The 144,179-nt window shown below is 42.0% G+C and overlaps 5 protein-coding genes across 8 annotated transcripts; 4 read left to right on the top strand and 1 right to left on the bottom strand.

The window, feature by feature from the left end:
- Nucleotides 1-26,323: 26,323 nt before the first annotated feature.
- ptgfr (prostaglandin F receptor (FP)) lies at nt 26,324-27,623 on the top strand. The gene is made up of 2 exons (XM_060940680.1): nt 26,324-27,127; nt 27,300-27,623. The coding sequence occupies exons 1-2, from the start codon at nt 26,324-26,326 to the stop codon at nt 27,621-27,623; spliced, it is 1,128 nt and encodes a 375-aa protein (XP_060796663.1).
- Nucleotides 27,624-38,197: 10,574 nt separating this feature from the next.
- btf3l4 (basic transcription factor 3-like 4) lies at nt 38,198-48,114 on the top strand. Its single transcript, XM_060941695.1, has 6 exons — nt 38,198-38,256; nt 45,806-45,868; nt 47,106-47,219; nt 47,337-47,538; nt 47,634-47,693; nt 47,786-48,114. The coding sequence occupies exons 2-6, from the start codon at nt 45,815-45,817 to the stop codon at nt 47,830-47,832; spliced, it is 477 nt and encodes a 158-aa protein (XP_060797678.1). The 5' UTR covers nt 38,198-38,256; nt 45,806-45,814; the 3' UTR covers nt 47,833-48,114.
- Nucleotides 48,115-53,984: 5,870 nt separating this feature from the next.
- Nucleotides 53,985-86,127, top strand: zfyve9b (zinc finger, FYVE domain containing 9b). The gene is made up of 16 exons (XM_060940593.1): nt 53,985-54,189; nt 54,946-55,616; nt 56,052-56,151; nt 56,277-56,428; nt 61,255-61,378; nt 62,768-62,890; nt 64,279-64,434; nt 64,576-64,803; nt 65,317-65,399; nt 65,491-65,595; nt 65,822-65,972; nt 70,750-70,830; nt 78,334-78,496; nt 78,663-78,768; nt 78,881-79,057; nt 84,860-86,127. Exons 2-16 carry the CDS (start codon nt 55,116-55,118, stop codon nt 85,019-85,021), a joined length of 2,412 nt encoding a protein of 803 aa, XP_060796576.1. The 5' UTR covers nt 53,985-54,189; nt 54,946-55,115; the 3' UTR covers nt 85,022-86,127.
- Nucleotides 86,128-86,169: 42 nt separating this feature from the next.
- Nucleotides 86,170-116,478, bottom strand: elovl1b (ELOVL fatty acid elongase 1b). 4 transcript variants are annotated; one of them, XM_060941692.1, is made up of 10 exons: nt 116,211-116,477; nt 115,727-115,816; nt 100,213-100,346; nt 95,355-95,455; nt 94,738-94,928; nt 92,143-92,223; nt 91,976-92,032; nt 91,786-91,891; nt 91,503-91,639; nt 86,170-87,048 (listed from the first exon to the last, which is right to left on the bottom strand). In XM_060941692.1, exons 4-10 carry the CDS (start codon nt 95,413-95,415, stop codon nt 86,692-86,694), a joined length of 990 nt encoding a protein of 329 aa, XP_060797675.1. In that variant the 5' UTR covers nt 95,416-95,455; nt 100,213-100,346; nt 115,727-115,816; nt 116,211-116,477; the 3' UTR covers nt 86,170-86,691. The 4 variants fall into 4 exon arrangements, with proteins under 4 accessions (XP_060797675.1, XP_060797674.1, XP_060797676.1 ...); XM_060941691.1 differs by lacking the exon at nt 115,727-115,816; XM_060941693.1 differs by lacking the exons at nt 100,213-100,346; nt 115,727-115,816 and having other exon boundaries at nt 116,211-116,478.
- Nucleotides 116,479-123,910: 7,432 nt separating this feature from the next.
- Nucleotides 123,911-140,073, top strand: mob3c (MOB kinase activator 3C). Its single transcript, XM_060941690.1, has 4 exons — nt 123,911-124,172; nt 129,551-130,044; nt 137,716-137,918; nt 138,124-140,073. The coding sequence occupies exons 2-4, from the start codon at nt 129,627-129,629 to the stop codon at nt 138,151-138,153; spliced, it is 651 nt and encodes a 216-aa protein (XP_060797673.1). The 5' UTR covers nt 123,911-124,172; nt 129,551-129,626; the 3' UTR covers nt 138,154-140,073.
- Nucleotides 140,074-144,179: the final 4,106 nt, after the last annotated feature.

Genomic DNA, 144,179 nt, shown 5'->3' with positions numbered 1-144,179 from the left:
CCTAATGAGTTGCAATTTGGTCCTCCAGCTGTTCCTTTTTTGTACCTTTAACTTTTCCAGCCTCTTATTGCCCCTGTCCCAACTTTTTTGAGATGTGTTGCTGTCATGAAATTTCAAATGAGCCAATATTTGGCATGAAATTTCAAAATGTCTCACTTTTGACATTTGATATGTTGTCTATGTTCTATTGTGAATACAATATCAGTTTTTGAGATTTGTAAATTATTGCATTCCATTTTTATTTACAACTTGTACTTTGTCCCAACTTTTTTGGAATCGGGGTTGTAAAATCTACAGGGGAAAACCTGAAAAAAGTGTCTCAGTATGTTGTTGGGTCACCACAAGCCACTAGAACAGCATCAGTACACCTTGGCATTGATTCTTCAAGACACTGGAATTGTACTGGCAGGATAAACACCCTTCTTTCAAAAGATATTCTCTCAATCTGTGTTTTTATAGTGTGGCATGGTGGTGCACTCCAGCACTGTTGCCTCACATCAAGAAGATTCCAGGTTTGAACCTGTTGGTTGGCCAGGGGCCTTTCTGTGTGGAGTTGGCATGTTGTCCTCGTGTCTGTTTGTGGTTCTTCTGGGTGTTCCGTCCAAACTGTGGCTAGTCGAAATGACTACTCTAAATTGCCCATAGGTGTGAATGTGAGTGTGAATGGCTGTTTATTTCTCTGTGTAAGCCCATGATAGACCGGTGGCCTGTCTAAGGTGTACATTACATTATATCACATTGCAGGCATTTAGCAGATGCTCTTATCCAGAGCGACGTACAACAAGTGCAAAAGTCAGGTACAAGAAGTGCTGAAATTCTAGACAAGAAAGTTCTAGTGCCAACTGAACAAGTAACAGAATAAAACTTAGTGTAATATTCTGTTGAAGTACCAACACTCAACAAACAGCCAAGGAAGCAAATCAACTATACAAATGAACTGACAAAGAGGGGAAAAACCCTCCAACAGCTAACCCCAGGCTAGACAGTACACAGCCTGCATTGGTCAAGACCGATACGCAGTTACATACAGTGGTGCTTGAAAGTTTGTGAACCCTTTAGAATTTTCTATATTTCTGCATAAATATGACCTAAAACATCATCAGATTTTCACACAAGTCCTAAAAGTAGTTAAAGAGAACCAGTTAAACAAATGAGACAAAAATATTATACTTGGTCATTTATTTATTGAGGAAAATGATCCAATATTACATATCTGTGAGTGGCAAAAGTATGTGAACCTCTAGGATTAGCAGTTAATTTGAAGGTGAAATTAGAGTCAGGTGTTTTCAATCAATGGGATGACAATCAGGTGTGAGTGGGCACCCTGTTTTATTTAAAGAACAGGGATCTATCAAAGTCTGATCTTCACAACACATGTTTGTGGAAGTGTATCATGGCACGAACAAAGGAGATTTCTGAGGACCTCAGAAAAAGCGTTGTTGATGCTCATCAGGCTGGAAAAGGTTACAAAACCATCTCTAAAGAGTTTGGACTCCACCAATCTACAGTCAGACAGATTGTGTACAAATGGAGGAAATTCAAGACCATTGTTACGCTCCCCAGGAGTGGTCGACCAACAAAGATCACTCCAAGAGCAAGGCATGTAATAGTTGGCGAGGTCACAAAGGACCCCAGGGTAACTTCTAAGCAACTGAAGGCCTCTCTCACATTGGCTAATGTTAATGAGTCCACCATCAGGAGAACACTGAACAACAATGGTGTGCATGGCAGGGTTGCAAGGAGAAAGCCACTGCTCTCCAAAAAGAACATTGCTGCTCGTCTGCAGTTTGCTAAAGATCACGTGGACAAGCCAGAAGGCTATTGGAAAAATGTTTTGTGGATGGATGAGACCAAAATAGAATTTTTTGGTTTAAATGAAAGTGTTATGTTTGGAGAAAGGAAAACACTGCACTCCAGCATAAGAACCTTATCCCATCTGTGAAACATGGTGGTGGTAGTATCATGCTTTGGGCCTGTTTTTCTGCATCTGGGCCAGGACGGCTTGCCATCATTGATGGAGCAATGAATTATGAATTATACCAGCGAATTCTAAATGTCAGGACATCTGTCCATGAACTGAATCTCAAGAGAAGGTGGGTCATGCAGCAAGACAACAACCCTGAGCACACAAGTCGTTCTACCAAAGAATGGTTAAAGAAGAATAAAGTTAATGTTTTGGAATGGCCAAGTCAAAGTCCTGACCTTAATCCAATCGAAATGTTGTGGAAGGACCTGAAGTGAGCAGTTCATGTGAGGAAACCCACCAACATCCCAGAGTTGAAGCTGTTCTGTACGGAGGAATGGGCTAAAATCCCTCCAAGCCGGTGTGCAGGACTGATCAACAGTTACTGCAAACGTTTAGTTGCAGTTATTGCTGCACAAGGGGGTCACACCAGATACTGAAAGCAAAGGTTCCCATACTTTTGCCACTCACAGATATGTAATATTGGATCATTTTCCTCAATAAATAAATGACCAAGTATAATATTTTTGTCTCATTTGTTTTACTGGGTTCTCTTGATCTACTTTTCGGACTTGTGTGAAAATCTGATGATGTTTGAGGTCATATTTATGCAGAAATATAGAAAATTCTAAAGGGTTCACAAACTTTCAAGCACCACTGTAACTACATAAAACAGCAGGTGTATGGGTGTTCCTTACAAAGTGGCTAGTGAGTATAATTTAAACCGCTTTTTCTTTATTTTGGCATCAACGTGTTTTTAGAACCTTCTGAAAATCATTTGCCAATTTATGGTGAATATAAATGACACATTTACTGCATACGTTGATGATCTCTTAAATGTTGCTATTCTAATCCTTTCAGCAATAAACGCTAAATTGACAATGCTTCATTATGCATTAATGCATTAATGTACCCATTTGTCCCAGCTAACAGCTCCAATCCAATTAATAAAAAAAATGTGTTATTTAACCAAGATATTTGTTATAGAAGTGATGCTAATTATACCAAATTGTATATGGATTTTCATGATGACATTTGGTGACTCAAAAGGGTCAAAGACTCCAATATCCAGCCAGACGAGAGTCAGCAAATACCACGGCTCTCATGTAACAACATCCAATAACAGCGCAGTGACCCTGAAAGGATGCTGGTCAGAGGAAGACTGAGAGAAGGCAAGGGAAAGACATTGCGGTCTTAGGAGATATATTGAGAAACACACACAAAGAAAGAGAGAGAGAGAGAGAGAGAGAGAGGGCTCAGTTGGGTGATGTGTGATTTGTGAGAAGGAGGATGAGGTATCTTTGTCTCAGGGTGTAATATGTCTCTTTCACCTCAGAAAAAGAAAGAGGATGTTGACTTTGTACTTGTAGTTTAGAGCATACACTGACAGGATGTCTCCGAGTCATGCTTCTTTACCCAGTCCTAAGGAGAATTAGTCAATGTCACTGTCAACTGTACAAGTCAAAATGTATATGCAGTGACACTATACCTTAAAATATTTTGCTGAGAGATTGTTGAAATGATACACAGATATTTAACATCAGCGTTCATAAATTTCATTATGTATTTCTCCCACACAAATATGCCCTTGCTTCTAGGGCAACACTATACCAATTACTGACAGTGAAGATGATTAATTTCAAATGTGATTTTAAAGCAAATTTCAAAATTACATTCAAGATTCAAGATTTTTATTTGTCATATACACAATAACAGACACACCGGTTTATTATTGGGTAATCTCATCTCATCTCATTATCTCTAGCCGCTTTATCCTGTTCTACAGGGTCGCAGGCAAGCTGGAGCCTATCCCAGCTGACTATGGGCGAAAGGCGGGGTACACCCTGGACAAGTCGCCAGGTCATCACAGGGCTGACACATAGACACAGACAACCATTCACACTCACATTCACACCTACGGTCAATTTAGAGTCACCAGTTAGCCTAACCTGCATGTCTTTGGACTGTGGGGGAAACCGGAGCACCAGGAGGAAACCCACGCGGACACGGGGAGAACATGCAAACTCCACACAGAAAGGCCCTCGCCGGCCACGGGGCTCGAACCCGGACCTTCTTGCTGTGAGGTGACAGTGCTAACCACTACCCCACCGTGCCGCCCCAAAAAGAAATATATATATATATATATATATATATATATATATATATATATATATATATATATATAAAATATGAAATATAAAGTGCATATGGAATGCAAAATATAAAGGTAGAGTGAAAAATGAAGATAACATTTTAAAAAAAGGGGCGAACAAACAATGTGCAAACATAGAGGTAGATATACTGTGCAATGTCTTGTGCAAAATTGCTAATATAATCCGTGGCTCAAAGCCTGATGGAAATATAGAGGTAGATGGTGATTATAATCCGTGGTTCAAAAGCCTGATGGCCTGGGGGTAAAAACTGTTTGTCAGTCTAGTAGTCCTTGCTTTCACACTCCTGTAGTGTCTGCCAGATGGTAGGAGTGTGAATAGTCTGTGTTGTGGGTGTGTTTGGTCCCTGATGATGCTCTGTGCCCTTTTTGTGACCCGGGTGTTGTAAATGTCCTGTAGTGGAGGGAAGGACAGCTCCACAGATGAACTGTGCCATTTTAATGACACGCTGGAGAGCCTTTCTGTCCTGAGTTGTGCAGTTCCCGTACCACACAGTGATGGAATTTGTCAGGACGCTCTCCACTGTGCACCTGTAGAAGTTGCTGAGGAGTTTGGTGGACAGTCCAAATTTCCTCAGCTTCCTCAGGAAGAAGAGTCTCCGTTGAGCCTTCTTGATGGTCTGCTGTGTGTTGTGTGTCCAGGTGAGATCCTCACTGATGTGAGTTCCGAGGAATTGAAATGTTTTCACCCTCTCCACCTGTGTCCCGTTGATGTGCAGCGAGGCGTGCTGGTCTCTCCTCCTCTTCCTCGGATTTTACATGGATTATTATATGAGTCCACACTGACATCATTATCCATTGTCACTGTTTAAGTATTTATTAAAAGTTAATAAAGGTACACTGTCAGAAACAAGGGTACAGTAGAGGTCTATTTCTGTCCCCCAAGATACAGTCTACACTAATGTATGCCCTAGAACTCATTATTGGGCCTCAAGACTACGTGTACCTTTTTAGGGACAGAAAAGTACATATATGTTCTCAAGCAGTATATAAAGGGTACAAATAAGTACCTTAGAGGGTCCTGCCCCAGTGATAAGCCATTGTACATAGTATACTTTATTTCCTGAGAGCATCAGTAGCACTTGTGTGACTTGTCCATCTTATTTGAGTAAATCTTCACCTGATTTTAGTACGTTTAATCTAGCTGAAATATAGATTGATCAGATAACACTGGGGAACACAATTTTTGTTGAGTTAGGTCTGACAGCTGTTTTTAACTAATTTTTGGGTGCAGAATCCAAAACTGATCTCAGTTTTTCTCTATCACATCAAGTTTTTGAACTATAGGATCCCCGTTTTCTTAAAAAATATGAAAAATACATGTGCTTGTTTTTATAAAAATGTACAAATATTGACATACAATGAAATATGAAAGAAACAGGCATGACTGCAATATTTATTTAACACTATTATGTTTTTACAAAGGATATGGCTACTGTAATTATAATTGTGTGCAAGAAGAAGAAACCTTTATTCGTTACAGGCACACTTCAAGCACAGTGAAATTCATCCTCTGTATTTAACCCATCTGAAGCAGTGAACACATGCACACACACCCAGAGCAGTGGGCAGCAGTCAGGGGTTCGGTACCTTGCTCAAGGGCACCTCAGCCCAAGGCTACCCCATGTTAACCTAACTGCATGTCTTTGGATTGTGGGGGAAACCGGAGCACCCAGAGGAAACCCACGCAGACACGGGGAGAACATGCAAACTCCACACGGAAAGGCCCTCGCCGGCCGCTGGGATCGAACCCGGAACCTTCTTGCTGTGAGGCGACCGTGCTAACCACTACACCACCGTGCCACCTGTGCAAGTAGTTAAGGTAAAAATTTACATTTATAGCTCTTTCTGGAGTGTTCAACTTGAGGACTATCGCGTTTGATGCTCCAACAATAGTCAGCCATCATATGTACATCCCACCTACCCTGATAACGTTCTTCCATAACCTTCAAATAGTCTTACTACAGTGGAATTTTGCTTATCTGGAGGGTAAGCTGTGGAGAAAAAACTTGACGTGCTAGAAAAAAACTGACTGCAATTTTGGAATCAGCATGCCAATTTTAGTTTTAATCAGCATAAAAATCTAACTCAACAGAATTCTTTTTCAAATTGTTCCCCAGTGTAATTACATGGTTAATGTTATTAGCTAATGATATGAACACAGTCAAAGAACATAAGATGAATTAATTAACTATGCTGGACAGTAACACTGTCAGTTTATCGCTTTGACTATAATTGTACAGTCAGGTTTTGCCATCTAGTGGCTCTGGGGTAACATACTAGGATTTCTGACTGATACACAAACAGGAATACATGATGACTTGCTATTACTATGCTTAATATTTCAGGTGGCACATCTCAGGAGGACCAGAGAGGACAAGCACTGTCAGCACATCACCCATAAAATGCAGATAATAAAAGGGCAATAAATAAATAAATAAATAAATAAATAAATAGTGTGTCTTGCAAAAGTATTCATCTCCCGTGGTGTTGGTCCTGTTTTGTTGCATTATAAACTGAAATTAAAATGGATTTTTGGAGGGTTAGCGCCATTTGATTTACACAGCATGCCTACCACTTTAAAGGTGAAAATTGTTTTGTTTGTGTGTGTGTGTGTGTGTGTGTGAGTGACACAAACAATAATTAAGATGAAAAACAGAAATCTGGAGTGTGTATAGGTATTCACCCCCCAAAGTCAATACTTTGTAGAGCCACCTTTTGCTGCAATTACAGCTGCAAGTCTCTTGGGGTATGTCTTAGCACATCTAGCCACTGGGATTTTGCCCATTCCTCAAGGCAAAACTGCTCCAATTCTTTCAAGTTAGATGGGCTGCGTGGGTGTACAGCAATCTTCAAGTTATGCCACAGATTCTCAATTGGATTGAGGTCTGGGCTTTGACCAGGCCATTCCAAGACATTTAAATGTTTCCCTTTAAACCACTCAAGTGTAGCTTTAGCAGTATGTTTAGGGTCATTGTCCTGCTGGAATGTAAACCTTTGTCCCAGTCTCAAACCTCTGGCCGACTCAAACAGGTTTTCCTCCAGAATTGCTCTGTATTTAGTGCCATCCATCTTTCCTTCAGTCCTGACCAGCTTTCCTGTCCCTGCAGATGAAAAACATCCCCACAGCATGATGCTGCCACCACCATGCTTCACTGTAGGAATGGTGTTCTCAGGGTGTTGGGTTTGCACCACACATGGCATTTCCCATGATGGCCAAAAAGTTCAATTTTAATCTCATTTGACCAGAGAATCTTCTTCCATGTGTTTGGGGAGTCTGCCACATGCTGTTGGGCAAACTCCAAATGCGTTTTCTTTTTTTTTTTAAAGCAACGGCTTTTTTCTGGCCACTCCTCCATAAAGCCCTACTCTGTGGAGTGTACGGCTTAAAGTGGTCCTATGGACAGATACGCCCATCTCCACTGTGGATCTTTACAGCCCCTTCAGTATTATCTTTGGTGTCTTTGTTGCATCTCTGATTAATGCCCTCCTTGCCCAGTCTGTGAGCTCTGATGGCTGGCCTTCTCTTGTCAGGTTTGTAGTCGTGCCATATCCATTTTGCTATAATGGATTTAAAGGGCTGATGACACGAACATGACTCTATGCAATTTCTTAAATAAACTATACAACATGGCAAACATGTTAGATTTCTGTTATAATTACGTGAAAAGAAGCTGTTGTTACACGAATATCCAACTTTTAATTGCACAGCGCAAGAAAACTGGGTCCGTGGCTCGTGGCCATGCTGTGACGTCAGCGGAAGAACACGCTGCGGTTCACTGGCTGTTCTACTCAATGGAAATGGCGCATGAAAACGCCGGTGAACTCTCTAGTGCTAGCTCTTCCTCTGAACAAAAGAACAACCAAATACTGGTACTTTAAGCAGTGATCATGATGGCATGATTTTATCTGATTTTAAATAAATGAGATTGATAATAATGTGAATGTTCACAACTAGTACACAAACTCTGCAGCTTCTGATTCAGCAGCTGCGTCATACTCCGCAAAAACATCAGCAAGAACCTACAATATAAATGGAAATGCAATACACTAAGCTCAAATGACTTTTGGAAAGTATAATTTCTAAATTTTTTCTACATATTCTTGAAGTTGGTCATCGGGGTACTTGCTACCGTTCCCTAACAACGCATGGCAAAGGGTAAAGTGTAGTGTTGCTACGAGTACTTGCTAAAGCCTCCGGTGGAAGATCCTCGATGTGCTGATAAGACATACAGTTCTATAGAACACACAAGTGTCACGATAATCACAAAACAGATGCAAATTGTTAAAATACCTAATTTTTAAGCAATCATGTGTTGATATCTTCCGAATAGAATCTATGATAGCCTACCCTCTTTACCCTTTGCCTCTCGTTGCTAGGCGGCAGTTACATGAAAGCCGCAAGCTTTCACAAGCAAATACATGACTGATATCACGCCAACTTTATGATTACATTTATGATTATCATGAATGTGTACTCTATGATGTGTACTCTATGAGCGCTCTGGAACGAGTCACTTCCAAGATGGCCACGCAGACCGCATGGTTACTATTTTTAGCATCATGTCGGAGCACTCTATAGCTCTACGTACCTTTATCTTATGTCGTTTCTCAACACATGTTCTGACAGGAGGACTGTCTTTGGAGGAGTCGCCTTGTCCCAGGCGACTGCTGGATCCGGCATAGCTACTAGTAGACCCCCTCCGGAATACTGTAGGCACTGCTGATGGTAGTAACACACGTTTGTGCTGAACTGAACACCCAAGAGATTCTTTTAAGCTGGGAAGGGTGTCAAAACAATCCAAATCGAAGTGTTCAGAGCACAGGACGGATGTTGGTGAGGGCTCCCACTTGTCACGAGTGCGCCTGACTTGCTTCACCCACTTCGCATGCAGCTCGGGATCTCTGGGAAACTTGAATAAACTTACCCTTGTGGGTTTTGGAGCAAAAGCCGGCAACACAACACAAAGGCATATATATATATATATATATATATATATATATATATATATATATATATATATATATATATATATATATAAAATGGACAACCCCGATTCCAAAAAAGTTGGGACAAAGTACAAATTGTAAATAAAAATGGAATGCAATAATTTACAAATCTCAAAAACTGATATTGTATTCACAATAGAACATAGACAACATATCAAATGTCGAAAGTGAGACATTTTGAAATTTCATGCCAAATATTGGCTCATTTGAAATTTCATGACAGCAACACATCTCAAAAAAGTTGGGACAGGGGCAATAAGAGGCTGGAAAAGTTAAAGGTACAAAAAAGGAACAGCTGGAGGACCAAATTGCAACTCATTAGGTCAATTGGCAATAGGTCATTAACATGACTGGGTATTAAAAGAGCATCTTGGAGTGGCAGCGGCTCTCAGAAGTAAAGATGGGAAGAGGATCACCAATCCCCCTAATTCTGCACCGACAAATAGTGGAGCAATATCAGAAAGGAGTTTGACAGTGTAAAATGGCAAAGAGTTTGAACATATCATCATCTACAGTGCATAATATCATCAAAAGATTCAGAGAATCTGGAAGAATCTCTGTGCGTAAGGGTCAAGGCCGGAAAACCATACTGGGTGCCCGTGATCTTCGGGCCCTTAGAAGGCACTGCATCACATACAGGCATGCTTCTGTATTGGAAATCAAAAAATGGGCTCAGGAATATTTCCAGAGAACATTCTCTGTGAACACAATTCACCGTGCCATCCGCCGTTGCCAGCTAAAACTCTATAGTTCAAAGAAGAAGCCGTATCTAAACATGATCCAGAAGCGCAGACGTCTTCTCTGGGCCAAGGCTCATTTAAAATGGACTGTGGCAAAGTGGAAAACTGTTCTGTGGTCAGACGAATCAAAATTTGAAGTTCTTTATGGAAATCAGGGACGCCGTGTCTTTTGGACTAAAGAGGAGAAGGACGACCCGAGTTGTTCTCAGCGCTCAGTTCAGAAGCCTGCATCTCTGATGGTATGGGGTTGCATTAGTGCGTGTGGCATGGGCAGCTTACACATCTGGAAAGACACCATCAATGCTGAAAGGTATATCCAGGTTCTAGAGCAACATATGCTCCCAGCCAGACGACGTCTCTTTCAGGGAAGACCTTGCATTTTCCAACATGACAATGCCAAACCACATACTGCATCAATTACAGCATCATGGCTGCGTAGAAGAAGGGTCCGGGTACTGAACTGGCCAGCCTGCAGTCCAGATCTTTCACCCATAGAAAACATTTGGCGCATCATAAAACGGAAGATATGACAAAGAAGACCTAAGACAGTTGAGCAACTAGAATCCTACATTAGACAAGAATGGGTTAACATTCCTATCCCTAAACTTGAGCAACTTGTCTCCTCAGTCCCCAGACGTTTACAGACTGTTGTAAAGAGAAAAGGGGATGTCCCACAGTGGTAAACATGGCCTTGTCCCAACTTTTTTGAAATGTGTTGTTGTCATGAAATTTAAAATCACCTAATTTTTCTCTTTAAATGATACATTTTCTCAGTTTAAACATTTGATATGTCATCTATGTTCTATTCTGAATAAAATATGGAATTTTGAAACTTCCACATCATTGCATTCCGTTTTTATTTACAATTTGTACTTTGTCCCAACTTTTTTGGAATCGGGGTTGTATAATAATAATACTAATAATGATAAACTGAACACCTGTTGCATCAACAACAAACTGGTAAGTTAGGAGGAAGGTTCTTTCGCTGACGTCATATAGCCCCTCCTCCTCATTCGTCTCCTGGGTGCTGCAGCCCCGTCAAATTTGCCCAAATAGCCGCGTTTTTTATCATAACTTGTAAAATAGGCGCCTTCGTGAATTAATATATGGATCATCGGGAATTACTTTTTATGTTATAAAACATCGCCAAAGATGTCAAAAACGTGTCATCAGCACTTTAATGGTGCTCTGTGGGATATTCAAAGTTTGGGATATTTTTTTATAACCCAACCCTGATCTATACTTCTCCACAACTTTGTCTCTGACCTGTTTGGAGTGCTCTTTGGTTTTCACTTTGCTTGTTTAGTAGTGTTGCAGAGTCAGGGTTCTTCCAGAACAGGTTGATTTATACAGACGTCATGTGACAGATCCTGTGACACTTTGATTCCACAGAGGTGGATCTTAATCAACTAATTATGTGACTTATGAAGTGAATTGATTGGACCAGCTCTTATTCAGGGGTTCCATATGAAAAGGGGTGAATACTTATGCACACTCCAGATTTCTGTTTTTTCCTCCTAATTATTGTTTGTGTCACAATAAACAAATTTGCACCTTTAAAGTGGTAGGCATGTTGTGTAAATCAAATGGTGCTAACCCCCCAAAAAATGAATTTTAATTCCAGCTTGTAATGCAACGAAACAGAACAAACACCAAGGGGGATGAATACTTTTGCAAGATACTGTAAATATCCTACTACATATAGAGACATAGATTTTTAATTAAATCAATCTCAACATGTAATATAATTAGAAATGTTTAATTAGAAATGTTACCTAATGCTAAGGCTCACTTTACCCAGTTAGCTAACCTAAGTCACAGAAGCTATCTAACTAAAACATCATCTTGTAGGAAACAGTTCACAAACTGTATATAAGAAAACTTAATTACGTGATTTTGGCATATGAAAGATATGAACAGCACCTAATCTCATCTATTACTAGTTATTTACTATAAATTGTTTACTACTAAGTAATTGATAAATTGTATCAAACAACCATAGTGTTGATGCTGCTGCATCACTGATGTCCTCAGCCGAGGCGATCCTTCATCGTGTGTTTCAACCCCTTGCTCAATACAATCTCAGAATGGGGGGTCCATAGTGATGATCAGTTACTATATGTGTCAGTTTTGGGCCTCCAGCTACTATTGTTCCTCTTCATCCACACCCAGCATGATGATGTTTCAGCTGCTAAGGCCATTCTCAGGACTTCTGATCTCCTGCATTGTCAAGTTGTGTCAGCTTTGTTTGATTATTTCTGTGCAATTTCCCCAACTTGAATAAAGGATTGTGGCATCTGGTGGAGGTTTAGGGTAACTGGACTTCACTCAAAGGATTCGACAAGACAACCGTTTCCATTTCCTCTTTTTTTCTTTTTATTAAAGTTCAAGGCACATCCATAAAGTTGCAATGACAGGTAGATGGTAGAGGCAGTTAACAGGTCTTTAGCTCTTTAGATCTTTAGTTCTCTCTTTAGCTCGTTAGCCGTTTGTTCTCTTTAGCTCTTAGCACTTTTCCTTTAGCTTTGTCTTTAGTTTTCTCTTTAGGTGAAAAACCTTTGAAAATATAAAAATAGAAAAAACACACAACAATTATCTCATCTCATCTCATTATCTCTAGCCGCTTTATCCTTCTACAGGGTCGCAGGCAAGCTGGAGCCTATCCCAGCTGACTACGGGCGAAAGGCGGGGTACACCCTGGACAAGTCGCCAGGTCATCACAGGGCTGACACATAGACACAGACAACCATTCACAATCACACCTACGGTCAATTTAGAGTCACCAGTTAACCTAACCTGCATGTCTTTGGACTGTGGGGGAAACCGGAGCACCCGGAGGAAACCCACGCGAACACGGGGAGAACATGCAAACTCCACACAGAAAGGCCCTCGCCGGCCCCGGGGCTCGAACCCAGGACCTTCTTGCTGTGAGGCGACAGCGCTAACCACTACACCACCGTGCCGCCCACAACAATTATTAACAGTTAAAATGCAAAAATGCAATACTTCCGTGCAAAATAGGCATTTAGAAATGCACTATGCAAATATGCCTTAAATACTTATGCAAAATAGACATATGAGAATAAATATTTTAAACTACAAACCAGATAACACTTAAATATGACTGTAGAAAAATAGGATTTAACTACTTAATATCAAGTCAAAGTCCTTCCCACACCTTACAGTACCTGGTATTCCTAGGCAGTCTCCCACTCGAGTACTAACCAGGCCCAACCTGTATGTGGCGCATCAGGCGGCACCGATCTCCGTTTCCATAGCCCTCTGCCTCTCGCCTATTACATAGCTAGGGTTACAGTGGGGGGCTAGTCCTCTGGTAACCACGAGAGTTTAACTCCCCATGCACATCTGTATTGCAGCGTGCCTTGCCAGATGGCGGTAGGTACCTTTTTTTTTTTATGATGGTCTTTGGTATGACCTGACCGTGAATAGAACTCACGATCTCCCGATCGAGAGGCAGACACGCTACTACTAGGCCACTAGTCGGTAACTACTTAATATACACATTAAAATTACAAGGAAATAAAACTACCAGAAGAACCAATACAACCACACAAGCCATAGCAATACACTCAATTTGGCCATTCACAGCTGCTTTAAGTAGCCCACAAATCCACTGCAACTACCAATACCATATAATGCAGATAAATATTGCAATGAAGGAATCTGTGCCCAAGTTTATACTTAACCACACAAACAAACTAAGATGCCAACAATGGAGTACAAACACTACACTGCGTGTATTCAAATAGAAAGCCCAACACCCAACACTGTTGCACGGGCACGCATTGTCAAAGCAAATACCAACCAAACACAGAGATGCAGCACAATAAACAATTTCAGCATTAAGTAAAGCAGAACAAAATACAAATGCTTACCGGCTGCCTCTCCAGTTTCCCAAATGCCGCATTTGCACAGTGTTAGCTCAAGTAGGTCAGAAGCACAACAGTTTAGTCTCCCACCACCCCACAACTAATCAGCTGATTAACACACCTGTGAGCCTTCAGTTTGCAGCTCACACTCGTTTACATTAGACCGTATCTGTCTCGTTTTCTTCGCGGATGCACTGTCCGTTTACATTAAAACGCCTGGAAACGCCGGGAAACGGGAATCCACCAGGGTCCAAGTATTCAATCTAGATCGTGTCTGGTCCGGTGCTGTGTAAACATTGAGAATACGCGGATACGCTGTGCTGAGCTCTAGCTGGCGTCGTCATTGGACAACGTCACTGTGACATCCACCTTCCTGATTCGCTGGCGTTGGTCATGTGACACGACTGCTGAAAAACGGCGCGGACTTCCGCCTTGTATCACCTTTCATTAAAGAGTATAAAAGTATGAAAATACTGCAAATACTGATGCAAATACTGCCCATTGTGTAGTTATGATTGTCTTTAGGCTTGCCATCCTTCCACTTGCAAGTGGTAAGTGACGCGTATACCCGATATGCACTGAGATCACACACACAGCGGCTCAGTCCCGAATCACTGCTCGTGCACTTCACTCGCGCGCTCTGTGAGCTGCGCAGGGCCGGAGTGCGCGCCCTCCAGAGGGCACTCGCTGTTCAGGGCGGAGTGATTTGGAGCGCAGGATGCCTGCGGAGCCGAGCGTATCTGTGTATTGGCGTTGCTGTGTGCACGCGAATCGTGTATTGGCGTTGCTGTGTGCACACTAATCGTTTTAAAAACGTTAATCTGATGATCCGCTGATATGGTCTAATGTAAACCCCACCTCCAGCTGCAATTGATAATCAGCTAACTAGCAATGCTCGTTCCAGCCAATCAGCTGAGTTGCAGTGATCTCACTTTCAAACACACTTTTTTCCAGTTTTCTAAACACACATTTTTCCCCTGTGTTTCCCAAATGTAAACAAACACCATTAAAAACCAGTTTGACTTTACATGCATTGTCCTGTCACTCCTGATCCAGAGAACATTCGTCAAACAGACTGTGCAGGAAACCCTCTGCACCCAATCTCCAACGGAAAGTTCCAGGCTTGCCAACCTTCTTCCTTGCACTCTGTTAGCAGTGTTTTATACATAGCCTTCTTTCTTTCATGGGCTTCCCCACATCTCTCCTCCCATGGGACTGTCAATTCAATGACTATAATCTTCTTGCTTCCTTATGACCACAGAACCATATCTGGCCTGAGATTTGTTGGGACTATCTCTAGTAATGTGAATCTCTGGTTGAGGTCCATTGCAGGTTTCTAGTCTCCTGCTTGATATAGGGTCCCAAGAGGCTTATGATCCATTTTTGTTTCACCCTCTCTCGCAAACTGGATCTGTATTATTTTCTACTGTGATTGTTTGGCCTAGTTCTTATGTTCTTTCTCAACCACAACACCTGGTTGTGTCGCCATGTGTATCTTCCCTGGGAAAGAACAACGTGACATGATGACAGTATGTGTTCTAAGGTTCCTCTCTTCCCACAAAGAGGGCAATCAGAGGTCTCTGCTAGGTCCCACCTGTGTAGGTTTGCTGGTGTTGGTAGTACATCATCCACAGATCGCAGAAGAAACTGAAATTGGAATTGTAGGTACCTCCAGATTTCTGCCCAGGTGAGTGCTCTTTGGTCAGTTTCCCACCTTGTCCAAGCTCCTTGACAACCCAGTCCCAGTGCTATAGCCTGTCTGGTCTCCTCCTTGGACTGGATGTCCTTCTCGACCATTTGCCTCCTCTCTGCTGCATCAGCGTTCTTCCAGTAGCAGCTCTTTGTCATTACCTAAGCCTTGGTGTCCGACAGCCACTGCTCCCATGATGTATTTGTACCACAACCTGCTCTCTGGATGATCAACCACCTTTGTTGCTGACCAATTCCTCCCTGCCCTTACTTCTACTCCAGTTACCCGCATTGTCATCTTTTGAATCCTTTAAAGTCATGCCTTCCCAATCGTGAATTCTTCCATGACTAATGTCAGTGGAAGCTGAAGTTTGGCTGTTCTATTGTACAAGCCTATTGACGTAAAGCTTGATTTCCAGAGGTGCTTGTTAATGGTTTGCTCTAATTTCTCTACAGTTGACACAGTGATCTCGTGGTAGATATGGTAGGAGTCCATGCTTTGAATTTCCCCAGAAAGCCAGTCTTATCGATGTTCTGCTTTCCCTTGCACGCTTGTTGTTCTATTTTGGTGATGTTTTTCCTGTCTCCAAGTGTTGCATCAAACCACTTTCTCAAACATTTAATTGGGTTTCCAATTATGGATGGTATAGTCTCACCCTGGACTGTGAGCTGAAACTGTTGTGTGACTTTACCTTTATTTATAATAAATGGTCTTGATTTCTTTGGCTTGAAAGTCATTCTTGCCCGCAATGCTGTTTCCTCGAAGGCTTGCAGTATCCATCTGGCTTGGCTCTGAATGTCAGTTGTTATTGTTAAGTCATCCATAAAGCCTCTAGTTGGTGGTTGTCTGATGTCGGTGACAGTGTTTGGGCGCCTGGGCTCTCATTCTCCAGCTTTGATGATCATGTTCATCCCCTTAACAAAGAGGATGTCTGAAATTGTGCAGCCTGTCACAATACCCTTCTGCAGTTTATGCCATAATGTTGTAAAGTTTCTGGTAGTGAAGCACAGATGAATCCCACTGAAGTAACTTTTGATGGTGTTTCTAAAATGTTGAGGTATATGGTAATCCTGAAAATCCAGGCACTCCACCTTTCTGGACTGAAATGTCGACACACTTGTTCTTGATCATGTATGCTGTCATTCTCCTAGCCAGCACAGAGAAGAAGTTTTTCCTTTTACGTTCAACTGAGAGATTTCCTGGGACTAATTGATCCATTCTGATATCTCTTCCTTTAGGATAAAACACCCATCTGCCTTCTGCCAACATTCCCTTTCCTCTAGACTACTTTCAGCAGTCTCCATAGGTGTTTCAGAATCTTAGTGCATTTCTTATACACTTTTTAAAGAAGTCCATTTAGGCCTGGTGCTGATCTTGCCTTTTTCACAATATATACCACTTCCCTCCATGACGGTTCCTTTTAGTGTCCAATGGCAAATCCGGTTCAGGCACACTTTCGATTCTGGCACACAGGCCCAATAGCCTCCACTGCTGGTCAGCACTGTGTGTTTCCATTAGGTGTGTCTCTACCTCTTCTCTTGAGCCTTGCAATGTTTTGCTTTTGTTGCCCTCCAGCATTGCTTTGGTGAATTTATAAGGGTTGGCTACAAACATTGCTCTTTTCCTTGCCCTTTCTCACTGAGCCCTTCTTTTTCGCTGTGTTTTCTGGATGTTGTTCCTTCACACTCTAAGCTTGCTGAAGCTCATGGAGCCTCATTTGCTGCTCTGTACTGTCTAGTAATGGTGGTTATCTCAGTCCTCAGTGCTTGGATCTCCTGTTGGTGTCTGTTTGTTCCACCTTGTGGTTTCTCTGCGTTCCTTGTCTCTATCACTCCAAATCATTCTTGGCCTACAGTATAAACATCGTTTCCAAAGATGCTATCTTTTTGTGAACATTCCTGACCAGTGTGTTTTCTAGGATGTTGTTAAGATCTTCATCAAAAGCATCCCATCACTTGTTGTCTGCTGGTGGCCACTGTACCCTTGGTTTTCTGGTGGCTGTTGAATGTTCTGCATCTGCCTGCAGAGTGTAGGAATCCCCTGATCCATCTTCAACAAACAGAAGCTATCTAACTAACACATAGTATTGTAAGAAAAAGTCAATAAATGCATATATTAAAAAAAAAAAACTAATTATGGGATTTTGGCATATCTTTTCATATGAAAGGTATGAACAGCACATACTCTCATCTATTACTAGTTCCATCCATCCATTATCTGTAGCTGCTTATCCAGTACAGGGTCGCAGGCAAGCTGGAGCCTATCCCAGCTGACTATGGGCAAGAGGCGGGGTACACCCTGGACAAGTCGCCAGGTCATTACAGGGCTAACACATAGAGTCAAACAACCATTCACATTCACACCTACGGTCAATTTAGAGCCACCAATTAGCCTAACCTGCATGTCTTTGGACTGTGGGGGAAACCGGAGCACCCGGAGGAAACCCACACAGACACGGGGAGAACATGCAAACTCCTCTATTACTAGTTATTTACTATAAATTGTTTACTAGTGAATAATTGATAAAATAATGGTCACTTTCCTTGTGATTCTCTGTTCAAGTGGAAAATTACAGCAAATCTGATGTTTCTTCCACAAAACTGTGGCATTTTGCCCAGCAAGATAACAAGTGCCTGACAGAGTGCCTTGTTAAAAATGCTATTAATACACACGGCCACCAATATTGCTTATAAATAATATTTAAAATGTCTCCAAAAAGGTGCATGAATAGCACAAAACCTCATGCTTTGAAGGATTATGCAACGTGTTTGGAGTGAATGTCACCATTCTGACTGATCAAGAAGAAGAAACCTTTATTTGTCACATGCACAGTTCAAGCACAGTGAAATTCATCCTCTGCATTTAACCCATCTGAAGCAGTGAACACACGCACACACACCCAGAGCAGTGGGCAGCCACACAGCACCCGGGGAGCAATCAGGGGTTAAGTACCTTGCTCAAGGGCACTTCAGCCCAAGGCTGCCCCACATTAACCTAACTGCATGTCTTTGGACTGTGGGGGAAACCGGAGCACCCGGAGGAAACCCACACAGACACGGGGAGAACATGCAAACTCCACACAGAAAGGCCCTCGCCGGCCACGGGGCTCAAACCCAGAACCTTCTTGCTGTGAGGCGACCATGCTAACCACTACACCACCCAAGTGATCAAGTGTTACAGGAACCTTATCTATTTGAATGCGTGTTTCAAATACACTTGGTTACAGTCTCCTAATAGGCAGCTTGGTATGTTTACTTGAAGAAATCCGAGCTAGTCTGCTTGCTATAATAGACATAGATCGATAAATTAGGGGCGGCACGGTGGTGTAGTGGTTAGCGCTGTCGCCTCACAGCAAGAAGGTCCTGGGTTCGAGCCCCGGGGCCGGCGAGGGCCTTTCTGTGTGGAGTTTGCATGTTCTCCCCGTGTCCGCGTGGGTTTCCTCCGGGTGCTCCGGTTTCCCCCACAGTCCAAAGACATGCAGGTTAGGTTAACTGGTGACTCTAAATTGACCGTAGGTGTGAATGTGAGTGTAAATGGTTGTCTATGTGTCAGCCCTGTGATGACCTGGCGACTTGTCCAGGGTGTACCCCGCCTTTTGCCCGTAGTCAGCTGGGATAGGCTCCAGCTTGCCTGCGACCCTGTAGAACAGGATAAAGCGGCTAGAGATAATGAGATGAGATGAGATCGATAAATTAGCTAGCGGATATAGTCAGCTGCAGAGCTACCAGTGCCTGTGAACAGTTAGTTAAGATTTAAAAGCTTTATCTAATAAACAGCGATATTTCAGAATTTAAACTTTTTTTTTTTTTTTTAATGAGAAGCTTGTTTGTGCTTGAATGATAAAAGATGACTGAAGGAAAAGCAGACATGCAGCTTTCCGGAGCAGTAGGAGCAGCATGCAGTTTTGAAAAAAGAAACCTCTTTTGACCTGACGTGGTTTGTTGGAGAAAGGTTGGAACATTATGGCCTTCTTACAGCATCTCAGCGTCAGAGCTTTCGAAGGTAATTACAGTTAACACACAACTTCTTGATATCTTCACTATCATGAGTAGAACGGGCTGGACTAAATTTCTAGACTTTTTTGGTTTGCATTGTAGGTGTTCCATTTCCCCCTACCTCATGTCTCAAGCTTGTATTTTCTCTGCCATTGCTTGAAAAACAACATAATTCAGACACCTATGCTGTATCTACTCAAGTGCAAATTGAAAACCTTTTCCTCTGCACCAGTTCTCTAGGTCATGTAGCTAAAGGGTCATTACACTAAAAGGAGCTTGTGACAGAAGGGACCCTGAGTGAGGCACAGGACACATAATGTCTAAACTAGCACAGTGCCAAAAGCAGGAAAGGAAAGTATAAGACCTGCTGGATAAATGTCTTCACAATTCTGTGAGGTATCTGAAGACATCACACTGTGCACATTGACACTCTTTAACACATAGCTATTCGATGACTTTTCTATTCTGCTATGAAATACTGCTGAGGGTACATTCATAAAGCTTCCGATGATATTTTACAAGTTAATATGACCTGTATTGGAAGAGATAACTATAGATAATACACGGATGGAGTCAATCACACATCAACACAGTTCTCATTTCGAGGTGAAAATTGTCTTTGCTGTCTGTCAGAGGCTCAGTCATTTTCCAAGTCCAGTAGCTGTATTTTCGAATAGTCCAGTCATTGTCATGTCTTATAGTCCATCATTCAAATGGCTGCATCATGCTTGACAATGACTCAGTATCACAGTGTCTTACTGTATGTGGCATTTCTTCAGATCAGAAAGTCTTATCACCTGTCATGGATTGGGATAAACATCTGTTTAATTAGGAAACTGTAGCTTATAATGAATACCTCATTAGTTATGTTATAAATAATGTACGGACTGTACTTGGTATAACTTTGTAAAAGCTTTTAATGAAAAGGTACAATCAGATTGACCAGACAAATGGACATGGGCAGGGTGACTTCCCTTGGTCATGCTGTTTCTATGAATACAGATCATGGGTGAAATAGTCCATGCTAATAAGACACTGGAAAACTTCCATTTTGTTGGGAAGGATGCTCACTTGGCTGCTCTTTAAAGTGCATATCACAGGTAAATTCAGGAGCGAGATCAATGTAATTCTCCTATTTTATATTAAACTTTGGTCAAATATCTGTAACATTCTGCATTCTCTGCAATTTTTTTTTACCTTGCGCAATACCAGAAAATTTCAGTTGAAATCAAGCCATTTGAGGCGAATTGGTCCGCTTCTGAAAAAACTTGGCATTTGGGTTTCCCGGCAAACATTGATTTTCGGGGGCGGCACAGTGGTGTAGTGGTTAGCGCTGTCGCCTCACAGCAAGAAGGTCCTAGGTTCGAGCCCCGGGGCCGGCGAGGGCCTTTCTGTGCGGAGTTTGCATGTTCTCCCCGTGTCCGCATGGGTTTCCTCCGGGTGCTCCGGTTTCCCCCACAGTCCAAAGACATGCAGGTTAGGTTAACTGGTGACTCTAAATTGACCATGGGTGTGAATGGTTGTCTGTGTCTATGTGTCAGCCCTGTGATGACCTGGTGACTTGTCCAGGGTGTACCCCGCCTTTTGCCCATAGTCAGCTGGGATAGGCTCCAGCTTGCCTGCGACCCTGTAGAAGGATAAAGCGGCTAGAGATGATGAGATGAGATGAGACATTGATTTTCGTGGCGTCATCTGTGGGATGCCTCCTTCTGAATCCTACATCAGCACTGGTTTGTTTATGAGAAAACGACCTGGTGGTTTTCTGCAAATTTCTTCAACGTTATCGTGTAATTATTAAAATGGTTAACAGATGTATCGTAGGAGGGTGTAGCAACACCAATCTTGATGGGATTAGTACTCATTGTTTCCCAAAAGACCGGACAATGAGAGAGAAATGGGAGCGCTTGGTGTACACAGGCTGTGCACTGAAACCGTGCAAAGCTTGTGCAGCCTGCTGGCACTTCCACAGGCGACGTCACGAATCTGGCTCCAGACTCCCTTGGGATTTTTCCAGACACGTTTTCTTATTTTATTTTTTTCTGCTGTAGACAGATGGCCTTGTGCAAAATTACCCTTCTGGATGAGTGTGTAAAGGGGCATACTTTCATATAAAAAAACAAGAAATTGGTCCAGAATATGCACTTTAATGAGAAGGGTTGTCTATGCGGCGGCACGGTGGTGTAGCGGTTAGCACTGTCGTCTAAAAGCAAGAAGGTTCTGGGATCGAGCCCAGTGGCCGATGGGGGCCTTTCTGTGTGGACTTTGCATGTTCTCCCTGTGTCTGTGTGGGTTTCCTCCGGGTGCTCCGGCTTTCCCCACAGTCCAAAGACATGCAGGTTAGGTTAATTGGTGGCTCTAAACTGACCATGAGTGTGAATGGTTGTGTGTCTCTATGTGTCAGCCCTGCGATAACTTGGCGACTTGTCCAGGGTGTATCCCGCCTCTCGCCCATAGTCAGCTGGGATAGGCTCCAGCTTACCTGTGACCCTGCACAGGATAAGTGGTTATGGATGGATGGATGGATGGATGGATGGATGGTTGTCTATGCCTGACACTTTATTTTCTGTTGTGATATACAAATAAGCCATTTACGTGCAACTTTCAAATCATGCTGCACCAATCGCAGAAAGTATATGTGAGACGGTCATCACCTGGCAATTAGGTAGAAAGTGCGATATGCCTGAATTTGATAACCTCAAGTTATGTGCCAAGTTCACATGTTTATCATTCAGAGGTGGACAGGAACGAAGTACATTTACTTGAGTACTGTACTTATGTACACTTTTTGAGTATCTGTACTTTACTTGAGTATTAATTTTTTGGCAACTAATGACTTTAACTTCACTACATTTGAAAGACAAATATCGTACTTTTTACTCCACTACATTTCTATCAAGGTCTTCGTTACTCGTTACTATGAAGCAGCTTTGAAAATTGATTTTTTTTCTTTTCTTTTCTAAAACGTGATTAGTTTTCCACACGTGACACTGAGAGCTGATCAGTAATCACTAGGGTCACATCACATCCATAGACTGTATAAAATTAAGATCAATGATTTCTCCGCAGCATTATTTAACTCGATCAGTTGATGGCAGAATGGAAGGAGGCGGTCCTTCTGGGGAATGCACACACCCACAGTTCTATTGCTAGAACCCATGTTTCAGTTTTCTGAAAGGAATAAAGAGGTGTTTCCTTTTAAATGTTTGCTTTGTTTACCTAAAATGGAGCACATCACAGCCTATAAAAACTTGCCATCTGACCTGCGGAAGCATATTGAGGGATGTAAATGATTTATTCCAAGAGAAAGCTTGCAATGAAATTGTCTGTGCTTTTAGAGCTAGCAATAACACTGCAATAGCTATGCAGTCTGGTTACTCAAATTACTTTCTATGGATTTGCCCGCCAAGTTGCCATAGACTTGTCCACGGCTAACATTAACACATAGCTAGTTAACTTGGACACTGTTAGTTAGCATGTAAAAACGGAGTTACACTAACATGAATAACGTTAACTTATCTGAAGTGCTTTCAGAAATGTTTTGGCATAATATTGCCAAATAAACAAAACATAGAAATCTTTCTTTTCTAGTAAAGTTAGCTACACAATATGATTGAGTTTGAAAAGATTTTGCTAGCATGTCAGGTGGAGCTTCACTGACTAGCTAGCTTAATGTTAAACCACCATGATTGCACAGGCAGATTCATATGAGCATGAATACATACACTTGCACACGTGAGACCTGTGAGATGGACAGTATTGTACTAGTCAGTCACAACAAATTGCTGGAATTTTTTGCTTTGATGTCAGCTGATGGTCTTGCTTAAAGCAGTGTTGATGTTGGGCAGTTATTAAGCTCGAGGTTTTAATCGGGTTGGATTGTCATTTTTATTTTCTGAGCAAGCTGCATTTACAGCTATTCCACTGTCTTCCTGATTAACATATACGTGCATGTGTGCACACACTGCCAGAGCTGGGTTAGAACACTACCATGCTGCTTTGTGGAGGTGGAGAGGAGTGTTACAATTAAAAAAAAAGAAAATGAAAATGACAACAATTCTTTTCAGTTCAGTTGTTTTTCATTTTGTAACGTACCCCACCTTTCGCCCGTAGTCAGCTGGGATAGGCTCCAGCTTGCCTGCAACCCTGTAGAACAGGATAAAGCGGCTACTGCAACCCTGTAGAACAGGATAAAGCGGCTACTGCAACCCTGTAGAACAGGATAAAGCGGCTACTGCAACCCTGTAGAACAGGATAAAGCGGCTACTGCAACCCTGTAGAACAGGATAAAGCGGCTACTGCAACCCTGTAGAACAGGATAAAGTGGCTACAGATAATGAGATGAGATGAACATTCTACCAGGTGTTTATTCTACAGGTTCTATGAGTTAGTCAGAAACTCCAGTCAGTTGTTTCAAAGGCATTAGGTTTTGTAAGCGTTGTGTCAATAATACAACAATGTATTGACAGAAAATGTACTTTTAATCTCATTATCTCATCATCTCTAGCCGCTTTATCCTGTTCTACAGGGTCGCAGGCAAGCTGGAGCCTATCCCAGCTGACTACGGGCGAAAGGCGGGGTACACCCTGGACAAGTCGCCAGGTCATCACAGGGCTGACACATAGACACAGACAACCATTCACACTCACATTCACACCTACGGTCAATTTAGAGTCACCAGTTAACCTAACCTGCATGTCTTTGGACTGTGGGGGAAACCGGAGCACCCGGAGGAAACCCACGCGGACACGGGGAGAACATGCAAACTCCGCACAGAAAGGCCCTCGCCGGCCACGGGACTCGAACCCAGACCTTCTTGCTGTGAGGCAACAGCGCTAACCACTACACCACCATGCCACCCTGTACTTTTAATACTTAAGTATTTTTAAAAGCAAGTACTTCAGTACTTTAACTTAAGTAAAAAATTGACTGTGCAATTTTCACTTGTATCGGAGTAACATTTGACCAGTGGGATCTGTACTTTGACTTAAGTAATGAAGTTGGGTACTTTGTCCACCTCTGCTATTATTAAAACTTTCTATAATAAAACTTTTTTATATTAAGGATTTTGAGAGGACATTACACCTATTTTCATACGCAAGTTTCAGATTTTTGAAATATTTAAAAAATGAGGAGCTAACGGCTTAGGAATTAAGTAGAAAGTGTAATTTGCCTGCATCAGATGCCAAGTTCACAGATCTATTATTGAAAATTCCTACAGTAAAATTTCTTCATATTCAGTATTTTGATTGTACATTACACGTATCTGCATGTGACATTTGTCCTATTTTTGAGACTTTTAAAAAATAAGGAAATTTAAGCAGAAAAATTAGGCAGAAAGTGCAATTTGCCTGTATTTGGTAGTCTCAAATGCCAAGTTCACAGGTCTATTATTGAAAATTCCTAGCATAAAATTTCTTCATATTAAGTATTTATACAATACATTAAGCACAATTTCATACACATTTGTCATGTTTTTGAAATGGCATGTGAAATTAGCAGATCCCCCCCCCCCCCCCCTTTTATGCATCACATTCACTAAATTGTATGTTACGTTAGTACACTTTGTGGTGCTATCTACAGGTGCGAGATCATAAGTCCTGGATCTTTCAAGGCGGAACAGAAAGTCAGAGTAAGAGGTAGCTGAACAAGAAGCAAACATCAGCTTTGCCAGAAGAGTTGATGTGGTTACAGGTTTTCATTACAAATAATTTCACACCGGCGGCACAGTGGTATAGTGGTTAGCGCTGTCGCCTCACAGCAAGAAGGTCCTGGGTTCGAGCCCCGTGGCTGGCGAGGGCCTTTCTGTGCGGAGTTTGCATGTTCTCCCCGTGTCCGCGTGGGTTTCCTCCGGGTGCTCCGGTTTCCCCCACAGTCCAAAGACATGCAGGTTAGGTTAACTGGTGACTCTAAATTGACCGTAGGTGTGAATGTGAGTGTGAATGGTTGTCTATGTGTCAGCCCTGTGATGACCTGGCGACTTGTCCAGGGTGTGCCCCGCCTTTCGCCCGTAGTCAGCTGGGATAGGCTCCAGCTTGCCTGCGACCCTGTAGAAGGATAAAGCGGCTAGAGATAATGAGATGAGAATGAGATAATTTCACACCTGATTTCACCTTTATAATCTCTCACGCTTCCCTTTTTGTAGACTATGAGGTGTGGCTTCTTCGTGGTTGGAATGAATATCTGACATTCCTCATATGGTTTAAAACAAAGAAAAAAATTAGAAAAACACTGTGGACTCAGATGATTTGGGAAGGACTAAAAACTGAATTCATTCAGTTCAATCTGGCAACCCTTTAGGTGTATTTTACCCTCTGTGTGAGGAGTTTAGATCAGTCCATCACCCACCTCACACAGCATTGTAAGGGCATGCTGACAAGACACGAGAACACAGTTTGAGGAATCCAGTTTCACTGTGCTGTTGAGTCAAAGACAGCTCTGGAGACTTTACCATGCAAGAGCACTTGACGTGTAGTTTTTCTGATGAATAATTCAGAAAGTGCATGTTTTATTCTTCATTTCCTACTGTAAATTCTAACTCAGCATCGTCAAGCCTCTTGGAACATCTGACTGCTGGAAGACTGACAAACCTTGATTACATTTCTTTATACTGGTAAGTCTTAATTCGTGATTAAAATAATTTATCATTAGCTACCATGCTGTTAAAATCATTTTTATATTTATTAAGAAGTTGTGGCCATAAGTATACAAGTTTACAAGCATTCTAAACACAGTTTATGTGCCAGGCATAGAAAATGAAATTGTAAAAATCCCACTTAGTCTACTTATTTAGATTATGTAATAATCAATTTGTTTTGGAGTTCTTCAGCTGCTGCTTTCATTTTGTTGCAGGCTTGATTGCTTAATCATGTCGTACAATGGGACTGCTCAAACAGAATGTTTGAAATCAAGCACTACGACTAATCACAGCTGTAATATACAGAATGTCTCTGTCACTTCCTCTGTCATATCCATGACAGTAGGGATTGTCTCCAACAGTCTGGCTCTCTTCATCCTTCTCAAAGCCTACCAGCGACTTCGTATTAAGTCCAAAGCTCCTTTCTTGTTCTTTGCAAGTGGACTGGTGGTAAATGACTTCCTGGGACATCTTATAAATGGCTCTCTGGCTCTTTATGTGTATGCCTTGAACAAAGATTGGGAAAGCTTCGACCCCAAGCAGGTTCTTTGTGGGTTTTTTGGTGTTTGTATGGCTTTTTTTGGTCTGAGTTCCCTGCTACTTGGAAGCATTATGGCTGTGGAGCGCTGCATTGGAGTGACTCACCCACTTTTTCACACCACAGCTTTGACCACCTGTCACATAAACTGGCTGTTGGCACTTAGTTGGATCGTGGCCCTGTTCGTGGCCCTGCTGCCATTGTTAGTGTTGCGCCCATACCAGGTACAGGGCTCACGAAGCTGGTGCTTTTATCGTTTGGTTGGGGTACGTGACTGGCTAGATAAACTCCTCCCCATGATCTTCTCCGTGTTGGGATTGCTGGCTCTGCTCGTCTCATTCGTGTGTAACACTGTGACTGGATTCACTCTTCTGTGGTCCAGAATGCATCATGAGCATGCCTACCGCAGCTCTCGCAGACGTTCTCTCTATTCTGAGATGATATGCCAGCTCCTTGCGATCATGATGGTATCATGTGTGTGTTGGGGTCCTTTTCTGGTAAGAACTTAATTTTATTTATTTATTTTGTGTGTATTAGTTCTATGGAAAAGCTATCACATTGCAACACACACTGACTTATAATCAATATAAAACACTGCGCAAAACATTTTTACCTCCATCAGCAGATGAAATATTCTCATGTTTTGCATGTCATTTAATTTGTTCTTAGGTTACAGTCATTATCTCAAGCTCACAAGAGAAAAGTGAAGCTGCATACAACCACTTGCTGCTGACTGTGCGACTGGCCACATGGAACCAGATTCTTGACCCGTGGGTGTACATACTTCTGCGCAAGGCTGTTTTGAAGCGTCTTTGCCTGCTGAGATTCCATCAGCCATGTGCAAAACATGGACCAGAGTTTAGGTGGAGGTTTAGCTCTCTGGAGAGTTCTGTGAAGGCAAGCAGCTCTGCATGCAGCAGACCAGACTTCATTTGTTTGGACGGCCCATACCTGCCAGAGACTCTCAACAGAACCAGCAGGAATTACATGTGAGCTGGAGTGGAGGAGATATGTTTTCCATAGATATATTCTGGTTAGAGAGAAAAGTCCTTGAATGTTAATTCTGGAACCCTGCAGGAAAAAAGGCTTTGGAAATCACAGGGGAACTGATGGGGTAGGGAGAAAGGACAACAGGGGTGGGTTTCCCAAAAACCTCTTAACGCTAAGAGCATCTTAACTAGGAGAGAGAGAGAGAGCGTTCATTGTGCTGCTCGCGCTACCATTTAATGATGATTTTTGTGCTGTGATGCTTTTGGGAAACTCAAGCCAGATTTTTAGTTGAACCATTTGATGATGAATTATTTGAATGCTTATATATGAACAGGAGTGTATGAATATACACTTGGCTATATAATAAACACAATTACAATTATTTCTTCATTTATTAGAGAACCATGGGAAAGTTACAGTGTCTTGCAAAAGTATTCATCGCTCTTGATGTTTATCCTGTTTTGTCGCATTACAAACTGGAATTAAAATGGATTTTTTTGGGGGTGAGGACCATTTGATTTACACAACATGCCTAACACTTTAAAGGTGCACATTGTTTTTTTTTTTATTGTGACACAAACAATAATTAAGATTTAATAAAAAACAAGAAATCTGAAGTGTGCATAGGTATTTACCCCCTTTCTTATGAAACCCCTAAATCAGAGCTGGTCCAACCAATTCACTTCATAAGTCACATAATTAGTTGATTAAGCTCCACCTGTGTGCAATCAAAGTGTCACATGATCTGTCACATGATGTCTGTATAACTCAACCTGTTCTGGAAGGACCCTGACTCTGCAACACTACTAAACAAGCAACATGAAAACCAAGGAGCTTCCAAACAGGTCAGAGACAAAGTTGTGAAGTACAGTATAGATCAGGGTTGGGTTATAAAAAAATATCCCAAACTTTGAATATCCCACAGAACACCATTAAATCCCTTATGGCAAAATGGAAAGAATATGGCACTACTACAAACCTGACAAGAGAAGGCCATCCACCAAAACTCACAGACCGGACAAGGACGGCATTAATCAGAGATGCAACAAAGACACCAAAGATAACACGGAAGGAGCTGCAAAGATCCATAGCGGAGATGGGAGTATCTGTCCATAGGACCACTTTAAGCCGTACACTCCACAGAGTGGGGCTTTATGGAAGAGTGGCCAGAAAAAAGCCATTGCTTAAAGAAAAAAATAAGAAAACACATTTGGAGTTTGCCCAACAGCATGTGGCAGACTCCCCAAACACATGGAAGAAGATTCTCTGGTCAAATGAGATTAAAATTGAACTTTTTGGCCATCATGGGAAATGCCATGTGTGGTGCAAACCCAACACCCTGAGAACACCATTCCTACAGTGAAGCATGGTGGTGGCAGCATCATGCTGTGGGGATGTTTTTCATCTGCAGGGACAGGAAAGCTGGTCAGGACTGAAGGAAAGATGGGATGGCACTAAATACAGAGCAATTCTGGAGGAAAACCTGTTTGAGTCGGCCAGAGGTTTGAGACTGGGACAAAGGTTTACATTCCAGCAGGACAATGACCCTAAACATACTGCTAAAGCTACACTGGAATGGTTTAAAGGGAAACGTTTAAATGTCTTGGAATGGCCTAATCAAAGCCCAGACCTCAATCCAAGTGAGAATCTGTGGCATTACTTGAAGATTGCTGTACACCAATGCAACCCATCTAACTTGAAGGAGTTGGAGCAGTTTTGCCTTGAGGAATGGGCAAAAATCCCAGTGGCTAGATGTGCTAAGCTAATAGAGACATACCCCAAGAGACTTGCAGCTGGAATTGCAGCAAAAGGTGGGGGTGAATACCTATGCACACTCCAGATTTCTGTTTTTTCATCTTAATTATTGTTTGTGTCACAATAAAAAGCAATTTTCACCTTTAAAGTGGTAGGCATGTTGTGTAAATCAAATGGTGATAACTCCCCAAATATCCATTTAAATTCCAGCTTGTAATGCGACAAAACAGGACAAAGACCAAGGGAGATGAATACTTTTGTAAGACACTGTACAAGCATGCAATTTGCATGCGATTTTTTTTTTGGTAGCACAATAACACAATAGTTAAAAGAAACAAACAAGTAAACCACCAAGAAGGTCTGCCCTGCATGTCAAATATATGTAGGCTCAACAACAAAACCTATGAATATTACTTGATTAAGACAATTAAGTGCAGAAGCAAGACATTTTAAACACACATGATTTCATATCATGAATTATTATACATTTTTTTGATGGATGTATTCTCTTCACTTCTAGTGGGTTTCTTTCATTTGGTTCGATAGCATGCATTCATTTGGTTTGTTAGCATATCGCTTATCCTACGTGTATTACATCACTCTACCTGTTGGAAAATGAGCATTGAATATGGTTTATGATACTGCATGGTTGTCAAGACAACATGACATCACATGTAGGAGACGTAAAACTTCCGCGCAAGCGAGCGACTGTGACAATTTGTAAACAAACATGGCCGCCAGGTTTGCTTCATTAAATACGGAAGATTTTGAGAGAATTTTGAAAGAGAAAGATGCGCAAAACACCCGAAAGGAATGTGTATAATAATAATAATAATAATAATAATAATAATAATAATAATAATAATAGCGGCTGACCTTTTTCTGTGATACATCAGATATACAGTGGGGCAAAAAAGTATTTAGTCAGCCACCAATTTTGCAAGTTCTCCCACTTAAAAAGATGAGAGAGGCCTGTAATTTTCATCATAGGTACACTTCAACTATGAGAGACAGAATGGGGGGAAAGAATCCAGGAAATCACATTGTAGGATTTTTAATGAATTAACTGGTAAATTCCTCGGTAAAATAAGTATTTGGTCACCTACAAACAAGCAAGATTTCTGGCTCTCACAGACCTGTAACTTCTTCTTTAAGAGGCTCCTCTGTCCTCCACTCGTTACCTGTATTAATGGCACCTGTTTGAACTCGTTATCAGTATAAAAGACACCTGTCCACAACCTCAAACAGTCACACTCCAAACTCCACTATGGCCAAGACCAAAGAGCTGTCAAAGGACACCAGAAACAAAATTGTAGAACCTGCACCAGGCTGGGAAGACTGAATCTGCAATAGGTAAGCAGCTTGGTGTGAAGAAATCAACTGTGGGAGCAATTATTAGAAAATGGAAGACATACAAGACCACTGATAATCTCCCTTGATCTGGGGCTCCACACAAGATCTCACCCTGTGGGGTCAAAATGATCATACACTGCAAAAAATGATTTCTTGTTGAGAGAAAATATCTTTAATATGGGTGAATTTATCTATTATTTCTTGTTAGAAGTTTACTAGAACTCAAATGTAAGATTATTTAGCTTACTTTGAGACACTTTTACTAATTTCAAGCCTTAAATTTTCTTATTCTATTGGCAGATAATTTTGCTTCTTTCTAGAATTGAATGCTTAAAATGAGCAAATTTATCTGCCAATAGAATAAGAAAATTTAAGGCTTGAAATTAGTAAAAGTGTCTCAAAGTAAGGTAAATAATCTTACATTTGAGTTCTAGTAAACTTCTAACAAGAAATAATAGATAAATTCACCCATATTAAAGATATTTTCTATCAACAAGAAATCATTTTTTGCAGTGTAAGAACGGTGAGCAAAAATCCCAGAATCACACGGGGGGACCTAGGGAATGACCTGCAGAGAGCTGGGACCAAAGTAACAAAGGCTACCATCAGTAACACACTACACCGCCAGGGACTCAAATCCTGCAGTGCCAGACGTGTCCCCCTGCTTAAGCCAGTACATGTCCAGGCCCATCTGAAGTTTGCTAGAGAGCATTTGGATGATCCAGAAGAGGATTGGGAGAATGTCATATGGTCAGATGAAACCAAAATAGAACTTTTTGGTAAAAACTCAACTTGTCATGTTTGGAGGAGAAAGAATGCTGAGTTGCATCCAACGAACACCATACCTACTGTGAAGCATGGGGGTGGAAACATCATGCTTTGGGGTTGTTTTTCTGCAAAGGGACCAGGACGACTGATCCGTGTAAAGGAAAGAATGAATGGGGCCATGTATCGTGAGATTTTGAGTGAAAACCTCCTTCCATCAGCAAGGGCATTGAAGATGAAACGTGGCTGGGTCTTTCAGCATGACAATGATCCCAAACACACCGCCTGGGCAACGAAGGAGTGGCTTCATAAGAAGCATTTCAAGGTCCTGGAGTGGCCTAGCCAGTCTCCAGATCTCAACCCCATAGAAAATCTTTGGAGGGAGTTGAAAGTCCGTGTTGCCCAGCGACAGCTCCAAAACATCACTGCTCTAGAGGAGATCTGCATGGAGGAATGGGCCAAAATACCAGCAACAGTGTGTGAAAACCTTGTGAAGACTTACAGAAAACATTTGACCTCTGTCATTGCCAACAAAGGGTATATAACAAAGTATTGAGATGAACTTTTGTTATTGACCAAATACTTATTTTCCACCATAATTTGCAAATAAATTCTTTAAAAATCAGACAATGTGATTTTCTGGATTTTTTCTCTCTCTCATTTTGTCTCTTATATTTGAGGTATACCTATGATGAAAATTACAGGCCTCTCTCATCTTTTTAAGTTGGAGAACTTGCACAATTGGTGACTGACTAAATACTTTTTTGCCCCACTGTACAGTGGTGCTTGAAAGTTTGTGAACCCTTTAGAATTTTCTATATTTCTGCATAAATATGACCTAAAACATCATCAGATTTTCACACAAGTCCTAAAAGTAGATCAAGAGAACCCAGTTAAACAAATGAGACACAAATATTATACTTGGTCATTTATTTATTGAGGAAAATGATCCAATATTACATATCTGTGAGGGGCAAAAGTATGTGAACCTCTAGGATAAGCAGTTGATTTGAAGGTGAAATTCGAGTCAGGTGTTTTCAATCTATGGGATGACAATCAGGTGTGAGTGGGCACCCCGTTTTATTTAAAGAACAGGGATCTATCAAAGTCTGATCTTCACAACACATGTTTGTGGAAGTGTATCATGGCACGAACAAAGGAGATTCCTGAGGACCTCAGAAAAAGCGTTGTTGATGCTCATCAGGCTGGAAAAGGTTACAAAACCATCTCTAAAGAGTTTGGACTCCACCAATCCACAGTCAGACAGATTGTGTACAAATGGAGGAAATTCAAGACCATTGTTACCCTCCCCATGAGTGGCCGACCAACAAAGATCAATCCAAGAGCAAGGTGTGCAATAGTCGGCGAGGTCACAAAGGACCCCAGGGTAACTTCTAAGCAACTGAAGGCCTCTCTCACATTGGCTAATGTTAATGTTCATGAGTCCACCATCAGGAGAACACTAAACAACAATGGTGTGCATGGCAGGGTTGCAAGGAGAAAGCCACTGCTCTCCAAAAAGAACATTGCTGCTCATCTGCAGTTCTCTAAAGATCACGTGGACAAGCCAGACAGCTATTGGAAAAATGTTTTGTGGACAGATGAAACCAAAATAGAACTTTTTGATTTAAATGAGAAGCGTTGCATTTGGAGAAAGGAAAACACTGCATTCCAGCATAAGAACCTTATCCCATCTGTGAAACATGGTGGTGGTAGTATCATGGTTTGGGCCTGTTTTGCTGCATCTGGGCCAGGACGGCTTGCCATCATTGATGGAACAATGAATTCTGAATTATACTAGCGAATTCTAAAAGAAAATGTCAGGACATCTGTCCATGAACTGAATCTCAAGAGAAGGTCGGTCATGCAGCAAGACAACGACCCTAAGCACACAAGTCGTTCTACCAAAGAATGGTGAAAGAAGAATAAAGTGAATGTTCTGGAATGGCCAAGTCAAAGTCCTGACCTTAATCCAATGGAAATGTTGTGGAAGGACCTGAAGCGAGCAGTTCATGTGAGGAAACCCACCAACATCCCAGAGTTGAAGCTGTTCTGTACGGAGGAACGGGCTAAAATCCCTCCAAGCCGGTGTGCAGGACTGATCAACAGTTACTGGAAATATTTAGTTGCAGTTATTGCTGCACAAGGGGGTCACACCAGATACTGAAAGCAAAGGTTCACATACTTTTGCCACTCACAGATATGCAATGTTGGATCATTTTCCTCAATAAATAAATGACCAAGTATAATATTTTTGTCTCATTTGTTTAACTGGGTTCTCTTTATCTACTTTTAGGACTTGTGTGAAAATCTGATGTTGTTTTAGGTCATACTGTATTTATGCAGAAATTCTAAAGCGCTCACAAACTTTCAAGCACCACTGTCTTCGACTCATTCAGTATCATGCTAGCTGAATGGAATATATCTGACAGATCACTCAACGCCAGCCAGCATTATTTAAATATAAAGCTGCAAAATATTTGAATAATGGAAAACTCAAAGAGAAGTGATATGAGTTGATATCTTTTACTAAGAACGATTTTGATGAGTGTTAACAGAACTTGTCTGTGTGTTTTGTCATGTGTTATGAATGTATACAAATGGAACTGTACACTGAATTATTACATAGAATGAAGGGGAACAAATGGACTTCACTCTGACTGAAAAGGGTGTTGAGTGGGAATGACCTTTAATAGTGTCACTTGTGCGGGTATTTAATGTTTCATGCTCTTTGTGATATGGTTAAAAATCTTGGTGTTTTCATTGACAGCGAGCTAAACTTTGACAGTCACATGAAAGCAATCACTAAATCGGCATTTTATCACCTAAAAAACATTTCCAAACTAAGAGGACTTATGTCAAAAAATGATCTGGAAAAACTTATACATGCCTTCATCTCTAGTAGGGTTGACTACTGCAATGGCCTTTTCACAGGTCTGCCAAAAAAGACCATCAAATGACTTCAGCTGGTTCAAAATGCAGCGGCTAGGGTTCTCACACGAACAAAAAGAACAGAGCGCATTACTCCAATTCTAAGGTCCCTTCACTGGCTTCCAGTAAGCTACAGAATTGACTTTAAAGCATTGCTGCTGGTGTACAAATCTCTAAATGGTACAGGGCCCAATTACCTCTCTGATATGTTGCAGCGGCCTAACCCAATCAGATCTACCAGATCGCAGCAGCAAAATTTACTGGTAAAACCTGTTGTTAAAACAAAGTGTGGTGAAGCAGCTTTTAGCTACTATGCAGTACAGCTATGGAACCAACTGCCAGAGGACATCAAAAATGCTCCTGCTGTTGGCAGCTTCAAATCTAGATTAAAGACCAAGCTGTTTTCAGATGCTTTCTGCTAACTGATAAATATCATCATCTTTACGTTTTAAACTTTACTGAACTTTTACAGTCTCTGCATGTTTTAAACTTTACTTAACTTTTATTCTATTTTATTCTGCTGTTTTTTACTGAACTTTTACTTCATTTTATTATTTTATTTCTACTATTGTTTAATTCTTATTATTTTTTTCTCTCTTCTTCCCCATTTATTTATTGTAATTTTATTTTCTATTGTTTACTGTTTTGCTTTTACCTCTGTAAAGCACATTGAACTGCCACTGTGTATGAAATGCGCTATATAAATAAACTTGCCTTGTGTGATAACTAGGGTGACCATTTCCATAACACCAAAAAGGAGGACATTATTTGGACGGGGGGTCTGGGGGCCCTCCCCCAGAAAATGTTGTATTTCTTAGATGCAATTTCCTGCATTCTAATCAATTTTAGGGTGAATAATGGCAAATCCCATCTGATTCATAGCCCTCAAATTTTTATGTAAACCACAGTGGCAAGATTGAGAATGGATTATTTTTATGCAAGTCACTCAAGTTTGGTGAAATCAACATCGCAATTTTGTAGGGTTAAAGATTATGATTGTGGGGAAAAAAAAGAGTAAGGTCAAAGCATTCATAGTATTTATTATAATTCATGTATTAGCTCTTAATTGGCTAGAACACACAGTATTTATATTTATTAAAAACATTGTGGAGTTAACAAACCACTGAAATTAAACTTAAAGTGCCATTCCATCACTGGATGTATTCTTTGGCATAAAATACAATATATTTTATGACAACATGACTAGACAGAGAAATCTTTTAGCTTCAAAATGATATATCAAACATAATTTTTTGACAACGACAAGTATATTAATTTTGCGACCAAAGTCACCTACCCTTTTAATTTCCGCGCGGTAGTGAAACGTGATGTCATCGGCAGGTTCCCCTTCTTGTGTACCACGTGTCGGTCTATTTTTAGACCAGGAAACCCCCAAAGTGAGAGAGTCATTTCTCCTCGTATATGGGGGCGAAAAAATTGCGAAAAATTTTGAGTTAATCTTTCAGTTAGCTAGATTTATTGGTATTATTTTTATCGCGTTCTATCCGCCATTGCTGATAATATGTGCCACGTCACGTGGTACACAAGAAGGAGAACCTGCTGATGACATCTCATCTCATTATCTCTAGCCGCTTTATCCTTCTACACGGTCGCAGGCAAGCTGGAGCCTATCCCAGCTGACTACGGGCGAAAGGCGGGGTACACCCTGGACAAGTCGCCAGGTCATCACAGGGCTGACACATAGACACAGACAACCATTCACACTCACATTCACACCTACGGTCAATTTAGAGTCACCAGTTAACCTAACCTGCATGTCTTTGGACTGTGGGGGAAACCGGAGCACCCGGAGGAAACCCACGCGGACACGGGGAGAACATGCAAACTCCACACAGAAAGGCCCTTGCCGGCCATGGGGCTCGAACCCGGACCTTCTTGCTGTGAGGCGACAGCGCTAACCACTACACCACTAAAAGATTTCTCTATCTAGTGATACCATTTATATATGTTGTCAAAATATACTGTATTTTATGCCAAAGAATACATCCAGTGGTGGAATGGCACTTTAAGGTGCTGAGTACCAAAAAGCACAACATTTGTAGATTCTCAAAGAACAAATAGGCAACATAACCAGCAACATTATAAAACGTTTTAAAACATTCATAGTATTTATTATAATTCATGTATTAGCTCTTAATTGGGGTGGCACGGTGGTGTAGTGGTTAGCACTGTCGCCTCACAGCAAGAAGGTCCTGGGTTCGAGCCCCGTGGCCGGCGAGGGCCTTTCTGTGTGGAGTTTGCATGTTCTCCCCGTGTCCGCGTGGGTTTCCTCCGGGTGCTCCGGTTTCCCCCACAGTCCAAAGACATGCAGGTTAGGTTAACTGGTGACTCTAAATTGAGCGTAGGTGTGAATGTGAGTGTGAATGATTGTCTGTGTCTATGTGTCAGCCCTGTGATGACCTGGTGACTTGTCCAGGGTGTACCCCGCCTTTCACCCGTAGTCAGCTGGGATAGGCTCCAGCTTGCCTGCGACCCTGTAGAAGGATAAAGCGGCTAGAGATAATGAGATGAGCTCTTAATTGGCTAGAACACCATATTTGTATTTATTAAAAACATTGTGGTGTTAACAAACCACTGAAATTAAACTTAAGGTGCTGAGTACCAACAAGCACAACATTTGTAGATTCTCAAAGAACAAATAGGCAACATAACCAGCAACATTATAAAACGCTTTAAAACAGTATATCATGCTTCAGTCTTTCAGTGTCTTCAGAATTCGTAGGTGTCTTTGTGTGTAAGTGAGAGAGAGAGAGAGAACAGTCAGACTCTTTGCAGCAGCCTGTGCCTTTGACATGTTCATGGAGGAATTTTACTGTACAAAAAAACTGAAATATCAACCTCTAGGCACGCGCCAGGAAGATCAAAGGATAGAGCGCAACGCCGCGCGGTGCGGAGTTCGCACTGCATGCCCAAAAACATCGAGCCATAGACTCTTTACTGTAGATTACTAGTGTGCAGCACAGATCTGCAGTTTCCCTACAAAACGTTATTCTAGAACGCTGCTCTTCCAGTCTGGCAAGTCGATATTATATAATTCCGCTCATCGTCTCTAAAAGGAGGACAAATGTGCGCCCGGCTTGTTCTGTAAAGTTATCCTACCTCTTGGGTTTGTCCTACCAAGCCTACTGCGCATGCGCAGAACACATGACGTCATATCTTGGAATTTGGACCGAGTTTTGTCCTACCGATCAGCTGGGCTGATAGAAAATCGCACGCATTTGCCGATTTTTATGTTTTGTGCGTATTGGTCGAGTCTTTGGCCGAGTCAAATAATTTGTAATGACTTGTTTTGAATAATAAAACGGTCTGTATGAGAACTTGCTAATTCTGTCACGCAGTGGGCACTGTGCAGTCAAAGTTATGACGGGGCATCGTTTCGTTTGTTTATAAATACTGTATTTTTATTTGGTTGAGTAAATCAAACAATTTGAATGTAATATTAAAAGCTTGAGGTAGGACTTTCCTGACAAGCAGCACGGCTCGGCAGACGAGTCTGTTGAATTTTCCTACCCTCCTGGATTTCGCGCATGCGCAGTAGGCTTGGTAGGACAAATCCAAGAGGTAGGATAACTTTACAGAACACCGGACGTCTGGCCACCCTATTGATAACAGACTCTAATTTGTGTGTGAGAGAGAAAGAGTTGTGTGTGTGTGTCCCCCTCCTGAGGAAACACTTCTCCTCGCCAGCAGAGGCAGCAGCGGTGTAACTCCAGTGTATACACGAGCACGTAAAATAAAAGTGACGCAATAGTGTCGTCATTTCCGCCTTCTTCTTTTGTCGCATGTTTTTCTGACCAGCTGTAGGAAAAAAAGGTTTGTATATATTTTTTAACCTGAAACTTCCATCATTAGGATAGTCACTATTAAATACGAAGCTTAATACGAGATGTCTAATCTTTTTCTCGGCTCCATGAAGTTTCTGGAAGTGTTGATACTGCGGAATGTTTTTCTCTCGGATGCGGTTAGCCTTTAGCGAGTTGACTGATAGCGTCCTAGCATGAGTTATCCTCTGAACGCTGTTTGCTCACTGCCTCGGATTCATTACGAAGCTTTTTATTTTTAATAAAAAGACACCTACTGATATAACACCCTTAATCAAGCCCACATTGGACAGGCGGCTAAGCTCCATTAAACCCCACCGCCCATTTCCTTTGATTGATTCGGGGCGCGTTAGCTTCCTTGCTAGCGGCGCTGGTTTGCATTATTACACAACTTTCTTCACCGTGTTTTCGGTGCTCAAATCTGATTGGCTGAGCCGCGTTCGATACCGTTGTAAAATCCACCGTGCACGCGCACCTGTGACCGCATCACCGCGGCTGATTTGTGTATTAATGCGCCAGGTTTTAAACCAATAAAGAGTTATTCGTGTTAAAAATGGAAACGGAAGTGGGTTTTTTTGCGAATATTATTAATGATTTATTGACTAATTGTTAATTATTAAACATTGATTTTAGCCGGCGACAAAAAAAAAAACTATTCCTAATCGTCAAATCTTTGCCCGTTATGTTGCTTAGCAACAAAAGCCTTCCGCTAACGGACTATATTGCGTTGTGGAAGGATTTTTAATATAGCAAATATTAACAACTTTATTTAATGAAAACTGGTGTACTCTTTTACATTTTTAAAAAAATTATTTTAGTTTTATCATTTATATTGTTAGTTTAGGATGTCAGTAATGAGTAAGTTGTTGGACAGGAAAGTTTGCCACGTATAATAGTGCAGGATGTTTAAGCCGCATCACCGGGCAATACTAAATATTGGCTTTTATATCCCTCATCAAAAACATTCCCGTGCAGGGATTGGCCAAGGCTGGCTCACGTGACAAAATAGTTTCACCATTGATTGATTGATTTAAAGTGCATATCCTAGACCAATTTAGTGTGGTTTTTTTTGTTTTTTTTTTTAATATGAAAGTATGTCCGTTTACACACTCATCCAGAAGGGTAATTTTGCACAAGGCCATCTGTCTACAGCAGAAAAAAATTAAAATGACAAAATGCGTCTGGAAAAATCCCAACGGAGTCTGGAGCCAGATTGATCCAGATTCGTGACGTCACGTGCGGATCCTCCAGCAGGCCGAGAGCCCTGTGTATGATGCTGCATGTTGCCAGTTTTTCCGGGTGCCTCGCACGAAGCGCTCCCATTTCTCTCTCATTGTCCGGTCTTTTAGAAAACGATGAGTACTAATTCCATCAAGATTGGTGTTGCTCCACCCTCCTACGATACATCTGTTAACCATTTTAATAATTACGCGATAACGTTGAAGAAATTTGCAGAAAACCACCAGGTCGTTTTCTCATAAACAAACCAGCGCTGACGTAGGATTCAGAAGGAGGCGTCCCGCACGCGACGTCACGAAAATCAATGTTTCCCGGGAAATCCAAATGCTAAGTTTTTTCAGAGGCGGAGCAATTCGCCTCAAATGGTTTGATTTCGACTGAATTTTTCTGCTATTGCGCAAGGTAAAAAAATTGCACAAAATATGACATGTTTGACCAAAATTTAATATTAAATAAGAGAATGACATTGATCTTACTCCTGAATATACCCAAGATGTGCCCTTTAAGCAACGTATCTCATGATGTCAAAAAAAAAAAGGATATGGTGAGAGTCAGTCATGGTACATCCTGGCAGGGTTCCCGCGGGTCCTTAAAAAGTCTTAAATACAACTTTCGGTTTTCAAGGCCTAAAAACGTCTTAAATTTTTTGGAATGACTGGAATTTTCAAAAGGGAGGTATTAAATTTAATATTGGACCAAACGAGTGAAATGTCTCCATCCGGTTTGGGGTATTTTTTTTAACCGTAACTTTAAAAGTGACCAGCGCACCTTTTGGGGGCAGCATTGGTTCTGTGCGTTCCGTAGATCAAGAGCTAACGTTAGGAGGCTACTGGAGGCGGTGCGGTGGTTGTGAAGAGTGAGAGATGCGCAGGTAGCTACGTGGGCGCTAGAAAGCGTTGATAATTATGGGAAGATGTGTGTTTAACGACAAGTGGTTGGGGGATGACAAATACCCCCAAAATAAGGAGAATAATCGTTTGCGATAAAAAGCGCTGGATCGCACAAATGTGTTTAAAGACGGTAACGCAGCACTGGGGACACGCCCACTGGGAAACTGGCTTTTCACGGACACGAGGCGCGCGCGTGTTAGAGGTCAAGCACTCCGGAGTGAAACACAGGGGGGTTCGTGCATGCGCACAAGAGTCAGGTGGAAAATGGGACTTATAGGAAATACTACTAATAATAGTTATTAGCATCATTTTTTACATAATTAACATTGTTTATTGTACTAAGTTTAATATAAATATATAAACAACCTTTATTTCAAAACTCAATTAAAAAGAACTCCAGAAAATACAATAATTCTAAATATAGTACAATATAAATAATTTGTACAAAGTTTAGTTTTATTACTGATCATCTACAACAGTGTTTTTAATATAATATTAACAACCACTAATAATAATTAGTAGTAATAGTAATTATTGATTCATAATCACTACTTATGAATTAGTGATTAATAAATACTAGGGATTATTAAATGTTATAAAATTAAGTTATTAAAAATTTATTACAAATAACTAAAACTTAGTAATTGGTAGAATACAAACAAACACTCATGGATTATAGATAATTTTTTAAAATAGTGAACATTGATATAAAATAACTACTACTACTACTACTAATAATAATAATAATACTAGTAATACTTGTTAATATTTTATCAGTGTTCAGTATTAAAAACAAATTATCTATAATCCATGAATAATTGTTTGTATCACTACTACTACTAATAATAATTACTACTTTTTTAATAATAATTTTAACTAATCTTATAATTCAATTTTATAGCATTTTAATAATCACTAATTTATTAGTATAATTTAGTAGTTGATGATAATTACTACTTATTATTAAATTACATTTTGGTAATCATTGCTTATTAATTAAGTAGTAATAATACTGAATTATAATAATTGCTACTCTATTATTGATAATATAGCTAATAAGTAGTGATTATTAAAATGTTATAAAATTGAGTTAATTTTTTAAATTATTATTAAAGTAGTTTATTAGTGATACAATTATTTATGGATTATAGATGATAATTAATGATTATTTTTGAATAATGAACATTGATATAACAATTGCACTGATGATAATTAGTTTAGTTATTACAACACATTGATTAATATTGATAATGGTTATGAAAGGTGACAGTTGTTTTTCTGTGTTTAATGTAACGCTCTGATGATGGTATGACTGCATAAACAGGTTTATGCTGTTACCTGCTATAACGCAGAAGATACTCGAGAACTTCCTCAGCCAGCTGTATACTGTACACCACTCACACTGATTTTGCTGTCGGACACAAAATCACACATCATCAAAGATAATCTTTGGGGATTGAAATGATGCCGGCTAAGGTCGTTCAGCTGGTTCTACTTGCTGTTTATTGTTTTCGTTTTTGAAATGATTCATGGTGTTTTCTCCAGTAAACCCCAGTCTTCTCCTTGCTGCTACAGTAGTTCTACAGGCCCAGAACACACGACTTTGCTTCAGCTGTTTGCATGTCTAACAGTTGCCACTGATGCACCCTGTTGTTCACCAATTGTGTGCATTCTTCTTAGTTAGTAAAAAAAAAACTATTGCAGAAAACAGTTTTAAGTTGTCGTATTTATCATTTTCTTTGCCATGGTACAGTCTTAATTTTTCCATTTAGAGGTCTTGAAAAGGTTTTAAGTCTTTAAATTTGTACTTGAAAAATGTGCAGATACCCTGCCTGGATATACCCATGACCTGATGTCATAATTTCAAGTTATATAGTCAACTCAAGTCTTTTTATTTATTTATACAATAAAGACAGAGAAAAATAGAAGTCGTTAATACCACACATCAATAGTTTTAACGGCTTTCTGATTCTGTGAGTCAGTAATTGTTTTTATGTAATGCTTGTTCTCTCTTTCAGATACCAAAAATAGGGCAATTCCACGGGTAACTGACGCAACATTCAGAGGGTTTAAAATTAAACTGCGTGGCTGTTATAGAAAGAGCAAACTCAAACAAATGTAGGATGACTTAAGGCCCAAAGGCCATCTTGGACAACAGAGGTTTTCTCAGATATGAATAATTTATTTAGTGGCATGCAGATAACACTGGTAACTGACACAACTTGGAGAATTCGACAACTGTGAACACAAGTACAAACGCCAATTTCTGTGAAACTTGTTGCAGTTTTATTAACGTCTCTTCCAGCTTTGCTTTTAACATGCCATAGTATACAATGAAAGAAATAAGCTATGAAAAATGTTTAGAACTGACAGAGATCATGGAATATACAGTAACTGACGCATCATTCTTGGTAACTGACGCAACACTTTCCAAATTTCTAAATGATTTGATCTATAGAGAGCGATAAAATGTGGTAATTTTCTCTTTCTTAGTCGTATCATCAATCAGTGAACAAAGCTACTTGTTAGATCTAAAAGGCCCCAAAGCTGTGATGATTACTCAGTGGAATCAATTTTTTCATGGCAATGTAAAGAATAAGGTCCATTTGATATAAAACACAGTTTAACTTGCCTGGTGAGGACTTTTGACAGCAGTTTGAGTGCTTCTTTGTGTCCGTTTAGTTTTGGGTTTAAAGTATGTGCTTGGATCTGCCAATTTCAAAATGGCCGCCAGTCATGTGACATGAGTTCAGCAGAAAAATATGGTTCATTCACTGCAGTCAAATCATTACTACTAATGATAACCCAATCAAATTTATATACCGTATATACACTACCGTTCAAAAGTTTGGGGTCACCCAGACAATTTTGTGTTCTCCATGAAAAGCCACACTTTTTTATTTCCCACCATAAGTTGTAAAATGAATAGAAAATATAGTCGAGACATTTTTCTGGCCATTTTGAGCATTTAATCGACCCCACAAATGTGATGCTCCAGAAACTCAATCTGCTGAAAGGAAGGTCAGTTTTATAGCTTCTCTAAAGAGCTCAACTGTTTTCAGCTGTGCTAACATGATTGTACAAGGGTTTTCTAATCATCCATTATGGTGATGATACACGGGGCAACTTTTTGGGCAATGTCGCCGAGCAATGTTGCTGGGCAATTGCGTTTTGACTCTTTTCTATTGAGATTGGGCAACATTGTTTCTTTCTGAATGGTTTTGATAATCTCTGGCAACTTTTTGAGAAGCCAATCAGAACGTGAGTATCGAGTCATGTGACCTCCGGTGAGGTTCGGATCAGAAATTTCAAACAAATATGGCGGCCGCTCAGTGTCAGTGGAGTGAAGAGATGGAGAGACTCCTCATCTGTTTTTACGCTGGTAAGTTATTTTAATATTCTATATGGAGGAATTTACCTCACCAAAGCTCTAAAAAACAACAGACAGCTTGATTAAATGGTCACAGCAAAAATTAAGACTTTTTTTTTAGCTAACTGTAAACTGCTGTTGCTAACTGTTGTTGCCCATTGTTAGTTACCCTGAAAAGTTGCCCTGTGTCTCACCTAGTTGCCCGTTGCCAGCAACATTGCTCGGCAACATTGTCCAAAAAAGTTGCCCCGTGTATCATCACCATTAGCCTTCTGAGGCAATGAGCAAACACATTGTACCATTAGAACACTGGAGTGAGAGTTGCTGGAAATGGGCCTCTATACACCTATGGAGATATTGCACCAAAAACCACACATTTGCAGCTAGAATAGTCATTTAGCACATTAGCAATGTATAGAGTGGATTTCTGATTAGTTTAAAGTGATCTTCATTGAAAAGAACAGTGCTTTTCTTTCAAAAATAAGGACATTTCAAAGTGACCCCAAACCTTTTGAACGGTAGTGTATGAGCTACGAATCATGATGATGTCTCGTGAGGCAGGCGATAGCATGGCAGATAAATAAGGTTAAAAATAGCAATAGCGGGGCACGTTGCACATGCGAAGGTTGCACTGATGTAAACAACAAGCATAGCTGCCTCCAGTGAGTTTATGCTGAGATTCAATTTCATATATGAAAGTTAACTTTTTGTTTTTTAAGTTTGGAATTTTTTGATGAGGGATATAGATCTAATATACAATGCACTGAGAGGCTCCAGTAATTATGAATTCTCTTCAGTGACTGGCATAATATTATTTTCTTCAGGGCTGAGCTCCTCACAAAATAGTACTATGCCAGTCACCTCAGAGAATCCATAATTTCAACTGGAGCCTCTCGGTGCATAGTTTGATTATTATACTACGGTTCTGTTAATAAGAAATTCATATTTCAGGCACAATATGGCCTAATGTTTTGTTAGTGTTTGCTCAGTCAGTGAAGACAGTTCCCAAAGAAGCCACAGCTCCATATAGCATTGCGTGTTGCCATGCCAACGCACAGACCGACTGACAAGCTTTGGTAAGTGTAGAATAGTTTAGTGTAACAAACTTAAAGTGCCATTCCACCATTGGATGTATTCTTTGGCATAAAATACAATATATTTTGACAACATATATAAATGGTATCACTAGACAGAGAAATCTTTTAGCTTCAAAATGATATATCAAACATAATTTTTTGACAACGACAAGTATATTAATTTCGCGACCAAAGTCACCTACCCTTTTAATTTCCGTGCGTGATGTCATCGGCAGGTTCCCCTTCTTGTGTACCACGTGACGTGGCACATATCAGCAATGGCGGATAGAACGCGATAAAAATAATACCAATAAATCTAGCTAATACCAATAAATCTAGCTAACTGAAAGATTAACTCAAAATTTTTCGCAATTTTTTTGGCCCCCATATACGAGGAGAAATGACTCTCTCACTTTGGGGGTTTCCTGGTCTAAAAATAGACCGACACGTGGTACACAAGAAGGGGAACCTGCCGATGACATCATGTTTCACTACCGCGCGGAAATTAAAAGGGTAGGTGACTTTGGTCGCAAAATTAATATACTTGTCGTTGTCAAATTATGTTTGATATATCATTTTGAAGCTAAAAGATTTCTCTGTCTAGTCATGTTGTCATAAAATATATTGTGTTTTATGCCAAAGAATACATCCAATGGTGGAATGGCACTTTAAAGCTTAACAAATTTACTTAGTGAGCACAGACAAGCATTCAACAAGATGATGCACACAGTGAAATGTCCCAGTACAGTTACACTAAATATCAGCGCACTGACCAATCAAATTAGTGCACCAGAATTAACTGTTGTGTCTAAAAAAAAATTAATAGAATTTATGTTATGCAAAAAGTTGTGGCTAGATTACTTTTTGTTTTTCCTCACTAGGATAGCAGGCTAAAATGATATATTAGAAATAACTGTCTGTGACTGATCTGAAGCTCAACAGCAGAATGTTGTTTATTTTCCCAGAAGACGCAATGAATCAAGAAAAACTGGCTAAACTTCAAGCCCAAGTCCGAATAGGGGGCAAGGTAAAATCAACCTTTGTGTTAAGTTTTGTGCCTTAATTCTGGCAGCCACTTCATGCCATGTAGTACTTCTTTGACTAATTATTACACTACATTCACACTGCAAGGCTTAATGCTCAATTCCGATTTTTTTGTGAAATCCAACTTTTTTGTGAGGTCGTTCACATTAACAAATATATGCAACTTGTATGTGATCCTCAGTATGAACGAAAAGCGACCTAAAAGTGTTCCGCATGCGCATTGCAGGATACGACGACGTCACACGCAGTGAGCATGGCCAGTGTTTACGGAAGTAACCTAAAGTTTCCTGTGTACGACAGTAGCCAGCATGGAGTACCTGGCGATGATGCAGTTGTTGTTGCGACGGAACCAGAACATGCACAACAGCCTGATGTTAAGGAGGAGGTTGAGAAAGAAGAGGGCAAGGGTTTTGGCTCAGGCGTTCGACGGGGTAGTGACTGCAACCTCCGTTCAAAGGAACATCAAAGCCATGTTGTTGTAACTTTTTTTGAGAGACCCGCCGCCTACTTCAGCGCAGAATAGTGACGTTTGTGGCTTGTTGATGACGTGTAAGTCGGATGAATGCGACCTGGCGGTTCAGACTGAAGTCGCATATGAAAAGAGCGGATACGAATCGGAATTAGGACCACATATCCAAACGGCCTGGGTCGGATTTGAAAAAAATCGCATCCGTGTCGCTCATCTCATCTCATTATCTCTAGCCGCTTTATCCTTCTACAGGGTTGCAGGTAAGCTGGAGCCTATCCCAGCTGACTACGGGTGAAAGGCGGGGTACACCCTGGACAAGTCGCCAGGTCATCACAGGGCTGACACATAGACACAGACAACCATTCACACTCACATTCACACCTACGCTCAATTTAGAGTCACCAGTTAACCTAACCTGCATGTCTTTGGACTGTGGGGGAAACCGGAGCACCCGGAGGAAACCCACGCGGACACGGGGAGAACATGCAAACTCCACACAGAAAGGCCCTCGCTGGCCCCGGGGCTCGAACCCAGGACCTTCTTGCTGTGAGGCGACAGCGCTAACCACTACACCACCGTGCCGCCCTCGTGTCGTTCATATTATCAATAAAAGATCGGATACAGGTCACATATGGGCGAAAAAATCGGATTTGAGTCACTTCAGCCTGCAGTGTGAACGTAGTGTTAGACACCACATAACTTTTTTTTTTTTTTTTTTTTTTTTTTTTTTAATATTGTTCTCGCTTGTCAGGGAACAGCACGTAGGAAGAAGAAGGTTGTCCACAGAACGGCAACAGCAGACGACAAAAAACTTCAGAGCTCGTTAAAGAAACTTGCTGTGAATAACATTGCTGGTATTGAGGAGGTAGTGCGTTGTTGCTTTATTTGGCTGTCTAAAGTCATAACCATACAATTAAAATCAGAGCAGCCGTACTGCTCAGGCTAATGGACTTGGGTCTCACTTGAATGCATGTGGTTGCAGGTGAACATGATAAAGGATGATGGTACAGTGATCCATTTCAATAACCCCAAAGTGCAGGCGTCTCTGTCTGCAAACACATTTGCCATCACAGGCCACGCAGAGACCAAGCAGCTGACGGAGATGCTTCCTGGCATCCTCAGCCAACTCGGTGCAGACAGTCTCACGAGTCTGCGCAAACTCGCTGAGCAGTTCCCCAGACAAGGTGGGTGAGAACGATGCACAGTAGAAAGATGTTTTTAATTTTTTTTTTTTTTTTTGTATTCATTAGAACTTTTTTTTTTTTTTCTTTGTTTAAAGTTCTTGACAACAAAGCCCCCAAAGCAGAAGACATTGATGAAGAGGATGATGATGTCCCAGGTAGGAGATTTCAACTTTCAGTTTTGCATGAATGCGAAATGACTATTTCGTGAATGCCCATGCACCTGACATGTTTTCTCTCCTCTCTCCAGATCTGGTAGAGAACTTCGATGAAGCATCAAAGAACGAGGCTAACTGATTGATTGCACATCATTAACTGGGACTGCAGTTCAGGGCAGAACCTGTTGCAGTATTTTTAACGATAAGACATATCAACACTGTCCAGCAACCCAGAGACTTTTGTATTTTAAATTGGCACTCTTGCCCAGGTAATACTCCTCAGCCAGTCTCTTGCACTTAAACAAGATGATGGTAACATTTATGATATGGCTTATGGTTCCGAATGAATACCATATTGTCGGTCATGAACATTAGTCTTAATTATTTTTGTCAATGAAACAATAAATGTCAAAACCTTTTAGTGTTGTGATCTTTATTGCTACGTAAAGAGCATTCTGTGGATTTATTTAGGCTCAAACAGAACCTAAGAAACAAGAAGGATGATTCTCTGTTACTTTTAGCGACACGCCCGGACACAGCAAGTTTGACACCAAATAAGTTTTTCATTCATGCTTTAGGAACTGCTTTATTCTGGTCAGAATTGCAGTTTCTCTGAAGCTTAGTCTAGGAGTATTGGGCATCTGGTGTGAATACAACCTGGATGGTACAGCTGCACATCCCAGGGTGTCCTACACATACAAATTTTGCACGCTCATTTACATATAGGGCGGTATTATTATTATTTTTTTTTTTTTTTTTTTTTTCCCCAGAGTCACCAATTCACGTTTTGGCCAGCATATTTTTGCAAGATTAGAGTAAAACCAGCGAACCCAGAGGAAACCCATATGGACAGAGTGAAAGAACAAGCTGTGCTGCCATGCAGATAAAATATGCCAAGTAGTATTTTTCATTAGTATTATTAAAAGGTTTAGGTAACGGTTACACATACATTTAAAGTTGCAGGGAGCTGCATGGTAAGTAAATTATGGCGCATGAGGTTTTTGTTTTATGTATGTACAGTGGTGCTTGAAAGTTTGTGAATCCTTTAGAATTTTCTATATTTCTGCATAAATATGACCTAAAACATCATCAGATTTTCACACAAGTCCTAACAGTAGATAAAGAGAACCCAGTTAAACAAATGAGACAAAAATATTATACTTGGTCATTTATTTATTGAGGAAAAGGATCCAAATTACATATCTGTGAGTGGCAAAAGTATGTGAACCTCTAGGATTAGCAGTTAATTTGAAGGTGAAATTAGAGTCAGGTGTTTTCAATCAATGGGATGACAATCAGGTGTGAGTGGGCACCCTATTTTATTTAAAGAACAGGGATCTATCAAAGTCTGATCTTCACAACACGTTTGTGGAAGTGTACCATGGCACGAACAAAGGAGATTTCTGCGGACCTCAGAAAAAGTGTTGTTGATGCTCATCAGGCTGGAAACGGTTACAAAACCATCTCTAAAGAGTTTGGGCTCCACCAATCCACAGTCAGACAGATTGTGTACAAATGGAGGAAATTCAAGACCATTGTTACCCTCCCCAGGAGTGGTCGACCAACAAAGATCACTCCAAGAGCAAGACGTGTAATAGTCAGTGAGGTCACAAAGGACCCCAGGGTAACTTCTAAGCAACCGAAGGCCTCTCTCACATTGGCTAATGTTAATGTTCATGAGTCCACCATCAGGAGAACACTGAACAACAATGGTGTGCATGGCAGGGTTGCAAGAAGAAAGCCACTGCTCTCCAAAAAGAACATTGCTGCTTGTCTGCAGTTTGTTAAAGATCATGTGGATAAGCCAGAAGGCTATTGGAAAAAAGTTTTGTGGACAGATGAGACCAAAATAGAACTTTTTGGTTTAAATGAGAAGCGTTATGTTTGGAGAAAGGAAAACACTGCATTCTAGCATAAGACCCTTATCCCATCTGTGAAACATGGTGGTGGTAGTATCATGGTTTGGGCCTGTTTTGCTGCATCTGGGCCAGGATGGCTTCCCATCATTGATGGAACAATGAATTCTGAATTATACCAGTGAATTCTAAAGGAAAATGTCAGGACATCTGTCCATGAACTGAATCTCAAGAGAAGGTGGGTCATGCAGCAAGACAACGACCCTAAGCACACAAGTCGTTCTACCAAAGAATGGTGAAAGAAGAATAAAGTTAATGTTTTGGAATGGCCAAGTCAAAGTCCTGACCTTAATCCAATGGAAATGTTGTGGAAGGACCTGAAGCGAGCAGTTCATGTAAGGAAACCCACCAACATCCCAGAGTTGAAACCGTTCTGTACGGAGGAACGGGCTAAAATTCCTCCAAGCCGGTGTGCAGGACTGATCAACAGTTACCGGAAACGTTTATTTGCAGTTATCGCTGCACAAGGGGGTCACACCAGATACTGAAAGCAAAGGTTCACATACTTTTGCCACTCACAGATATGTAATATTGGATCATTTTTTTCAATAAATAAATTACCAAGTATAATATTTTTGTCTTATTTGTTTAACTGGGTTCTCTTTATCTACTGTTAGGACTTGTGTGAAAATCTGATGATGTTTTAGGTCATATTTATGCAGAAATATAGAAAATTCTAAAGGGTTCACAAATTTTCAAGCACCACTGTATGTGTGTATGTATAAAGAGTGTAACTTTATTAACAGTTTAATAGAGTAAACACACAATAAAAGTGCAACTGTTTTCCACCGAGTCAACTTTTTTTTAAACAGTAGAGACACTTCCTCACAAGTGTGGCTAATAATCCCCTAGCAGAAGAGTCCAAATTTTGGTTTCTGTTTCATTTTACTGGGTACAGTTGTCACACATTCTGATTGGCTCCTGAGTAATCTGCAATAATATTTGATATGCTGGTGATAAATTCCATGCATTTTCAATGTAGTAAAGCCAACTACCCCACAGGGCCTAGTGCCCCCCTTTCCCCTATATGCAGTCTTGTAGGATTTGATTATGCACACTATATAGCTAAAAATTTGAAGACAAGTGACCATTACACCCATATATGGTTCTTCCCTCGACCGTTGCCACAAAGTTCGAAGCACACAATTGTATAGAATGTTTTTGTAAGCTGTAGCTTTGTGATTTCCCTTCAGTAGAACTAAAGTGGGGTGGCACGGTGGTGTAGTTGTTAGCACTGTTGCCTTACAGCAAGAAGGTCCTGGGTTCGAGCCCCGTGGCCGGCGAGGGCCTTTCTGTGTGGAGTTTGCATGTTCTCCCCGTGTCCGCGTGGGTTTCCTCCGGGTGCTCCGGTTTCCCCCACGGTCCAAAGACATGCAGGTTAGGTTAACTGGTGACTCTAAATTGACCATAGGTGTGAATGTGAGTGTGAATGGTTGTCTGTGTCTATGTGTCGGCCCTGTGATGACCTGGCGACTTGTCCAGGGTGTACCCCGCCTTTCGCCCGTAGTCAGCTGGGATAGGCTCCAGCTTGCCTGCGACCCTGTAGAACAGGATAAAGCGGCTAGAGATAATGAGATGAGATGAGAACTAAAGTGGTGTACACACAGGATGAAACTAGCAGCAATGCAGTGATTATAGACCATGGAATGTCAGTGAAATTCAGTAATATGTAACAATGAAAGGTGACCGTTGGTGATGCAAAATGGGCGGATATGGAGTTAAACTAATCTCACCTCAGAGGCAACTACCAATGGGAGTGATGGATACTGTTGACTGGTAGATGACACCAACACTAAGTTGTAAATAAATATACAGTGTTGTACAAGAGGGATACCATACTAGGCAACCATAGCCTGGAACGTCTACTAGTGACCAAATTTCAGCTACAAAGCAATGGGCAACGAGCAAATCACTTTATATGTGGATGGCCCTTAAAGGGCCCAAACCTGTTTCAGTATGACAATGCACCTATACACAAAGCGAGGTCCATGAAGACATGGTTTGCCAAGGTTAGAGTGGAAGAGCTCAAGTATCCTGTATAGAGCCCTGGCCTCAACCCCACTGAACACCTTTGGGATGAACTGGAACACTAATACTCCTTTTTGACCAACAGGGAATGGGTTCTTGACCCAGATTCCTTGAACCTTGGTGCCAGGTAGTGAACCAGCCTGTGTTTTCACCAGTTTCGAGCAGAACCATTGTAATCAAGGATGTGTCGTGAACAGAGAGCATTACAAGATGGTGGTGTGCATTGATTACCTGTGAGCTTTTGTTCTGTTATTGCAGATATTTGTTTTTGGTCCAGTTTTTTTCTGAAGATGTATCCTTTTCTGTTGTGTTCTCCATTGCTGTGCTCTCCAAACTAATGACAAGCCCACTGATGTTGTCATGGTTCATGCTGGAACAACCAGCTATACAGGGTTAGTCAAAATTATGTTAACACTTAAATGGTAGAAACCAATCGGATCTGTATTAGAAGTTCATCAATGGCATACTGCTGTACCATCTGTAGGTAGACGTCTGACATCACTCTTGGGGTGTCAAAAAAGTAGGGCCCAATTACGCCAGCAGCGGTCACGGCGCACCACACATTCAGGAGAAAAATAATCCATTAGTGTTAACATAATTTTGACTAACCCTGTATTATGGTTACCAAAGACCATTATAAAAATGGTACCTACTGCCATCTAGGCATGCTGCAATACAGATACGAGTGGGGAGTCAAACTCTCGCGATCACCAGAGGACTAGCCCCCCACTGTAACCCTAGCTATGTAATAGGCAAAAGGCCAAGGGCTACGGAAACGGAGATCGGCGCTACATGGCGTGGGAAGGACTTTGATTTGTATTATGGTTCCAGCTGGGAACCAACTTTTCAGGTTCTGAACCAATTTATTTTTGGTCAAAATGCTTTGAACGGTTAAAAATTTGGTGCAACAGAACCCATTCCCTGTTGGTCAAAAAGGTGTATGACTACACCCTAGGCCTCCTCACCTAACATGAATATGATGGGTGGTACAGTGGTGTATTGGTTAGCGCCGTCGTCTCAAGCAAAGGTTCTGGGTTTGAACCCCACAGCCAACGAGGCCCTTCTGTGTGGAGTTTGCATGGTCAAGTTTATTTGTATAGCGCTTTTAACAATAAACATTGTCGCAAAGCAGCTTTACAGAATTTGAACGACTTAAAACATGAGCTAATTTTGTCCCTAATCTATCCCCAATGAGCAAGCCTGTGGCGACGGTGGCAAGGAAAAACTCCCTCAGACGACATGAGGAAGAAACCTCGAGAGGAACCAGACTCAAAAGCGAACCCATCCTCATTTGGGCAACAACAGACAGCATGACTATAACATTAACAGTTTTAACATGAAGACAGTTTCGTTGATGTTATAAACTCTTCACTGATGGAAACTTGAGTGCAAAACTGTTCATGACAACTGCAGTCCTAAAGTTAGCAAGTCAACTGTAGTCCTCAGACATAAAAACATTACTGTAAGAGTCCAGAGCGTCCTCCAGGTGTAACCCTCAACTGTCCTCATGGGGCCGTCCTTCACAGGAGCGATGCGATAAAACTCCGATGCACCAGGATGGATCAAGCAGGTCCGAGGGGCAGAAGAGGCCAGCATCTCAATCCCAGGACCAACATGTAACTCAGAGGGACAGATTGGGGGGGGAGAGAGAAAACACAGGTTGTTAGGTCTCATCTCATCATCTCTAGCCGCTTAATCCTGTTCTACAGGGTCGCAGGCAAGCTGGAGCCTATCCCAGCTGACTACGGGTAAAAGGCGGGGTACACCCTGGACAAGTCTCCAGGTCATCACAGGGCTGACATATAGACAACCATTCACAGTCAATTTAGAGTCACCAGTTAACCTAACCTGCATGTCTTTGGGGGAAACCAGAGCACCCAGAGAGAACATGCAAACTCCGCACAGAAAGGCCCTCGCCGGCCACGGGGCTCGAACCCGGACCTTCTTGCTGTGAGGCGACAGCGCTAACCACTACACCACCATGCCGCCCAGGTTGTTAGGTATGCCCTAAAAATGACACAAGTATTAAATCTGTGTGGTAGCCCTGCATGTCTGCATGGGTTTCCGTCAAGGACATGTAGATCAGGTAAAATACCCAGTGGTTGCACCAACCAGTGCGTCCTTAGTGCCAGTCCCAAGCCTGGAAAGGGTTGTGTCAGGAAAACAATCTATGCCAAAGGAAAGGGGTTGAAAATCACAAACTACGTGACAGCTTAAACTGCTCCAAAATCTAGTCTTATTATAATGGATGGAAAGAATGGGCTGTCCAGTTGGTTAGGTGTCCATAAACCAGTGCTTTGACGTTATTGCATTACACCTTGCTTTCTAATGTCTAGACAGACTCAGGACAATCCATGTCGTAGTAATGGGATGTGATATGTGTGTGTCCTGAGGACGGTGGTGTGTGTAATCAGAGGCAGCCTTGCAGCAGGTTGTGAGATCTGTGGTCGGAGATTGAGCGCACACACGGCGGCGCGGCGGCACATCCCAGAAATCAGCTGTGCCATGGACCTCGTTTTTGATGCCTGCTCGGATGGTTGCCATTGATCCAGGTCAGTTCTGAGGGTTTTCTTCAAGTGATCACTCGTTCTATGAATAGAGAAGGAAAAAGAAAACACAAGGTCAGAGCTGTTACGTCTGGAACGCTCGTTAAAACGGATTGTAGCGCGCGCTTTAGTGGTTCACGACATGCGACTGTCGCATTGCCGCAGTCACTGACAGTAGGTTATATGTGTGTGTGGTATTATTTCAGTGTGATTAGAAACATAGTGTTGCACGGGTTTAAAGACTAAAATGTCCCCCTGGAACGCATACTAACCCTGGGAACAGATTTGAGCTTCACAGGAACACAAACGAATAGGAACAAATCCATTTTGGACTTCTGGTATAGAACAGATGCTGAGCAGATGTTTTAGCGGTAATTAGTGCAGACATGGGGACATGAAGAAGAACACAGGCGGTATAAAGGGATGCCGGCTTTGCCCCTCACTCACACGCCTTTCCTTTCCTTTCCTTTCCTTTCTGGAGTGGACACTATGGCGCTTGGGTGCAAATAATTATGCATCAAAACCGAACTGTTTTCAGGCAATTTATTAAGCACAATATTATTGCGGTTTTCATGTGCCAATAAAGCACCCAAAGCTTAGCTCAGCACATTCTGGGCCGCATGGCATCTGAATTAGGGTTGCCAGATTGAGCAAACTGTTTCCTATCACCAGTGTGTTTGCACGAATTGTGATACAGTATAGTGGCGCTGATGAGCAATCTGTTTTCCATTGTGCATAATTGCTCAGTGTTCATTTACACAGGAGGGAATGCAGCAATGAGAGGCTCAGGAGAAGCTGCGTCTGAGTCACTCTTCGAAAGCGTCCTCAGATCATGGCTGGTGTGGAGCTGAACGCAAGGATCAGTGTGACGTAACGCAACCCTGAAGCGATGCTGTGTGGCTTCTCGAACCTCGCTGAACTCTGCTGAGAGAATGAGGCAAGCGGTGAGCGCTACACTCTCTGTGTGGGGCGAGAGGCGCTTGGGTTACACCACTCTGAACGACTCCAGGGAGGCGCTGCTGGAGGACAGCTGCCTGATGCCTGGGCTTAAAGAGGACTCTGTTGTGGAAGAGAAGGAGCTGGCAGATGGTGAGCAAGATGAGCAGGAGGCAGTGGTGGGATCATCGCCGTCCACACCTCCAGCACTGACGCAGGGTGACGGAATCGCACCAGAACATCCAGAGACGCTGCCCTCGGCTCTCAAACCTGAATCGAATTCAGGCCGTAGAGGCAGTGTGAACATAAGTGCACCCGAGAATGGATCTACTACCGTCAGAAGGGGGTCTCTCGGTGCCCTACTTGTGCAGCGTTGCAGTTCTTTGGGCTCTACAGCCCCACAGTGGGTCCCAGATTCTCAGGCACCAGTGTGTATGAAATGTGGCTCCAGATTCTCCTTCACAAAAAGGAGGCACCACTGCAGAGCCTGCGGGAAGGTAATGGACTGAAAACCTGCCGTAAATCCATGCCTACAGTATGTGAAGTAGTGTGACTAGATTTATATTTAGAATCAGATCTAGTAAAAGGGACTTCAAATTAATCTAGGCTAAGTCTCTTTGCTTCAAAAGAAATCTTATTTTTAGTGACGACATCACTGCAGTACTGAAATTAACAGCTTTTATTGCACTGAAAGCTCAGATGAAAAAAAAATGCAGATTCATAGATTTTGCTGTTTTGGCAGATATCTCTGGCAGGTCTCCATTTTTGAAATGAGCCTTTAGTCTCAGAAAGGATACAAAACTAAACCTGTGGGTTAGTGGTTATGTAGTGTGCCAGATAGATGCCAGTTGGGGTGGGGAGGGCTGGTCTGTGTCACATAATGTACACCAGTGTCTGTTACACTCTGTTTGTATGTTTGTTTTTATCTGCAGGTCTTCTGTGTGGTCTGCTGTGACTTGAGATTCAGATTGACTCACTTGGGAGGAAAAGAGGGTCGGGTCTGTGTCACCTGTCACGCTGCTCTCATTAACAGTGGGTATTTGAATATATAGCATCACCGTTGTCACTATATCGTTTGTTATCCGGTTTATTATCCATCCATCCATATTATCTAACAACAACCTTCATGTGTATCCTTGTCTGTCTCTGCCTTACAGAGACTCTTCGCAAGGAACAAAAGAAAGTATGGTTTGCTGACAGCGTTTTATCCAAAAACGAGACGTCTAGTGCCAACACCACTCCAACCCACAGGGATTCGGTGCCAACACATGCACCTGCAGCAGCTCTTGTCGTATCTGCAGACCTGTCTGTAAGCTCTTTTTTGCAGACTCTCAAGATGGAAAAAAAAAAGCCAACACTGTTCTCTTATTTCCTTTAATGATGCAAAATGAACAACGGTTCAGTGTATTGTCACAGGGTGATTATTCACTAGCTATTCGGGAAGTCTCTTAACCGTCAGTCATACTGATGTCAGTTAGTTTGGGCTAATAACGCTAACCAGACACCTTGGGTTTCTTTAAGATACACGGTGTTAAAATTCTACATCTTTGGCTCCAGTGAAAAGTGCAGATTGTTTCTGGCCATCTTTTACTGCAGGGTTGACCATCGACTTTCTCACAGTGGCCAATTTCCCTCTAACATCTCAAGCATTCTCATTCCCATAGTGGCTGATTTCTCTGCAGTGCCTCTGATACTGTGGCGCATGGTGTCGCCCACTTGTGGCCATTTGTGGTACTGCATGACTCACATAACTGCTTAGACTCCCTGCTCTGGCTCGTTCTCTCACACCCACATTTATGTCTCTGGTGGCAGATACTCCAAGAAACTGACCTTCAACTTCTCTTTTTTTGGTCCATCGTTTGACCACAACATCCTTTTACAAGGATTACAAGAATTCTTATGAACCTTTGGGGTTATAGTACACTTTCATGGCAAGGCCGAGGATAAATCATCAGGAAGTTATTAAGATTTTCAAGCAGTTCTTCACCAAAGTCTTCATATACATGTAAGTGCTTTTCTTGTCCTTGGTGGTGTATACCTCCAGAACCGGTACCCCTGTAAGAAGAGGTACCACCCTACCGGGTGATTTTTCCTGTAACTGCTATCATGTCCACGCCACCTGCATGAAGTGCTGCAGGTCATATCCTGCTCTGTTTCCTGATAAACAGTGTCTTTAGTTCTCTCATCATTACTCTGGATGGGATTTGTTGGGGTGGGAATTTTTTGGGATCCTCATTTGGGTGACTTATAAGAAGAGACACTCATAGAGACACTCATTTGTTCCTCATTCTGGTACGAAAGGGCTCAGTTCTCGAAACTGTCATTAAAGCAAAGGTCAAGGAAATTCAAAAGCAAGAATGTCCTCTTCTGCTATGCTGGTTGCACCATGGTGACTCTCACAAGACCTTCATGCAAAGTTATCATCCGCTTCCTTAACTCCTCCCTCCTTTTCTATATTGACAGGAAGTTCCATAGAAGATTGACTAGCTACAGCACCCATGAGCAATCAGGGTCCAGTCTGATCTTGACCTCTGAGAATGGTATCTCCTGCTCTATAGCTCTGGCTGTCTCAGAGACATCTTCTTCTTCTTCTTTTCCCTATGCTTCCTCCTGTTTTGGACCAGAGACTGGTTCTCCTCTAGAGAAGGCAAACTGTTCTTTCTCTTTGTTTAGATGTCTCACTGCTTCCAGAAGATGTCACAGAAAATGGATCCCGAGCTGTTAAAGTGTCTTTTTGAAACAAGCTGGTGGAGTCATTGATAACACTTTAGTGCAGGAATTTTTATGAGTGATTTCAGAGTTCTGACTGGCGATCATCAAAAATAAACCTTCAAACAAAAAATATTTAACTATTTGGAGAAATATTTTGTAATTATGATACTTCTGTTGCTGTAGTCAAGTGTTGTCTCATCTCATCTCATTATCTCTAGCCGCTTTATCCTTCTACAGGGTCACAGGCAAGCTGGAGCCTATCCCAGCTGACTACGGGCGAAAGGCGGGGTACACCCTGGACAAGTCGCCAGATCATCACAGGGCTGACACATAGACACAGACAACCATTCACACTCACATTCACACCTACGGTCAATTTAGAGTCACCAGTTAACCTAACCTGCATGTCTTTGGACTGTGGGGGAAACCGGAGCACCCGGAGGAAACCCACGCGGACACGGGGAGAACATGCAAACTCCGCACAGAAAGGCCCTCGCCGGCCACGGGGCTCGAACCCAGGACCTTCTTGCTGTGAGGCGACAGCGCTAACCACTACACCACCGTGCCGCCCGTCAAGTGTTGTATCTGTAGTAAAAAAAAATCTATGCTGATCTCCACCTACTTAATTGGCTCCACCTCCGAACAATTTCATTATCACAACATAATAACTTTTTTTATAGTGCTGCACAGCACATAGTTCTATTAAAAGAGCTCAAAACTGGATTATAAGACCAACCAAAAACAGCTAGAGACAAGCGTTGTTTCTTTTAGTGACTTTATACTGTAGTAGTGGCAGGCTGGTGAAGGAAAACACTATCTTGGCGCACATCCTACTTTAACTCTGTCCAGCAGTTCCAAAGATCTCCACTGTAAAAGGTGTACCAGGATACTTCTGGAAATCTTGCTCCTGTTGTGTCTTCTTCGGCCCTTTGACACTGGCTTCACATGGCTTGCCTCACATTTCCATCAATAGTTACAACATCTTTGGTCCCGGGTGGCACGGTGGTGTAGTGGTTAGTGCTGTCGCCTCACAGCAAGAAGGTCTGGGTTCGAGCCCCATGGCCGGCGAGGGCCTTTCTGTGGGGAGTTTGCATGTTCTCCCCGTGTCTGCGTGGGTTTCCTCTGGGTGCTCCGGTTTCCCCCACAGTCCAAAGACATGCAGGTTAGGTTAACTGGTGGCTCTAAATTGACTGTAGGTGTGAGTGTGAGTGTGAATGGTTGTCTATGTGTCAGCCCTGTGATGACCTGGCGACTTGTCCAGGGTGTACCCCGCCTTTCACCCGTAGTCAGCTGGGATAGGCTCCAGCTTGCCTGCGACCCTGTAGAACAGGATAAAGCGGCTAGAGATAATGAGATGAGATGAGATGAGATGAGATGAGATGAGATCTTTGGTCCCAAAATCTGTACTTCATCTATGATTAACTGGTAGGTCCCGAGCAGCCCACCAATCTTAAGAAGGGTTTCGACACAGATGTACAGTACTGTGCAAAAGTCTTAGGCACATGTAAAGAAATGCTGTAGACCAAAAATGGCTTAAAAATAATGAAATGAAATGGTTCAACATTTAAAAAATACTATAAACAGCAGTAAGCCATAAGATCGTGAGTTCTACTCACGGTCGGGTCATACCAAAGGCCATCATAAAAATGGTACCTACTGCTGTCTGACAAGGCACGCTGCAATACAGATGTGAGTGGGGAGTCAAACTCTCGTGGTTACCAGAGGACCAGCCCCTCACTGTAACCCTAGCTATGTAATAGGTGAGAGAGCCGAGGGCTATAGAGATTGGTGCCATATGGTGCGGGAAGGACTTTAGACAATATTTGGTGTGAGACGACCCTTTGCTTTAGTCTCCGGTACAATGAGTGTGGTTTTATAAAGAAATGAGCTGTAGGTTTTACTGAGCGTCTTACAGAACCAGCCATGGTTCTTCTGGACACTTTGACTGTCACACTCGCGTCTTCCTTTTACACCAAAACCCAGCAGCTTCCATTACGTTTTCTTTTTTAATCTGAAAAGTCGTCTCTTATGTAACATGCTGCTTAGATGCAAACTTTTTTTTCCTGTAACATTTCATTTTGTGCTGGAAAACGAACGTTTGGACTCTAAAATGTTTTTGTCTAAACAAAACATTGTCCACATTATCTAAAACTCGATAACGTAGAAGTCATAAAATAGAAATTGAGAACAAAGTTTGTATGAAAAAAAAATAGTGTGCCTAAGACTTTTGCACAGTACTGTCGATTAGCAATAAAGTTCTCCACCACCTCCATGCAAAAAGTGCTGGTTACCTGAACTCCCTGGTGTGTACACTATACTATGTTCTTGTGGTAGATATGTGTGCTATGCAGCACCTGTCAATATCAAATATTGATGTGATTGAGCTATTAGGAGGTAGGGCCAATGAATAGTCTGTACTTTGGAAGCTCGACGTCATGGTGGCGCAGAGTGTATTGTTGCCGTTTCACAGCTCCAGAGTCCCTGGTTCGATCCTTAGTCTGAGTTGCTGAATGTGGAGTTTCACATGTGCATGTGTGTTTTATCCAGGATCTCTGGGTTGACTTGCCCATATGTGGATTAGCTACACTAAGTGGACTTCAGGGAAAAAGACAAAAACAACGTAGAAAATCAGACTTTTAAAGTGCCATTCCACCATTGGATGTATTCTTTGGCATAAAATACAATATATTTTGACAACATATATAAATCGTATCACTAGATAGAGAAATCGTTTAGCTTCAAAATGATATATCAAACATAATTTTTTTGACAACGACAAGTATATTAATTTTGCGACCAAAGTCACCTACCCTTTTAATTTCCGCGCGTGATGTCATCGGCAGGTTCCCCTTCTTGTGTACCATGTGACGTGGCACATATTATCAGCAATGGCGGATAGAACGCGATAAAATTAATACCAATAAATCTAGCTAATACCAATAAATCTAGCTAACTGAAAGATTAACTCAAAATTTTTCGCAATTTTTTTGGCCCCCATATACGAGGAGAAATGACTCTCTCACTTTGGGGGTTTCCTGGTCTAAAAATAGACCGACACGTGGTACACAAGAAGGGGAACCTGCCGATGACATCACGTTTCACTACCGCGCGGAAATTAAAGGGGTAGGTGACTTTGGTCGCAAAATTAATATACTTGTCGTTGTCAAAAAATTATGTTTGATATATCATTTTGAAGCTAAAAGAGTTCTCTGTCTAGTCATGTTGTCATAAAATGTATTGTATTTTATGCCAAAGAATACATCCAATGGTGGAATGGCACTTTAAACAATGTGTTTCTCATTTCTATGCAATCTAGTAGCATGCACTGTAAACATAACAAGCTGGTAAGAAACAATTACTATCCAATATTCAGCTGTAAACGCTAACGTGACAAACATGTACACTTTTTTTTATGACCTCTAGGAAATGCCAAACTCTCCTTGTTTGGGGCATCAGGAAGTGGTTAACAGTCCCAAAGGGAGCTCAGCGAAGCCCTTACCACATAAAGGGCTTCCTCCTATCCTCACCTCTACAGGTGTTAAAGGAGGTATGATTGTCCTCATATCGCATTAACATATCCTTACATGCATTAACAGCATCCATTACGTTCAAAAGTTTGGGGTCACCCAGACAATTTTGTGTTTTCCATGAAAAGTCACACTTTTATTTCCCACCATAAGTTGTAAAATGAATAGAAAATATAGTCGAGACATTTTTCTGGCCATTTTGAGCATTTAATCGACCCCACAAATGTGATGCTCCAGAAACTCAATCTGCTCAAAGGAAGGTCAGTTTTATAGCTTCTCTAAAGAGCTCAACTGTTTTCAGCTGTGCTAACATGATTGTACAAGGGTTTTCTAATCATCCATTAGCCTTCTGAGGCAATGAGCAAACACATTGTACCATTAGAACACTGGAGTGAGAGTTGCTGGAAATGGGCCTCTATACACCTATGGAGATATTGCACCAAATACCAGACATTTGCAGCTAGAATAGTCATTTAGCACATTAGCAATGTATAGAGTGGATTTCTGATTAGTTTAAAGTGATCTTCATTGAAAAGAACAGTGCTTTTCTTTCAAAAATAAGGACATTTCAAAGTGACCCCAAACTTTTGAACGGTAGTGTATATTGTGTCTCATTTCCTCCCAAAGGCAGTGGAAACATTTTCAAGCTACAGTTATTTAATAAAAAATACACTATATGGTCAAATGTTTGTGGACACCTGACCATCACAATTATATTTGATTGTTGAACATTACATTCCAGATTTAGTCCCCTCTTTGTTGTTGTATTAACCTCCACTCTTCTGGGAAGGCTTTCCACTAGATTTTGAAGTACAGCTGAAGGGATTTGTGTTCATTCTTCCACAAGAGAATTAGTAAGGTCAGGCATCAACGTCAGGCTAGGAGGTCCGGGGTGTAGTCAGTGTTCCAGTTCATCCCAAAGGTGTTCAGTGGGGTTGAGATCAGTGTGCAAGACATTCGAGTTCTTCTACTCCAATCTTGGCAAACCATGTCTTCATGGAGCTCATTTTGCGCACAGGGCATTGTCATGCTGGAACATGTTTGGGCCTCTTAGTTGCAGCGAAGGAAAATGACAAAGCTGCAGCATACGAAGACGTTCTATTCAATTCTGTGCTTCCAACTTTGCTACAAAAGTGTGAGGAAGAACTACATATGGGTGTGATGGTCGGGTGTCCACATAGTTTTGCCCTTATAGTGTATATTAGGAACTATTAAAAAGCAGTTCTATGCAGTGACATGAACATAACTCAAACTGGTTCAGTCTGCTCTCCATGAACATTAATCTAACATGCCTATTCAAGCACAACATAGACTTCAAGCATATTAACATTTACAGATCCTCGGTGTTGTCTGAGGTGCGTGTAATTACTTTGTCAAAGGCTTTGGCCTCAAGCTAATGTATCTTGCAGATTACACAGTGGAAGAAAAGCGGACGGAGACTTCTTTGCTCGAGGAACTGGAGCAAGGCCAAACCGAACCACTGGTATTTGTCCTCAATGCCAACCTTCTGGCCATGGTGAAGATCGTCAGCTGTAAGTCTGACTCCACTGTTCATGACCTGCACTGTAACAAAATGACTTCTTTGCAAGTGAAAATATCTTGGATATAGTCCAAATTATCTAGTAATTCCTCATCTCATCTCCTCTAGCCGCTTTATCCTGTTCTACAGGGCCGCAGGCAAGCTGGAGCCTATCCCAGCTGACTACGGGCGAAAGGCGGGGTACACCCTGGACAAGTCGCCAGGTCATCACAGGGCTGACACATAGACACAGACAACCATTCACACCTACGGTCAATTTAGAGTCACCAGTTAACCTAACCTGCGTGTCTTTGGACTGTGGGGGAAACCGGAGCACCCGGAGGAAACCCACACGGAGAACATGCAAACTCCACACCGAAAGGCCCTCGCCGGCCACGGGGCTCGAACCCGGACCTTCTTGCTGTGAGGCGACAGTGCTAACTGCTACACCACCGTGCCACCCCATTAAAAAAATAATTTTCTTATTCTACTGGCAAATAATTGTGTATGCGCATGTGCAGCTGGGGGCATGGATCAAAAAATCTAATAAGTTTGACCTTGTTGGGACATTTGTCTGGTCTCCACTTGGATTTTGTTTGATTTGTTCTCACACGAACAAAAAGAACAGAGCGCATTACTCCAATTCTAAGGTCCCTTCACTGGCTTCCAGTAAGCTACAGAATTGACTTTAAAGCATTGCTGCTGGTGTACAAATCTCTAAATGGTACAGGGCCCAATTACCTCTCTGATATGTTGCAGCGGCCTAACCCAATCAGATCTACCAGATCGCAACAGAAAAATTTACTATTAAAACCAGTTGTTAAAACAAAGTGTGGTGAAGCAGCTTTTAGCTACTATGCAGTACAGCTATGGAACCAACTCCCAGAGGACATTAAAAATGCTCCTACTGTTGGCAGCTTCAAATCTAGGTTAAAGACCAAGCTGTTTTCAGATGCTTTCTGTTAAATAATTAATAATTTTACATTTTTTTATAATCTTTACTTTCTCTGCATGTTTTAAATTTACTTTAATTTTATTCTATTTTATTCCGCTGGTTTCTTTTTCTTTTTCTCCTTTTTTTCTTTTTGGCATTTTATTATTTTATTTCTACTATTGTTTAATTCTTATTATTTTCTTTTAATTCTTTTAATTCTTTTAATTAATTGTTTTAGAATAAAAATAAAATTATTTTATGTAATTTTATTTCTCTATTGTTTACTGTTTTTGCTTCTGTAAAGCACATTGAACTGCCATTGTGTATGAAATGTGCTATATAAATAAACTTGCCTTGCCTTGTTCGGTGTACGCACAGCATTAATTAGTTATATTAATAATCATGTCACTGAAAGGTTCTTACAAGGATAGTAAGACAAGTGTGTGTGTGTGTATTTATTTCTGCAGATGTAAACCGAAGGTGCTGGTGTGTGACGTCTAAAGGTATGCATGCAGTGGGTCAGCCAGAGGTAGTCGTGCTATTACAGTGTTTACCAGAAGAAAAACGATTCCCCACAGACATCTTCAATCACTTTATTCAAATCTACTGGGACGCCCAGACAGGTAAAGTTTGCTCCCAGAATTAAATCGTAAGCATTTGGTCACTGAACTCTTCTTACCCCCCCCCCCCCCCCCCCCCCAAAAAAAAAAAGGATGCAATGTTGTTCAGATCTACACACATATTATTCTTGTTTTTATTTTCAGCCGGAAAGCTCTTGAATCATCTGAGTCACTCTTTGGCTGCGCGAGGTTTTCTGGACAGCGAGGAGCACGCTGGATTTCTCTATGTGCGTCCCACGTTACAGTCTCTGGACGGTCTGCCGCTGCCCCCCCAGCCCTTCCTGTTTGGCCTGCTCATTCTTCGGGCTGAGAGTCCTTGGGCCAGGGCCTTCCCCCTGCGCCTCATGCTTCGTTTGGGAGCTGAATATAGATGTAAGAAGTTCAGGATTGACTATATTGACTTGCATTTCAAAGTTGAAGAGAATGTTCATCCTATGCTTAGGAGATCATGAGTTTGAATCCCAGTGAAGCGGCAGACAACTGTGACTGGGAGGTCAGGAGAGCAAAATTAGCTTTCTTGGTAGTCCAAAATTGGCTTGTGGGTGGGAGAGATGCATTTACTCGTTCGCTCCCCTATAAGTCAGAGCAACACTCATTAGTCATGGATGTCTGTGAGCTCATGTATGACGAAGACAGCAGTTAATGCTTTAATGCAAGTTTGTTCAACTGCCTTGTGAAGCAGCAGTTTGTCTAGATGTGGAGGTTGATGAACGTGTTAGACTTCACCCTCCCTGGTAGCTGTCATGTGATAAAGGAATAGGAATTGGAAAATTACCACATTGCGAGAAGACTGGGCTAAAAAAAGGATAGTCACAATACAGTGTTATTAATTAATTAGTGTGTGCCTTTGTGTTGCTGATTGTTGTTGTCTCCTCTGCCCTGCAGTTTATCCCTGTCCTTTGTTCAGTGTACGATTCAGAGAGCCGCTTTTTGGTCAGATCAACAACAGCATCATGAGGCTCCTTGTGGTGAGACTCCATCATTATTATATCTTCTCTTACTGCTGACTTTTAATGCTTGTAATATTAGATTTAATGTCCCCTCTGGTACAATTTGTAGGACTTCCGTTTTTACCGTTACACGTTGCCGGTAGTGACGGGGCTCATGGTTGATTTGGAGGCGCGGAGCACATGCATCACTATCCCTAAAAGCCGTCATGCTGAGGTAAGGCAGCCCACCGAGGCATCACAATACACATTAAAGAAATCCTTGAATGCTGATCATTTGTAATTGAGATAATTAAATGTCTTTCCATGATGTAATGCTGAGACTGAAGAGTCTCGCTGAGCTTAGCGTGAAATCCCAGAAGATTCCACAGTGAGCTGCCGTTTGCAGCTGTGACGGCATGCTGTTAATTCAGGTTACGTCTCTTCTCTCGTTGCTTGCTCAGCTGCTGAAGGTGCTGAGTAAGTCGAACGAGAAGCTGCTGGCGATGGGCGCTTGCTTTAATGAGCGTGCCGACTCCCACCTCATCTGTGTACAGACTGCAGACGGACAGTACCAGACTCAGGCAATCAGCATCCACAGCCAGCCTCGCCGAAGTGAGCAAACGAACACACACACACACACACACACAACTACGTGAACATAAATATACATACTGACAGTCTGAGAGGTCATTAATTAGGCTCCACCCACTAGAGAGTGTCCGAAGGTTTGTTTCGATCTGCTGGTCATCTACACATTAGTTTACCTTAAAAATTCAATTAAGAGATTTAAACTGCAGTTCTGAAGAAATGTATCTGCTACATGATAAAGTTTTTCCATGATGCCAAATATGCAATTTTTCTGATTTGTGGAGCAATGTTGATACGGGTGGAACAGTGCTGCAGTGGTTAGCACTGTTGCCTTACAGCAAGAGGGTTCTAGGTTCGAACCTCATGGCCGACAGAGGCCTTTCTGTGTGGAGTTTGCACATTCTCCTCGTGCCTGCATGGGTTTCTAGAAGGTCAGGTTAACTGGCCCGTGTGTGTGTGTGTGTGAATGGTTGTTTGCCTGGGGATGCTGTGGTAGGCCTAGCAAGCCGGCAGCAGATGAAGTGTGCTCAAGTTAGACTCAAACAGCCTCGTAAGAGGCTGACAACTGTGTAGATTAACTGACATAAGGCTCAAATGAATTTTAAGTGTACGAAAATGTATGAATGTATTCTGAGAAAGTGCAACAGAGATGCATAAATCAGAATCGAAGTGGTCAAAGAGACTAGAACGCTCCTAGACTTGACTCAAAATGTCTGTTTTGTTTTTATTTTATCTAATTTAGGAATAAGCCAGAAAATATATCCACCTCAGCCATGTTACTTTTTTTAAAGAAAGAAAGAAAAAAAGAAATTTCTAGACACACTTTTTCATAGAAGGTACTGTCCTGTGCTAGTCTTAGGCACATATAAAGATAAAAATAATGAAATGGGGCGGCACGGTGGTGTAGTGGTTAGCGCTGTCGCCTCACAGCAAGAAGGTCCGGGTTCGAGCCCCGTGGCCGGCGAGGGCCTTTCTGTGCGGAGTTTGCATGTTCTCCCCGTGTCCGCGTGGGTTTCCTCCGGGTGCTCCGGTTTCCCCCACAGTCCAAAGACATGCAGGTTAGGTTAACTGGTGACTCTAAATTGACCGTAGGTGTGAATGTGAGTGTGAATGGTTGTCTGTGTCTATGTGTCAGCCCTGTGATGACCTGGTGACTTGTCCAGGGTGTACCCCGCCTTTCGCCCGTAGTCAGCTGGGATAGGCTCCAGCTTGCTTGCGACCCTGTAGAACAGGATAAAGCGGCTACAGATAATGAGATGAGATAATGAAATGAAATGTTTCAAGATTTAAAAAATACTATAAACAGCAGTAAGCCATAATAAATCAATATAACGAAGTCAATATTTGGTGTGAGGCGACCCTTTGCTTTAGTCTCAGGTATAGTGAGTGCAGTTTTATGCGGAAATGAGCTGTAGGTTTTACTGAGTGTCTTCCAGAACCAGCCACAGTTCTTCTGGACACTTTGACTGTCAGACTCGCGTCTTCATCATTATGCTTTCTTTATTATGGAATATGCTGCTCAGATACAAACATTGTTTTCTCATCTCATTATCTGTAGCCGCTTTATCCTGTTCTACAGGGTCGCAGGCAAGCTGGAGCCTATCCCAGCTGACTACGGGTGAAAGGCGGGGTACACCCTGGACAAGTCGCCAGGCCATCACAGGGCTGATACATAGACACAGACAACCATTCACACTCACATTCACACCTACGGTCAATTTAGAGTCACCAGTTAACCTAACCTGCATGTCTTTGGACTGTGGGGGAAACCGGAGCACCCGGAGGAAACCCACGCGGACACGGGGAGAACATGCAAACTCCACACAGAAAGGCCCTCGCCGGCCACGGGGCTCGAACCCGGACCTTCTTGCTGTGAGGTGACAGCGCTAACCACTACACCACCCCACATTGTTTTCCGTAACATTTAATTTTGTGTTGGAAAACGAATGTTTGGACTCTAAAATGTTTCTGTACTGACTCGATAATATAGAAGTCATAAAATAGAAATGTATAACAAAGTTTGTATGAAAAAACATAGGAAATAGGGTGCCTAAGACTTTTGCACAGCACTGTATATAATGAAAACATTTATACTCTGAAATAACACATATGGAATAAAGCAGTGAGCAAGAAAAGTCTTTAACAGATCAAAACTATTTTGTATTTTAAATTCCTAACAGTATGCCTGATGAAGTGTTGTGCATTCCTGGCATGTTCTCAACCAGCTTCATGAGGGAACTTCACTCTAGCTCAAGCTCTAGTTGGAGGCTTCTTCTAAGTTCCTACTTGTTTTGGGGGAAACAGTTAATTATTAAGTACAAACCTTCAAAATGTTTTTAAGAATAAAAAATACAGAAATGAAAGGGAAAAAAACAACATAAAGGTGTCTTATTTGTTGGACCACCACAGACCACCAGTGCCCTTTGGTATTGATTTAACAAGTCTCTGAACTGTACTGGAAAAATGAACACCATTTTTCCCAATATATATTTCTTAAATTAGTGTTTTGATCATACGTGCAGTTCTAGAGAGTGCTGTTTGACATGTCGGTCCAAAATCTAACATAGGCTTGCGATTGGGTTGAAATCTGGTGACTGCAAAGGCCGAAGTGTATGGATTTTTGTATTATCCTGTTTTCCTGTCCTTCAGTGAACCATCATGGAATGTGACTGGGGTAGCACTGTGATCATGGAAGAGAGCAGTACTATCAGAATAGGGATGAACAGTCAGAATAACTTTGTACTGATTTGCAGTGACCCTTCCGCCTCAGGACAAGTGGAGCCAAACCTTGCCATCAAAATGCCTCCCCCTCAAAACGTCCCAGTCTGAATATTAAATATCATTCTCATCTCATCTCATCATCTCTAGCCGCTTTATCCTTCTACAGGGTCGCAGGCAAGCTGGAGCCTATCCCAGCTGACTATGGGCGAAAGGCGGGGTACACCCTGGACAAGTCGCCAGGTCATCACAGGGCTGACACATAGACACAGACAACCATTCACACTCACATTCACACCTACGGTCAATTTAGAGTCACCAGTTAACCTAACCTGCATGTCTTTGGACTGTGGGGGAAACCGGAGCACCCGGAGGAAACCCACGCGGACACGGGGAGAACATGCAAACTCCACACAGAAAGGCCCTCGCCGGCCCCGGGGCTCGAACCCAGGACCTTCTTGCTGTGAGGCGACAGCGCTAACCACTACACCACCGTGCCGCCCAATATTAAATATAGTGACTCTAAATATGGTGACATGGGGGTAACCATGGCTTGAAGGTTAGCGAAGCAGCCTTGGGCCCTAAGGGTCACCGGTTTGATTCCTGGGACCGGTAGGAAAACCGTGAGGGGAGTTGAGTGAATGAACAGCACTTTCCCCTCTTTCTGTATCATGGCTGAAGTGCTGCCGAGCAAAGCACCTAACCCCCAACTGTTCCCTGGGTGCTGTAGCATAGCTCTGCTCTGGGTATGTGTGTGTGCTCATTGCTCATGTGTGTGTTCACTGCTTCGGATGGGTTAAATGCAGAGGAGGAATTTCACTGTACATGTGACCAAGGGAGTAACTTTGATTTTGACATTGGTGGGGACACAAAAGTGATCCAAGGCAGAGCTTCTGAAAAGTGGGGGTTTTTTTTCCATTAGCAATCATAATTTCATGTCATGCAGATCTTATAGGTTAACAAGGGTGGCTGTGGCCTAATGGTTAGGGAGTTGGTCTTTGGATCCCAGGGTTGTAGGTTCAAATCCCACCCTTACATCTCCCTACATCTCCAGCCATGGCTGAAGTGCCCTTGAGCAAGGCACCTAACCCAACATTGCTCCAGGGACTGTAACCTAGCTCTGATGTGTCCTGTTACGTTGTTAAACCTGCCTAAGGAGCCGCAGCAATACTTTTATGAAGGGTTTCCATACATCAAAAGGATTTTGTTGAGTTTTTAAAGCTCGACGGAAACCCTGCACTTACATTCTTGACTTTGAAGAAGAATGAACGAATGTCTCGTTTCTTGGGAGAGGGGCCGTCATCCATGATACTCGAGTCAGCATGCGAGTCGTAGGGCAAGCATGCATGGACATCGAAGTCCAGCTCAATTTGTAGGCTGACGGAGAGTGGGGGGTGCGTGGGGTAGGTCAGGTGTGTACGTGTGAGATACGGGGGGTTGATGGGCGGGTAGTCACAGCTGCTGTGGGAAGTGTGCTGCTTTTACAGCAGATGGAGTGACAGCTGGGATAGCCAACCATGTAAGTTAGCGAGAAACAGGTAGCTAATCAGAGAATGATATCTACGTTAGAGGGGGGATTATTAGCAGTGTCATACATTTAACCCTTTGTGTGCCATATAATCATTGCTCAGGTTAGGACATCGGTTTTATTGATCGTGATTACACAGTAGCGGCTGAATATTGGTAGGGACACGTCCCTAGCGTCCCTACCCAAAATTACGCCCTAGCATGTGACAAAAATAAAGGCTTCTTCTTCTAAACTTGTTACTGAGTCAAATTCAAGTTCTTTAACATGCTAGCATTTCTATTCACATTGTCTTTTGCGCACAATGGAAACTCCACTATTGAGGTTATCTAGGAAGGTTCATGTTTTCAATAGTGTTCAATTTCAACCCACTTGGACAGCTCTGAAAGGTCTGGACCAACATGTTAGACAGCTCTCTTGATCTCTGTCATCTAACAGCAATAATGATCACTAGGGGGCGTCAACAATACAGTTTAAAGAGTTCTGCATAACTGTAATGTAGTCTCCGCTGCTTTATAATCAGACCCACATTAAAATAAAATTATTTTTGTCTTTCAGTTACAGGCTCCTGTTTTTTTGTATTCAGTGGTGCATTGAAGGCTTCATCAGGATACCTGGCCAAATCCAGCATTGTTGAAGGTTTGCTGTTTGTATATTTGTTTCAGTGCTTTCTTGTTGCAGTGTATCACAAATGTGTCTTGATTGCTATGATGAATTGGTGTTTGTAATTGATGACGCTTGTAAAACTATAGGTGTGTAAGAGCAGTGATTTGCTATATGTAATTAGGTGCAGGACAGTCAGTAACGTTTTGTGCAGCAGTTTCTATTTGAAATTAGATAGTTAATGGGAGCATTCATTTGCCTCTGCCTATATTGTTATCATAAGTCATATACACTACCGTTCAAAAGTTTGGGGTCACTTTGAAATGTCCTTATTTTTGAAAGAAAAGCACTGTTCTTTTCAATGAAGATCACTTTAAACTAATCAGAAATCCACTCTATACATTGCTAATGTGGTAAATGACTATTCTAGCTGCAAATGTCTGGTTTTTGGTGCAATATCTCCATAGGTGTATAGAGGCCCATTTCCAGCAACTCTCACTCCAGTGTTCTAATGGTACAATGTGTTTGCTCATTGCCTCAGAAGGCTAATGGATGATTAGAAAACCCTTGTACAATCATGTTAGCACAGCTGAAAACAGTTGAGCTCTTTAGAGAAGCTATAAAACTGACCTTCCTTTGAGCAGATTGAGTTTCTGGAGCATCACATTTGTGGGGTCGATTAAATGCTCAAAATGGCCAGAAAAATGTCTCGACTATATTTTCTATTCATTTTACAACTTACGGTGGTAAATACAAGTGTGACTTTTCATGGAGAACACAAAATTGTCTGGGTGACCCCAAACTTTTGAACGGTAGTGTACAGCCATAAACATAAATCCTTATAAGCCCCTATATCAGAAAGGCCTGGTTGCATGTTAGGGGGGAAAAAAAAAAGTCTGTACAGTGTGGTACAAACTCTGCCAGATACAGATGGGATGAAGATTAACTTGTCCCATAGTAATGGAAAGAGGAAAATATAAAGAAAACTTGGAACAGGTCATGATCCAAAGCATTTTTACGTTTATCTCTGAATCATATTGGCCTTTTATGGGCTTTCATTTCTTGGTCAAATATTTTCCTAAATGTTCTTGGCACACTAACGTTATCACACAGCTAAATCTTATCAAGTCTGACCTTCACTTAACTGAAGGCAAAAAGTCCCTGAAACAATTTGAGCTAAAAAATTGCACCGTTACAGGTCAGGCAGACCTTCAAGGAATAGTGTTTGAAAGATTTTAGTATTAAACATTAAAAATGGGGTGGCACAGTGGTGTAGTGGTTAGCGCTGTTGCCTCACAGCAAGAAGGTCCTGGGTTCGAGCCCCGGGGCCGGCGAGGGCCTTTCTGTGCGGAGTTTGCATGTTGTCCGCGTGGGTTCCCTCCGGGTGCTCCGGTTTCCCCCACAGTCCAAAGACATGCAGGTTAGGTTAACTGGTGACTCTAAATTGACCGTAGGTGTGAATGTGAATGGTTGTCTGTGTCTATGTGTCAGCCCTGTGATGACCTGGCGACTTGTCCAGGGTGTACCCCGCCTTTCGCCTGTAGTCAGCTGGGATAGGCTCCAGCTTGCCTGCGACCCTGTAGAAGGATAAAGCGGCTAGAGATAATGAGATGAGATGAGACATTAAAAATGTACATTCGCTCCAGAATTATTGGCACGCTTCTTGAAAATGAGCATAGACATACAGTGTCCTCCACGATTATTGGCACTCCTTGTAAAGATGAGCAAAAAGGGTTAGAAAAAAAATCCAGCTTTTAGTGAAATTGCTTCATCTCACACTGAAAAAATGAGAAAAATCCAACTGAAATATATTTAATCAGAGAAAAACAAATCTCTTATCAAGAAATAATTATTTTTGATAAAAACAAATGCGGGGCGGCACGGTGGTGTAGTGGTTAGCGCACAGCAAGAAGGTCCGGGTTCGAGCCCCGTGGCCGGCGAGGGCCTTTCTGTGCGGAGTTTGCATGTTCTCCCCGTGTTCGCATGGGTTTCCTCCGGGTGCTCCGGTTTCCCCCACAGTCCAAAGACATGCAGGTTAGGTTAACTGGTGACTCTAAATTGACCGTAGGTGTGAATGTGAGTGTGAATGGTTGTCTGTGTCTATGTGTCAGCCCTGTGATGACCTGGCGACTTGTCCAGGGTGTACCCCGCCTTTCGCCCGTAGTCAGCTGGGATAGGCTCCAGCTTGCCTGCGACCCTGTAGAACAGGATAAAGCGGCTACAGATAATGAGATGAGAAAAACAAATGAGCTATTATTTTTGGCACCCCTGACATTATAGTGAACGCAACATACAGTACTGTGCAAAAGTCTTTAGCCCAGGTCAGATGGCATGCTGCGACCTGCGATCGGTCGGGTGGCGACCGATCGCAGGTGGACGCATGCGTTTTGCATCAAATCCTTCATTGTGGTCAGACGCATTGCAAGACGCAGAGTTTTTAAGCTGAATCAGCCAGTTGGAAGCAGATGCAGCTAGACGCAGGTTGACGCAGCGCACAGAAAACTTTTTAAAAATATAAGGCCATGAGACTGCTCGCAGGTTGTTGTAAACTATTTGCAGGTGCAGTCTGTGGAGAGATCGCAGCCATCTTTAAAGACTTGTCTTCCCCTGCGTCAGCCTGTGTCTAGCTGCCACTACCTGCTTCAACCGGCGATTGGTTGCTCAAGCGTTGCACGACCGCCTGCCTCTACATGCGCCAACCTGCTATTTGCACCGAAGCGAATCGCAGCTGAAATGCGAACAGACCGTGATCCACTTGCCTCAGCCTGCCTCTACTAAAGACCCTCTGCAACACTCTGCCATTATCTGTGTCGTTGTGTGTCGACGCAAGACCAGTCTTGCATCTACCTGCGATTTTGTTATCGCAGGTAGATGCAAGTAGTTGAAAACTAGCTGCAGCCTGCTGTCTGACCTGGGCATTTGGCACATGTAAAGAACTGCCGTAGCCCAAAAACAGCTTAAAAATAATGAAATGAAATGTTTTAACATTAAAAAAAGTACTATAAACAGTAATCAGTAAGCCATAATAAATGAAACAAAGGCAATATTTGGTGTGAGACGACCCTTTGCTTTAAAAAAAGAAAAAGTCTCTGGTACAATGAGTGCAGTTTTATGCGGAAATGAGCTGGAGGTTTTACTGAGCGTCTTCCAGAACCAGCCACGGTTCTTCTGAACACTTTGACTGTCGCACTCGCTTCTTCATTTTGCACCAAAACCCAGCAGCCTTCAGTATGTTTTTTTTTTTAATCTGAAAAGTCGTCTCTTATGTAATATGCTGCTCAGATACAATTTTTTTTCCCGTGGCATTTCATTTTGTGCTGGAAAACAAACGTTTGAAACTCTAAAATGTTTTTGTACTGACTCGATAATGCAGAAATCATAACACAGAAATCTATAACAAAGTTTGTATGAAAAAAAAAGTGTGCCTAAGACTTTTGCACAGTATTGTAGATCACATCACATACAATAAGTGATATTTCACGTTGTTTTCAAAGAAACATTTAAAGCGAGACGGCCTTTCGATTTCATAAAATCGGTGAAATTTAGTTCCCTCTGAAATTTGGTCATTGTGATGTATGTTTATTTCTGTAATATCTCAAAACTATCAGGCCGTTCTGCGGCTGGGAAATTATTTAATTTGAGGGGATTCCTGAGCAAATAATGTGCATGAAATCGCTCGCTTCACGCAGTCAAGCAGAGAGAGGAAGTCCGTGTGCACATGCGCAGGTTTACCTTCTTCTTCTTCTTTTTCTTCTTCTTTTGGGTTTTACGGCAGCTGGCATCCAGTGTCTCATTACTGCCATCTACAGGTTTACCTTTGACCGTACACTGACAGTTCCATCATTCTGTTGCTAAACGAACAGCTGATCACACCGAGGTGCTCGCTGACCGCCGATATTTATTAGTTTGGTCCTGCGTTTCCTTTCCTTTGTATATAACATAATGTAGGCGGCACGGTGGTGTAGTGGTTAGCGCTGTCGCCTCACCGCAAGAAGATCTGGGTTCGAGCCCTGTGGCCGGCGAGGGCCTTTCTGTGTGGAGTTTGCATGTTGTCCGTGTGGGTTTCCTCCGGGTGCTCCAGTTTCCCTCACAGTCCAAAGACATGCAGGTTAGGTTAACTGGTGTCTCTAAATTGACCGTAGGTGTGAATGTGAGTGTGAATGGTTGTCTGTGTCTATGTGTCAGCCCTGCGATGACCTGGCGACTTGTCCAGGGTGTACCCCGCCTTTCGCCCGTAGTCAGCTGGAATAGGCTCCAGCTTGCCTGCGACCCTGTAGAACAGGATAAAGCAGCTAGAGATAACATAACATTTTTCTTCTCGCTTTCCGTTACTGTAGTCAGTCTTTCACGTTTCATTCACATACTCACGTCCTCCATTTTTCTCTCCTTTTTCAAATTTGTATCCCACAATGCCTTGCGCAAACTGGGAAAGCCCACCACGTGATGCATGACGTAGTATCTTGTATTGCGTCATGGTGAAGCAGGAAAAGATAGCGGATAATTTAGGGCCATGTGGCTCTAAATTCATTACTTGTTCTATTTTTAAAAAATAATAAAATTGGAAGTCTGTGATTTGAATTCAGTAGCTTTCGGTCCACTAAACAAAAATAATTGGGTGTCGGGGAAAATTCTTTTTATGACCTAAACTTAAAAAATCTGAAAGGCAGTCTACCTTTAAGCGGTGCAATTTTTTTCTTCCTACAAAACATTGCTTTCAATCAGCACAATTATTTTGCATTTAATAGTTTGTGTCACCTGCCCACTTTTAGAAAGACCTTGGTCCACTCTTCCATACAGATCATTTGAGTTTCCCATCCAAGTACTAACCACGTTCTTAAGGCACCAATCTCCCTTTCTATAGCCATAGCTATGGAATTACATAGCTAGTGTTACAGTGAAGAGCTGGTTCCTGTTGCAGCGTGTCTCACCAGATGGTAGTAGATACCATTTTTATGATGGTCTTTGGTATGACTTGACCACAAGTAGAACATGCTAACCACTACTAGGCTAACTTGCGGTCACAGAACATCTGAAGCTCCTTTATATTCACAGGTTTGTGCATGTGGACTTTAGTCAGGTTCAAACTCGGAGACGTTTATGACCCCAAAGCATTAATAATCCACCCACCATATTGCGCAGTAGTTTTCATGTATGGTACTTTTCCTTGTTTCCAGTTCCCATGCGTGCAGTTCCAGTTCCAGCTTGATCTCATTTGACCACAATATATTACATCAATTGTAATCTAATGATGCTTGGTGAAGTTGTGCGAGATGCTCTCAGGATGGGCTTCGTCTCTTCGTTGTTTTTTTTTTGCAAAACTTCCACACAGCTTGTGGTTATGAAAGTGGTGTTTGAGTGATGGTTGATTTTAAAAATGTGACAACACAAGAATGAACTCGACTGTACTGTTCTAAAACTGTGATGTTTGGGCTCTTTTTCCTTCCTTCACCATCCTACTCACTGTGTGCAGGAATATTGTGCTCATGGGTCCAATTCCTGGCTAATAGTTAGCCGTTTCAGACATCTATCATCTCATCATCTCTAGCCGCTTTATCCTGTTCTACAGGGTCGCAGGCAAGCTGGAGCCTATCCCAGCTGACTACGGGCGAAAGGCGGGGTACACCCTGGACAAGTCGCCAGGTCATCACAGGGCTGACACATAGACACAGACAACCATTCACACTCACATTCACACCTACGGTCAATTTAGAGTCACCAGTTAACCTAACCTGCATGTCTTTGGACTGTGGGGGAAACCGGAGCACCCGGAGGAAACCCATGTGGCCGTTTCAGACATATGAACCTTTTTATTATCTCATCTCATCTCATTATCTCTAGCCGCTTTATTATTATGGCCTTAATAAACTTATTTAATAAACTTGTCTCAGACTTACTGACTTTTGTACTTGGACTTGTCTCAGTCTTCAGTATTGGTATTTCTAAATATGGTCTTGGTCTCAGCTGAGAATTTATATTAAAAAAACAAAGTTTAATAAGGGTGGCATGGTGGTGTAGTGGTTAGCGCTGTCGCCTCACAGCAAGAAGGTCCGGGTTGTGGCCGCGTGGGTTTCCTGCGGGTGCTCCGGTTTCCCCCACAGTCCAAAGACATGCAGGTTAGGTTAACTGGTGACTCTAAATTGACCGTAGGTGTGAATGTGAGTGTGAATGGTTGTCTGTGTCTGTGTCAGCCCTGTGATGACCTGGCGACTTGTCCAGGGTGTACGCCGCCTTTCGCCAGTAGTCAGCTGGGATAGGCTCCAGCTTGCCTGCGACCCTGTAGAACAGGATAAAGCGGCTACAGATAATGAGATGAGAAAAACAAATGCGCTACTATTTTTGGCACCCCTGACATTATAGTGAACGCAATATACAGTACTGTGCAAAAGTCTTTAGCCCAGGTCAGACGGCATGCTGCGACCTGCAATCGGTCGGGTGGCGACCGATCGCAGGTGGACGCATGCGTTTTGCATCAAATCCTTCATTGTGGTCAGACGCATTGCAAGACGCAGAGTTTTTAAGCTGAATCAACCAGTTGGAAGCAGACGCAGCTAGACGCAGGTTGACGCAGCGCACAGAAAACCTTTAAAAAATATAAGGCCATAAGACTGCTCGCAGGTTGTTGTAAACTATTTGCAGGTGCAGTCTGCGGAGAGATCGCAGCCATCTTTAAAGACTTGTCTTCCCCTGCGTCAGCCTGTGTCTAGCTGCCACTACCTGCTTCAACCGGCGATTGGTTGCTCAAGCGTTGCACGACCGCCTGCCTCTACATGCGCCAACCTGCTATTTGCACCGATTGGAAGCGAATCGCAGCCGAAATGCGAACAGACCGTGATCCACTTGCCTCAGCCTGCCTCTACTAAAGACCCTCTGCAACACTCTGCCATTATCTGTGTCGTTGTGTGTCGACGCAAGACCAGTCTTGAATCTACCTGTGATTTTGTTATCGCAGGTAGATGCAAGTAGTTGAAAACTAGCTGCAGCCTGCTGTCTGACCTGGGCATTTGGCACATGTAAAGAACTGCTGTAGCCCAAAAACAGCTTAAAAATAATGAAATGAAATGTTTTAACATTAAAAAAAATACTATAAACAGTAATCAGTAAGCCATAATAAATGAAACAAAGGCAATATTTGGTGTGAGACGACCAAATTAGAGATATTAGAGATAATGAGATGAGATAATGAAGTTTAATAATGCATGTGGTGTCTTTTCTTTCCACATGCACAAAGTTTGATAAGCATTTCCTTCTTCTAGAAAGCGTAGCTTAATCATTAGTAGAAGTAAAGGCTTGGCCTTGAAAAACATTCGGCTTTTGGTCTCAATCTTCATTCAAACTTGATCATGCCTTAGCCGCATCCCCCGATTGACTCGGTCTTGACTTGACTTTGGCGGCTTTGACTATAGCCCTATTTCACTGTTTTATTTCTTATTTCATATCCAATCTACTGAGCTACAGGTTCACTGTACAAATATTTACAACAGTATGTGTGAACATTGCTTGTTTATACTGACATACAGAGCATGACTTGTTTCTTTTCAGATGGATTGTTGGTGCAAGTGACTATGGAAACCATGCTGGAGTTACGGCGAGCTCTTCGAGACATGAGAGACTTCACCCTGACCTGTGGAAAACTCCACCAATCAGAAAGACAGGAATACGTGCACATTCGGTGGCAGGATGAAGAGCCACGTTTCAATAAGGGGTGAGACACAGAATGTATTTGCATAGTGAGGTGTATCCTTATCATGGTGCAGGTTTCAAGTAATAAATAACCAAATAGTCAGTGTTATTGTCTAATTATAAACATTTATTGTACTGCCTTACTGGGTTTATTGCACCTCTATTCCTCCACCTGTCTTCTGACTCAGCATAATCAGTCCTATTGATGGAAAATCTATGGAATCGATTACTTGTGTAAAGGCCCACCAGAGATTAGAGTATAGATCCAGTGGAAAGGTCATACGTTGGACAGAGGTAACACCCCCCCCCACCCCCACACACACACACCGTTGTTACCATTGAGATATCTGTTTCATATTCAGTCAGTGGTTTTATAGTGTGGTGTGACCACTGTTTGACTCCACAGGTGTTCTTTCTTCAGAAGGAGGAGCCGTTTAATGGCCCGAACAGTTACGCCAATCATAACCGTCTGACCGAACGACTGGCACGAGCGTTCTGCCTGGCACTGTGCAATTCTCTGAGCCTTTTAAAAGAGGACGGTATGACCAAATTAGCACTGCGGGTCACCCTGGATGGACAGAAGGTGAGAACATTGCTGAAATAAATTATACAACTGTACTGGGATGTGCAATGTTCATACTGTATATTATTTAAAGAATAAAACATGATGCTTGAGTATGCTGCTGTCATAGCAACCTAGTCAATGACGGGGTGGTGTAATGTGGTACAACACAAAGCACTCATACCATACACTATAGCAGTTTGCAAAGAATATTAATTTTGTATTTGTTAAATAATGACATCTCATCTCATCTCATTATCTCTAGCCGCTTTATCCTGTTCTACAGGGTCGCAGGCAAGCTGGAGCCTATCCCAGCTGACTACGGGCGAAAGGCGGGGTACACCCTGGACAAGTCGCCAGGTCATCACAGGGCTGCACATAGACACAGACAACCATTCACACTCACATTCACACCTACGCTCAATTTAGAGTCACCAGTTAACCTAACCTGCATGTCTTTGGACTGTGGGGGAAACCGGAGCACCCGGAGGAAACCCATGCGAACACGGGGAGAACATGCAAACTCCGCACAGAAAGGCCCTCGCCGGCCACGGGGCTCGAACCTGGACCTTCTTGCTGTGAGGCGACAGCGCTAACCACTACTACACCACCGTGCCGCCCCTAAATAATGACATCATACTTTTTATTGATTACGTTAAAGTTAAGCCTCCCCCCCCCTTTTATTGTTATCAAGACTTTATCAGAAACTTTAAAGGCTTACCTCTGCTTATAAACCTCTGACACTAGAGACTTCTTCCACAAATGCTAAATAAATATCTCCTGACAGAAATCTTCACCATATCAATTATACATGTTTATATGGAGCATCTGCCAGTCGCTCTGTAAATCATCACACAACGGACCTCATTCATTTTTGAGTAAAGTGGTGTGTAAATGTTTGCTTTAGCTAAACCAAACTAAAAATATATGCTGGACTTATAAAAGTTTCATAAACACTGATTTTTTTTTTATTTTTTTATTGCACTGTGTACAGTGGATATGAAAAGTCTACACACCCCGTTAAAATGATCGGTTGTTCTGATGTAAAAAAATGAGACCACGATAAATAATTTCAGAACTTTTCCCACCTTTAATGTGACCTATAACCTGAACAATTCAATTGAAAAAACAAACAAATCTGTTTGGGGGAAAAACAGGAAAAATAAAAAATGTACAATAAGCTGGTCGTATAAGTGTGCACACCCTTAAACTAATACTTTGTTGAAGCACCTTTTGATTTAATTACAGCATTCAGTCTTTTTGGGTTCACACCTGCCATCAACTACAATGACTCCGATTAACCCCAAATAAAGTTCAGACATTTACTCAGTTGCATCCTCCAGCAAAAGCCAGCGTTCACAGAGAGCTTACAAAGCAGCAAAGGGATCTGTGTTGAAAGGTATCAGTCAGGAGAAGGGGACAAAAACATTTCCACGGCATTAGATATACCATGGAGCACAGTGAAGACCGTCATCAAGAAGTGGAGAAAATATGGGACAACAGTTACATTACCGAGAACTGGACGTCCCTCCAAAATCGATGAAAAGACGAGACGAAAACTGGTCAGGGAGGTTGCCGAGAGGCCGACAGCAACACTGAAGGAGCTGCAGGAATTTCTGGCAAGTACTGGTTGTGTACTACATGTGACAACAATCTCCCATATTCTCCATATGTCTGGACTATGAGGCAGGGTCAAAGAAAAACATCCAGGCCTGGCTAAATTTTGTATAAAAAAAAAGAATAAATAAAAAAATACATCAACTCTCCCAAAAGCATGTGGGAAAATGTGTTATGGTCTGATGAAACCAAGGTTGACCTTTTTGGCCACAATTCCAAAAGGTATGTTTGGCGCAAAAACAACATGGCGCATCACCCAAAGAACCCCATACCCATGGTGAAGCATGGTGGTGGCAGCGTCATGTTTTGGGGTTGTTTTTCTTCAGCTGGAACAGGGGCTTTAGTCAAGGTGGAGGGAATTATGAATAACTCTAAATACCAGTCAATTTTGTCCCAAAACCTTCAGGTGTCTGCTAGAAAGCTGAAGATGAAGAGGAATTTCATCTTTCAGCATGACAATGACCCCCCAAAAGTTTTGGAACGTCCCAGCCAGAGCCCAGACCTAAATCCAATTGAAAATCTGTGGGGTGACCTGAAGAGGGCTGTGCACAAGAGACGCCCTCGCAACCTGACAGATTCGGAGCGCTTTTGCAAGGAAGAGTGGGCAAATATTGCCAAGTCTAGATGTGTCAGGCTGATCGACTCCGACCCAAAAAGACTGAATGCTGTAATTAAATCAAAAGGTGCTTCAACAAAGTATTAGTTTAAGGATGTGCACACTTATGCAACCAGCTTATTGTACTTTTTTTTATGTTTTTCCCCCTAACAGATTTGTTTTTCAATTGAATTGTACAGGTTATAGGTCACATTAAAGGTGGGAAAAGTTTTGAAATTATTTATCGTGGCCTCATTTTTTTGCATCAGAAAAACCTATAATTTTAACAGGGTGTGTAGACTTTTTATCTCTACTGTATAATGATAAATGGCAGTGACCTGTAAATCACGGGGCACGTGTACGCCACAGCTGATGTGCCTTTGGTGATGCCCTAAAAAACTCTATAAAAAGGCCAAGTTCACAGAGCGGAAAGTGTAAAATGGCTAATAAATAGCCAAAAAGGAAGAATTACTCTGAAGTTGAAGTTCTTTTGAATCATGTCTTTGAGGAAAAAAAAAATATATATATAAAGCCCGAAATACAGAGAGAAATTTCAGAGGTGAATTTGGTGTCATCCATCCAGTGCAATATAAGTGAGGTCGAAAGAAAATGATGACACAAAAACTCAGTAAAAAATGTATTACTGCTGATCTACAGAATTACTCTGCTGCTGGGGGCCAAACTATGACAAAGCTTTTTGAAATTGATTAGATGTCGTGTCAAACAGAACCAACTTATAAGCCAACTTTCATCCTCTGGGAAAAAAAAAAATTCTTTACTGGTTTCTAAATATACGTTACCTCCTACAGGCACTATGCACTGACTCTTCCAGTAATATCAATTCTGCCATTTACACAGCATCAAAAGATTAAAAGATGAACATGAGAAGATAAAATTTCAGTTTTTTTTTTGAAAGATATTTTTTGGGCTTTTTTTCACCTTTATTGGATAGGACAGTGTAGAGACAGAACAGGAAACGAGCGGGAGAGAGAGACGGGGAGGGATCGGGAAATGACCTCGGGTCGGAATGGAACCCGGATTTATGGTATGGCGCCTTAGCCACCTGAGCCACGACGCCCCCAGAATTTCAGTTTAAACAACTTAAAACATGGTATCTTTGGTGGCAGACCACCTAATCGTTGGGTGAGCAAAAGTATTGGAACAGCCCTAAAGTAAATAACACACAAGATTTGGTTACATATCTATTGATTGTAATACCTGCATCAAGCTGTTGACTCACTGAGACCACCAAACTGTTGCATTCTTCTTTTGTGATGCCTTTCCAGGCTTGTACTATTTGTACAGCTTTTTTCAGTTGTTGATTGTTTTTGGTCTGTTTTCCCTCTAGTCTCCTCTTCAGGAAGTGAAATGCTGATCAATTGGGTCCAGTCTAAAACCTTCCACTTTTCCCCCTGATGAAGTCCTTTGTTGTGTTGGCAGTGTGTTTTAGGTCGCTGTCTTGCTGCATGATGAAGTTCCTCCTAATTAGATTGGATCCATTTCTCTGTAAACTGGCAGACAGAATGTTTCTGTGGACTTCTGAACCCATTCTGCTGCTACAATCATGAGCTACATCATCAATAAAGATTAGTGAGACCGTTCCAGCCATGCAATCCCAAGTCACGACACTACCTCCACCATGCTTGACCAGTGAGCTTGTATGTTTTGGATCACGAGCAGGGCCTTTCTTTCTCCACATGTTGGTAGAGGTTAATCTCAGCTCCAGAACTTTTGTGGCTCATTCCTGTACTTCTTTGCAATTTCCAATCTGTTTTTCTGATACTTACTGCTGATGAGTGGTTTGCATCCTATGGCATGGCCTCTATATTTCTGCTCTCAAAGTCTTCTTCAAATGGTGGGTTGTGATACCTTCACCCCTTTTGGGGCTTTTCTTCACAGCTCTCATAATGTTTCTCTGATCAACTGCTGTTGTTTTCTTTGGGTGACCTGTTACATATCTGGTTGTTAGTACACCAGTGTTTTTTGTTTTCTTTCTCCAAGACATTCCAAATTGTTGTATTGCTTGTGGAATGGCTCTGATTGATTTTTTCCCTCTTTTCTCAGCTTCAAAATGGCTTGTTTTTCTCCCAAAGGCAGCTCTCTGGTCTTCATGTTGGTTTATCCTTTTTAACAACAAATGTGGTCTTCACAGGCAAAACCCAGGGCTCAAACCAAAAGTAGACCTTCAGAGCTATTAATCGTTTAAACAAGGGCACAAATGGGCAACAAGAAACACTTGTTGGTCAAGTGTTCCAATATTTTTGATCGATTAAAAATGGGTGGGTTAAAAAAAAGGTAACGTGTTCCAAGTTGTTTAAATATTTAGATGTAAATATCATTTAGAAATATATGTAATATTTCCTTAATGCTATTTAAGCCTATATGTACGGTGGCTGAGAGAGGCCACAACACTTCCAAATTAAGACAACACTAAAATGCAGAGAACACATGCATCAATTTGACAATACGTGGTTGTCACATAAAACGTTTTGCAAATAAGAAAAAAGAAGTATAGCCTCGTTCAAGCCAACGTGCAGGGCTAATCAACTGTCGCTGGAAACATTTAGTTGCAGTTATTGCTGCACACGGGAGGGGTGTCACACCAGATACTAAGAAGAAGAAGCCTTTATTTGTCACATGCACACTTCAAGCACAGGGAGATGCATCCTCTGCATTTAACTCATCTGAAGCAGTGAACACACGTGCACCCCCCCCAGAGCTGTAGGTAGCCATACTACAGCGCCCAAGGAGCAGTCAGGGGTTAGGTACCTTGCTCAAGGGCACTTCAGCCCAAGGCCGCCCCATGTTAATCTAACTGCATGTCTTTGAACTGTGGGGGAGACCCACACAGACACGGGGAGAACATGCAAACTCCACACAGAAAGGCCCCTGCCGGCCTTGAACCCAGAACCTTCTTGCTGTGAGGCAACAGTGCTAGCCGCTTTATCCTTCTACAGGGTCGCAGGCAAGCTGGAGCCTATCCCAGCTGACTACGGGTGAAAGGCGGGGTACACCCTGGACAAGTCGCCAGGTCATCACAGGGCTGACACAGACACAGACAACCATTCACACTCACATTCACACCTACGGTCAATTTAGAGTCACCAGTTAACCTAACCTGCATGTCTTTGGACTGTGGGGGAAACCGGAGCACCCGGAGGAAACCCACGCGGACACGGGGAGAACATGCAAACTCCACACAGAAAGGCCCCTGCCGGCCTTGAACCCAGAACCTTCTTGCTGTGAGGCAACAGCGCTAACCACTACACCACCGTGCTGTTCACATACTTTTGCCACTCACTGATATATAATATTGGTTCATTTTCCTTAAAAAAAAAGACCAAGTACAATATTTTTCTCTCATTTAACTGGGTTCTCTTTAAGGACTTGCGTAAAAATATTATGTTTTAGGTCACATTTATGCAGAAACATAGAAAATAAAGGGTACACAAAGTTTCAAGCACCACCGTGTACGATTATCATACCATTTTTTTTTTTTAAATGCCATATCCACTCTGTACACTTTTAGAGTCTGTCTCAACTCCTAAAGGGAGCTACTGTATATTTGTTTCATGTGTTTAGTTTAAAGCCATTTGTTCTGTTTGTTCCAGATGGAGTTCCTGGCAGGCAGTAACGGCCAGCCTCTGCCCCTGCACTACCAGGACAGTCTAAACCAGTCCCTAAGTGCAGTTGTACTGAGTGCGTGCCAGCGTCACGGACACACAGCTCTACAGCTAGAGCTCATTTTTTACATCCTAGAGGACATAGCATAGAGGTCACCTGCTGAAACCTTCATCATGACGCAACGCAACGTGCTGCCGGATGCTACAGACCCAGCTTAACCCGCCGCTCGCATACATTTTCGAGGACTGGAAAGAATAAGATTACGGTGGCTAGATTACCTGCGTTTATATATATAATAACCCAGATTTCTCACAGATCTATCCTGTTTCAGCTCTTTGTGATGAGACTTGAGCCATTAGATTTGATCTAGAATAAGCCATGTCGAAAATTTTGCTGGTCGCTGTGCAGCTGCTTTGTAGAAAAGTAGACAGCATTTCATATTTCAGGTGCCATATATATTTTTTTTTTATATATAAAAATTTTTTGACTTGGACTGTCAGATGGGTTTGGCATGAGCTCAAATCCCATGCTTGACAACACCATGACCAAAGGAAACAGAAGTTCATCTTTGCTTAATGGACGGAATTAACTCGCATGACTTAACTTTGCTTTCAGTCTTCCTTAGATAAACTTCAGTAGGGGTATTTTATGGTGAATCCGTTGGAGATCCAGATGCTGGTTTGTAGATATACAGGCTCTTTCCTTGTGCGTCACTGTACAAACACCATTATCCTCAGCGGCTATACCAACATCAGGCCCAACTTCCTCTGTTCCAACCAGATGGAAGTGGTCGGACCTTTGACCTGCATTATCCTGCACTAAAATAGATCAACGAAAGCATTGAACTTCCACGGCACCGAGTAATATTTCTTTCATAGCCACTCTATAGACTTTTTCTTCTACTGAATGTACTCAGTCAACCTACTTTTCGCTCTCTCGCTCTCCCTCACACACACAGAGTAGGCTGCTTGCTGATCTTTCAGCTGCATATTAGTCTCCACTGGTCCTTTCAGCAAAGAGAATAGAGATCTTGTTGTCATCCTACATGTTTGACATAACTGAGATTACTGAAGCATCTGAAAGCATGCAGTGGTGACACTCAAACAACGAGATGTTGCTCAACCAATATAAAAAGCACCAGCTGTCTGTTCCGAACAAGTACAACTAACAACCTTCAACAGCGTGTCAAGGAGTTGTGAAATTATGTACATAATGTTTGAAGACGTGTAAAGAAAGCCTTGTAAGATGTTATGCAAATACCAGAAAATAAAAAAAAAAGAATAATCATGAAACACTATTTTAAAATGGAATTTATTTTGATATCTTCAAGTCAATATGCTTAAGTAACAAATTTAGAGCCCTATCAATCCCATTAGTTTTGACAGTAAACCTACAGTATTTACAGCTGGAGCTCAGGTTGTCTTAAGAGAAATGTACATTGCCATTGGTCACTTGGGAGTCTGAGTAAGGAATGGGAGGAGTGCACTCACTCATGAGAAGGTGAGCACCATCAGTGAAGAACACAGCCAGTCATTAAATTACATCTCTTCTCTTCATATTATTGTGCTCATTATTTATTTTCTATAGATTAACAATTAAAATTAATAACAAAAAATACAAACAGGGATCCCAGACTCATTCATCTCCCCATGTATTTGTGCACCTTAAAACTACAAAAAAAAAGGGGGGGAAAATAAACAAAACCAGGCTGAGGGGAGAAAAAAAAAAAAAAAAAAGAGTCCCAAAACACTCTTTGGAATCCGTGGCGTTGTATGCAGGCACTCGTGGTCATACGTTTTGGATGCTCTTCTCTCAGCCGTTAAGCTTTCTTCATCTTACCGTTGTGTGCACTCCCGTTCTCGTAGTGCTTCTTCCCGTTGGTCATGCCGTTCTCGTGATGTATGCCATTGCCGTTAGCCATAAGCGAGGCTCCGTTAGCAATGGTCGTGGTTCCGTTGGACAGAACGGCACTGGTCTTGCCTTTCTGACTCAGCTGTTCGGTACTCTTGGGCAGCCTCTTGCCTTTCACATAGGCTTGGTACCAGAAGTTAGAGAAGAGGATGAAGAAGAAGGTGCCATACATCCAGATGAGGTGGAGGATCACAGGCACCTGGTAATCACAGCTGGACATGAAGTAATACTGTGTAGCATGAAGGGACACCAGCACAAACTGCACCTATAAAAAGACACAATGTCTTAATGTATGGTCAGATATGCACTACCGTTCAAAAGTTTGGGGTCACCCAGGCAATTTTGTGTTTTCCGTGAAAAGTCACACTTTTATTTCCCACCATAAGTTGTAAAATGAATAGAAAATATAGTCGAGACATTTTTCTGGCCATTTCGAGCATTTAATCGACCCCACAAATGTGATGCTCCAGAAACTCAATCTGCTCAAAGGAAGGTCAGTTTTATAGCTTCTCTAAAGAGCTCAACTGTTTTCAGCTGTGCTAACATGATTGTACAAGGGTTTTCTAATCATCCATTAGCCTTCTGAGGCAATGAGCAAACACATTGTACCATTAGAACACTGGAGTGAGAGTTGCTGGAAATGGGCCTCTATACACCTATGGAGATATTGCACCAAAAACCAGACATTTGCAGCTAGAATAGTCATTTACCACATTAGCAATGTATAGAGTGGATTTCTGATTAGTTTAAAGTGATCTGCATTGAAAAGAACAGTGCTTTTCTTTCAAAAATAAGCACATTTCAAAGTGACCCCAAACTTTTGAACGGTAGTGTATGAAATCAAAAATGATAGTCATCTTTCTTCTTTAAGCCTAAAAGACTTTAGGGTCTCCTCCCCCCATACAATCACATACAAAAAAAAAAAAAGTTTGCATAATCTTCGAACAAAATGCATGTAAAGACAAATACTATACACTGCATCTTGTAAATGTTCCTTCATTATCACAAGTAACAAAAATTGTCAGAAGGACCATGACCGGACGTGCCTTTATAATTCCCTCATTGGTGTTCTCAGAGTTGCAATTTTTGGTCCTCCATATTCAGTTTTTTTTTTTTTTTTGGGGGGGGGGGGGGGGGGGGTAGATAAACTATAAAAGTAGAATTCCAACCTCTCCCATTCAAAACCCATGGGCAACCTTTGCACGAGACTCGATTTAAACTGGAACGACATTTTTCTAAGCCTCCCCATTTTAGCCTTCACACTGTTGGACTCCCAATATTCATAAAACTGATCTGTTCACACACAAAACCTTTTTCTATGGCGATGGGGAGGATCAGCAGCACACTTACAACAGAACAAAGGTTATGAAGTCACATTGTAAAAGCGGCTCATGCTAAGCCACTGGACCAAACCGGATTGTGTGAAATGTGTAATTGTAAGACTGTGTAAAGTGAATGGTCCTGGGTACGAGTATTTCACATTATTTACTCCCTCCTTGCAGGAGTTAAAACTTTCAGCAAATGCTCTCTTTTACATGCTTCGTCACTTCCAGACCAAATCAGGATGCTGCTCAAGCAGCAAGTTTCAAGAAAACAAAAACCAAGTTAGGTGGTTTACGGTCGATGGAAAACCTGCTTGTTAGTCAATATACACTCACCGGCCACTTTAATAAGAACTTGTTCTTGGTTCTAAGATCCCCGTTCTCGGCCGCAGGAGTGGAACTCAATGTGTTCTTCTGCTGTTGCATGCGGAGATGCTTTACTGCTCACTACGATTGTAAAGAGCGATTATACCGTACGAGTTACTATCTCCATCCTGGCAGCTCGAACCAATCTGGCTGTTTTCCTCGAACCTCTCTTATCAACAAGGCGTTTGTTTCCACCCACAGAACTGTCGCTCGCTCAGTGTTTTTTGTTTATCGCACCATTTGGTCTGTGTAAACTCTAGAGAGACTGGTGTGTGTGTGTGTGTGTGTGAGAGAGAAAACCCCAGGAGTTTCTGAAACACTCAAACCAGTCCATCTGGCTCAAACCAACACTCATGCCACAGTGAAAAAGTCAGTCACACTTTGAGATCACAATTTCTCCCCATTCTGATGTTTGACGTGAACATTAACTGAAGCTTTTGATTTGTATCTGCGTGATTTGATGCGTTGTGCTGCTGTCAAAGGATCGGCTGATTAGAGAACTGCATCGAACAGCAGGTGGATGAGTGTTCCTAATAAAGTGGCCAGGGAGTATCTCTCGTCGATGTGATCTATCAAGTTTGTTATAGCATGTAACTGATTGGCTGGTGATCGTAGCCTAGTAAACTAGACCCACCCGCCTAGTGGCCAAAAATATTTTTGCCTAGCACCATATAAACAAAAACACCCCGGGCATCAAATTGTGCCCGCCAATCACAACGCAAGGTTTTTGTTTGGATTCTTTGGGCGGGCTTTTGCAGGAGTGACGACAAAGCTGCGCGACGCTGGAGAAAGCGCAGCAGGAAAGATGGCTACGGCTAGTGAACAGTGCGCGTTTGACTCCGCTTTGGAATCAGTTTTAGAAGAATTAGACTTGGAGTTTTCGTTGAAACATGAGCAGGAAGAGGCTCTCCGCTCATTCCTTTTCAAGAAGGACGTTTTCGCTGTTTTGCCGACCGGCTATGACAAAAGTCTGATCTACCAGCTGGCTCCGCTCGTAGCCAAAAGGATGGGGCTAGTTTGTGCAGTACGAAGAATTAATAAACAGCTTTGAAACATTACTTTTTGATTGTTTCTTATTTTCCTGTTATTTTAAATTTAAGGGAAATTATTTCACCAAACACCACTCAATAAAAACTCTCAAAAACAGTTTAAGCAAACCCTTGAAAAAAAATAAGAGTGTATGTTAAGTATGTGGTACAGACTCCAAACTTGTAGTCATCTCCAAACTTCTTAATATCTAGAACCTGTTTATTAATTAATACGCATTTTGAAAAATTATTTATTTCAAGGTCTCCCCCACTGCTTTCTGTCGCTCTGACTACGTCACAGTCACTGTTGCGCTGATTGGTCAGAGCGTTGGCCTATACGCACAGAGACAGTTTGAAAGACAGCGGGTTGTTCCTCCTACACCCGTCGGAAATGTCTACGGATCGAGGCCAGACTAAATATTCACACATTTAGTCTGGCTTGCCAGGCTATGGCGATCGTGAAATGGGTCACGCTGTGCAACAAATATCACATTGCCTGTGGTGTAATTAAAATTCTACACTGTGCTAGTTGTAACCTAACTGCTCTCAAAGTACGGTTTAGGATTGACTTGTACCCCGAGTTACCATCGAACTTATGTTTATCTGGTGCAACAGGTGGCGGATTATTTTGGATTTCCGTGGAGCAATATATATTATATGCCATGAAGTAGTGGCTGGGGCTGATTTCTTTCAGGCCCAGAGTGTACGTTCACCACATCATTCTTATTATGCCATAAATCAGACCTAGTGAGTGTATGCTTCTTTATGATGCACTGAATCAGTGTTCTTTTGACAATGTGCGCATAGTGAGAGACACCGTTTTCATATAAGCACATGTGAAACATCTCGTCAGCACATTCATATATTCACACAACATAGCGTTGCCTTCCTGTCCGGTAAGTAGGAAGTTCTTTCTTTAATTCCCAGTAGAGCCTTAAAGTGCCATTCCACCATTGGATGTATTCTTTGGCATAAAATGCAATATATTTTGACAACATATATAAATGGCATCACTAGATAGAGAAATCTTTTAGCTTCAAAATGATATATCAAACATAATTTTTGACAACGACAAGTATATTAATTTTGCGACCAAAGTCACCTACCCTTTTAATTTCCGCACGTGATGTCATTGGCAGGTTCCCCTTCTTGTGTACCACGTGACGTGTGACGTGGCACATATTATCAGCAATGGCGGATAGAACGCGATAAAAATACCACCAATAAATCTAGCTAATACCAATAAATCTAGCTAACTGAAAGATTAACTCAATTTTTCGCAATTTTTTGGCCCCCATATACGAGGAGAAATGACTCACTTTGGGGGTTTCCTGGTCTAAAAATAGACCGACACGTGGTACACAAGAAGGGGAACCTGCCGATGACATCACGTTTCGCTACCGCGTGGAAATTAAAAGGGTAGGTGACTTTGGTCGCAAAATTAATAATTTTTTGACAATGACAAGTATATTAATTTTGCGACCAAAGTCACCTACCCTTTTAATTTCCGCGCGGTAGCGAAACGTGATGTCATCGGCAGGTTCCCCTTCTTGTGTACCACGTGTCGGTCTATTTTTAGACCAGGAAACCCCCAAAGTGAGAGAGTCATTTCTCCTCGTGTATGGGGGCCAAAAAAATTGTGAAAAATTTTGAGTTAATCTTTCAGTTAGCTAGATTTATTGGTATTAGCTAGATTTATTGGTATTATTTTTATCGCGTTCTATCCGCCACTGCTGATAATATGTGCCACGTCACGTGGTACACAAGAAGGGGAACCTGCTGATGACATCACGCGCGGAAATTAAAAGGGTAGGTGACTTTGGTCGCAAAATTAATATACTTGTCGTTGTCAAAAAATTATGTTTGATATATCATTTTGAAGCTAAACTAAACTCTGTCTAGTCATGTCATAAAATATATTGTATTTTATGCCAAAGAATACATCCAATGGTGGAATGGCACTTTAATGAACGCATTAGTTCGACTCAATTAATAAAAATTACCAGCTGGATGGCAGTCATGTATTTCTTCCACCACAGGTACTTCTGGAAGCGAGGTCCCGCAGCCGAGAGGCCATAGTAGAAGTACATGATCACATGAACGACGGAGTTGACCATGGCATGAAAAGAGCCCATTCCACCTGCACAGACCGACATTCAGAAGGTCACATATACTATTACTGTTACTACTATAACCAAAATACGACTGAGGCCATGTTCTAACACAGACAAGGTTAAATATAAATATTACGATGAGTACTAAACCATCCGATGCTGAAGCACTCACCGGGAGCATAGCTGACACCCCACCACCAGGTCCAGGGCATGAAAGAATGGTGGAAGATGTGCAGGAATGTAATCTGACTTTGTTTTTTACGTAGCACGAAAAACACCTAAACGGATACAGCGAATTACAAACAAATCTGAATGCCTGAGACACTCAAATATCTGTTACGCAAGTGTAAAACGCAGCCTACCGTATCTAAGAGTTCGACAAACTTTGAGAAGAGGAACAACCAGGCCACTCTAACCATCTATAGATTTAAAAAAAAAAAAAAATACTTTAATACACTGCGCATATATATTTTCTTCCATTTCTGCCTTTTTTTTTTTTTTTTTTAAAATCAGAGACATCAAATCTTACCCTAAGTCCCTGAGGGCTGTTGGAGTAATCACAAGGGTCACATCTCCACGTATATCCTGTAGCCCACCCGGACATCATGAACTAGAAGCAGAAAACGCAAAGGAATTACACACACACAATAATTTTCATGATCCTTGAGTTTCAAAAAGCCTGTAAAACAGGGCAGCAGAATGCAGCTCCATGGCCTGCAAAATGCAAATAAGCATTTTATCAAATAAGAATATTTTGCATTGTGTCATGTGAGCATTCTGACCAGGGAAGAAGCTCCAGATGTTTCTAGGTGTTCTGATCAGTACCAACTGTGCCGATGAAAAACTATGATCAAAAAACATGTTCAACAACAAACCTAAATATTAATTCATCCTTCTCAGAGAGGAAACGTTATTTTGCTCAACACTAATTTCCAAAGGCGTGACAAGAAAGGGCACCGTCTTCTCCAATCTGCATATTTATACCAACACTTCATAGTTGGACAAGGCTGTGATCATACTGCTCACTTATTTGTTAACATGAGCAACCTTTTCAACTACACTGGCACAGTTTTGTGAGAAAATGTTTCATGCTGTAGGAAAATTTGCTTTTTGTAGTAATCCTATTAGGCTAATATGATCGCAGCTAGCATACCTAGAGGTCACGGAAATTAAATTAGTTTTATTAACTGTACGCGGGTCAGCATGGTGGCGCACTGCCACTGGGGTCCTCTCACAGCTCCAGGGTCCACAGATGGAGCTTGGGTGACTCAAGTTTCTGTGCACGTTCTCTGCACATCTGTGTGGGTTTCCTCCAGTTTCCTCTCACCTCCCAACAACATGGTGCACGTGCCACTGGCTAAGATAAAGTGCTCCTAGGTTTGAATTAGCTTTAAATTTAAGAGTTATTCCACGAAATCGAGTCATACATGAGCCGACAGCCGATGACGTGCATAGCGCCGAGTTGGCTAGAAGCCATGTATGACAAGATTGAGTGGAATAACTTTTCTATCCACATTCACTGGAAGAGCATTTTTATTTTTAGCAAATTTGACTTTAAAAAAAAAAAAAAAAAAAAAACGCACAACCTTTATACAAAACTTCCGACAATCATTTCCGCTTAGAATGTAAACAAACCAGCGAAATGACGGTAGCAATTTGTGAAAAATGCTATAATAATTCTTGGAAAAAAAAAAAAAAAAAAAAAAAGATAGGTTCTTACCATCAAATACTTTTATTCCATATTTTGTTGCAGTTTTTGTATTTTAAGGGTTTTGTTTTCGAGTAGAGTTTTTAATTCGTCCTTGGTTGGTTCAGCGACACGCACCGCCATTTTGTTTTTCTCTACTTACAGTATACGAGCTGATTGGCTACTCTACTACTAGGCCAGGGGTCGGCAACCCGCGGCTCTTTCATCCTTATGCTGCGGCTCTGTGAAGTAAATTTTATAAGTATCCAATTAAAGTGCATTTTATTTTTGTTAGTTTGTTTTTTATTGTAGTTCTAAACTGGAACATTATTGTGATCTTGAAATATTAAAATAAAACTATATAATTTTTTTCGTCTCTCAATATACGCGTCACTCGCGGAAGCCGGTACTAGGCTATCAGAGCGTGCGATTGCTCATATCCAGTGAAAGTGTGTGTGTGTTTTGCCCTGCGATAGACTGGCATTCCAGCTAGAGTGCATTCTGTCTCATGTCCAGCGTGACACGAACTTGGATAAAGTGGTTACTGATAATGAGGTTACTGATAATGGTAACTGTACGTGAAGGAATAATTGTGCTCATTAGAGTATCAGTATTAAACCCACTTATTGCTGCAAGATGGGCATTTTAGCCCCTACAGAACTTTTACACAACAAAGGTAAAGGGAGGAAAGTTTAGTAAAGCCTAGGTCACAACCAGATGTACGATTTTTTTGGCCGTGCAATTTTTGGCGTTTCCCAAATCGCTGCGTTTTTTTTTTTGGTTCGTGGAGAAAGACGCGCGTTGGCCGCAAGTTTGTCTTGCAACCCGAAAAAAACCTAAGCGCCCGTAGAGTTTGTTTGACATGACAAAGAACCTCTGCGGCCGGTCTACGGCTCAAAAATCAGCACGTCACACGCGCGCCCTCAGTGCGTTTCACGCGCGCCCTCCGTTTTTTTGCACGTAGACTGGCCGTAGGAGCACGTACGGCCGGTTGTGACCGAGGCTTAAGGCTGTGCCGGCAATGCGCAATCATAAAGCAATCTGATGTTTCATTCAAAAAGGGGAAAGAAAAAAAAAATTAGCAAAATTACTGCATTTTGGAAATTAAATGCACACATTTTAGGTAAACATGAGGCAACACAAACTGAAATAATCAATCAGTTTTTTTAATTGACTAAAACTATTCATTAAAATGTGCTAGACTAAAACTAAACACCAAAAATCACTAAAATATGACTCAATCCATTTTCATCAGAAGCCTAAAACTAAACCGGTTAATATTTACACTGCCTAAGAAACTGTGGCATCATTGTTTATGCTGTTGGATGACATATTAAGCCACTTATTAAACATTAAGATTAACGTGCAGCAGTATAATTGCAAGAAGATTAAAACAGAATCAGTATGTGGATGGAGTGGTCCAGGACTTTGTCTCACCTCAAATACAATGAAGCTAGACAGAAAAACCAAGCAAAAGTTGTAGAAAATCATAGGTCCTTTCAGCTCAAAGGGTCTGCGGTTGGCCATTATTCGAGGGCCTGCGTACAGTACGAAGAAGAGGTAACCGAGCAGAATCGCCGTCATGTTGACCGGACTCTCCATCAGCGGGTAGCCCCTCAGCCGTGGGTCTGATATGGAAACGCACCAAACCAGAAGACATTCAGACTTTGTTCACATAACCGAGCAAATCCGATTTAGATCTTAAATCCGATTTTTAGACCCAGTGCCCATGTTGCAAATTTCACGGAACCAAATCAGATCTCTTTCTTTGGCTTGTAATCGGATTTGCTTGTGTATTTGAAATCAGTTACGTACTTGGATAACCAACACCATAGAGATGTTACTATGGATTTTGTTTTACATAAAAGCCAATGCTCAGTCAAGAGCAGTTGGAAACACGTGTCACGTTTGAGCATCTTGCCTGAACAAATTTCTCTAATAACGAGTTTTCCGATTCTAGATCCTGGAACAGATTTTCATTGGAAAAAAAAAAGTTACGACTGGAACTGTAGTACAATTTAATATTTGAGAGCTTAATCCATAATTGCACATACCTCTCCCTGCTAAGAGTTTGTCATACACTTCCAGCACTCTGTCTCTGACCGTCTCCAGCATTTTCACCAACTTTTGAAGTACCCCGTGCCCGTGCAAAAACCTGTGGAAATTTAAAACAAAAAAGAAAGATGCACCTTCAGTCTATCTTTAGCAGTGGCTCGACATTTTTGTTCTTACTGTAAATAAACGACACCGTTCTATTCTACGGGGCATTATAAATAAATACTAAATGAAGCCAGTAACGAAGAGCAAATGATCATAATGACTTGCATCTTACAGACATGTGACATGCCTGACTGGAGGGAAAAATAAAGCGCGCATGAGGTTAACTAGTAACTTGGCTCTCGTCCATATCCCTCCTCCCTGTAAACATCCCTTCCTTTCTTCCTCTCTCTCAGCAGACATGGTCTGATGACGAAAGGGAGGGGCTACAGAGTGGAAAGAAGGAGGGAGGTGCACAGCTGGTGTGTCGAAGGCTGAGGACAAATATGGCATGCCTTTCATGCACGCACAAAAAAAAAAAAAAAGTCAGGAATTAACTTACAGGAGGCAATATGCTCTCCTTAAAAACACAATGCAGCCACGACTGTACGAAAGGTTGTCCTTATCGCGTTGGCTGAGTCACTGCCATGTTTTAAGTAAACAAGAGGAGGGAAGCAGGTGTGGCTTTAAGGAAAGTACAACATGGAGTGATGGGTGGAAAGAAATGTGCGTCCCAGATATATAGTGGAACGGTCAATGCTAGCAGATGTATGCTACAGAGTCCGCCCTTGTAAAGCCTCATAACCTCCTACACCAACGCTGGCTAGTCAACCATTACGCCTCTAACTGATAATCTTTGAAGCCAGTCACCATCTGCTTCCATTTTTGACCGAGGCTATTCATTCATTTTCCTTAGACTACACTTTACTTTACTTACAGTAACAAAAAAAACCCTCACGTTACACAAACGGAAACATATCTCGACTCATTAAAGTCTGAACACCTGAAAGTACGTCTTCTGAACCTCAACTTCTACATACTAGAATATTGCGCATTAGTATTATATAATCCCCTCAAGGTCAAGGTGTACTCGTGCCATTTCCATTTTCTTTTATGGTTCTTAATGTTATGACCTTGAGGATCAACCATATCACACGCATTGCAGTGAAAACCCTGGATTTGGATTGGCTTGTGCTGCGATTTCAGAAAGTGAGCCGAGAGATGGGCAAGTTAATTTGTTGCATGGTTTAAAAAAAAACCCTACATCATACCATTGGTTTTGAAATAACCTGAAGACAGTTCACTTACTATATTTGGGAGGGTGGAGCTCAAAGGAACAGGACATCTGAGCAAAGCAAGACTGGTTTGTTTAACCTCCTAAGGCCCAAGCTGTTTTTTTACATGCATTTTTTATTTCTTTGCGCTATTTGGGCTTATTAGAACCTGATTAGAATAAAAACTAAGCATCATCTTTTGATAAGATGTACTTTTAGAGAAAAAGTATGTCCACATATGTGGATTCTTGTTCCGAATTTCCATAACGTGCTGTCCACGCATGTGACCGCTAAGCCCTAGGAGGTTAAGTACTGACCGTGGCTTCTTGGACTGTTTCACCCAATCGTCATCTGGATTGATGCTGGAATCTCGGACATGGGCTCACATGAGCGTTAACGCACCTCTGCGTGTGTAACTAGCTAGAGATGTAAATCTACCAGACGGCATCTGTTCACGTGAACAGATTTAACATATTTTTTTAATTGACCCGTGAAGGTTAAAGAATAGTGCCATTCCTCAGCTTTATAAGTAACTCAGTGTCCTGGTTTCACAAGGCCGCCATGTTGACTCGACAAACCCCAAGATGCGATTAAGCTAATTACACAAGGCAAACAAAAGTCACCCACCCATGTGGAAATCATATCAGGGGTGTGACTGTTTTATCTAATGTTGGCTAATATTTATCAGATTTATGGCTAATTTATGTGCGGTATGATTTGTGTCCTCAAGTTTAATATACATGTGACTGCCTTCTGCTTCCTCTAAAATCACAACATGCACCACTTGCGTGCAAAAAAGTACACGCTTTACGTGCATCGTTTAGCCTGATCTCACAAACACAATCAGAGATGTATCATGGTGTCATCTTGTTCTGAAACAAAAGATCACTGGAAGATTTGAGAGCCAAACAGTGGCAAGAACACGGGTTATATAAGAAGCAGAAACCTGGGGACACTTCCTCAACATGTCATTGTGGAACGCTCAGACATTGTGCCTTGTACAGAACAAAACAAGAATCTTATATTCAGGAGTCATTATATTATCGGAGTGCTTCACACTGCAAAAAATGGCCTTTCAAAAATAAGAAATAAAAAAGATTAACACAAAGCATATTTGCTTGAATCAGGTGAAAAAAAAAAATCTGCCAATGGAACTAGTCAAATTTGACTTGGTAAGATTTCTTAAAGCAAGATGAAAAATCTAACCTGTTTTTAGATGAAATAATTCCAAAATAAGATTAGGGAACTTATTATGCGAGATCTGATTAACTCAAAATAATTCTTATAACAAGATCGTACTTCTTACATTTAGCCATTCAAGTCTTTTTTTTTTTTTTGTTTAAAGATTTTTCTTGGCCCTTTTCCACCTTTATTGGATAGGACAGTGTAGAGACAGGAAATGAGCGGGAGAGAGACGGGGAGAGATTGGGAAATGACCTCAGGTCGGAATCGAACCCAGGTCCCCGGATTTATGGTATGGCGCCTTATCCACCTGAGCCACGACAATGCATTTTGGGGGCACTAGATTCAAAGATTTCAGTAAAGTTCATTTATTCCCAAAACAAGCATACGGTACTTTTTTTTTTTTTTTCTTGAAACAAGATGAACCGCATTTGACAAATGTCCAAAATGTACTTACTTGTTTTAAAAAAAAAACAAAAAAAAAACAACTTGTTTTATTTTCAAAGGTGCTCCAAATAAGACTAAGACATTTTGTCTATACAAGATTTTCAAGATGGACTGTCTAAAAACTAGCCTTTCTAGCTAAATGAGGTTTTGCTTGTTGGGCAATTATGTCTTATAATAAGGGTGGCTAGATGTTTTGACTTGAAAATAGACAAACTTCCTAAGATTATTTTTTGCAGTGTAGCAGATATTATGACAAGTCCTTATTGGGATGTTAGTGAGGCCAAACCATACTATATTGTTAAAAACAAGGAAAGGAATGTTCTTTCACACAACACTAGACGTTCTTAAAACGATTCAAGGCACTGAGCAGGTCGTGGAGCCCTCACAGTATTACTAATGGATGTTAGAAAAGCTTTGGAGATAAGTGGTTACCACATCTAACCAACAAATCACTCAGCATCTACACTCACCTTGCTTAAATTTGCTGACTGCAGCTTCAATCTGGTGAGCTAATCCACACTGATACTCCAGGTACAACATTCCTAGATGCTATAACAATTCTATTCACACCCCTGATATAGAATTCCCTTCTGGAATAGAAATGGAATTCGGTTTAGAACCCGTTTGGCTTCTCACCAGTGCCCCCCGTGCATTTGTACGGTTTGATGTTTGTTTGAATGTTTTGTCCGCCAGTTGTGGTGTAGCTCCAGACGCAGTTTTGGGTGTCGGTTTCCTTCAGGATTTGGTCCACCATGGGTGACTCCTGTGCCCCTCGCTATAGACGGCAGCGAGCTCATTTCTCTTTTAACATCGTGGTTGTCCAGCGCTCTGTCCGGCAGTGCTTCCGTATTCGCTTTGTGGATCCATGGCGCGGTGTTCGGCACCATGTTGCCTGGTGGCTGCGCAGGTGGTATGAGACATACCCTTGTGCACCTTTTGGTGGGATTACGGGCAGCTACGCCGCTGGAATTACATCCTGACCCTCTTTTGGTGGATTTTTTGTTTTTTTCGGAATTGTAAAGTGACTTTGGCACTATACAAGTTGAAATTATTATTATTTATTATTATTAGATGAATGGAATAGAAATGACTTCAAAGTAAACCATCCAATATAACCGACATACTTATTTAGTACTTTAATGGATTGTTTAATAGGGTGATTGAGACTTCAATCCCATTCAAGATTTTAAAAATGGAGACTGGATTTTTTTTTTTTTTTGGGTGGGGGAAGCAAGGGGGAGGAGGAGGGGGGTGTAATTAGTAATCAAATGTGCCAACACCAGTTAATGTACAGTCGACATACTTGGAACCAGTCCCTTGTCCCTTTAAACTCAGCCTGTTTCGAGTTCACCGTCAGGCGTGAAATAACACTACCAGCATAACCTCCCTTGATCTCATGCCCATCACGTGATTACAGGCCGTTAGGACACACGAACAAGAGAATCCCAAAAGATCCTTAAACCAGACAAGTCGGATCACTAAAACCTCTCAATGAAGCATTTCCTAATTGTTAAATGGCAGGTTCAAGTTCAAACCAAAGCCGTTAAGTGCGATTGCTACAGCCAAAGCTCAAAATAAGGGGCGAGGCTGAGAGTCAGTCGCTGTAACAGGCATCCTGTCAATGAATCATGCAGCGGAAAAGACGGGGGAAAAAAAAAAGGGCCCGTAGTTTGGAGTTAATGATGAACAGACGGAGGGGTGGATATCCTAGAGAACTAAGGCAACGAGGCAAAACACACAGACCGGCATCTGTTAATGGGGCGTGCCTGTTTTATAGTAGTGTGATAATCTTTCTAGCAAACACAGCACGAGCGATAAAAGTCGTCAGCCAAAACCAACTAGGGCTGTTCTTAAACTTTAGACGTAAGCACAGTATTATGAAGTGAGCTGTCGATCAGGAAAAACCATAAAAGGTGAGAATCTGTCACAGCTTGCTTGCATGTTTATCAAGTAAAAATATGTTTTCACTCACCTTAAACTTATAAACTCGTCCTCTGAGGCTGCCACCGCTGCCGCCGCCGAGTGCTGGTGGACCAAAACTCTGTTTACTGTCAAGTTATTGCTCTTCCAGTTCAGATGCAAAACAACCTGAACAGCAACAGAGTGCTTGAAGAGAGAGACAGAGAGGGAGAGAGACAGAGGGAGAGAGGGGGAAGTGAGAGAGGAAAAAGGAGAAGTTGAGAGAGATAGAGGGAGAGGAAAAAGTGAGATTCAACAGGGTGACTGGTACTGCTGGCCTCCGAGACTCCTCCCACCCTGACTCACCCAGTGGATGAATAACTGGCTTACAGAGTGTACGAGAGAGAGAGAGAGAGAGCTGTGTGTGCATGCACAAGAGAAAGTGAAGAGCAGGAAGAGTCCTACTTTAGCAGATCAGGCTTCTTTTAGCAGGAAATAGAGGAATCCTGCTAACAACTTGGTCTAAACAGACATTCCCTACTGCCCTAAACTGCCCACCTTCCTCTCCTCAGTAAGCTGAGGACTGTGGCCTGACCCGCCACCTTTGACCCAAGCCTGCATCCATAGGATTATTCGCCAGCGCAGGGCAAGAAATCAGTAGCCACTCTGTTATCATGAAGGGGTCTATTGTTCTGCACCGGCTGCCCTAAGCAGCACAGAAACACACCCTCAAACACAAAGCAACATCCAGAGCTGTATACACCTCTCTGAATACACAAAGCAGTCCTCAAAACATTGTGCAGGCTTCAGACAATATTCAGGCTTTGATTAGTTAGTAGCTATTAAAATACGCCACCCACTAGACAACCTTTCATCAAAACATAAGAAGCTTCACAGAACGCTATGAAGTCTGAATGAGGAGAAAAAAAGAGCAAGATACATAAAACATGATACCAATAATGTAATGCATTAGAGTGGGTGTGACACTCAACTAACAAATGCAATGTGCACACACTGACTTGCCCATAATAACCATTAAAGAGGGAAGTCGCCAGCTTACAGTTATTCTGGAGTAACAGTGATCATGCAGACACAAGCCTAATGTCAATCACAAACGGGTAGCAAACTGGATTTCTTCATACTTTTAAGCAAAGCTGGCGAGGGTAGTGAGAATTATTTCTTTAAATATAGAAGGCAATTTAAATTCTCATTAATTTAACAAAGGAAAACATTTACATCGAGAAGAGAATCATCACCAACGGCTCATAAGGAATAGGTAAGACTCAAATGTTTAGCTACAATAAAATGTGTCGTAGTAAAGAAGGCCCTGTCCACACGGCAACGGATTCAGGTGAATCTGATAAAATCGTTTATCGTTTCGGCCTGGTGTCCACACGGCACCGGCGTTTTGGGTGCCCCGAAACGAAATCTTTTGAGAACGGGTCCCAGAGTGGAAAAATCTGGCAACGGCCCCGTTGCGAAGTCGTCTGGATGAGTAGAACGGATTTGTTTATGACGACGTCACAACCACATGACTGTCAGTGCTTCACGGCGGGTAGAAGTGTAACGAACTCGATGCGAGTTGTCAACAAATCCTATAACTAGTCCAAACACTGCGGAAGCAGTAACCAAAACCGCGCACCGCCCGTGCGCTTTCCAAAACCAAAACCAATCCCGCCAGCAAAAATAGGAAAAGAAAAAAAAAAAAAAAAAAAAAAGAGCGATCTCACCTCTTCAGATGTTGGTTTAAGTCCAACAATACATTCCTCAAAAAGGGCGTAGAAGAACAAAGTAATCCATCAACGTGTAGCATTCAATTTATTCTGGACCATTAAAGAATTCTGGAGGATATCAGAATGTTGGCGTACCGGCTTCCATCTACCCCCATTCATTCCTCTCTCTCTCTCTCCCCATCTACCCTCCATTCATTCCTCTTTCTGCGTCTTTCGTTTTACACTACTGATTAATAATCAAAACTTTATGTGGCTAAAGCTACAGAAGAAGGGATTTATGCGCACGTGTCTACTTCTATTGTTCTGGTGTCTCTGATGGGACCGTCTTACAGCGCACCTAGAGGTGTGGCATGTGTATTGCATCGTTTTCAGCAAGCGTTCCGTTGCCATATGGACCTGAAATGTAACTGATCCGTTGCCCATGTGGACGCGATATTTAAAAAAAAAAAAAAAATCTCATTGCTGTTGTCGTGTGGATGTAGCCTAAGCCTAGTCAAAACCTTCCTAACAGAGCACTGGGAAATGTGACCTTTGACTATGTGGTGGTGAGGTCAAGAGGCCTAAAAAGGATGAAGAGTCAAGTCAAGGACTTGTTAGTTCATGTTTTGTCCCTCATGCAAGGGAAAACGGTTCTCCTGTATAATCATATGACCTACTCTTGACTAACAAAGTAGTCTTCCTACGAGTCAAAAATGGCATGTCTAACTGAAACCCCTCACCTACAAGGGTATCGGGTGTTCAGTTTCCACCGAGACGCATGTACCTTTATAATGCGAACAGCTCGGTTTCTCAGGCAGCCAGAGCCTGTTGGACCAGTCTCTCTACCCCTAGTGGATAAACAAGTCTCTGAGAGAGAGAGAGAGAGAGAGAGAGAGAGAGAGAGAGAGAGATGGAGAATGAAAGAGCAAGGCAGCTGCTCCCTTCTCTCAATCTCCACCTTACCAACAAGAAAATTAGTCAAGCAGGCCTCAGCGGAAATTACCAAACCCCATCTTTCCCCTCCTCTTTATGCTCAGTAAAATGCGAAAAATGTGAATCACCTTTCGTATTGATTAAAAAAAAAAAAATTTTCCCTTAAATTCCTCAAGCTCACAAAACCAATCCTAGAATATTCTGGTTCTTCATCTCACCTTGACAGCTACTGCACCTTAAATGAGGCTCCCCATTGTGGTACAATATTAGTAACAAGAAAATTAACGCGCTCCGTAACGTCACCCGTTAGTCCATTTGTCGAATGTGAATCAATAAAACTGACATTCAATTTCAGATTGAATCCGCCTTGGTTTCACTGAAGGGTGTGTAGGAAGGGATGCGTTTGTCAGTCTTTTAATACAGACTCGAGAAATAAAACCTCAAATTGATATTGTATCACATCCCAAGTTCCCAACTCTGGCAATCATGTGGCAGCAGCAAAAATACATAAAAAGTCATGCAGATACAGGTAAAGAGCTTCAGCTGATGTTTACGTTAAACATCAGAATGGGGAAAAACTACTGGCTGGTTTGAGTATTTCAGAAAAAGTGCTGACCTGGGATTTTCCACTGTCACATGTTGAAGCTAATGGGCTACAATGACAAGACTACATAGGTTCACACCTGCCAACCAAGAGCAGGAATCTGAGGCGGCTACGGGCACAGGCTCACCAAAACTGGACAGCAAAGGCAAGGCGAGGTTTTTCCGTTCTGCTTTTCTGCCCTTATAGAGGTTTTCGACCCACGTGACCGTTGCCATGTCAACAAGTAGACGGCGCCATTTTGACGGTCACAAATATGGCGACTACCAGTAGCGATACACATGTTGATCATGACGAAGTCTCATTGTCGAGTATTTTATCCGACCTAGATTATGCGAGTAAGAAGCGATATCACCAGAAAATCAATGATGCTGGTGTACGTGATCCGTACACGTTACCAGGCTATCTTTTTCTGGTTTTGCAGCGCTGCAGCGCGGGTGATCTTCCTGACCTGCAGTCAGGCGTGTGGGAAATACCAGGGAAAAAACATAAAAGAAAAAGGAGCGAGATGCAGAAAACACCTTCACTATCCAGCGACGTAGGGCATTTACAGGGCGAGCAGAGGGAGAGGTATTTGCAAAAATTGAGGTTAGCAGGCTTAGAGAACGACGTTTACCTGCTTCCACCAGGATTGTTCACTGACGTACGGAAGTACACAAAGCCCTCGTCTTTACCTGACTTCGGCCCACATGATCTGTATACCTATGTCGTTAAAAACCAGGCTGGGTAACATGCCTACATCAGTGGGTCGTCCCTGGAGCCGGTGGTCGCCATCTTATTACAGCTAAGGTTTGTTCACATTTTCATTTACTTTCGGTCCTCAGGATAAACAAAATATATGTTATTAAATGTCATTGAAATAACTTTAGTCTGTTGAGACATGGCCCGTTATAAATTTGCTGTTACCAGGCAATGACCAAGAACTGTATTATTAGCAGGCTTTCGTCTAAACGGGGGAACAGGGGCGCTGCGCCCTCTTACTCTCGGCGTGCGCCCCCTTACCGACTCCGTGAAAACATCCCAGCAAGACTACGTGACAATGTGTCTGATCATCAAATACGTTATAATTGCTCCAAAAATATTCCAATCATAGTAGATACACCGCCAGACGGTGCAAAAACAATACGAATTGGCGTTTTCCAGACTGAGGTGCCGTGTTGTTTACTTGTCGCGGCTGCTCTCACGAGATTTGACATGGGTTACATACAAGGTCAGCTGACTTGTAGAGCAAGATTTCTCAAGACTGAATGACCTTTCACCCACCGGCGCGGGAGCTTTTGACAGAAGTAGCTCGCGAGTTGTTTTTGTTGACACTTGGGCATTTAAAGATGTCATCCCGCGGCACGAAGCGGAAGAAAGCCAAAGACTGTCCGGGTCAGAAGAAGATTACTTCTTTCTTTTTCAATGTTGACAGACAATTTGTTACAATTTCCCTCTCAGATAGCCTCAGAATGTCCCATTGGAGCATTTTTCAAAGGCTTTGCACGGCGGGCGGGGGGGGGGGGGGGGGACAACCGGCACCATCCCCCCCCCACTTCGCTCCCTCGCCATGGTGAGCGCCCTCATACTAAATTTTTCTAGAAAAAACCCTAATTTAGGGTCAGTGTAGTTGTAGCAGTGCACTAGCAGCTAGCTGTTAGCACTAGCTAATGTCAACAACAGTAGCTAGTATGTTACTGTAGCAATGTTTACGTTCAGTCATTTGGATGACTGTTAAAAACCTTTCAGTCTCAAGTTTTTCCTTTACTGGATTTACTAGTTTACTGAGCTAGCGCGCTCGCTCCCAGCCTGCCCGAGCTAGCGCGCTCGCTCCCAGCCTGCCCGAGCTAGCGCGCTCGCTCCCAGCCTGCCCGAGCTAGCGCGCTCGCTCCCAGCCTGCCCGAGCTAGCGCGCTCGCTCAGTAAACTAGTAAATACAGTAAAGGAAAAACTTGAGACTGAAAGGTTTTAACAGTCATCCAAATGACTGAACGTAAACATTGCTACAGTAACATACTAGCTACTGCTGTTGACATTAGCTAGCTTGACCTTCAAAATGGCGGACACCGGGGCGTCACGTGACCTGTCACGTCACGTCGAAATCCTCTATAGCCCATCAGTCTCAAGGGTGTCCATCTGGACATGCTTTTCTGCTCACTACAGTTTCACAGAGTCGCTATTTGAAGCACATTTTGTGTCAGCTCGAATCATTCCGCCCATTCTCCTCTGACCTCTCTCATCAACAAGACTTTTCTGCCACACACCTGAATTTATTTATTTATTTATTTATTTCACCATTTTGTACAAAATCCCAGGAGATCCCAGGCGAGTTGACCAATCAGCCATGGACAAAGTCAGTGCAGTCACATGGTGTATGATGAACATTATCTGGAGTTCTTGACCTGTATCTGCATTATTTTATGTACTGCATTGCTGCCACATGATTGATTGGATAATTGCACAAAGAAGCATTTTCCTATGAAAAATGTATATACACATCAACCCAACCATGCAGTCACTTCACTTCTCTTTAGAAGAAGCAGCCTTTGTTTGTCGCATGCACACTTCAAGCACAGTGAAATTCATCCTCTGCATTTAACCCATCTGAAGCAGTGAACACACACGCACACACCCAGAGCAGTGGGCAGCCACATTAGAGCGCCCGGGGAGTGGTCAGGGGTTCGGTACCTTGCTCAAGAGCACTTCAGTCCAAGGCCGCCCCACGTTAACCTAACTGCACGTCTTTGGCTTGTGGGGGAAACCGGAGCGCCTGGAGGAAACCCACACGGACACGGGGAGAACATGCAAACTCCACACAGAAAGGACCTCGCTGGCCGCTGGACTCGAACCCAGAACCTTCTTGCTGTGAGGCAACAGTGCTAACCACTACACCACCATGCCACCCCCAGATAACTTGCATATTTGGGAATTTATTGATAGACTGTGATATTGAACTTCTGGACATAACAGTTTTTGTGGTGATGTAAATGAGTCGTATTGAGTAACTGTTTGTCCTGCGCATATCAATAATAATAATAATAATAATAATAATAATAACTTGCCTTTTGTAATAGAAATTAACAATATGCAAAAATATGCAAACCACAATTACTTAATTTGTCCTATAGAGGGCTACCGCATGACGTCACCACGCCGCGAGATTTTGTTAGGCGCCATATTGGAAGACCAAGTACATGCACTCACAATATAAAACAAAGTACGAGCGAGAGTAAAGTGACACGATGGATGATAATTCGGGTTATGTGAGTACATTACCAGCTGCAGAAAGGGCACGGTATGTGGAGAAACTGGCTGTGATTGATGGGTTTGACCCATATAAGACTCGCGGCAAGGGAGAATGGAAACATAAGGAGGACCTGACACCAATTCTGCCATCTGTTTGCTACCCAGACATTGTAAACTATTTGTTGTTTACACCCAGTGCCTACACTCAGTGTTCGAACTATGCCGATATTTTCGGGGGGGGGTCCCTTTTTTTCCCTGGGTGTGTGCGCGCTTGTCTCGGAGCGCGGATCTCCAAACACATGAGAAGCCTATCTTACGCACATATCACGCGGACTCCACACCTCCACACACGCATCGCTTCATAAGTCATAACTCATCAGGGGAAATCGTGTCCGCATTGGCATGTTCAAAAAACAACCTCACGTCAACAATGATACCACACGCAAGAAAAAAAGTCAGGCTACTCAACAACCAACTTGGCAGCAGCAGTCGTTGTCATATCGGTTTATTTTATCTTTGATGTAAACAACACTTCGGATATGCAAATGCTTCCCGTTACACATGATTGCTATGTCAATAAACATCATTTTGCCAATATTTTAGAGACCCCCCCAACATTTCCCAAATCATGTTTTCAAGGGATCTCATGTCTGTTTCAGGGGATCTCGGATCCCCCCCGAGTAACCCCGTAGTTTGAACACTGTTGTTAGTGGCTTGGTTCGTGATATTACAGCTGTTATTAAGAATAACCTACACATAGTTATGGCCAAGGTAATCTTGTTGATATTTATCTTTTAATAATATATCTTTTCAGTTGAAAAATTAATGCTTTGTTACTATTAAGGTATCCATAATTTAGGTTAATTTATCCAAATTATACATATGTATTTATGATGTATGCCTACACAACAACTATGCTTTATTTATATAATGGGGGGAGAGCAAGCCCCAAACCATCCTAAATTATTATTATTATTAAATTGTAGAAGTCTGGGAGGCTTGCTCCTCATACAGTTATCAACTTGGGGCCAATTTAGCATGTTTTAAATCTGAATTTCTTGTGTTTGCTTACCTCAAAGTGTCCGCAGATCATGCACAGACTTATCCATTATATCCACAGTTTTTTGCCAAGTCTCACACAGGTTTCTTTCAAGTCTACTGTTGGGCCAATAAATCATAAATAAAACAGCTCAGATTTGTTTAAGTCGTTTGCCACTCCACTTTATTCTCGTGGGTTCACATATCGCTGCTGTTATTTCCCCCTAATCATGAGTTTGTTGGTCTTCCAAAATGGCGCAGGGTCTGTTTACTTCCGGTTTCGGGTGACATCAGTGAAAGGGGTCTATTGAGGTATTTCACCTGACGTCACAGGGTCACGTGACGCCCCGGTGTCCGCCATTTTGAACGTCAAGCTAGCTAATGTCAACAACAGTAGCTGGTATGTTACTGTAGCAATGTTTACGTTCAGTCATTTGGATGACTGTTAAAACCTTTCAGTCTCAAGTTTTTCCTTTACTGGATTTACTAGTTTACTGAGCTAGCGTGCGCGCCGGCCGGCCGGCAGGCTAGCTCCCAGCTTGCCCGAGCGCGCTAGCTCCCAGCTTGCCCGAGCGCGCTAGCTCCCAGCTTGCCCGAGCGCGCTAGCTCCCAGCTTGCCCGAGCGCGCTAGCTCCCAGCTTGCCCGAGCGCGCTAGCTCCCAGCTTGCCCGAGCGCGCTAGCTCCCAGCTTGCCCGAGCGCGCTAGCTCCCAGCTTGCCCGAGCGCGCTAGCTCCCAGCTTGCCCGAGCGCGCTAGCTCAGTAAACTAGTAAATCCAGTAAAGGAAAAACTTGAGACTGAAAGGTTTTAACAGTCATCCAAATGACTGAACGTAAACATTGCTACAGTAACATACTAGCTACGATGTTGTTGACATTAGCTAGTGCTAACAGCTAGCTGCTAGTACACTGCTACAACGCAGACACCGACCCTAATAATACAGTTCTTAATCATTGCCTGGTAACAGCAAATTTATAACGGGCCATGTCTCAACAGACTAAGAAGTTATTTCAATGACATTTAATAACATTTTGTTTATCCTGAGGACCGAAAGTAAATGAAAATGTGAACAAACCTTAGCTGTAATCAGATGGCGACCACCGGCTCCAGGGACGACCCGCTGATGTAGGCATGTTACCCAGCCTGACAAAATATTTGTAGGCATCCAAACTCTTATACGCTTTCAGATCAATACCTGTGTATGGCGATGGGTTTTTAATGACATAGGTATACAGATCATGTGGGCCGAAGTCAGGTAAAGATGAGGGCTTCGTGTACTTCCGTACGTCAGTGAACAATCCTGGTGGAAGCAGGTAAACGTCGTTCTCTGAGCCTGCTAACCTCAATTTTTGCAAATACCTCTCCCTCTGCTCGCCCTGTAAATGCCCTACGTCGCTGGATAGTGAAGGTGTTTTCTGCATCTCGCTCCTTTTTCTTTTATGTTTTTCGTTTGTCGCCTTCCTCGCATTCAAACTGATTCGAGCCGTGCCGTCCAAAACGGCAGCCTCACATGACTTGGTCACGTGAGTGAAATACCTCAATAACCGTTCTGTGCATCTCAAAGAGTTCCAGACAGGTTGTGAGAGTGTCACTGCACTTGCATGAATAGAAAAATAATAATTGAATACATTTTGGTTAATTGAATAGCATGCCACATAAAAAGTTCACTGGTTTGGGTTATTATATTATGGGGCATATTGTGAGTGCAATATGATATACCCATTTTGACAATATCAGCCATTCCTATGTTTTTTTTTTTTTTTGGTAAAGAGAAAAAAGAAAAAAAAAAGGATGAGATTTCTTTTTTGCTGCATTTTTGTCTTAATTTATCTGAAAACTGTGGCATTTTTCTACTGAGATAATCAACTTTCCTCTCTAGCATCCAAAATAATCAATCTGCATGCAGAAACCTGGTCTATAAATCTCAAACTAGTAGCGTTCCACATGGCAAATAACAGTGCTATCACTTTACAACACAGCTAAAGGCATTACACACACACACACACTTTAAAAGAAAGTAAAGACCTTTCCACATTTCTGTGAGCACTTTCAAAAATAGAAAAACGTGCTTGACAGAGAAGTGTCCCCCTCAACACACCGACCATTAACTCGGGCTTGGAAATGTACTGATAGACCTTTGAGCATTTAAGTATTGATGGAATTTTCCCTTAAGCTGCTCTGCTCCATACCATTCATGCTTAAAAAAAGCCCTGCCAAGAGTGTCATTTGGCTTATTATACTTCACTGTACATGAAACATTTGTAAGACAACTTTGCTTATCTTCATTTGATGGGAATCAAAGATGTTATTAGTCGAGTTTTCAAAAGATAGTTAGCTAGCGAGTTGCCCGTTATATATTGGTTATTAAACCCACCCACCCCAAGAGCATTTCTTCTAAGTGAAAGGAGGACATGCTCTTCCAATCTGCCCCTCCTAATTCTGATTAGCGAATATAGATTAAGCCAGTATCTGGTTTTTCAAGATGCTTTAAAAAAAAAAAAAGGAAAAAAAAAAAAAAAAAGTGTGTTTATATATGCAACATTATTATGAACTTGAAACAGGTTCGACACACATACCTGATGTGACCTTGGTCTAACTTCTCGAATTTCACACAAAGCACCTTTGTATGCTGCTCAGTGGGCTCCAAAAGCACACTCTAATCTCCATTTCAGTGAACACATGGTAAAAACACGCAAGTTTAACAGAACTGGAAAAATGTGAGCGGTTGGATAACCACTTGAATACATGTAAAAGTCAGAAAAACCAGGTTATTTCTCCACGTCTGGTCCTGGTAGGAAAGTATAACGATCTGTAAATATACACACACGATCATTTGTAGTAAATTGCATGCAAGTAATTCTTACAGTTGACTTACTACTCTTTCCTAATCCAGTGTACCAGCATCACCTGTCTAATGTCGGACAGATTTTGGCCCCTGACAAGTTCAGTCATGAAAATCAATAGATTGTTTAGCTTTGATAGAGTCTCATTGTGCGAGACAGTTGGATGCAGTCTCACTGTACGAGACTGCAGGGGAGCAAAGTGCGTCTCCATGGCATCTTTGTTTAAGGAAGGATCATCTCCAATCTGATAAAAACGATACTCTTGTCTAACTTTAAAAAGATGGCCTACATAAACAAAAGTGGCTGAAAGAACATAGTGGCCTCGACAAAACCTGTGGACAGGCTTAGTCATTCTTCAGCTATTTGCTGAATGAATCTGGATGAGTCAGGACAGCCATCATGCGTGGTATGACTGGAATTAACTACAAGCAAATAGTTTAAACAGGCAAGATTTGTGAACAGAAGCCAACTCATGATAATTTTTAAACTCCTTGACACGAGCGTGCTGATGACCTGATAGTGGACAAGCAAAAGTGATTGTCAGAAAGTTGCACCGCTGTATTGTGTTTTAAAAAAAAAATTCAAATACAAAAGACAGAAAGCTATTAGAATCGGTTGTTGACAAGCAGAATTTTTGCTCCTGTCATTCTAATATCAGGGAAGAAAAATTAGACTAGAAAAGGTATTTGGTGCAGAATGCATTTCCCTTTTCTGGCAGTTAATTTGAATATCAATTTTATCAGGTGACTTTATTTAGTCATACTCGACCCAAAAAAAAAAAAAATCTTACTCCATATAACCCATATTTTTTATATATATATATATATATATATATATATATATATATATATATATATATATATATATATACCATAAACTTCAACACAACACTAACAGGCAATATATTGCTTATTTTACTAACTAAATGCATCAGGACCAGAATGAAGTCCTAAAGTCTGCGGAATCATTCAGACTTGTATTTCTGAAGGTGATACACCTAAAAGCACAAGCGTACAGCATGTACAGGATTACAGCCCCTCTCTCCCGTCCCATCCCTTACGCTATCAAAAATAGGGGTATATTAGGAATTTCTGTCCCCAAAGGTACAATCTACACTTACGTCCCCTCTAGGGCTCATTATCGTACCTCAAGGTAACCATGTGTACCTTTTAAGGGCCAGAAAGGTGTGTACATGTTCTCAAGCAGTATATAGAGATCTTGCAGTCACGTGACCGGAAAGTACACAGCCGCCATCTTGTCGGTAAAAAACACACCTGAATACTGCTGCACTCGTGTACAAAATGGATCAATTTCAACCGACGGACTACACGGCTCATTTTTCTAATGAACAGATAACTAGATACATGTCTAAAATAAACGATCTACAGATTAGTGACCCTTATGGCTTACCGGACGGAGTTTTCACGACCGTGTCAGTGGATTTTGAACTGCCAGCGGAATACCTGGACGTGTATAATTACCTCATCAACTTTCCCTCGCTGTTCAGTGGTGAAGCACTGCGTGCTTATAAATCTCTGGACAGTTATCTTTACAGAAATTCAGGATTTGTCAGCCGCCCTCAGATGTGGCATCTTGTAAACAAGAAAATAACAATCCTCATTGGATGGGTAAGTCACTTAAGTATTGAGTATAGCACTGACTAGCCGATTATAAAATAGAATAAGGTAATTCCAGCTGTAATTCCAAATCGTCCGTCTTGTTTACCATGGATCTGGCGTTGGAGAGGTAGAGGCTTAGCAGTGGAGATTTGAGTGGCTGTTTTCTGAGCTTAGTCAACAGGCCGGCTCTGCCTGCAGCCTCACTTTTGCTTCCTCTCCCGACGCCGCCTCCTTCGCTTTGCTTCCGATAACAATCCACGGAGACCCCGCTGGTCTTGCTATCTCGTCCGGAATGTTGTGCATGCGATGGAAATCGCTACAAACCGTCATTTTCTGCTGGAAACCAATGTCCAGTAAGTCCATACGGTTGTAGTGGATATTGAAGTCCGGTACAGACGAACAACACGCAAAAATACACACAAAAACCATAAAAAACGTGCACAGGTAGGGAGAGCTTGTAGCTGCAGCCGTAGAATTGTATATAATAGGGTTTTCCAGAAGAAAAGGTAGAAGCAGAAGTACGTAGAACCAGAAGTAGAAGGCGGAAATATGGTGTTTGACCGACAAGATGGCGTCTGTCACAATCTGGATCGGCTGTGACGTCACATGCAAGTGCTCCATAAAGGGCACAAATGAGTACCTTCGAGGATGCGGCCTCAGCGATAAGCCACTGTACTGCTAAAGGTACAATAATGTACTTTATTTTCTAAGCCTGACAGAGGTGGACAAAGTACCCAGCTTCATTACTTAAGTGAAAGTACAGATCGCGCTGGTCAAATGTTACTCCGATACAAGTGAAAGTTGTCCAGTCAAATTTTTACTGAAGTACTTGCTTTTAAAAATACTTAAGGATTAAAAGTACATTTTCTGTCAACCATTGTTGTATTATTGCCACAACGCTTACAAAACCTAATGCCATTACCAAAGACAGAAATGTAAATTCACAAAATGAACGCGTGCTGTGCCGTCATGGTGGTTTAACGTTAAGCTAGCTAGTCAGTGAAACTGCACCTGACATGCTAGCAAACTCTTTTCAAACTCAAAACCATATTGGGTAGCTAACGCTACTAGAAAAGAAAGATTTCTACATTGTTTATTTGCCAAGGCCAGGGTTTTTTCTAGAAAAATTTAGTATGAGGGCGCTCACCATGGCAAGGGAGCGAAGCGGGGGGGCGAGATGGTGCCGGTTGTCCCCCCCCCGCCGTGCAAAGCCTTTGAAAAATGCTCCAATGGGACATTCTGAGGCTATCTGAGAGGGAAATTGTAACAAATTGTCAACATTGAAAAAGAAAGAAGTAATCTTCTTCTGCCCCGGACAGTCTTTGGCTTTCTTCCGCTTCGTGCCGCGGTATGACATCTTTAAACGCCCAAGTGTCAACAAAAACAACTCGCGAACTACTTCTGTCAAAAACTCCCGCGCCGGTGGGTGAAAGGTCATTCGGTCTCGAGAAATCTCGCTCTACAAGTCAGCTGACCTTGTATGTAACCCATGTCAAATCTCGCGAGAGCAGCCGCGACAAGTAAACAACTAAACATGGCGCCTCAGTCTGGAAAACGCCAATTCGGATTGTTTTTGCACCGTCTGGCGGTGTATCTACTATGATTGGAATATTTTTGGAGCAATTATAACGTATTTGATGATTAGACACATTGTCACAGTGTTGCTGGGATGTTTTCACGGAGTCGGTAAGGGGGCGCACGCCGAGAGTAAGAGGGCGCAGCACCCCTGTTCCCCCGTTTAGACGAAAGCCTGAAGGCTATACTAAAACATTTCTGAAAGGACTTCAGATAAGTTAACGTTATTCATGTTAGCGTAACTCTGTTTTTAATATGTTAACCAACAGTGTCCAAGTTAACTAGCCATGTGTAAACGTTAGCCGTGGACAAGGCGATGGCAACTTGGCAGGAAAATCCACAGAAAGTCATTTGACTGCACAGCTATTGCAACATTATCGCTAGCTCTAAAAGCACAGACAACTTAATTGCAAGCTTCCTCTTGGAATAAAATGTATATACACCTCAATATGCTTCCACAGGTTGGACGGTGAGTTTTTGTACAGCGTGATGTGGTTCGTTTTCAGCAAACAAAGCAAACATTTAAAATGAAACAAATCTTTATTCCTTTCAGAAAACTGAAACATGGGTGCGTGTGTGTTCCCCAGAAGAACCGCCTCCTTCCATTCTGCCATCAACTGATTGTGTTCAAATAATGCTACTGGGAAATCACTGAACTTGATTTTATACATTCTATGGACATGACGTGACCCTAGTGATTACCGATCGGCTCTCGGTATCACCTGCGAAAAAACCAGTCACGTTTTAGAAAAGAAAAGAAAAAACAAACATCCACTTTCACAGCTGCTTCATAGTAACGAGGACCTTGATGGAAATGGAGTGGAGTGAAAAATACAATATTGGTCTTTCAAACGTAGTGAAGTCATAAATTGCCAAAAAAAAAACCTCAAGTAAAAGAACAGATACTCAAAAAGTGTACTTAAGTACAGTACGCAAGTAAATGTACTTCGTTACCGTCCACCTCTGGAGACTGAATCCGCAGGTTAGTCAAAACTGCTCCTGATTAGCCAGTACCACTAATGTACCAAATGTAAACACAAGCATCAAATTCTATTTTCTCATCTCATCATCTGTAGCCGCTTTATCCTGTTCTACAGGGTCGCAGGCAAGCTGGAGCCTATCCCAGCTGACCACGGGCGAAAGGCGGGGTACACCCTGGACAAGTCGCCAGGTCATCACAGGGCTGACACATAGACACAGACAACCATTCACACTCACATTCACACCTACGGTCAATTTAGAGCCACCAGTTAACCTAACCTGCATGTCTTTGGACTGTGGGGGAAACCGGAGGGGCTCGAACCCAGACCTTCTTGCTAACCACTATGTCGCCACCATATATATATCAAATAAAATGTGTGTGTGTGTGTGTGTGTTTTCACACCAAACGGCATAAAACAAACACCAATGCCCTCTTTTTTTTTTTCTTTGAGCAAGTTGTTTGAGACCTTACGGCTATTAAAAGGTATATTAATTATTATTATCATCATCATCATCAACTCATCTCATTATCTCTAGCCGCTTTATCCTTCTACAGGGTCGCAGGCAAGCTGGAGCCTATCCCAGCTGACTACGGGCGAAAGGCGGGGTACACCCTGGACAAGTCGCCAGGTCATCACAGGGCTGACACATAGACACAGACAACCATTCACACTCACATTCACACCTACGGTCAATTTAGAGTCACCAGTTAACCTAACCTGCATGTCTTTGGACTGTGGGGGAAACCGGAGCACCCGGAGGAAACCCACGCGGACACGGGGAGAACATGCAAACTCCGCACAGAAAGGCCCTCGCCGGCCACGGGGCTCGAACCCGGACCTTCTTACTGTGAGGCGACAGCACTAATCACTACACCACCGTGCCGCCCTAACCACTACGTTGCCACCATATATATCAAATAAAATGTGTGTGTGTGTGTTTTCACACCAAACGGTACTAGACCTTACAGCTATTAAAAGGTATATTAATTATTATTATTATTATTATTATTATTATTCAAAGAGGACCAAACCGCCCAGACATTAAGCCACACTGACTCACCTGTACTGTACTGTATGGTACTGTACTCTACTGTACGGGGGGCCACTTCTCAGGTGGGTATGGGCACCGAACACCAACCGAGCCAAACACCTGAAACCGTAATGACACCAGCTAAGTGACGAGCCTGAGCAGCCAATCAGCGCTTTGCATGGGCGTGGTCAGCGAAAAGCTCGGCTTGATTCAAAGTCACGTTTCCGCCTTAAAACCACATGTGATGCAACGCCTTGACTACATTTTAGTACACAGTATACAAAACTCAAAACAAATCAGCGACTCACACGACAACCCAGACTCCTCTGAGAAATCTATAGAACATATACATATAAACCCATGTCTATCGCTATAAAACACAACTTTTCACTCCATTTCCTCATCGAACCCATAACCCTACGGTGACCAAAACAGGACAACAATCATTCGAGCCTATAATATAATATATCATATAATATGTTCCTTCCATGTCCACATCAGTACACAACTCTACCTGCTGGAGGTCCCTGAAGAGGAAATTCACGCCGCTTCAGCCCCTCTGATCAAGCAGCGAGATGCGACCCAACCCTTCCAGCCTTTAGTTACAGGAAAAAGTGGGCGGTGAAAAAAGAAAGGTGGTGACAGCATGCGGGTTGTGTCTCCATCCGCATTAAGTAGTTTATGTAGACGCGTGTAAAAATAGCACGTAGTCTCGATTAAACATACCGTCTGATAAATTAAATCCCGTTTTCTTTAGTGCAGGAATGAACCCAGGAGCACTCAGAGCTGACCGACCAATCAGGTTGCAGCGGCATTGATTTGTGACGTCATTAATATCGCTGTAGTAATTTAATCTGGGGTGAAATATTAGATCAGAGCACCTATCTGGTTCTGTAGACCTGTTGAAGATTTATTTATCTATTTTGAACGGGGCAATGTTTCAAAAATTCTTACAAAACATTTCACTTCTGCTGCTATTTGCTGAACACCGATGAAGCATTGATAAGGCCCTGTCTAAACTTAGAACAGGATAAAGCGGTTAGAGATAATGAGATGAGATGAGATGAGATGAGAGATACATATATATATTTTAAATGAATTGTCAGCATGGGTTTGGTTTCAAACGAAGTGTAAGAATTTTTGAAACATTGCCCCCTTCATTTGAAACCAAACCCATGCTGACCATTGTGGTGTAGTGGTTAGCGCTGTCGCCTCACAGCAAGAAGGTCCGGGTTCGAGCCCTGTGGCCGGCGAGGGCCTTTCTGTGTGGAGTTTGCATGTTCTCCGCGTGGGTTTCCTCCGGGTGCTCCGGTTTCCCCCACAGTCCAAAGACATGCAGGTTAGGTTAACTGGTGACTCTAAATTGAGCGTAGGTGTGAATGTGAGTGTGAATGGTTGTCTGTGTCTATGTGTCAGCCCTGTGATGACCTGGCGACTTGTCCAGGGTGTACCCCGCCTTTCGCCCGTAGTCAGCTGGGATAGACTCCAGCTTGCCCAAGACCCTGTAGAACAGGATAAAGCGGCTAGAGATGATGAGATGAGATGAGGTGGGCGGCACGGTGGTGTAGTGGTTAGCGCTGTCGCCTCACAGTAAGAAGGTCCGGGTTCGAGCCCTGTGGCCGGCGAGGGCCTTTCTGTATGGAGTTTGCATGTTGTCCGCGTGGGTTTCCTCCGGGTGCTCCGGTTTCCCCCACAGTCCAAAGACATGCAGGTTAGGTTAACTGGTGACTCTAAATTGACCGTGAGTGTGAATGGTTGTCTGTGTCTATGTGTCAGCTCTGTGATGACCTGGCGACTTGTCCAGGGTGTACCCCGCCTTTCGCCCGTAGTCAGCTGGGATAGACTCCAGCTTGCCCAAGACCCTGTAGAACAGGATAAAGCGGCTAGAGATGATGAGATGAGATGAGGTGGGCGGCACGGTGGTGTAGTGGTTAGCGCTGTCGCCTCACAGTAAGAAGGTCCGGGTTCGAGCCCTGTGGCCGGCGAGGGCCTTTCTGTATGGAGTTTGCATGTTGTCCGCGTGGGTTTCCTCCGGGTGCTCCGGTTTCCCCCACAGTCCAAAGACATGCAGGTTAGGTTAACTGGTGACTCTAAATTGACCGTGAGTGTGAATGGTTGTCTGTGTCTATGTGTCAGCCCTGTGATGACCTAGCGACTTGTCCAGGGTGTACCCCGCCTTTCACCCGTAGTCAGCTGGGATAGACTCCAGCTTGCCTGCGACCCTGTAGAACAGGATAAAGCGGCTAGAGATAATGAGATGAGATGAGGTGGGCAGCACGGTGGTGTAGTGGTTAGCGCTGTCGCCTCACAGCAAGAAGGTCCGGGTTCGAGCCCTGTGGCCGGCGAGGGCCTTTCTGTGTGGAGTTTGCATGTTGTCCGCGTGGGTTTCCTCCAGGTGCTCCGGTTTCCCCCACAGTCCAAAGACATGCAGGTTAGGTTAACTGGTGACTCTAAATTGAGCGTAGGTGTGAATGTGAGTGTGAATGGTTGTCTGTGTCTATGTGTCAGCCCTGTGATGACCTGGCGACTTGTCCAGGGTGTACCCCGCCTTTCACCCTTAGTCAGCTGGGATAGACTCCAGCTTGCCTGCGACCCTGTAGAACAGGATAAAGCGGCTAGAGATAATGAGATGAGATATATATATACATTAATGTAGCCTTTTTATGTAAGTTTATACAGGGCCTTATCAATGGTTCATCGGTGTTCAGCAAATAGCACCAGAAGTGAAATGTTTTGAAGTTGTAACTTCTGACTGACGTGCCTGATCATCAGAGATGATAAGCTCAGCTTGTTAACAAATTGATAGCACATGCCTTGGGAGGGTTCTTTCCATTCGAGCACAGAGAAATGCTTGTCTTTGCATATTAAACGCTCAGCTGCTATACTCTGTAATGTTGTTCCATGACTCACACTGTCACACTGTTTTTGGATTATTTTCTATCCATTTCCTTCAATATTCAGTCACAAATGGAAACCCTTGTGCCTCCATTGATTTCACAGGGCTAGAAAATGAATTTAGAATTCCATACAGTACATTTCATGACATTTTTTTGGCAGATGTGAAGACTGTCTAGCCAGGTTTTCTTATTGTGGCTTCTCACTGAACAGCATTCAGTTCATTTACAAAGTAGGTTGAAGGTCACATGGAAAAGTTCTATGATGCAACCCAGTTAATTTGAGAGTTTGGTTAGTTTCACTTCCTGTGATGTAATAAAACTGAAAGAGCTACGACTTCATTTGTAGAACTTACAGAACTACATAGATTAGAGTGAAAGTATGTGTAGATGTTTGTTTTTAATTTTTTCTTTCCTTTCATGTGGTCATTTACTTTTTCTTTGTTCGTGGAAATACACATGACAGGCACAGGTTATTGGAATGAACACATATTTGCTTTCATTCTTACGAAATGTCTCCATCAGGTGGACACAAATGGTTTGTTCTTTTTATTTATAGCAAGTCAATAAGTGGTGAAAGGAGGTTGAGTTGGGTTTGGAGAGATGGAGGGATGCATTGGAATGAAGAGGAATGAAGGTGAGCAGTAGCAAAACAGAATACATATGCATCAGTGAGAATGGGGATGAGAGTGGAGTGAAGATGCAAGGAGTAGACGTAAAGAAAGTTGGTGAATTCAAGTACCCGGGGTCAACTGTACAGGAAAATGGGGGCTGCGATAGTGAGGTGAGAAAGAGCAGTTGGAGAAGGATTTCGGGACTCGTTTGTGATAGGAAAGTCCTAGCAAAAGTGAAAGGTAAGATGTATAAGACAGTAGCGAGACCAGCTGTGATGTATGGATTGGAGACCGTACCCTTAACGAAGAGACAGGAGGCAAAGTTGGAGGTGGCGGAGTTGAGGATGTTAAGGTTTGTGATGGGAGGTTGGACAGGATAAGGAACGAGCACATCAGAGGGACAGCACATGTGGAGAGCTTGGGAATTAAGCTAAGAGAGATGACACTGAGATGGTATGGGCACATCCTGAGAAGAGATGCAGAGCATGTTGGAAGGAGAATGTTGAGGATGGAGTTGCCAGGCACATGAAAACGATGAAGGCCAAAGAGGAGATACATGGATGTGGTGGGAGAGGACGTGAAAGTGGTAGGTGTGGTAAAGAAGGATGAGGAAGACAAGGAGCAATGGAGACGAAAGATCTGCTGTGGCGACCCCTATTGGGAGCAGCCAGAAGAAGAAGATTTATAGCAAGTAAATAGACATGAATAAGAATAGAGGATCTTTTTATGAATTTGAACGTGAACTGTCCAGTACTAGGCCATTTAAACAGGACTTTTTCTTCTGAGACTTTGTGCGTTTTCCCCATAAAGTACATTACATTAATAACATTTAGCAGAAGCTCTTATCTACAGTGATGTTCAACGTACCCAGAGCAGTCTAGGGAGCAGTTGGGGGTTCGGTGCCTTGCTCAAGGGCACTTCAGCTATTCCTGCTGGTCCAGGGAATCAAACCGGCAACCTTTTGGTCCCAAAGCTGCTTCTCTAACCATTAGGCCATGGCTTCAAGTAAAAGTGAAAAGTGACAGGAAATATGTACTCAGCCTCAAGGTCCACATTCTTTCACTACTTTGCTGACAATCAACTTATGCTGACATTCTTGGTTTTTCTGCTACAACATAAAACATTTACTGTTGTGCGACAACAACCAAAAAAAAAAAAAAATCACAGTTACATTCATAAGCATATAACAATGTATTTAGTATGCGAATAGGGATACAATTGACTCATACAGCGCCCTCCACGATTATTGGCACCCCTGGTTAAGATGTGTTAAAAGCCTTAAAATAAATTCAATTTTCATCGCAGAAGCATAATCTCACACTGAAAATTGTAGAAAAATGTAACCCTTAACTCAAGTGAATTAAAAATAAAAAATAAAAAAAATCCCTGACGAAGAAATAATTGTTTTTCATAAAATCACCTGTTCCACAATTATCGGCACCCATAACAATCCCGAGAAAATACATGTAATTGAAGCATTTCTGTCATTTCTACTGTAGTTTATAAAGTTGATCAGAGTATCTAGGAACCTTTAATTAGTAATTCATCACATCCTGTTTCCCTGGGGTATAAATATGATGCGACACAGAGGCCTATTTCTCTTATCCACTCTTCAACATGGGAAAGACAAGAGAACACACCATCCAAGTAAGGCAGATGTGTGTCGACCTTCATAAGTCAGGCAATGGCTACAAGAAAATAGCCGCTCGCCTACACCGGCCCATATCTACAGTCAGAGGAATCATCAAGAAGTTTAAAACAACTGGAAGAGTGGCAAACAAGCCTGGACGAGGATGCGAGTTTATCTTGCCACCACGCACAGTGAGGAGGATGCGAAGAGAAGTAAAAAGTTCTCCAAAGCTCACTGTTCGAGAATTGCATCAAAGAGTAGCATCTTGGGGTCACAAAGTCTCCATAACAACCATCAGGCGCTATCTACATGCAAACAAGCTGTTTGGGAGGCATGCACGGAAAAAGCCTTTTCTCACTTACAAGCATAAACGTAAACGTCTGGAGTTCGCTAAGCAGTACTGGGACTTCAACTGGGACCGTGTGCTTTAGTCAGATGAGACCAAGATAGAGCTTTTTGGCAACAAACACTCTAATACATCACAAAAGATGAGTATGCGGAAAAGCACCTCACGCCCACTGTGAAGTATGGGGGAGGATCGGTGATGCTGTGGGCCTGTTTCTCTTCCAAAGGCCCCGGGAACCTCGTTAGGGTGCATGGCATCATGAACTCTTTGAAATACCAGGACATTTTAAATCAAAATCTGGTGCCTGAAAGCTAAAGATGGGTCGTCACTGGGTCTTTCAGCAAGATAATGACCCTAAACATGTGGCCAAATCTACACGGTTCACCAGACACAAAATCAAGCTCCTCCCATGGCCATCTCAGTTCCCAGACCTCAACCCAATTGAAAACGTGTGGGGTGAGCTGAAGAGGAGAGTGCATAGGAGAGAACCCAGGACCCTGGATGATTTAGAGAGGTTGTGCAAAGAGGAATAGTCGAAGATCCCTCTCTCTGTATTCTCCCATGTTGTGAAATGTTATAGGAGAAGATTAAGTGCTGTCTTGTTGGCAAAAGGGAATTGTACAAAGTATTAACATCAGGGGTGTCAATAATTGTGGCACACATGATTTCATGTAAAAGAATTATTTCTTAATGTGGGATTTTTTTTCCCCACTGAATAAATGCACTTGAATTAAAGGTTGGATTTTTTTCTTTTTTTGCATCGTTGTCCTATATTATTAAAAAAAAAATTAATTTATTACAACCCCGATTCCAAAAAAGTTGGGACAAAGTACAAATTGTAAATAAAAACGGAATGCAATAATTTACAAATCTCAAAAACTGATATTGTATTCACAATAGAACATAGACAACATATCAAATGTCGAAAGTGAGACATTTTGAAATTTCATGCCAAATATTGGCTCATTTGAAATTTCATGACAGCAACACATCTCAAAAAAGTTGGGACAGGGGCAATAAGAGGCTGGAAAAGTTAAAGGTACAAAAAAGGAACAGCTGGAGGACCAAATTGCAACTCATTAGGTCAATTGGCAATAGGTCATTAACAATGACTGGGTATAAAAAGAGCATCTTGGAGTGGCAGCGGCTCTCAGAAGTAAAGATGGGAAGAGGATCACCAATCCCCCTAATTCTGCGCCGACAAATAGTGGAGCAATATCAGAAAGGAGTTCGACAGTGTAAAATTGCAAAGAGTTTGAACACATCATCATCTACAGTGCATAATATCATCAAAAGATTCAGAGAATCTGGAAGAATCTCTGTGCATAAGGGTCAAGGCCGGAAAACCATACTGGGTGCCCGTGATCTTCGGGCCCTTAGACGGCACTGCATCACATACAGGCATGCTTCTGTATTGGAAATCACAAAATGGGCTCAGGAATATTTCCAGAGAACATTATCTGTGAACAAAATTCACCGTGCCATCCGCCGTTGCCAGCTAAAACTCTATAGTTCAAAGAAGAAGCCGTATCTAAACATGATCCAGAAGCGCAGACGTCTTCTCTGGGCCAAGGCTCATTTAAAATGGACTGTGGCAAAGTGGAAAACTGTTCTGTGGTCAGACGAATCAAAATTTGAAGTTCTTTATGGAAATCAGGGACGCCGTGTCATTCGGACTAAAGAGGAGAAGGACGACCCAAGTTGTGATCAGCGCTCAGTTCAGAAGCCTGCATCTCTGATGGTATGGGGTTGCATTAGTGCGTGTGGCATGGGCAGCTTACACATCTGGAAAGACACCATCAATGCTGAAAGGTATATCCAGGTTCTAGAGCAACATATGCTCCCATCCAGACGACGTCTCTTTCAGGGAAGACCTTGCATTTTCCAACATGACAATGCCAAACCACATACTGCATCAATTACAGCATCATGGCTGCGTAGAAGAAGGGTCCGGGTACTGAACTGGCCAGCCTGCAGTCCAGATCTTTCACCCATAGAAAACATTTGGCGCATCATAAAACGGAAGATACGACAAAAAAGACCTAAGACGGTTGAGCAACTAGAATCCTACATTAGACAAGAATGGGTTAACATTCCTATCCCTAAACTTGAGCGACTTGTCTCCTCAGTCCCCAGACGTTTACAGACTGCTGTAAAGAGAAAAGGGGATGTCTCACAGTGGTAAACATGGCCTTGTCCCAACTTTTTTGAGATGTGTTGTTGTCATGAAATTTAAAATCACCTAATTTTTCTCTTTAAATTATACATTTTCTCAGTTTAAACATTTGATATGTCATCTATGTTCTATTCTGAATAAAATATGGAATTTTGAAACTTCCACATCATTGCATTCCGTTTTTATTTACAATTTGTACTTTGTCCCAACTTTTTTGGAATCAGGGTTGTAGAAGCCTAAGAACTTATCTTAACGAGGGGTGCCAATAATTGTGGAGGGCGCTGTACATTCAGTGTATCATTGTAGACTTGATCGATGTCAGATATTCTCTTAAGACAGTCAGATGTCAGTGTGTGTGTGTGAGAGAGAGAGATTCACATGACATGCCTGACTGAACTCAAGTGGGTGGTTTTCAGTGAGTAGAGGTTTTGGGCAGAGCTGAGGACATAAGAAGAGGGAATAAAGTTACAGAAGTTGCTGCTCCTCCCACATCCAACAGGATCCTCCTATATAGCTCTAGGCTGCTTCTAAGTGCACACACACACACATACACACGCACACAGTAGGGGTTGGCTGACAAAATCAGGATATGACATCAGTCCCAGGAAGAGAAGCCAAACAAGTTTTCTCTCTGTTTTTCAAGTCTTATCTGTTTTCAGACTGGTCAGGTTTTCTGATGAGTTTCTGAGATAAAGCTCTTTAAAACAACGGTGTAGTCCATGTCCTCTGGCTGCTGACTGGAGGCTGAGAATTCCTCCTGAGCTTTCCCATAGATCCCCACAGCATTCCAAGCATTCAGGACGGGACTTGAGCCAGGTACTGTAGGGAAGATACTTTTTCTTCCCTTTCTCTTTTCTTACTATACATTATGTCAATGAATATAAACAAATTCTTTGCCTTTTTGCACTTGAGATGAGATGAGATGAGATGAGATGAGATGAGATGAGATGAGATGTTTGTTCTCCTGCATTTGTGTGCCTGTATTCCATTAGGCTCTATGGACGTAAAAGACTTGCTGGAATATGTAAAGATATATGAGTTCCTGAGAATGTGTAGAATATGCTTCACTCCCCCACACACCCACACATTATATACAATAGAGATGTACACATAATGGCTTTTCATAAATACAGTAGTGCTTTTAAATATATATTACATGTTCATATACTGTATTTCTTTCTCATGTATATGACTGAAGTAGTACCGTAGGTGTGTATGGTAATGGATTTTGTAATACCAAAAATACAAGTAAGATATTAGAGTAAGAGAAGAAAATCTGCAATAGTTATATGGTTGGGGCGGCACGGTGGTGTAGTGGTTAGCGCTGTCGCCTCACAGCAAGAAGGTCTGGATTCGGGCCCCGTGGCCGGCGAGGGCCTTTCTGTGCGGATTTTGCATGTTCTCCCCGTGTCCGCGTGGGTTTCCTCCGGGTGCTCCGGTTTCCCCCACAGTCCAAAGACATGCAGGTTAGGTTAACTGGTGACTCTAAATTGAGCGTAGGTGTGAATGTGAGTGTGAATGGTTGTCTGTGTCTATGTGTCAGCCCTGTGATGACCTGGCGACTTGTCCAGGGTGTACCCCGCCTTTCGCCCGTAGTCAGCTGGGATAGGCTCCAGCTTGCCTGCGACCCTGTAGAACAGGATAAAGCGGCTACAGATAATGAGATGAGATGAGTTATATGGTTCAGATTACATTCTAGCCTTGTCAGTAATGTAACAACAAAAAAAAGAGTTATTTTCCACAGCAATACTTCGGGCAAATTGAGTGTTTTGAATTTTTATAATGTTTCGCCATATAATCAAGTATAACCGAATGATAAAGTTCCTTGAGGACTGTTTATGACTTTTGAGCTGATAGGTTTCCAGAATTAGAGAGCAAGATTTTAAGCTGTGATTATGGAAAAATGTTTCAATTGATTATTTAGCTCGTAGTATATACTGTGCTTTGGAAGCAGAAAGAGAGCCAAACATTTAATTCCAGTCATTTCGGTTCTCCAGATACTGTATGTGGCCACAACATAAATCTCCCAGTGTAGGTCACTGGCTAGTTGCAGTCCCTGGGTTGTGAAGCGTGCTTACAATTGTGCCAAATGGGAAGGTTAATTTCAGGTCTCAACTGAATGTGCTCAGTTGATACAGCTGTGTAGGAACGGAGGGCAAAATATCAAGACAGTCAGAAGTCAGTAGACAGGAAAAGAGAGGCTGTGAATGGAGAGGGTAAACCTGAGAGCGCCACAATGCTGGTCCGTTATCATATGCAGTCAGACCGCATAGAAACAAAGGAAGTGATGAAAAAAAATATCACACTATGCCACCCATGTTTATCTAAAACAACTCATAGGTCAAAATGATTATCTTACCAATAAATATAACTGAATTTTGTCAGGAGCATGTAAAGAAAAAAATATTTACTTGGATAATATGGAGTCAGGCGGCACGGTGGTGTAGTGGTTAGCGCTGTTGCCTCACAGCAAGAAGGTTCTGGGTTCGGGCCCCATGGCCGGCGAGGGCCTTTCTGTGCGGAGTTTGCATGTTCTCCCCGTGTCCGCGTGGGTTTCCTCCGGGTGCTCCGGTTTCCCCCACAGTCCAAAGACATGCAGGTTAGGTTAACTGGTGACTCTAAATTGAGCGTAGGTGTGAATGTGAGTGTGAATGGTTGTCTGTGTCTATGTGTCAGCCCTGTGATGACCTGGCGACTTGTCCAGGGTGTACCCCGCCTTTCGCCCATAGTCAGCTGGGATAGGCTCCAGCTTGCCTGCGACCCTGTAGAACAGGATAAAGCGGCTAGAGATAATGAGATGAGAATATGGAGTCATATGACCAACAGTATCATGTGGTCCTGTGTAGCAGCTGTTCTACTGTGTTTCATTTCTGCCTTTCCAAATGTAGATGTTAATTTGACTGTTGTAACCTCTATTCGGGCACAAAACTAATATTACATTGATATAGAATATAGATAATCATATAGAGACATTTGTCATTTGACCTGGGTGTAATTATTCTCCAATTAGAGGTAGCTTAACTTATTGTCTCCATCCACCCATCCATCCATCCATCCATCCATCCATCCATCCATCCATTATCTCTACCACTTATCCATCAGGGTTGTGGGGAAAGCTGGAGCCAATCGCAGTTGACTTCAGGCGAGAGGTGGGGTTCACCCTGGGCAGGTCTCCAATCTATCACAGAGACGAACAGCCATTCACACTCACATTCCCATTTATGGGCAATTTAGAGTAGCCAGTTGACCTAATCCGCATGTCTTTGGGAGGAAACCAGAGAACCCAGAGGAAACCCACACAGCCACGAGGAGAACATGCAGTCTCCACACGGAAAGGCCCCAGTTTGTCACGAGGTTCAATCTCAGAACCTTCTTGCTGTGAGGCAACAGTGCGAACCACTGCACCTTCCTGTTTAGAACAAGAATAATAAAATAGTCAGGTTTCTAAAGCAGGCCAATTTCCAAACTTGTTATTCATGTATGATGTTGTTCTATCTATGCTAAATTCGTATTTACTTTTAACTATCTACACTGCTTACAGTTTGAGCTTTAAATTATTGAGTCAGGGGACAAAAAGTCCTCTATGTTTGTGGGCTGGTGCGAATTACCCTGACAAATCCAGTACTAGTAATTCATTCAGCGCTGTGTCTGGGGTGTCGGGAAACTTGTATGCACACGTCGTATGCCAGCTCAGATATGAGAAATGTCATCATGTACCCAACTTTAGGTATGAAAGAAGTGTGAATGCAGGTAGTCAATCATGTAACAGAGAATGTTAGAAAGTATGAAAGAGTAAACAAACCAAATCAGGGTCAGAGAGTCAATATGATATTCGAAGGAAAATGGATTCAGGAGAGGTGTATATATATATATATATATAAAACCTGGCGACTTGTCCAGGGTGTACCCTGCCTTTCGCCCGTAGTCAGCTGGGATAGGCTCCAGCTTGCCTGCGACCCTGTAGAACAGGATAAAGCGGCTACAGATAATGAGATGAGATGAGATGAGATGAGATGAGATGAGATGAGATGAGATGAGATATATGTATATATATATATATTAGGGTGCATCAGTTGCCCCCTAAAAATGAAAAGTTCCTCCGATCATGATGCATTTTTGTTTTTATGTTCCTTTTGGTAAGAAAACACACTGGGTGAAATATTTTGACAAAATTCAAAAGTTTAATGGTGGCACCAGGAGCTCAAAGTTATGGAAAAAGCTGCTATTTTATTACTTTTATGATAAAATTTCGATCACTTTTCATGAAACATTATGGCACCTTATAGAGTATACCAAATATCTTAGATACACATTTTTAGTACATATTCTAAATATATTATCAAGCACAGTTTGAGTTTTAGCTGTTCATTGAATCATTGTTCAACTACTTTTAAACAATACAAATGTATTATGAATCACATTAATGCTTCTCAATCCCTTGCAAAGGTTCTTAACATGATCTCTGGCTCACAAGAAATCAATAAATGGAGTCCAACATTGTGATTCAAACCTTACGCGAAAACATAAAATAAGCGTTTTTTTGGCAAAAAATGAACCTCATGGTGCCACCATTAGACTTTTGAATATGGTCAAAGAATTTTACAGGATGTCTTTTTTGGTGAAAAGGAACACCCAAACAAAAATGCATCAGATTTTATGAAAGTGAGGGCAACTGATGCACCCTAATATATATATATATATATATATATATATATATATATATATATATATATATATATATAAATTTTTCTTGCCGAACAAGTAAGGCATTTATTTGTTCTCTAATTTGGTGTTTGTTCAATGGAGGAGCAGCTTGATTGTGTAATTTGTATGATTACTCACCTGCAAAGTTGTTTTAGCTACACTGCACAAACCTGAAAACTGAATTTGAGGAGAAAATTCCTTAATGCTAGTGAAATTATCTTGCCACATGGACAGATAATTTTACTTGGAATAAGTTGGTTACAATCTAGAACTAGTTTTAATAATCTCAGAGTTGGTGTCTTGTTTCCTTCTACACTACAAAAATGATATCTTAAGTTAGAACGTCTTGAATATAGTTGAAACGATCTCACATTTCCTTTAGAAGAATACAAGACACCAACTTTGAGATTATTAAAACTCTTTCTAGATTGTAACCAATTTATTCCAAGACGTCTTGTCAAGTAAAATTATCTGTCCATGTAGCAAAATAATTTCACTAGTATTAAGGAATTTTCTCCTCAAATTCAGTTTTTTGCACTGTAGAGAACTCATGATAGCTGGCTAGTGATCCACAAGAGGTTTTTACATTTATGTTGTAGACTCAATAATATTGGGTGAAAGTCAGTCATGATGTACCCCGCCTCTCGCCCGTAGTCAGCTGGGATAGGCTCCAGCTTGCCTGCAACCCTGTAGAACAGGATAAAGTGGCTAGAGATAAAGAGATGAAATGAGAAGTCAGTCATCTAGGGTATCTATCAAGTCAAGTCAAGTTTTATTGTTATCTTGGCCACATACTGTAAAGCAGACCGTAAAGTGTCTAGTTATTGTTTTCTTTTTGGCAGAACAAACTATTTAGATTAGATCATACAGATTGGATAATGAACATACACAATTCTGGAAGTGACCAAATGTCATTGTTTTGATCCTTAAACTGTTTTTTTTTAGCTTGCTGCCTAGACATAGTGGGCTGCCCAATGCACCAGAGCATTGTGAGATTATGGGGCATCTATGAGGATTTGCTTTTTCGTGTGGTATTCAGTAACTGTGACAGTCATAGCTACTGATGTGCACAAGCAAGATTTTATTCTCACCAGGCTTAATCTGGCAGCAGATAATTATATTCTGAGAGTCAAGAATTCTTGGGCATAGTAGCATACTGCATACCATGCCAGCAGACCATTTGTGTCATTACTACTTAGACATACCGTACCACAGCTCTGAATTCTCTCTGAATATTTGTTAACTTGGCTCTCACAGCCAGGAAATTAATTTGCGTTGTGAAACAGGCCACAGTTCAAACCATGTTGCAAAATCTTGCAAGTCACCTTCCAAGCACTTTTCTACCGGAAACCTTACACCTAGCAACTTTCATTCTGTCATGTACCACTTACTTGTAAACTTTTCAGAATATCGAATTGCTAAAACAAAATCCCAAAGATCCAAAATTACAGTATATTAATTTTTATTCATATTTTTATTCTTTTCACAAGCATCATCAGTTGATGAAACAGGAGACTTCATCTCATCCGTCTTGGCATTTCTGGTGGAAGAAGAAGCAGTAGAAGCATGGCTCTATGCCTTGGCCAAGTGTTCAGCAAAGACAAGACATTCAGGCCTCGGAAGCGCTTTGAGCCTGGCACGCAGAGGTTTGAGCTGTATAAGAGAGCCCAGGCATCACTGAAGTCAGGGTTGGACCTCAGGAAGGTGGTTCAGCTGCCTGAGGGAGAGAACATTAATGACTGGATTGCTGTCCATGTGGTAGATTTCTTTAACCGTATCAACCTGATCTATGGAACTGTTAGTGAATTCTGCACAGAGAGAAGCTGCCCTGTCATGTCTGGAGGCCCCCGCTATGAGTACAGATGGCAAGATGGAGATCATTACAAGAAGCCCACCAAACTCCCAGCCCTTCAGTATATGAACCTGCTGATGGACTGGATTGAATCGCTCATCAACAATGAGAATATCTTCCCTACACGCATAGGTGTGTCCACAATGATTTTGTGCATACGCTCTTAAATACATTATATTTAACAACAATGGAAATACAGCATCACACTTAACTGCAGTTATGTGCATCTGAGAAGCTGTTTTATTTTGAGAAGGTAATTTAGAACAGAGGGCGGCACGGTGGTGTAGTGGTTAGCGCTGTCGCCTCACAGCAAGAAGGTCCGGGTTCGAGCCCCGTGACCGGCGAGGGCCTTTCTGTGTGGAGTTTGCATGTTCTCCCCGTGTCCGCGTGGGTTTCCTCCGGGTGCTCCGGTTTCCCCCACAGTCCAAAGACATGCAGGTTAGGTTAACTGGTGGCTCTAAATTGACCGTAGGTGTGAATGTGAGTGTGAATGGTTGTCTGTGTCTATGTGTCAGCCCTGTGATGACCTGGCGACTTGTCCAGGGTGTACCCCGCCTTTCGCCCGTAGTCAGCTGGGATAGGCTCCAGCTTGCCTGCGACCCTGTAGAACAGGATAAAGCGGCTACAGATAATGAGATGAGATGTTCTGTCAGTTAGAAAGAAGGACCCTACAAACACTGGCGACTCCTCTATATACTATCAGCCATTCAACAAATCTTAATCTTCAGAAAGTCCTCATTCACAACTCCGTACATTTTAAATTCTGTCAAAATTCTCGCTGCCTTTTTTGAATGATCAGTGATTTTTTTTAAAGTTGTTGTTTGACAAATACAAGTTCCACTGATTTACTTGCCTTTCTAGATGCTACATAATTGTAGGGAATCACACTGCTAGAGCAATGGACAGGACGTTTCATGACAGGGTTGCCAGGGCAATGGTTTTTACACCAGATTGTAGAGAGGCAGCATAGCCAAGTGGGTATCTTTGGGCGCCATGGTGGTGTAGTGGTTAGCACGGTTGCCTCACAGCAAGAAGGTTCTGGGTTCGAACCCAGCGGCCGGCGAGGGCCTTTCTGTGTGGAGTTTGCATGTTCTCCCCGTGTCCGCGTAGGTTTCCTCCGGGTGCTCCGGTTTCCCCCACAGTCCAAAGACATGCAGTTAGATTAACGTGGGGTGGCCTTGGGCTGAAGTGCCCTTGAGCAAGGTACCGAACCCCTGACTGCTCCCCGGGCGCTGTAGTGTGGCTGCCCACTGCTCTGGGTGTGTGCGCGCGTGTTCACTGCTTCAGATGGGTTAAATGCAGAGGATGAATTTCACTGTGCTTGAAGTGTACATGTGACAAATAAAGGCTTCTTCTTCTTCAGATTGGGATAGTTGAAAATGAATGTTCGGCTGCTAGGATTTTGCTTTACATCAAATAATAGGCTCTTTGCAGCTAGAGGTTATGTGCTTGGATACCACATAGCAACACCATACTGGAGAGCAAACTTTCAGGTAAACAAAACCCTTGACAAAGTCAAGCATAAACGTTTCAGCAGTTTATGGCGTTTAATATCTTTCCTTTTCTAGAAGAATTGTCAACGTAGTTTTCTAACTTTAGTTTCGGCTCGTTTTTACAGGGAAAAAAAACGATTTTATTGTGAAGACGTTGACTTAAAGCGAGATGGCCTTTCGATTTCATAAAATCGGTGAAATTTAGTTCCCTCTGAAATTTGGTCATTGTGATATATGTTTATTTCTGTAATAGCTCACAAAAAAAAAAAAAAACCCAGGCCATTCTGTGGCTGGGAAGTTTTTTAATTTGAGGGGATTCCCGAGCAAATAATGTGCATGAAATTGCTTGCTTTGCGTAGTCAAGCAGACAGAGGAAGTCCGTGTGTGCATGTGCAGGTTTACCTTCTTCTTCTTCTTCTAGAAACGGGTTCCGTCCATCCTTCCGTCCGGTTATGTTTTCATTTCCGGGCCATATCTTTAAAACTACTGAAGATATCTTCATGAAACTTGGTATACATATCAAGCAACATGTGAACTTGTGCCTTTTGCTATTTTGGATTTGGGGGGAAAAAGTATTTTTCAAATTTTTACATAAAAAATAGACTTTGACTTAGTTTCTAAGAGCAATGTTCGTTTCCGGAGCATATATCCAAAACTATTCAAGATATGGATTTGAAACTTGGTGTACATGTTAACAAGGTGATGTAGATGTGCCTTTTCATGCTAAGAAATTTGAGAAATTTTAATTTTTCATGTTTCCATGGAGGGCGGCACGGTGGTGTAGTGGTTAGCGCTGTCGCCTCACAGCAAGAAGGTCCTGGGTTCGAGCCCCGTGGCCGGCGAGGGCCTTTCTGTGCGGAGTTTGCATGTTCTCCCCGTGTCCGCGTGGGTTTCCTCCGGGTGCTCCGGTTTCCCCCACAGTCCAAAGACATGCAGGTTAGGTTAACTGGTGACTCTAAATTGACCGTAGGTGTGAATGTGAGTGTGAATGGTTGTCTATGTGTCAGCCCTGTGATGACCTGGCGACTTGTCCAGGGTGTACCCCGCCTTTCGCCCGTAGTCAGCTGGGATAGGCTCCAGCTTGCCTGCGACCCTGTAGAAGGATAAAGCGGCTAGAGATAATGAGATGAGATGAGATGTTTCCATGGAAACAATTTCAGACTTAGTCTCTCAGGTTAGTCTTAGGGGTAGGTTTTGTTTCCGGAGCAGAACTTGAAAACTATGAGTGGTACGGTCTTGAAAGTTGGTATACGTGTTGATTAAGTAATCTATATGTGCCTTTTGATACTAAGAAATGTGAGAAATTTTAATTTTTAGCTCACCTGGACCAAAGGTCCACTGGGTTTATGCCATGGGCTGCTGAGGTCAGTGTAAAGAGGTAGGGTTGGTTTCCTGCAGCAGAACTTGAAAAATGTGACAAATAATATCTTGAAACTTGGTATACAGTTGGTATATAGGGCGGGGGATATAGATGACTTCTTGTTCTTCTTCTTTTGGGTTTTATGGTAGCTGGCATCCACAGTGTTACATTACTGCCATCTACAGGTTTACCTTTGACCGTGCACTGACAGTTACATCATTCTGTCGCTAAACGAACAGCTGATCACACCGAGGTGCTCACTGACCGCCGATATTTATTAGTTTGGTCCTGCATTTCCTTTCCTTCACAACATAATGTCTTTTCTTCTCGCTATCCATTACTGTAGTCGGTCTTTCATGTTTCATTCACACACTCACGTCCTCCATTTCCCTCTCCTGCTTCAAATTTGTATCCCACAATGCCTTGGGTGAACGGGGAAAGCCCACTACGTGATGCATAACATAGTATCTTGTATTGTGTCATGGTGAAGCAGGAAAAAAACAGTGGAGAATTTAGGGCCATGTGGCCCTAAATTCATTACTTGCTCTATTTAAAAAAAAACTAATAAAATTGGAAGTGAATCGAAGTCAGTAGCTTTCGGTCCACTAAACAAAAATAATTGGGTGTTGGGGAGAATTCTTTTTATGACCTACACTTGAAAAATCTGAAAGGCAGTCTAGCTTTAACGGACGGCATTTGGATCTTCACGGCCAAACAACATGGCGACTTTGCAAAGTATGTACACTAAATAAACCTTGTTAAAGCTCTTCTTTTCATTTTAACAGCTCAAAGCAGCTCCATAATAAAATTTTTCAAGGTATATAGATGTTTTTGTAAAGTTTAGCTACATCGTGAAGATATCAACGAACAATTTACCGCAATGATAACACATACTCATTACAGCGCCTCATCGATCATTTTTATGCAACATACATTTGTTTGTTTTTATTCATTGAGATCTTTTTAGATGGAAAGAATCACGTTGCTATGACAATGGAATTGTTTACTAGTATCTGTGTCAGTACTGCGTATGCGTTATCTAGCCGAGTGAGATTTAAGCTTCATAAAAATGAAGTCTGTTGATTCACGTAGTTTGTTACAGAAAAATTCTGATGAGATTTTTAGAACTAGAATTCGAGCTGAGAGGAGGAGCAGGGAAGCTGAGCTTCATGCTATCATCACAGTAAATTGTTCGTTTATATCTTCAAGATGTCATCAAACCTTGTAAAAACAGCTATATACCTTCTAAACTTTTATTATGGACCTGCTTTGAGCTGTTAGAATTAAAATAAGTGCTTTGACAAGTTTTTTTTGGTGTACATATGTTGCGAAGTCGCCATGTTGTTTGGCCACGAAGATCCAAAAGTTAATGCCTTCATGATAAAATGATTTTTTTCTTGTAAAGAGCCAAAACTAAACTTAGAACACTACACTGACAATTCTTCTAGAAAAGGAAAGATATTAAGCGCTATAAACTGCTGAAACTTTTGTGCTTGACCTTGTCGAGGTTTTCTGTTTACTTGAAAGTTTGCTCTCCAGTATGGTGTTGTGATGTGGTATCCAAGCATGTGACCTCTAGCTGCAAAGAGCCTATTGGAATTAAATCTAATAAATTTCTGCAACCGGGCAGCACGGTGGTGTAGTGGTTAGTGCTGTCGCCTCACAGCAAGAAGGTCCGGGTTCGAGCCCCGTGGCTGGCAAGGGCCTTTCTGTGCGGAGTTTGCATGTTCTCCCTGTGTCCGCGTGGGTTTCCTCCGGGTGCTCCGGTTTCCCCCACAGTCCAAAGACATGCAGGTTAGGTTAACTGGTGACTCTAAATTGACCGTAGGTGTGAATGTGAGTGTGAATGGTTGTCTGTGTCTATGTGTCAGCCCTGTGATGACCTGGTGACTTGTCCAGGGTGTACCCCGCCTTTCACCCGTAGTCAGCTGGGATAGGCTCCAGCTTGCCTGCGACCCTGTAGAACAGGATAAAGTGGCTAGAGATAATGAGATGAGATGAAATTTCTGCAACCAAAGTGTAGACAATGTGTCCATGATGTAGAGAATCATTTTTATTGTAAAATATATTACAAAGTTTAATAGTTTGATAATAATATCAGAAATATGTTTGCACCATGGTAACCTTGTTTCTCATGTAAAGGCTATGAAAAGGGAAAAAAAAGATGCCTAAGTTTTCCAATTTGTGAATTTTTTAGCTAGTTTCAGGTCTTTTCTGTAAATTTTAAAATGTAGTAAGGTTGGAAATTTAGCTGAAACCAAGCAACCTTGGTTAATGACCGTTAACAGTTATTCCACAAAATCGAGTCGTACATGAGCTGATAGCCAACAAGGCTGTCTTCTTGTTCTTCTTCTTTTGGGTTTTACGGCAGCTGGCATCCACAGTGTCGCATTACTGCCATCTACCTTTGACCATGCACTGACAGTTCCATCATTCTGTCGCTAAACGAACAGCTGATCGCACCGAGGCGCTCACTGACCGCCGATATTTATTAGTTTGGTCCTGCGTTTCCTTTCCTTCACAACATTCCGTCTTTTCTTCTCACTTTCCATTACTGTAGTCGGTCTTTCATGTTTCATTCACATCCTCCATTTCCCTCTCCTGCTTCAAACAGCTGACGAGGCATGTAGCACCAAGTTGGCTATAAGCCGTGTATGACGAGATTGAATGGAATAATTGTTTTATTCTATCCACATTCACTGGATTTTTAGAAACAGGGCATTTTTATTTTTTGCAAATTCAATAAATAAAAACTTTTATAAGGGTGGCACGGTGGTGTAGTGGTTAGCACTGTCGCCTCACCGCAAGAAGGTCCGGGTTTGAGCCCCGTGGCCGGCGAGGGCCTATCTGTGTAGAGTTTGCATGTTCTCCCCATGTCCGCGTGGGTTTCCTCCGGGTGCTCCGGTTTCCCCCACAGTCCAAAGACATGCAGGTTAGGTTAACTGGTGACTCTAAATTGACCGTAGGTGTGAATGTGAGTGTGAATGGTTGTCTGTGTCTATGTGTCAGCCCTGTGATGACCTGGCGACTTGTCCAGGGTGTACCCCGCCTTTCGCCCGTAGTCAGCTGGGATAGGCTCCAGCTTGCCTGCGACCCTGTAGAACAGGATAAAGCGGCTAGAGATGATAAGATGAGATGAAAAACTTTTATACAAAACATCAGACAAAATCATTTCCGCTTAGAATGTAAACAAACCAGCGAAATGACAGTAGCAATTTGTGGGAAATGCGATAATAATAATAATAATAATAAAAGATACATTCTTACCATACAATACTTTTATTCCATATTTTGTTGCCTTTTTTTGTATTTTTTTTCCTTCTTTAGGGTTTTTTGGCAGTTGGCAAACCAACTTAAAGTTGCATTACCGCCACCGACTGGGCTGGAGTGTGGAACAGGAGATATGGGGGCGGGAATGAAAACTATATTCTTTTAGCTATTTATGTTTCTTTTAAATACTTGATAAAATTTTTAGGGTTTTGTTTTCAAGTAGAATTTTTATTTCATCCTCGGTTGGTTCAGCAACACGCTCCGCCATTTTGTTTTCCTCTACTCACGGTATATGAGCTGATAGTAGTAGAGTAGCCAATCAGAGCGCACGATTGCTCATATCTAGTGAATGTGGATAGAATAATAGCTCTTATGCATGGGCCTTGCAGAATATGAATAACACACAGGTGAGAAAAGATACATGTAACACCACTCAAAACAAGCTGCTAGACTATTTTATCAGAATCAACTGAGTATTATGAGGTTACTCAAAAAATTCACTAGATATAGCCTATAGCGTAATTCAAGTATAATATCCTCCCAACCTAATTTTCTTTGAGACTATGTCATTATTAATGTTGTTCTGCCCCACCAAAACCATAACGTCACATGCTACTTCTGGCGACAACTGCTCCTAGGGCTACAGAATATTTGCTTATGTAATTAAACACAATGCATTGTTAATTTAACAGTGAAGATTATGAGCATTTATAAATATGTCGTACCGTTTTGTGTTAGTATAGGTAATCGTATGGGGCTGAGTAAAATTAAGGATTAATTTCACTAATGATTTCGAAGTTGGGCAGCATGGTGGTGTAGTGGTTAGCGCTGTCGCCTCACAGCAAGAAGGTCCGGGTTCGAGCCCCGTGGCCGGCAAGGGCCTTTCTGTGCGGAGTTTGCATGTTCTCCCCGTGTCCGCGTGGGTTTCCTCCGGGTGCTCCGGTTTCCCCCACAGTCCAAAGACATGCAGGTTAGGTTAACTGGTGACTCTAAATTGAGCGTAGGTGTGAATGTGAGTGTGAATGGTTGTCTGTGTCTATGTGTCAGCCCTGTGATGACCTGGCGACTTGTCCAGGGTGTACCCCGCCTTTCGCCCGTAGTCAGCTGGGATAGGCTCCAGCTTGCCTGCGACCCTGTAGAACAGGATAAAGCGGCTAGAGATAATGAGATGAGATGAGATGAATTTCAAAACTTTGAAATCACGAGTGAAATTGATCCTTAATTTTACGAGGAACCATATGATTACTTGTTTATAATATATAGGGCCAAATTCATACTTCAGAAGCCATTCAAGTTCACAACATTTGTCATTCACGTTTTCTGAACCAATCAGGGCGCGAGACTATCTTGCACGTTTGAATCAGTTTCTAAAGCGTCTTTCATCATGACACGGCGACACGACACGAGGATTTTGAAAGTGGTTTACAAAATTTTACTGGAACTTCTTTACAAAAACCATTTTGTTGACACAATTTTTGTAACCGTAACCAAGCAACGAACTAGCCAATAGCATTTCAGAAATACGGCCCCGTGTTAAGGAAAAAAGCCCTCCTTGATTGACCCATCAGAATTGAGTAATTTGGCCCTATGGATTATAAGTTCATGTTACCCAGCTGACTAGTGTAACAGTGACGTGTATATGACATGACTCCAGGTTTTTAAGCTTTATCTCCCTTTCAGGGGTTCCTTTTCCAAGGAACTTCCAGCAGGTCTGCAAAAAGATCCTAAGTCGGCTTTTCCGTGTGTTCGTGCATGTTTATATCCACCACTTTGACAGCATCTGCAACATGGGAGCTGAGGCTCATGTGAACACCTGCTACAAACACTACTACTACTTCATCTCGGAGTTTAGTCTCATCGAACACTCGGAACTGGAGCCACTGGTAAGAAGGATATGTTTTAACAGATTTTTAGCAATTACAGATCATTTACAATACAGGTAGTGGATGAGAGAGAGAGAGAGAGCGCTGTCTGGTGGGTGGAGGAGATATTTGACATTGGTTGGATTGGAGACTAAATACAGACACACACGCACAAAATTCCAAATATACACACAAAAATTCACGTCTTTCTTTTCTTTTTCAACAGAGAGCCATGACAGAACGGATTTGTAACTGAAGAAGGCGGACAGTGACGTAACACCTAAGAGCTGAATGCTGGTGTTCATACAGCAATCGTCCAGACATCTCATATTTTTAAACCTTCACTTTTAATGTATATTTGACCCAAGGTTCACCTTGTTGTATTAGGATATTATCCTACTCAATGAGCCTAAGTAGAGTTGTAGCAGACTTGATATTCCAAAAAGGTGTTTTCATGGTTAAATATGCTATATGAGCCGATACCATTGTATTTCTTTTCTTTCTTTCTTTCTTTCTCTTTTTTACACATTGGACTGCAAACGAATCTTCAAATATATAGGATCATAATACTGTAGTTGCCAAAACTTGTTAATTTTATAGATTGCTTTTTCGTTGCCGTTTCAGTAGCAGTGTAAAGTTTTTCGGGGGCGAGGTACTAACCCACCACCCAACAATTTTGGAGGGAATGGGCCCTGGTTTTCTGTTACGCTTTACTCCCTTAGCCCTTACCTAAAGAGGCTAACCCACAAGGCAGTGGGGTTTGTCTATCCACCAGATACTATTTACCCATGGGACCCTTTACAGGTGCAACCACCCGGGGCCAAGGTGGACCTGGGAGCAATGGAGACCAAGGGGTAGATCCGCTCTCCTGAGCCGGAGTCTCTCCACCAGTTGCAGTTTTAAGTCTTATCCAGACCTAGCTTTAAACTACAAAATGTCAGCCAGTGACTTAAAATGTTCATTCGCTCTACATGTAAAAGATGAGTGAGGTTTTATGCAGCATATTTACATGTCTGAGATTTGAAGTCTGAAATCTGACTCGAAAATAATCAGTGTTAAAATTTTTGTCCCTGAAGAGTATACTGACTAATCCTTTGTGTTTTCTGGAACTCTGTTGGGACATGTTAAACATCTGGGTACTCAAAGCAGCTTGAAATACAACATTCTTGTTCTGTCCAATGCAAATATCACTGCCAAAATGTTGTCTGTTGCATTTCTCTTGCTTGTATCGTAGATTTTATGAGAATGCGTACTGTTATTTACACACTACTGTTCAAAAGTTTGGGGTCACCCAGACAATTTTGTGTTTTCCATGAAAAGTCACACTTTTATTTCCCACCATAAGTTGTAAAATGAATAGAAAATATAGTCAAGACATTTTTCTGGCCATTTTGAGCATTTAATCGACCCCACAAATGTGATGCTCCAGAAACTCAATCTGCTCAAAGGAAGGTCAGTTTTATAGCTTCTCTAAAGAGCTCAACTGTTTTCAGCTGTGCTAACATGATTGTACAAGGGCTTTCTAATCATCCATTAGCCTTCTGAGGCAATGAGCAAACACATTGTACCATTAGAACACTGGAGTGAGAGTTGCTGGAAATGGGCCTCTATACACCTATGGAGATATTGCACCAAAAACCAGACATTTGCAGCTAGAATAGTCATTTACCACATTAGCAATGTATAGAGTGGATTTCTGATTAGTTTAAAGTGATCTGCATTGAAAAGAACAGTGCTTTTCTTTCAAAAATAAGCACATTTCAAAGTGACCCCTAACTTTTGAACGGTAGTGTACATAATTTTAGAACCACATAGAAATGAAATCACTGTCATAAGAATTTATTTTTAAAACCAGCTGAACAACCGAACAAATGGTTCACCTAATCTGTCTGTTGTTAGCTTCACAGTGTTGTTTATTGCATCTTTAACAGTAAGCAGATCAACCAAGTCCTAACATTCATTTATATCATAATTTATTTTCTGGATATTAGACTTGTAAAATTCACTGTAAATATAAAGAGAGTATGTAAGTGTCAAATAAATTCAAATAGCCATGTAAAAGAAGACAGGTGATAAATACTGTGTTGTCCAACATGAACTGAAATGTATGGCCCCCTGGTGACCAAAGTTGAAATTTTTTCTATCTTTGTATACTGTGTATATAGTATTTCAGAAACACCTTGTCTGAGTCATTCTTATTTGCACTTTTTGATATGTAAATCTATTATTATTATTATTAGGGCAGCACGGTGGTGTAGTGGTTAGCGCTGTCGCCTCACAGCAAGAAGGTCCGGGCTCGAGCCCCGTGGCCGGCGAGGGCCTTTCTGTGCGGAGTTTGCATGTTCTCCCCGTGTCTGCGTGGGTTTCCTCCGGGTGCTCCGGTTTCCCCCACAGTCCAAAGACATGCAGGTTAGGTTAACCGGTGACTCTAAATTGACCGTAGGTGTGAATGTGAGTGTGAATGGTTGTCTGTGTCTATGTGTCAGCCCTGTCATGACCTGGTGACTTGTCCAGGGTGTACCCCGCCTTTCGCCCGTAGTCAGCTGGGATAGGCTCCAGCTTGCCTGCGACCCTGTAGAAGGATAAAGCGGCTAGAGATAATGAGATGAGATTATTATTATTATTATTCACCATATGTCAATAAGTTCACAGTCTCGGTGTAATTGACTGGTCTATTCGTACTGCTGCATGTCCATCAGGTCCCCATGACCTCAGATCAACAGCACCTTCCGTAAGATATTTGTGGTTCCGAACAATACAGATTTCTGAAAGACTCCGACATTGTACTTAATCTTCAAGTAGTCCAAGGAACACGGAAGTTTGTGAGGAATTGACCCCAGTGCTCTTATTACTATTGGAATTACTGTCATTTTCCTGTTCCACATCCTTTCAATATCTACTCTGAGATCAGCACAGTTACTGGGCTTTTCAAATTCTTTCTGGGTTATGTTACTATTTCCAGGCACTGCAACATCAACAAGGAAGCAAGCTCTAAATATTATACCAGTCAAAAGTTTTGACACACCTTCTCGTAAGTCAATGATTTTTCTTTATTTTTATGAATTCAAAGACACTTCATGTCTTAAAGTAAATGATGGATGTCGTTTCTCTTCACTTACTTGTGCTTGAAAGTTTGTGAACCCTTTACAACCCCGATTCCAAAAAAGTTGGGACAAAGTGCAAATTTTTAAGAAAAACGTAATGCAATGATGTGGAAGTTTCAAAATTCCATATTTTATTCAGAATAGAACATAGATGACATATCAAATGTTTAAACTGAGAAAATGTATCATTTAAAGAGAAAAATTAGGTGAGTTTAAATTTCATGACAACAACACATCTCAAAAAAGTTGGGACAAGGCCATGTTTACCACTGTGAGACATCCCCTTTTCTCTTTACAACAGTCTGTAAACGTCTGGGGACTGAGGAGACAAGTTGCTCAAGTTTAGGGATAGGAATGTTAACCCATTCTTGTCTAATGTAGGATTCTAGTTGCTCAACTGTCTTAGGTCTTTTTTGTCGTATCTTCCATTTTATGATGTGCCAAATGTTTTCTGTGGGTGAAAGATCTGGACTGCAGGCTGGCCAGTTCAGTACCCGGACCCTTCTTCTATGCAGCCATGATGCTGTAATTGATGCAGTATGTGGTTTGGCATTGTCATGTTGGAAAATGCAAGGTCTTCCCTGAAAGAGACGTCGTCTGGATGGGAGCATATGTTGCTCTAGAACCTGGATATACCTTTCAGCATTGATGGTGTCTTTCCAGATGTGTAAGCTGCTCATGCCACACGCACTAATGCAACCCCATACCATCAGAGATGCAGGCTTCTGAACTGAGCGCTGATAAAAACTTGGGTCGTCCTTCTCCTCTTTAGTCCGAATGACATGGCGTCCCTGATTTCCATAAAGAACTTCAAATTTTGATTCGTCTGACCACAGAACAGTTTTCCACTTTGCCACAGTCCATTTTAAATGAGCCTTGGCCCAGAGAAGACGTCTGCGCTTCTGGATCATGCTTAGATACGACTTCTTCTTTGAACTATAGAGTTTTAGCTGGCAACGGCGGATGGCACGGTGAATTGTGTTCACAGATAATGTTCTCTGGAAATATTCCTGAGCCCATTTCGTGATTTCCAATACAGAAGCATGCCTGTATGTGATGCAGTGCCTTCTAAGGGCCTGAAGATCACAGGCACCCAGTATGGTTTTCCAGCCTTGACCCTTACGCACAGAGATTCTTCCAGATTCTCTGAATCTTTTGATGATATTATGCACTGTAGATGATGATATGTTCAAACTCTTTGCAATTTTACACTGTCGAACTCCTTTCTGATATTGCTCCACTATTTGTCGGCGCAGAATTAGGGGGACTGGTGATCCTCTTCCCATCTTTACTTCTGAGAGCCGCTGCCACTCCAAGATGCTCTTTTTATACCCAGTCATGTTAATGACCTATTGCCAATTGACCTAATGAGTTGCAATTTGGTCCTCCAGCTGTTCCTTTTTTGTACCTTTAACTTTTCCAGCCTCTTATTGCCCCTGTCCCAACTTTTTTGAGATGTGTTGCTGTCATGAAATTTCAAATGAGCCAATATTTGTCATGAAATTTCAAAATGTCTCACTTTCGACATTTGATATGTTGTCTATGTTCTATTGTGAATACAATATCAGTTTTTGAGATTTGTAAATTATTGCATTCCATTTTTATTTACAATTTGTACTTTGTCCCAACTTTTTTGGAATCAGGGTTGTATAATTTTCTACATTTCTGCATAAATATGACCTAAAACATCAGCAGATTTTCACACAAGTCCTAAAAGTAGATAAAGAGAACCCAGTTAAACAAATGAGACAATAATATTATACTTGGCCATTTATTTATTGAGGAAAATGATCCAATATTACATATCTGTAAGTGGCAAAAGTATGTGAACCTCTAGGATTAGCAGTTAATTTGAAGGTGAAATTAGAGTCAGGTGTTTTCAATCAATGGGATAACAATCAGGTGTGAGTGGGCACCCTGTTTTATTTAAAGAACAGGGATCTATCAAAGTCTGATCTTCACAACACATGTTTGTGGAAGTGTATTATGGCGCGAACAAAGGAGATTTCTGAGGACCTCAGAAAAAGTGTTGTTGATGCTTATCAGGCTGGAAAAGGTTAAAAAAACATCTCTAAAGAGTTTGGACTCCAGCAATCCACAGTAAGACAGATTGTGTACAAATGGAGGAAATTCAAGACCATTGTTACCCTCCCCAGGAGTGGTCGACCAACAAAGATCACTCCAAGAGCAAGGCGTGTAATAGTAAGCAACTGAAGGCCTCTCTCACATTGGCTAATGTTAATGTTCATGAGTCCACCATCAGGAGAACACTGAACAACAAATAGTGTGCATGGCAGGGTTGCAAGGAGAAAGCCACTGCTCTCCAAAAAGAACATTGCTGCTCGTCTGAAGTTTGCTAAAGATCACGTGGACAAGCCAGAAGGCTATTGGAAAAATGTTTTGTGGATGGAAGAGACCAAAATAGAACTTTTTGGTTTAAATGAGAAGCGTTATGTTTGGAGAAAGGAAAACACTGCATTCCAGCATAAGAACCTTATCCCATCTGTGAAACATGGTGGTGGTAGTATCATGGTTTGGGCCTGTTTTGCTGCATCTGGGCCAGGACGGCTTGCCATCATTGATGGAACAATGAATTCTGAATTATACCAGCAAATTCTAAAGGAAAATGTCAGGACATCTGTCCATGAGCTGAATCTCAAGAGAAGGTGGGTCATGCAGCAAGACAATGACCCGAAGCACACAAGTCCTTCTACCAAAGAATGGTTAAAGAAGAATAAAGTTAATGTTTTGGAATGGCCAAGTCAAAGTCCTGACCTTAATCCAATGGAAATGTTGTGGAAGGACCTGAAGCGAGCAGTTCATGTGAGGAAACCCACCAACATCCCAGAGTTGAAGCTGTTCTGTACGGAGGAATGGACTAAAATTCCTCCAAGCCGGTGTGCAGGACTGATCAGCAGTTACCGGAAACGTTTAGTTGCAGTTATTGCTGCACAAGGGGGTCACACCAGATACTGAAAGCAAAGGTTCACATACTTTTGCCCCTCACAGATATGTAATATTGGATCATTTTCCTCAATAAATAAATGACCAAGTATAATATTTTTGTCTCATTTGTTTAACTGGGTTCTCTTTATCTACTTTTAGGACTTGTGTGAAAATCTAATGATGTTTTCGGTCATATTTATGCAGAAATATAGAAAATTCTAAAGGGTTCACA

This window comes from Neoarius graeffei, chromosome 15, assembly GCF_027579695.1.
Source record: "Neoarius graeffei isolate fNeoGra1 chromosome 15, fNeoGra1.pri, whole genome shotgun sequence".
Classification (NCBI taxonomy): domain Eukaryota; kingdom Metazoa; phylum Chordata; class Actinopteri; order Siluriformes; family Ariidae; genus Neoarius; species Neoarius graeffei.
This window is presented reverse-complemented; position numbering and strand designations above follow the sequence as displayed.

Excerpts from the sequence above, each read along its gene's own strand:
- ptgfr (XM_060940680.1), top strand. The coding sequence starts at position 26,324 with ATGTCGTACAATGGGACTGCTCAAACAGAATGTTTGAAATCAAGCACT. Across the intron at positions 27,128-27,299 it reads TGTGTTGGGGTCCTTTTCTG|GTTACAGTCATTATCTCAAG; the intron begins GTAAGAACTTAA and ends ATTTGTTCTTAG.
- btf3l4 (XM_060941695.1), top strand. The coding sequence starts at position 45,815 with ATGAATCAAGAAAAACTGGCTAAACTTCAAGCCCAAGTCCGAATAGGG. Across the intron at positions 47,220-47,336 it reads ACATTGCTGGTATTGAGGAG|GTGAACATGATAAAGGATGA; the intron begins GTAGTGCGTTGT and ends ATGTGGTTGCAG. Across the intron at positions 47,539-47,633 it reads TGAGCAGTTCCCCAGACAAG|TTCTTGACAACAAAGCCCCC; the intron begins GTGGGTGAGAAC and ends CTTTGTTTAAAG.
- zfyve9b (XM_060940593.1), top strand. The coding sequence starts at position 55,116 with ATGAGGCAAGCGGTGAGCGCTACACTCTCTGTGTGGGGCGAGAGGCGC. Across the intron at positions 55,617-56,051 it reads ACTGCAGAGCCTGCGGGAAG|GTCTTCTGTGTGGTCTGCTG; the intron begins GTAATGGACTGA and ends TTTTATCTGCAG. Across the intron at positions 56,152-56,276 it reads TCACGCTGCTCTCATTAACA|AGACTCTTCGCAAGGAACAA; the intron begins GTGGGTATTTGA and ends TCTGCCTTACAG.
- elovl1b (XM_060941693.1), bottom strand. The coding sequence starts at position 95,415 with ATGCTGGAGACGGTCAGAGACAGAGTGCTGGAAGTGTATGACAAACTC. Across the intron at positions 92,224-94,737 it reads CTAGCTTCATTGTATTTGAG|TTCATGATGTCCGGGTGGGC; the intron begins GTGAGACAAAGT and ends TTCTGCTTCTAG. Across the intron at positions 91,892-91,975 it reads TTGTCGAACTCTTAGATACG|GTGTTTTTCGTGCTACGTAA; the intron begins GTAGGCTGCGTT and ends GTATCCGTTTAG.
- mob3c (XM_060941690.1), top strand. The coding sequence starts at position 129,627 with ATGGCTCTATGCCTTGGCCAAGTGTTCAGCAAAGACAAGACATTCAGG. Across the intron at positions 130,045-137,715 it reads TATCTTCCCTACACGCATAG|GGGTTCCTTTTCCAAGGAAC; the intron begins GTGTGTCCACAA and ends TCTCCCTTTCAG. Across the intron at positions 137,919-138,123 it reads ACTCGGAACTGGAGCCACTG|AGAGCCATGACAGAACGGAT; the intron begins GTAAGAAGGATA and ends CTTTTTCAACAG.